The 121,896-nt window shown below is 40.4% G+C and overlaps 5 protein-coding genes across 14 annotated transcripts; 4 read left to right on the top strand and 1 right to left on the bottom strand.

The window, feature by feature from the left end:
• Positions 1–207: 207 nt before the first annotated feature.
• Positions 208–15,071, bottom strand: LOC117422826 (monocarboxylate transporter 4-like). 3 transcript variants are annotated; one of them, XM_034038026.3, is made up of 5 exons: positions 14,746–15,071; positions 4,867–5,103; positions 4,521–4,664; positions 3,452–4,231; positions 208–3,128 (listed from the first exon to the last, which is right to left on the bottom strand). In XM_034038026.3, the coding sequence occupies exons 2-5, from the start codon at positions 5,087–5,089 to the stop codon at positions 2,845–2,847; spliced, it is 1,431 nt and encodes a 476-aa protein (XP_033893917.2). In that variant the 5' UTR covers positions 5,090–5,103; positions 14,746–15,071; the 3' UTR covers positions 208–2,844. The 3 variants fall into 3 exon arrangements, with proteins under 3 accessions (XP_033893917.2, XP_033893915.2, XP_058845851.1); XM_034038024.3 differs by lacking the exon at positions 14,746–15,071 and adding an exon at positions 14,563–14,676; XM_058989868.1 differs by lacking the exon at positions 14,746–15,071 and adding an exon at positions 5,845–6,257.
• A 3,015-nt stretch (positions 15,072–18,086) lies between these two features.
• Positions 18,087–39,107, top strand: ccdc57 (coiled-coil domain containing 57). 5 transcript variants are annotated; one of them, XM_058989866.1, is made up of 20 exons: positions 18,087–18,581; positions 20,394–20,805; positions 21,766–21,874; positions 23,024–23,125; positions 23,417–23,574; positions 23,723–23,797; positions 23,925–24,125; positions 25,539–25,697; positions 25,989–26,151; positions 26,880–27,014; positions 29,666–29,885; positions 30,080–30,262; positions 30,744–30,844; positions 31,096–31,296; positions 32,254–32,310; positions 33,607–33,835; positions 34,312–34,469; positions 35,235–35,395; positions 35,740–35,968; positions 38,640–39,107. In XM_058989866.1, exons 2-19 carry the CDS (start codon positions 20,408–20,410, stop codon positions 35,747–35,749), a joined length of 2,820 nt encoding a protein of 939 aa, XP_058845849.1. In that variant the 5' UTR covers positions 18,087–18,581; positions 20,394–20,407; the 3' UTR covers positions 35,750–35,968; positions 38,640–39,107. The 5 variants fall into 5 exon arrangements, with proteins under 5 accessions (XP_058845849.1, XP_058845848.1, XP_058845850.1 ...); XM_058989865.1 differs by having other exon boundaries at positions 20,391–20,805; positions 26,880–27,020; XM_034038766.3 differs by having other exon boundaries at positions 18,088–18,581; positions 26,880–27,020.
• A 3,431-nt stretch (positions 39,108–42,538) lies between these two features.
• On the top strand, positions 42,539–77,589 carry LOC117423032 (fatty acid synthase-like). Of its 2 annotated transcripts, XR_004547729.3 has the most exons (43): positions 42,539–42,766; positions 51,450–51,591; positions 51,945–52,097; positions 52,675–52,848; positions 53,342–53,542; positions 54,094–54,216; positions 55,898–56,013; positions 56,211–56,345; positions 56,740–57,202; positions 57,344–57,531; positions 57,635–57,824; positions 58,370–58,464; positions 58,715–58,849; positions 59,181–59,384; positions 59,525–59,640; positions 60,031–60,206; positions 60,340–60,531; positions 60,922–61,002; positions 61,308–61,493; positions 62,115–62,294; positions 62,591–62,794; positions 62,990–63,300; positions 63,905–64,291; positions 64,655–64,819; positions 64,932–65,050; positions 65,684–65,838; positions 66,137–66,340; positions 66,601–66,751; positions 67,247–67,425; positions 67,840–67,959; positions 68,255–68,377; positions 68,775–68,998; positions 69,209–69,401; positions 69,629–69,780; positions 69,924–70,015; positions 70,449–70,846; positions 72,186–72,374; positions 72,841–73,068; positions 73,230–73,450; positions 73,830–73,928; positions 74,446–74,697; positions 75,413–76,541; positions 77,262–77,589. XR_004547729.3 is itself a non-coding variant. In XM_034038378.3 (42 exons), the coding sequence occupies exons 2-42, from the start codon at positions 51,465–51,467 to the stop codon at positions 75,548–75,550; spliced, it is 7,539 nt and encodes a 2,512-aa protein (XP_033894269.2). In that variant the 5' UTR covers positions 42,539–42,766; positions 51,450–51,464; the 3' UTR covers positions 75,551–77,589. The 2 variants fall into 2 exon arrangements, 1 of the variants encoding a protein (XP_033894269.2); XM_034038378.3 differs by having other exon boundaries at positions 75,413–77,589.
• Positions 77,590–79,119: 1,530 nt separating this feature from the next.
• Positions 79,120–98,710, top strand: dus1l (dihydrouridine synthase 1-like (S. cerevisiae)). 3 transcript variants are annotated; one of them, XM_058989863.1, is made up of 14 exons: positions 79,120–79,269; positions 80,383–80,629; positions 81,010–81,118; positions 81,611–81,661; positions 81,899–82,011; positions 82,221–82,303; positions 82,503–82,606; positions 83,820–83,964; positions 84,260–84,356; positions 85,122–85,210; positions 85,992–86,155; positions 86,494–86,531; positions 94,004–94,079; positions 96,477–98,710. In XM_058989863.1, exons 2-14 carry the CDS (start codon positions 80,393–80,395, stop codon positions 96,632–96,634), a joined length of 1,464 nt encoding a protein of 487 aa, XP_058845846.1. In that variant the 5' UTR covers positions 79,120–79,269; positions 80,383–80,392; the 3' UTR covers positions 96,635–98,710. The 3 variants fall into 3 exon arrangements, with proteins under 3 accessions (XP_058845846.1, XP_033894178.1, XP_058845844.1); XM_034038287.3 differs by having other exon boundaries at positions 79,121–79,245; XM_058989861.1 differs by lacking the exon at positions 79,120–79,269 and adding an exon at positions 79,301–79,750.
• Positions 98,711–101,127: 2,417 nt separating this feature from the next.
• On the top strand, positions 101,128–103,084 carry LOC117423610 (gastrin/cholecystokinin type B receptor-like). Its single transcript, XM_034039671.3, has one exon. The coding sequence runs from the start codon at positions 101,548–101,550 to the stop codon at positions 102,823–102,825; it is 1,278 nt and encodes a 425-aa protein (XP_033895562.3). The 5' UTR covers positions 101,128–101,547; the 3' UTR covers positions 102,826–103,084.
• Positions 103,085–121,896: the final 18,812 nt, after the last annotated feature.

Genomic DNA, 121,896 nt, shown 5'->3' with positions numbered 1-121,896 from the left:
GAATGACTGTAGCACCAGTGGGGTAAATACTGGTTTATGATACAGTTTGTATTGCGGCTGGTGAAAACTTACACAAATACCAGGAAATACAGTGTGGCTTAGTATAAGGAGAGTACGGTTTTCAATATGTCCTCTTACATTAAAAAGAGCCGTGCAATGAGCTAAAAAGTATTTAAAAAGAAAAAAAAGAAAAGTAATAACTGACAATTCAACAGCATAAATATTTATTTCAGTAGATTTGTGATGGGTCACTAAAAAGCATGTTTTAAAAAATTAAAAAATAAAATAAAAAAGCTACACAGTTCTGTACAGGGGTGATGACGGGAAAGTGCATTCACAGAACAGTGGAGGCAGGCTATCCCTGCCACATGAGAATTTATATATATTTAAAATATATATTATTAGACACACATACAAAACAAATAACCAGTTAAACATCTCAACAGTATTCCTCCCTTCAAAACAAAGGATTCCTGAAATGATTAACTCTTTACTGGCCAAAAGGGGGTGACTGTAATGCTCTTGTAAAAACAGAGTTTCTAAATTAAAACACCCCACACACATCTATGTATTTTGGTATTTTGTTCCCGTACAAAATTTGTTTTTCGAACACAAAACTTGCTAGCATTTGATCTTGCATTTATTGCTTTTTGTAGCAGTGGTCCCATAAGGTTTACCCCACATGAACAATCAGCAGAGACATGTCTGCTCACAAACAAAAGGCATGCAACACTTGTTAATCATTTTAGGACCCACCTGGTTTCATATTGATAACAAAAGTTTAAAATGTACAGTCTTTATATTCTATATCATGTATGCATACCAGGAATATAGGAACACGCAAGTCAATTTATATACACATCTGGAGAAATGTTAGGATACCTCCCTTGGAGTCTGCAGAAATGTTAACAGACCTCAGGACAGATCCAATTATTTGCTGTTCTATCTAGAATCTTTCAAAAGAGGAGTCCCCGTAAAGACAATCCTTTCCAAAGAAGCCAAAGCAAACTGCAGTGTCACTGGGAGTTTTTTTTTTTTTTTTTTGAAAAACAGTTTCGCAAACGGAAAGGGTGTGTTAAAATATATTTATTCCTCCTCTCCTCCCAAACTCAAATATGTCAGATATACTCTTCTTACAGAAGAGGCAAAACTTAAATATATATATTTAAATACATTTAAAAATCGGAAGGAGCTTATTGCAGGCTGGATGAAAGCCAAAATTGAACAATGTATGCAAAGCAGAATAGAAAAGTATTGTGGGGCACATCTTTGGTAATCTCTGCAGTATCTTTAAAACAGATACCTCCCTCTGCATTTCAACACAGTCTTTTTTGGTTCTAGCTACTAAGCAGCCTTCACAATTAATTTCCGTTTTGATTTCAACTGCCAGACAAAATGTGCAGGAAGGCCATAGGAAGTGCAGCAAATCTGTAAAAGGGAAAACTTCACACCCAGTTCTACCATGGTGTTCATTTATGTTTTCTACTGACAGCCAAGGGGGAGTTTGGTGAATGCACACTGTTCAAAACATACTGTACAGCACAAGGAGTTGTAAAGACAAACATGGACCGACGAGGGCTTATCAACACCAATCACTGTGCTGCAGAGAACACATTCCAGCTGCCCACATTTAACTAGAGAGGATTTTGGTTATTACTTGGCAATCCACAACCATTCCAGCAGATGTCATCATTAGGCAGAAGGTGTTTTTTTATTATTTAAATAAATCCTACAACTGAATCCATCAAGCCTTAATGACCAATTTCTCGTTTCAGGCTTTAATACTGCACATAGAAATATATCGTAATTATTGTATTTCTTGCTCTTATTGTATTACTTGTATTGTAACACTTGAAATGTATTTGCTTACGATTGTAAGTCGCCCTGGATAAGGGTGTCTGCTAAGAAATAAATAATAATAATAATAATAATAATATCAATACAAACTGGATTTGTAAACATACAATACCTTCATTGTTTGACTGAGCCAGGAAGTTCAACATTACCTTTCACTTTGGGAAACAGGGTTTTAAAATCATAAAACATTAAAAACAGAAACTTGGAGTGGCTTGCCATACTAAATTGCATGTACAGAGCATGGTAACTGCTTCCACCAAAAACTGCAGATTCTCAAAGACACTGCTACAACACTGGTTACAAAAGACACACAAGAAAAACTGGTAGGACAAAGCAAACTCAGTCACTAGACAAAAACGGGTAAGCAGAAGATGCACAAGGAGGGCTGGGAAAGTGCAGGCTATCCAAACCCAGTTTACTCACCCAGCTGACAATTCCATGAAAAAGAATCTCACAATAAGTGGGGAATAGTTTGAAGCATCTCATTGCTAAAAGATGACGGAGATTCAAATAAAATCAATCCACTTAGTTTTTCAGCACCTTTTCTTGGTGACCATTTGCGCAACACACACAAAAAAAACAAACAAAAACACACACACACAAGACTGTATTCAAGGCAGTGCTCTGGTGGTACAATTAAGCTTTGAAAAAAGTGTCCCAGTGGTATGATCATGGTATGGCATGGTAATGATTTGGTTCTACTGCTGCTGCAGTGGAAAGTCAGAATTAGCTTGTGCATTTTATTTATCACAAGATTTAAATTCTCTATAGCTGGAGTGACTGATGGAGAGGAGTCCTGATCGACACTTAAATATTTGTCCTTTTTATAACATTAACAGTCCCGCTCCAGTGTATTCTCATGTGACCTTCCTTTATGATTTAAATTGCTTGTTTTGATATGGCACAGCCCTAATGTAAATCTATAGCACCCCTAAAAATCTACAAATATTTGTACCACTTGTTTGCTCCTTCACTCAGTTCTGTTGTTCACACGCATGTCTCTGGGTTCATGTTCACCTCGCCGTTCTTTTCAGTATCCTCCTTCAGGAACTGCTCCACCTCGCTGGAGAGCATCAAGCTGGACTCTGGTCGCTTCCTGATCAGCAATAGCTCTGCTGGACTCGCATCCACCTCCTTCTTGGGTTCCTTGTGTTTCTTCTTGATGCAGAAGAAGTTCCCAAAGCCCAAAACCAGGGCAGAAAGCGTCACTTGACTGCCAGCCACCATGAACACAACCATGTAGTTCTTATGTGTAGCATCCAGTATCATGCCTGGAGGGAGGAATAATAGAAATACCAAATTTAAAAAAAAAAAAAAACCTGGTTAAATATTGCAGCAAAGGGTAAACAGAAATGCTGTAATTCTTGGGTATTTAAGGTAAATTAAATTTGCTTAATTAGAAGTTGCATTACTTTGCTTGAATGTGCTTTAACTATAGTAAAGTGCTGTCAACGTTAAGCGCATGATGAATCGGTGCCCCCCCACCCCCATCCCCCCATCCCCCCACCCCCCAGGCATTTCACTAAAACTGTCTGCATGCAATTTTCCACCTGCTTTTCAAGCCAAAATCACCTTCACCTATTCAAAGTCTTACCTGCAGAAGGTGGTCCAACCAAGACAGCCATAGCCTCCATGAGCAGAACCAGGCCGATGGCACTGGGGAATTTCTCTGTGCCCACGATGGCCATCAGGACCTCAAATTGCAGCGCTCCCACCATGCCGTAGGAGATACCAAAGAAGACGCAAAATATCACCAGGTGTGTGTAGTCCACAGACATGGAGCCGACCAGGTCAGTCACTCCATTGAAGACCATGGCGAAGGCAAAGAGGTAGACACAGTGTGGGCGTACCCACTTGAGCCCGGCGATGATCCCGCATGTGGGCCGGGAAAAGAGATCAACAAATCCCAAGATGCTGAGCAGGAACGCAGCATTGGTGTCACTGTTGCCCAGGTGTTCGGCATAGCTGATCACAAACACCGGTGGCACGAAGAGACCCAGGACCATGATGGAGGCCGCTATTGCGTAGATCAAAAAACCCCGGTCTTTGAAGACCACAAAGTCAAGCAGCTTTCTCTTAGGCTTCTTCTCGACCACCTTGCTGGATGGCTCCTCCTGGTCTACTGGCTTCTTGGGGGGTTGCAGTGGCCTCATGAGGGCCCCGCAAGCACAGCAATTGAGCAGCATCCCCCCCAGGATAAGGAAGCCCCCCCGCCAGCCATACTCATGCTCGAGAACATGCCCCAGTGGAGACAGGCAGGACAGAAACACGGGACTTCCTGCTGCCGCTAGCCCATTAGCCAGGGGTCTCTTCTGGTCAAAGTACCTGTTCAACATGATTAGCGAGGGCTGGAAGTTAAGTGCCAGACCCAAACCTGGAACCAAAAACCAGAGACTCAGGGCAAAATACTTTGTTACATCTACTGTATGAGCTTGCAAGAAGAAGATGTATAACCATATGAGCAATTCACATTAAAACCAACCCCCCCATCCCCATCATTATGCAGGTACATAACTTGAACTGTTTGTGCTCACATATGAATAAAAGTTCTGCATGGAATACAAGAGATCAGACTGTGTTGGGAACACATTCCACAGCAATTTCTTGACTGATCATGACCACAATCAGATTTGTGATGGCGATGGAAGTGTAGCATGGCTTACCAGTTATGACACCAGTGGTGAAGTATATCTGAATGATGCTGGTGGCAAAGGATGCTAAAATCATCCCCAAAGAGGCGAAAAGCCCCCCTACCATCATAACGGGACGGCACCCAAAACGGTTCACCAAGACACTGCACAGGGGGCCTGGAGAGACACAGAGAAGGTGTTAAGGGGAGATCTGCCTTGAGTGTTTGGTGCTACTTTCTCAAATTGCAGTAACAAATCAAGGCAAGAGGGCACCTAGAAGTTAAAACAATCAAACAATTACAGATGGTCTGAATTGCCAGGGAATTTATAATGGTCAACTAGAGGACAGTTGCAATGATCATGTTGCCATTATGCTCACCTGTCCCATACAGCATGGCCAGCAGAATGGAGGATATCCATGCGGTGTCACTGTATCCTACTCCGAACTCTTGAATGAGCTCCTTGTAGAACACACTAATCGCCTTGGGGAAGGCATACGAGAATCCTGTGATGACAAAGCAGCCGCAGAGGACCGCCCAGCCCCACCCCCCATCCGGGGCCTTCACTCCAGTGGGGCCGTCATCCACAGCAGCACCTCCCATGATTCAACTGTTACCTGGGGGGGCAGAAAGGGGCATGGTCAAAGTGTGGTACAACTAAAACCAAATTAGATATCCACTCTTGGCTTGAGCGATTGATATTTACAGTAACCATGAGAATTTGTTTTTGGTGCCACTGTTTATGTGGAAACCAGTTTGTTTTGTGTGCTTTCTGGAGTTATGTTTGATCAAATGATTGTTTACAGACAACATGGTACTTGTTAAGGCAATGCCCAGCCAAGGCTGTATGAAGAAGCAGGAGTCGTCGTAAGAATACTGGCTCATCAGTAGGTTAGTTTAGGGAATATTGATCCCAAGTAATGTATAGCGAGGGTTACGTAGTGCAACAGGTTCCTGGAGCAGGACGCCTCGTTCAGTAAGGTTAGCACTCGCCCTGTGTGGCACCTTTTATTTGTAGTTCTTTTACTGGGTTTTAAATTTTGCCTTTTGTACAGCCTGCTGTATGTGTCCTCTGTGCGCTACCATCGTTGGTACTGTCATATGACCCGTTTAACTTTCGGTTTAATAAATCCTGCACGCCTGTGTCGGCGTTTCAACTCCAACTCCCTTGTCTGTCTTGCAATGCTGTTACCCACACATGTGGCACGAGTACCTTGTCACAATACTGTTTAAATGTTGATCAATGTGAAGGAATCTTGATAAAAGTACTCTATATTGATGTTCAACTTAATTTGCCATATTGTCATTTATACAGAAAAATGCCAAACCCTATTAGTGAACACCCTGATATAACTCACATTTCTCCAGGTCCCATAGTTTGAACACAAAATGGCCTCCTTGCCTTTGCTATATCAAAAGATCCCTCAGGAGATTATTTGTCTAATGGCCGTCGCAGCAATGCACACCAGTTTTGCAGGCAGATCCGAGATCAAGGTCCAAGCTTTCTGTAAATCAAAGTCTCCAAGCAGCCGGCTTTTCCTGCATCAGAGTTGAACGTGGGTTTCAGAATCTTACTCTGATTTCTTTTTTTATTCCTTGGTAGGGCGACTAGATGATACACAATTGCAATCTGGTTTCCGGTGAAGCATAGACCCCTTTACCCCCTGTGAACAGTCTGGCTTGTAGTGGCAATAGTCAGGCCAGGAAGGAGTAGCACACAGACAGTACTGCTGGGTATGAAAGCACTGCTTGCACATTTATTATAAAAAACAAAATGTTTGACAAAACAAAAAACACTTCACAGAAACAAAAAAGGCACAGTGCCCAACAAACAGGCACTGACCAAACCCTAAATAAAATAAGTAAGGTGCTGGTGTCAAGCCAGCACAAGAAGCAATTGTTATTTTTATTTCAGTTTCTCCCTGAACACACCAACCCCTCGTGCGTAAAACTCACTCATTCAATTGAATCTCGGCACAGGCTGCACGTGAACCAATCGTGCTCCAGACAAATACCCACTTTAATCTGCACGTGAAGGGATTGTGCAATCCCTGTGCTGAAATACAAATATTTTAAAAATCACCTGTGCTACATAACCCACACTCCGTACACCACTACATTTATATATATATATAAAAAAACACATAAAATACGCACAGGGGCAGGGCACCCTGCCACACTCCCCCAGGAAGCCTTGAATGGTGTTGCATCAGAACACCACCTATGGAGCATTCCCAGATAACCAGATAATGTTCAGACACATAAAACAGTCGGCAACAAGCCGTCAATTGACCACCATTTTCTACATTTGCACTTCAAGATCCATAAATGCTTTAAAAAATTTTTTAAAAAAAAGACAGATGCCCTCTAATGTCCTCTGCTAAAAGGATAGTTTTCTTGCCGTTAATACATTTCGCCCTCAAAGGCCGCTTCACACCAGACGCAATGCAATTTCTCATTGGGCAACAAGACACTTTCACAGCTAAATGACAATTTCGACATATATGGCAATAATTACACAACAGGCATATCCTGTTCTTTCGAAATGTACACACAAAGCTTTCATCTATCTAACAGCAATAACCTTCATCAAAGCTCTGGGTATTTCTCTCCCCCCATTTAACTAATCAGATCCCTCTTTAGGCCAAGCAAGCCAACACTACGCTTTGAGTTTCAGACTTCTGCTATACACTTCCAATCAACCACCCGTTGTAACTAAACCAGAGTCACCAAAGTGTGTCTTGGTGGCTGTAACAGAGCACAGATTACATTGATCAGACTGTGGCAAATATTTGCTCACAGTTTTGATCATTTCATTCCCCCCCCCCCCCCCCCCCCCCAACCTGAACTTTTCAGCCAATCCAAAAATCAGAGATCCTATCCGATATATACAACCTACTATTTAACACTTGCCAGTTGAGGCAAACAGGTTTCAAGCATGGGTGGGGTGGAGTGGGGTGAAAGACATTCCTACAACATTTAGAATCCTTCAGCATTCTCTTCTCTATGCTATGGCAGTCTCCAATCAAAAGATTGATTACTGCTGCCTCTGGGTGACAGACTTAAAAGGTGTAGTGCCCCACACTGGCTATAAAAAAAACAGTTTAGTACACAAAGGGTTTTAGCCAAGGTTTGTTTGTGCTAGAACAGATGTATAACTTTTTGCAAGTGCTAACAGAATCAGGCCTATTGGGCATTGCTGGATGGAAGTATTGCCAGGCAGGTTTTTAAGATGGGGCTCTATACAGCCATCTTGGAGAAAATAAGCCAACTGGACTATCAACAATGTTTGAGAAAGCAGAGTGCACACTAAGACAGAAAAGAAATACTGTAAAATTGTTGGACACTGCGAGTTTAGACTGAAAGACTGAAGTACTGCATTATCTTCAATATTTTTATAATGGAAGTTATAGGTTTGTTTTGCAATACATTTTGGTGCTCTGGAAGGTGTTAGACTGGTACAAGTAATGGCAATACATACACATGTTTATAGGACAGATTATGGCAAATCTAATGGTCAAGGATAATGAAGAATGAAAGAGATAGATATAGATTTCTCTTAAACTTCACGGTCTAGATTTATGATAACTCATGCCATCAGGTTTATACCAGCACCAGGGTCTAATTTCAATTACCTGTGCATATACCGAAACTCATATAGGGCTAATTGTCAAATGAAATGAAAAATCACCAACAAATGAATGTTTGCACATCTGCATTTGTGTGGCCATTAAACCGCAAGAAAACTTAAAGGAAGAGGAGAAAGATGCTTGTCATCTTCAAACTGCAACAGCAAAAATACAGGAACTGCACGTCAATGGTTTGTCGTTTACTCTGACAAAGTGGTTTACTTTGAGAGAATCGGAGAGCTCAATACATGTCACAAGGCATTTGAAATGGCTTTAAGGCAACTTAAACATGCTAGGAATGCATGGGTAATATCCCATGCACCGGTCATATTAATTATATTGCTACAGCACCACTGAATCAAATGTGGATCACAGCAGTGGGTGTTCAGAGCAGGCAGCACAACAAATGCAAGGTTCATACAATTACCATAAGTTACAATAAGGATTGATTTTCCTGTTAAAAAAAAAGTCACGGATAGGTCAGTTGCTCTGGAATAACTGGATTTCGTTCTTATGTTCTTAACAAATGAAATGTAACCCCTTGTGACTAAACCGTGGAATAGTGTCAGGATGGCAACAGCCCATCAGTGTTAGAATGGACTCAAACACACATGGAAGAGGCACAAATGCACTAAAGCATTCTGATACACAGATTGTATTCAGAAGCCAAAGACAAAAAACAAAAACCTAGTTACAATGAACCCAGCCCAATCATAAGGTTCATCATGAGGCTAAGCCTATTAACGTAATAAATAAAATAATAATATAAAACACATACCGTGCTTGCTTACCTTCTACAACTCAGTCCTCATTGTTGACCTTTACCCCCCAAACAATTAGTTTACTGGGGTTTTATAGCCCAGCCCAGTTTCTTTCAGTATTACTATACATTAATACCATTATTGCCCATTTCAGAAATACACCCTGTATTACTTTAAATTACTTTACATAGGGATGGTCCTGAAAAGACCAATATTATGGAGGTCATGCCAGGTTCATTAGTGAGATTGCAATACCCAATGTTTTTTTCTCAACTCATTTCCTCTTCAAAAGCAGCCAAGTTCACACCCACATGCACACAGGAACTGTACCAACCTACCCAATGCAAATATTCAACTCTGGGGTCTTCAAAACCAGATCCAGACAGTTGTTGGAGGATTACAGACATTCAGGATTCATGTGGAAATGGGCAGAAGCCTGACTCACTGCCTATACTTGCAATGACATCCAGGATTAAATGTCATAGGGGCCCACACAGTCTTCAGAATTACACACAAAAGTTCAGAAGTTGCATCATTGTTCACATAGATTTTCATATTGACCTATTGTATCAACTGACTCCTGTTGGTTCAGCCATAGAGTATGCATTTGTTCCAAGTTACAATATAGTCTTTTGTAGTTAGCTTGTGACAGGGCAAAGGCTCTGCACACTTAGAAAATGTGGCCACCTTTGCACAGCCATGCAGTATTGCATGTTGAATTGGTTAATTATTTAATGAGTTCATTATTGATTATCAATCACCCCGGGCCACACCCTATAAAAAGACCAAAGAACTGCTTGTTTAGAGAGATGATGAATGTGCAGCCTGATCAAGGTGATATCAGTGGTTCAGTGAAGGTGGCTGTCCAGCCTCAATACTAAGTCATTTGTTTTGTTTAAATTAATTTGTTTTGTTTAACCCTTTTATTTGTTTGTTTGATTAAATAAGAGTGCAAGAAGTGTTTAAACTGTGATTCTGAGTCTGGGAGCTATTTCATGGGCCCAGACCAGTGTTGTTCAAAAATCACTATTGATTCCTCACAACTGGATGAATGGTTTGGAAAACATATGGTGACGTGATAGATATTGTATTGGGGCTATACAAATCATAGGCTAATGCATACAAGACAACGTGTGCCTATCATGTTGCATTGTTTCTCCAACAAATACTATTTTATGGGTCTTGGCCAGCTCTCATGTTTGATACTCAATATGCTATGTGAAAGGTCTGCCAAAAGCACAATGGAATGGAAGCCAGGCCTGTCCAAGGTGTCCAAGCTCAATACCCCAACCTTGAGACCAACACTGCAGTGAACCTTTTACACTCTGCCTTTACATCCTGGGCACTGATACTAGAACAGACTTCACACACAAAAGGGCTGAGGTCCATTTTTTTTTTTTACATTTATTGGAATTGGGAACTAATTTTTAAAAAGGAAGTGGAAATGCAATTAGAATGGAAAACAGTAATTCACCCTGACCCTGGTATGCAAGATGTAGGCCTGTCTAGAAACAAGCAGCACTGAAGGGTGCTTGAGTCTTGCAAACGTTCATTTAAAATAAATCAGTGGAATAATGCCCTAAGACTAAACATCATATGATCTGTCATAGCAGACTGTGCTCTTACCATGCAGCAAAGAATACCATGATATAAAACAAGTGGGACAAATAAACCTTTTTGTTATACATAACACTACTAGATTTAAAAAATATATATTCATGGGACTAAATTAGGGAGTTCAAAGGAAATACAACCAAGGAGGGAGGAGGAGGCTTGTGCAACAGATTTAATGTATCTAATCCAAATCTGTCAACACATTTAACTGGCTGATAAAATCAGACATTTAAAAAAAAAATCTTATTCATACCCATTTGATACAAAATAATGGTCCTAGTGGTGTGTGTGTGTGTGTAATATATATATATATATATATATATATATATATATATATATATATATATATATATATATATATATATATATATATATGGCACAATCCTAGTGACAATCGTATATTCAACTCGTTTTTGCCTAATCTGCACTGTCACTGCACATAGCTTTGTTGTTCGTTATAATTACTGGCTAGCAAGAGGGAGACGAGTATTTTTTTTTTCTTTCTGGTTACAATTGTAAGTGTTCTGCACTTCATCACTAATAACCAAAGAGAGCACTCCGAATTACTCGACAGGTGTCGCAGCATAATGCTCACCCCCGTCTAACCCATCCCCGTGAATTTTTGCCTTGACTAATTCTCACCCCCGTCAATTTTAGAAAAGCCCAATTCACACTACGGGGCGAGAATTAGAATAAAATAAATTTCACGGGGGTGAGAATTAACATAGTCAAAGATTCACGGGGATGAAAGTTAGACGGGGGCGGGCATTAGGATGTAACACTCCGGTTCAAATTCAGTGCGCGGGCGTCCAGGGCAGAGGTGGCAAGTCTGCTTATAAACGGGATTGGGCTTGATTGGGCCATTTTTAACGATGTAAGCAAATCATGTAAAGCTAATTTTGTAATACTTTTTTTGTTTTGTTACAGCAGTACAGTGCATCTGCAGAAACGAACTTTGGAGGGTTTGTTTTATTCCAGGGACAGCATGAATGCAGCACAGTTTGCATCAATGGCCCTGCAAGGAATTATTTTGTTTGAACTATTTTAACATTGAAATAAGCAGTAAACTGATCTAATATACTATGTGTATCTCTATGGTAGTATTAGTGGACATTTACTGCATACATGCTGTGAAAACGGATTATGTGTAATAGTTTTATCCAAAGCTTATCACTATGTTTTATTGTTCTGAAGAGCCGACACCCAGTTTTTAAATTTAAGCTTTATCACTCAACACTTTTTAATTTAAACTCCCAACACAGTTTGTTTTAACTATTGTATCTTTATTTATTTCTGTATTGTAATTTTAACTGTGTTTTAGTGGGGGACTGAGGGATATCCGTTTTATTGAAATACTACTGACCAGCTAATTTAAGTGCACTCTAGCACCCCTGCCCGTAGTGGGTGGTTACGGTACTGCAAATCAAAATCTGTATTCAGAACTGGCCATAAATTTGGATTATCTCTTGTAGGCTTAAAAGCACAGTGCAATTGAGGCGCCTGGAATAGTAAATGGGATTGGGCAGTGACCAGTCTACTCTTCTAGTTGTTAGCTTCATTTGTAGGGTGCTTCAGGGCCTACAGAAGAAACCCAAGAAAAAGACCCCATTGGATTTGTAACATTTTATTGTGTATTTTAATTTTTTATTGTATGTTATTTATATTCGCCCCTTGAAAAAAATAATAAATTGTTAAACTTGCATTGTGTTTCTTCTCTTGCCTAAATTCATTCCAGTGCCAAACAAAATAACCCAAACCTTTTTTTAACCTAATCAGAAGGAGGTGCCTTCAGTGGCGTAGACGGCTACCATCATTTAAAAAAAACTACGCCAAAAAAAGTCTGCTTACTGCGTGTTTAGTTCACACCTGTCTGCACACTCTTATCAAAGTCCAGTTCAATATTTCTCCTCCTTTTTTGCCGCATTCCCCTCGGTTCTGCTGTTAAGTCTTTCAACTGCGGGGCGTTCAAGCGAGGTCAGCAAGAGACCCCGCGCACTCGGAGAAGCTGTACAGGCACGAGGACGGGTAGTCATCAACACACACACAGTGTCAGACCAGGAACAGGAACCTTCAAGCACAACACGCAGTATGCTGTAAGGCAAAACAGCTTTGCACTGATTCTGAACAGTTGGCTTTTGAATCTATCGGGAACGAAGTTTGGATAACGGGCCACTTGCTTTTCAACCTTTACAAATCAGTCAATTGAACCCTTGTTGAGCTCTATATGCCATCAAATTAAGAAAATCACTCGTGCAAAACAAACTAAAGAAAAATGCGCGCAAAAAAATAAATAGTTATAATACTTGGTGATAATAAATAAGTGCAAAAATAATGTAATAACGCACAATAAATATAAATACAGTGTTACACTGACATCGATGATAAGAAGCTACAATGTCGCCATCACACATTCTTTAAATAGACCATATCCTGTCAAAGGCACTATCAGGCTCGACCATACTAAAAGCAAATGTTAATAACTTTTTTTTTTTCTTGGAACAAACAACATGTCGTTTTTGGTCTGTCGAATACGTCAATTGAATTGGCCGTGGGTGTAATTAAACGGTACATTTTATTTAATTGCGAGTCTAGTCCGGCTACAGAAATCCCAGGCTACAGTTGGAACAATAATGTCTTTACAGGTTTCCAAATACAGCTACATAAGTACAAGTACCTGCATTGAGACGTGAGGAACGTGACAGCGACTGACGGACTAAATAATTTATGTTTTATATACATACAGCATATTGAGGTGTATGACTGCTCCCTCTTTAAAACAGCCTCTCTCAATTATAGTTATACCCTGCAGCTTTTTTTGCTATATTTGAGTATGACGTCGGAAAGTTGATTTGAAAGCATCCTGTTTCGCACGACGACGAACTTTAATATTATTATAATGAGACTGGTGCTAGAGTCGGTTACAATTACGTTTCAGGATGCGATTGTCCCTTTTCAGTTTTCTTCTGCACACTTTGCACTCGGGATGTATCGTTTACTGGGTTTATTTTTTGTAATTATCCACGTCGAATGCCAATGCCCTTTAGATAACATTATAGGCTATAATCAGAAATAAAATGATAACACGTCATCATATCCTGTTTAATTTTCAAGTGAAATAGACTAGTCAGTAATAACGTATGAATGACGTACATAGAGAACGAAGCCTGTATATATTATATAAATCATGTTTATTACAAAATATTTTAGTATTGCAAGATGATGGCACTTGATCAAAAAGACCAAGAGGATGGAAGTAGGTTATGCTTTTTTGTGGTATTCCACCACCTGTTACCAACTCAATCCACACAGATATTCAAACGTGTCGGGCTGAACAACACACCATCTATAAAGGTGGAATGATATGACCTAAGAGATCACTTTCCTGTGTTAATGCTCCTATTCTCATTTCTCTTTTATTCCCCATAAAATGTATATTTTTTGGTTTCAATCAGAAGCAATTCAAGACTAAAACGCGCTATTTCCAGAAGTCATGCTCGTGTCATTATAATAAATACAAATCAGAGGCGAAAAGAAAGTCCACACAGCCATGCAGTATGGACTTAATCACAGCACTTTCTTTCTATGACGTCCTCGCCACATGAAAATCCCCCCACGCCGTTATAACCTGTTAATCTTCATATTTTAAATGAAATGCAATACACATGTGAGCTACGTGTAGCACTCATTAAGAGATCTAGGACCATCAGTAAAACAAACTGAGCATTCAAAAGTTATGCTTTATTTTGTTACTGTTAATAACTGTAAAAATGTTATTACTTGTTTAAGTAAATCTGAAGGATATCCATACTTCTATAATGAACTGACATGAAGGCAATTAATCACCAACAACATATGTAACAGTAAATATGGTATATTTTCCAACTAGCCCGTTTATGTATACTATCTGTTCCATAATGATACATTATATAAAGTTCTTAAATAATTCTAAATATAATTAATAAGATATAAATACTATAGTAATCCTACAGGCAGCATGTCTTTCTTTTGTCAGAAACCTGGTTTAAATGATCGTAACTGGTAGGCACAAGTGTAAAAAAACACTGTCTCTTACCTTGGTGATGCCCGATTCGTGCTTCTCTTTTCCGAACCCTCTTCTAGCCCTACTATTATATACTATGTTATCACGTTTACATCTGCACGTCTGATAAAAGAAACGTCATTCTGAGAAGAGAAACATCCTCCCTATCCGGAGACAAACTCGGTCCTAGTGCCGAACATTTTCCAGATGACTCACCTGTGACTTTACCAAGCGGTATTGTATTCTCTTGCTGTTTGCTTTGGTTCCGAATGCACAGTGCTGCCGGGGCCGTTCGAATCAGATGCATTGTCACTGACACTGTGCGATTATTTGGCAATGGGGAGGGTCCAGTTCTATTAAGAAGTTTCCTTTGGTATCCTCTTTTGGTAGTGTATAAAGTTCTGAAGCCCCTTCTAGCTGAAGCACACTACCAGTTTGTTTCCTTGTATGTTAGCCTATTAGTTTGTTTAACATACAACTGCAAGCAGCCATGAACATTTTCTCCATGCAAATTACATGTCCTAAATTCCAAATACGGGGTTCTGCTGAGCCGCATTGAGAACACAGTATGGACATTAATGTAAAATTAATGTCTGTTAATGTTATTGTACATACATGAAAACAAACGATGTCGATTACTGTACAATTCTGTTATGTAATGTGTATAACGTATCAATGGTTCAGCTTCCCTTATATTTAGTGTCTTTAATTCAAGTAGTCACTAACTAAATAACATGTTAAAATATGGATTGTAAATTGTACAGATAGACGCAAACATCGGGGGTACTGTAAAATAGTGGAAGTACCAAAAAAAAAAAAAAAGTTTTCCGGTATAAACTGTAATTTATGTACACATGTTTTCTGGTGTGACGTTTTCTTAGAACAGGAACATTTGCAATCATGCGATTCAGTTCATTTTATGGTCACGCCCTCTTAGTTTTTAAGCTGAGCGATATTATAAAACCATGCCATTTTAACTGTGAGACAGTCCACTATCTTGGAAAACTACTAGTAATTATGCAGTTATCCGAACATCCATCTGATATTAAAATTAATTCAGGGCATTTAAAATGGGTTAGGGTCGAGGACTGTGTGACCCTGGGAACGTCTATCTATCAAACTCCAGTAAACTTTTTTTTTTGTGTTAATTTTCATGCAATGACCTTATGAAGTAGGGGTGGACAACAGCCATTTAATTCTTACCCACTTATCCAAATAGCTCCATAGCAAACAACACTTATTTACATGCTTCATCAGGCAAACTAGCTGTCATTTCAATGAGGCAGGTTTTCAGTTATACCAAGCGGAGTGTTTGTATATATATAAACACACACACACACACACACACACACACACACACACACACACACACACACACACGTACCTTTGAATCCATAGGCAGACAGATGAACTGATAAATAGTTTCAGTTCTCTAAACAATCAAAAGAAGTGGCTTTAAGATGAAGCAGTGACATGTACTGTTTGTATATAATTTACAAAACTGACAGATATCTTTTTGTGCACTCAACTACTTTTCTTTCTAAGTGGTGTTCCAGATTTTAACTACCAGATATTACCATTTTGTGCCACCTCACTGATTGTGGAATAGACAATTGCTGCAGTGTTTCATCACCCAGGTAAGGATAAAAACAGTTGCAGCTCCATATGTATCAGATTACATTAGTTTTGTAATAATTTGCATCATGAGGAAGTAGAAGAATACATTCCCTGATGGGTTCAAAGAGTGTAAATACATAACAGACGAGGCATGCCATTCCACGCCCTCTCAATACCCATATAATAATCAATTCCAGTTTAACGACAGAACTGCTATAGCATTAACTTGGATGCTGTAAGAGAATATCTCAAAACATATTTCTTCAAATACCGGTAGATGCATAATAATCCAATGGATTTTTAAGAGAATACAGAATACAATACAATATAATATAATATAATGCATTCATTGGTAATACCCAATATTGGGCAAATACATCTAAAAGACAATCCACATAGATAATGCGCACAGCATTCATACAAAATAAAGGAAAAAATAGATTAGCATTTACCAGCAACCAGAAAAAAAACAGTATTTCACCTAGGTACAGGTACAGTTTGGGACAGTTAATTTTGACTCACACCGCATTGCATTCTGGTACTTGTAGTCCTGCTACTTTTATGAAAAAACTGTAAGAAGTTGAATGCATTGGGAATAAAATTCTCCTATTGAGAACCTGTAGCCATCCTAAGAACATAAGGCATTCCTGTGAGCTAACGCTCTGGGATCAACAGCGTGGCCCTGAATACTAAAGAGTCATTGAGATCGGTCGTCTGCTTCTCTCCATAGAGGCGCCAGAGTAATTCCCTGGCCTCCTGTACTGTCCCCTGAGATGATGCAATATGCTTTTTGCCTGAGTCACAGCTGAGCTTCACCTGACATCTTTGAACCACAGTCAGAGCTAGAAAGACTTGCATTCTGTCCTTATCATATTCCAAGAACATCTTCACTTTTTTGTCACATCCACACAACCCCTGCAAATCCCCTGGCTTGTGTTATGAACCGCTTGGTTTTAAGGAGTGTGTTGAGAAAACGATGCAGCCTCAAACACACGAGCCAGAGAATGTACTGTAAGGCATGTAAACTATTCACCTAAAGAAAACTTCTCCAGCAGTAGGTTTTAAAAATACAGAACATCATTTGTTAAGTGGAAAATTGTTCCCCTTGAAAAATGACCTTCAGTGAGTAATGACGTCCTCAAGCTGTGGCTTTGGGAATTAGTGGCCTTTTTCAGCCCCCAGGACAACAATAAGCCTCTACAGTCAAGATTTGTGGTACGACTAAAATTGCTATAAAATGCTTAAAAGCCGTGCCCTAAAAACTAGGATGAAGAGATGAAACCAGTGAACGAACCTGGAGCAGGAACTAAAACAAATGATCAATCTTCAGGACAGGCTTGGTACTAAAGAATATCCAGCCCAATTAATTTCTCTTATCTTGACCTCGTAGCGTATATGTTGTAAAATGACTTTATATAAATGTTTTGTTAAAGATGCAGCAGTGTGGAGTAGTAGTTAGGGCTCTGGACTCTTGACCAGAGGGTCATGGGTTCAATCCCCAGTGGGGACACTGCTGCTGTACCCTTGAGCAAGGTACTTTACCTAAATTGCTCCAGAAAAAACAAAAAAAACAACTGTATAAATGGGTAATTGTATGTAAAAATAATGTAAGTCGCCCTGGATAAGGGTGTCTGCTAAGAAATAAATTATTTATTTATTTTATTTATCTTGCATCTTTAATCTGTAATTGGAACCCTGCTTTTGTTCTCAGTGTAGAGGATGGCTAACTGATAAGTGCTACGTGCAGCCTGGCACAGCCCCTTCCATTGTAAATCCCAGAGAGGTAGGGTAAAGCATGTTTATAAACATTAATCCAGGGTGAACTGTTTTAATTTGTGTTATTAAATCCCAAACAAACCTAATAATAATTTTAAAAAAAGCTTTTATTGTACAAGATAGGTTAAATGTCTTACAATAACAAACCACAGAAGCCAACATTCTTGATACACACTAATTATTGATTCCCTTTGCATGCACTGTTGTGGGAAAACTATTCAACACAGAGCAATCTAACATTGAAGTATACAGACTGTTGACTGCAGGAAATGATTGAGCCTGTATTTTGTGAGCTTATTGCACTAGTGCTCTGCCTTTTTGACTCCTGTAATACTATTAATAGCTTACATCAACACAGACAGGAAACATTATTCATTTAAAAAATATATTATGATCCCCACAGGTTCATGTCAATGGGATAACTGAGCAATAATTATCCACCACCCATGACTAAGAGAGGACTGCAGTTTCCCCATCGGGATGATTTTCCTGTAACTCCTGGGCGGGCAGGTTTCCATGGTTACCATGGAGACGCGGCCTGTTTAAAAAAAATCCTGAGACGGCAACTGACAGAAAAACAGGAAATGAAAAAGAAGTGACAAAAAAATAAAATAATAACCACAGTAAACCTGTTTATTATCAATTATTATTTAACAGAGGTAAGACATATTTGATGCCATAAACTGTGTGTAATAATATAACTGTAAAGATACGTTTATAAATAAGTTTATCGTGTTTTAATACTGCTATTGACGTTTTGTAGTGCACATTGTCAATGTGAACATTTGAATTGTGATTTAGAACATTAACATAACAACTGCAACCAGTGTGACATCACGTCCTTTTCGTAACATGAACCTTAACTTGTCGTTGTTTGTGTAAATGAATTGTAAATTCTGCAGGGCTGACTTATCATACACGACTTTTTTTTTTTCTTCCCCACTGAACTTTGGCACGAATCCAGTTGTATTAGTCGAAATAGTAACACTATACTACTAGTCTAATCAGTATTCCTTTGTAGTCCAGTCTATCAAAATTACAGAGAGCGTATAGTACATTACAACACTAGCAAAGTGATTTCCATGTACCGGTGCGGTGTTATTTTGTGATCCACGTTAAAACGGGGTACTCGCTGTATGCGCAAATTATTTTACCTCAGAAAACAAGGAAAACGGCCATCTGAAAGGGGTACGATGACCGTAAAGTTATTTTTAATATCATTTTTTTTTTCACAATTCAGTAAATGTATGTGACTTTAACGGATGAGCAACACATTGGGTTATCTAAAATTGTAAAATATACGATTTTGTAGATGAACTTAAGTTTGTCTTGTTTGTAGTGATTTGTGCAGTAGTCAATCACAGCATTGACAGCGTACCATTTTGTGGCGTTAAACGGGTACGTGTACCACATTCTGACGATGTACCACTTTCTAGCCATACACCGTCCAAGGTCAAAATCCCAACATTTAACTTCAGACAGTACCGTATTAGATAGATCTTGCTGATATAGCCCCATATAAGAACATAAGAAAGGTTACAAACGAGAGGAGGCCATTCGGCCTATCTTGCTCGTTTGGCTGTTAGCTTATTGATCCCAGAATCTCATCAAGCAGTTTCTTGAAAAGCTTCAACAACAATATGGATTTAGATTTTAAAGAGGCTGCTAAAAGGTGTGAAATTGGTCTGATATTTACTGCCAGACTCTTCTTTTTTTCCTTTGCATATTAACAAACACATATAAATTGTATTGTTCTCTAAAATGCACTTCAATTATACATTACATACATTAAATAACCTAAAGATTGTTTCTTGAAAGGGCTTGAAACAGTTACATATAACTAAATGATGTTTCACAGCACAGTGTGGTACAGTACAGCAGCCACATTATGACAACATGGAGTCATATTGCTTATATTACAATTTTAATGCATAATGTAGGCTTTCATATGCAGCAGATAGGATTATCTGTAAAAACAGACGAGAGGATATAACGTTTCTGTGCTGACTTACAGCACTGGGCTTAATCGCTATGGGAAGTCACAAATCAATAACCCATATCTGCTCACAAAGAGGTCTGGACAAGGCTGCAACCATTAAAATAGCTACATGGTACAGTGAAACCCAGTATAGATTTAAAGTCTAATCATGTACTGTACTTTTGCAAATAAAACAGGGCCAGGTGTAAATTAATATTGAATGTAAAAAGATTGGAAAAAGTGACCTTCTTGATTGTAAATTCAGCAAAAATTCTAACCTGGCTGAAATCCTATTTGTTATTCAACAGAATTAAATTTCAAGAAACCTGTGTGCATTGCAGTACATGAGACAGTATACTGCACAAATGCCATAATGTTTAGCCAGGAGAGTAGCTAATTTATAGAGGACCTTATGACTATTTTAGTTTGTTTAAATTTGAATCTTTGTTCAAAGCCTCATACTTTCTTGTCCTAACACCTGTTCTGTTAGTAGGCCTTACTGGAACAATGCTAGAGGAAGGGGACCTTGACGCACTCCTTGCATGCAAAGAGCAAGAATGGAAAGATCTCCAGGCTCGCCGCATCCAGCGACTGGAGACAGCGCTGCGGGACACGACTGGTCAGTTGAAAGAGCAGAGAGAGAAGTTTGACAGGCTGAAGGAAGATTTCAAGTATAACCTACAGGTCCTGGAGGAGAGAGACCATGAGCTGGATCGCTACGATGTCATGTTCAGCCGCCTGAAGACACTGGAGAGCACCAAGCAAGCAGAGTCCAGTGAGCTGTGCATCCAGATCGATAAGCTACAGGAGGCTGTTTCCATAGAAACCAGAATGCGTGAAGAGCTCCAGCATCAGTACAAGCAAAGGGTTAAAGAACATCAGCTTGAATTAGAAAAAGTGCATGGGTACATTTTTATATAACTTTGTTGTATTCATATGCAACAAGGTTGGGGTCAATTCCCTTTTCTCAATTGCAATTCCATTTCCAATTTTAAAAAATCAATTTCCAATTCCAGTTCCTATTCCCTTTTAATCAATTCAAATTCCAAGTCTTCCAAGAGTCGGAATTGATTCAAAGGGAATGGAAATTGGAATTGGAATTGGGAATTGATTTTAAAAAGGAATTGAAATTGATAAAAAGTAATTGACCCCAACCCTGGTATGCCAAAGAGAAAAAAAAACAGCACTGAAGGGTGCTTGAACCTTGCAAAGTGCACTTGTTTAATTTAAAATATATTTTGTAACAATGTCCGAAGACTAAACAACACGTGATCTGTCATAGCAAACTGAGCTCTTACCATGCAACAAAACATGCCATGGTAAAAACGTTGATATAAGTAAGCCAAATTCACCTTTTTATGTTATATATAGCACTGTTAGATTTAAAAAAAATCTTCATGATGCATATTTTTTTCTGATACCGCTCAGCTTTGCTATATGCATACTAAATTAAGTTATTTAACTAAATACCTTAGAAATTAATTCAAGGTATTGGTGATTGAAATTAACATCTTATTAATCTAATTAAAGTTACATAACCACTTTTGAGTTACAGCCCCATCTCACTCTAAGTCTCCTGATACTGTGGTCTTTTAACTGCAAATCTGCTGTTCTCCACTGTTTTCACTGTTATGGTCCAGCTTTATCAAACTTAAATGGCCTCAAAGCTCAAAGGAATATAAAACTTACCAGTCCACAGACTTGCACTCTGTTAGTGCTGACTTAGTGAAATAGGATAGTTGTTAGCTTCACTTTAACTTTTGTCTGAAATCCTTTCCAGTGTTAAAAAAAATTACAGGAAAGCAAGTTTTGACTGCCAGAAAGGGTCAGTGATTCATTTAGATTTAATTCTTAATTTGATTCAGCCTGAAGGACTGCGACATCCAGCAGTATCGCCAGGAGTACGAGAAGCTGAAGCGAGAGCTCGAGAGGAAGATCCAGGAGGTGGAGGGGGAGCTGGCACTGCAGAAACAGGTACCTGCCAGTGCACACTGTAAATCAGCCATTGAATCAAGCTGGGAGAGGCCATTCAGTTCACTGCTTTTCTATATTTAAAACCTTATAAAAACATTCCCTTTTAGCTCGAAGGATCACAGATAATATTATTGCATGAAAATAGAAGGAATGGAATGCCAGGCCTGACAAATTGTTCTAAGGCTTGAAAATGTAATTAACTCTACAAGACCATGGTTGTAAACAACGACTCCCTTTGCATAGCAGCAGGAGACATGCCAGGTTTACGAGGAGCCTCACAGCTTGACAAATGATGTGCGGCGTTCCAATAAAGATCATAATTAATTATGATTAAACCAAGCCCAAAATGCTATATAATAGCAATCTTATTTCCATTCCAGAACGCATCCCTACAGAATGTAATGTTTATACATGATGTTATGTCTTCCTTAGATCTTTAAATCAATATACTGTGTTACCAATCCAACATGTTGATGACATTGCTTCTGGTTGGGTGATTGGGGTCTCTACTAATCATCAGCTAAAGCTTCTGACAGCTTTCTGCTGACCAGTATCTAACCTTTCAGCTGCTAGGTGTTTATTTTACCACCCCCTACCCCAGTGTTAGAGCCCATATGAGAAAATGAGATCTACAGTTGTAGGTCCAGAATGCATTGTAAAACTTATTTATTGTAAATCGGTTTGAGCTCCTGCTTTTTTATTTTATTTTATTGATGCTTATTGTTTGAGGTTAGATAGACTACCCGGAAGCCCTCAAATGACACAAAAAATGAAGATGACTCCATGCAAACCATATACATTCATTATCCTGAATAGCAAGTTGAGAGCTCCAGGTGCCAAAAATATATAATGTGATTAATCACAGGCTTGGGTTACTAGAGTACTGCTTTTACTATGCAACAGTTCCACCTATGTTGTATTTGTGTATTGAGTCCAGCTGCCCAGGAAATGTCTGGCTTCTTGTTTAATAAAAAGAGAAGATGTGAAAGCCTCAGGCTCTCCAGTGAGAGATGAAACCTTATTACTACCTTTAATGAAGGTCAGCTAGAGTTGTATGTAATATATCATAGTAAATGCGTGGCATAAAGCATTGTAACCTGATGTGCATGCATGTATCTGTATATAAATCACATATTATACATGTTTCAGGAGCTGATGGTGGAGTTTGACAGTGAGATGAGAAGAAGAGAGCATGAATTCAATCTGAGAATTGATGAGATGAGCAATGTCATTTTCTCACATGAGCTCAAGGTAAATACATAAAAGATCTAATCTGCGTTTCAAATAATTTTGTGGAAGTGCAAGGCAGCAATACAAAAAGATTACAATTCAAGTTTGAAAACTAAGATTAATGTCACACATGTTGAATAGAAATATGTATTTGTTAAGGCAAAGGTAAAGAATGCTATTTTGGTACCTGCAATATTACCAATTAAACCACTCTCAGTATTTATATGGTTTACTAATTAAATGTTTCCCAAATCATGCCTTTGTAGTATGGGTTTGGGAATGCTTCTATTTAATTTATGCATTTAAATTAAGGTTAAATTACTGACAAAGGAGTTGGAGGTTCACAGAGATGCTCGAGAGGAGTGTGCTGTTTCTCTGCAAGCAACAGAAAATATTGGCCGGGAGATGGAGAAGGAGATTAGACGCAAGGAGCTGGAGATCAAAGATGTTTCGGCTGTCAAGGATGCACGGTAACAAACACCACAGGATTGGCAAAAAAACTTAATGTTCAAATAAATGTCATTATAAAACACAAAAAGAAAGTTTAGCATGTGATATCTGTTTTGGAAAATGTTGGTTTTCATTAATGTAATTTGTCCTCTTTTTTTTTGGATTTAGGATAAAAGAACTGGGAGATAAACTTGACGTGCTGGAGTTAAACTGGAAGAAAGAAGAAGAAATATTCACCAGAAAGTAAGTTTGGCTTGGGTATCATCGGAAATTGGATAAAAAACATAGTAAATCACTGCTGTTTTGTATATGCATTACCTTTTGCAAAGATGAAATGAACATACAGAATACTGTCTTGTTTGATGTGCAGACACCAGGAGTTGGACCGTTTTGCCCGTGAAAGGGACGCAGTGCTGGTGACAGTGAAGGAGGCCCATGCTGAGCAGGTTCGAGACCTGGAGAAGAACCTCAGGGAGCTGCAGACCAGCCTGGAGACCCTGGAAACGGAGAAGCGGAGACTGGAGTGGAACCATGTAGACACCTTGAGGGAGAAAGAAGAGCAGCTGGAAAAGTAACTTAAAGGAATCAAACAATCGAGTAGTGATAGTGTCTAAAAGTAGTGATAGTGTCTAAATAAATCAATCAATCAACAACAGTAATATAATATATGCGCATCAACCCATGAGGGTAATATTTTTGGAAGCTGTTCAATTTTGATAGCCTCACCTTTTTTCCAGCTATTTCATCTTCCTGGCTGGTTGTAATTTTGAATGCATTCTAAATTTTAAAAGGTTATGTCCCGTCTTCATGCTTCCACAGCCACAATGAAAAGCACCATGCCACCATGCTGATTTATTCAATGAGAGTCCTCCTCCATCCTTTCAATGCCCCTTGTAAGCAATTGCATTGTTTACAGCAACTCTTAGAGTTGTTTTGACAAAGCAGATCAGATCTTGCTATTTATACAGGCAGATCTCTGAGCTAATATAGCAAGGCTGGAATGAAACCTGTTTCTCAAGATGCAGAGAACCAGCACAATTAGTGGAACAATTGCAGAAGAGCCTTGCATAACTAACGTATGAACAAGCAAGCTGGCATTTTTAATATTCATTGATTTTATATCCTTTCCAGGATCCATGGTAGTCCAAACTTCACAGTGATAAGAATCAATATGTAGGTCTACACCAGTAGAAATCGTCAAGATATTGGAGATCAACAGTGTTTACTGAGATGTCCTTCGTTAAAGCGGTTAAGCCTATCGGGTGCGCTTTGGATAAGCATGTCTAAAAATTGCTCAGGGAAAGGTAGTAAAATAGGACATGGTCTTTGCCAAGCTAACAGTTTCTTTAAGAAAGCTGACCTAGATATTTGCTTTCAAAAAAGATAATAATAATAATAATAATAATAATAATAATAATAATAATAATAATAATAATAATAATAATAATAATAAAAATAATAATAATAATAATATTTATCATTTGATCTTGCATTCTGATAATGCATTCTAAATTTAAGACAGATTTAAATCAGTTAAATATTTATGACATGCAGAAGCATGCATTCTCATTGTGTTCAGTAGTATGTGCTGCACCCATTAGTGTCAGGTGGTCGTGCCTGGTTGATTTCTGCTGATTCACAGGGAATCACTCTTGAACAAGCAGTACTATTCTTTGGATTAAAAAGCTGAGGATGCATTCATATTCATACGACTAAGATAAATCCTAATCTGCTAAATGCAAAGAACAGCTCTCCTTATTTATTCATATCTGTTAAACCTAATTGTCTGGGTTGTAGATGAGTACAAGTAGTAGCCTTTCTTTTTTGCCTGTACTGAACTAATACCTCTAATACCTGCAATGGCATTTGGTGTATCACATAAACAGTAGTTTTACACCCTCTTTAACATATTGTGTTCATAAACCAGATGCAAAAGCCAACATTTTCATAGTCCATATAAATGTTCTTTGTTGTTTTGTCCCAGGCTTCGCAGTGAGCTGGATACAATGCGATCAGGCTGGGACGCTTACATTGCTCAGGTGTCCAAGAAAACAGTTGCAAAGGACATGCAGGTCCAGTCTCTGGCAGAACAGGAGTCCAAGGTGAAGACAGAGCTGGCCAGATATAAGGAGGATGTGGAGAGGTGAGGGTCCAATATTACAAGTATTAATCACTCTAATTACAGGAAGTGCTATAGTGTATAGTGCTCAGTTAACATTATTTCTTGGTGACATTGATATAGAGGAAGCCTCTGTATGTACTCTTTGTAATGTAATTGCTGGCATGAGTTTAAGAACTTGAGCTGGACATTCTGTACTCTACTTGAAAAATAAAAAAGGATACAATTTGCTAGCAGCTGGATGTCAGCCGGCAGACTGTTTTGCTGAGCTAGTAACCCATGTCTGCTGTCTCTCTTTCTCTGTCTCTGTCTCAGGTACAAACATCAGCTGTCTCAAGCTCTGGAGCGTGAGCGCAGTCTAGAGCAGGCCAAGGTACAGGCAGAGCTGGACTGGCAGAGGCGCTGTGAGGATGCAGAGAGAGACCAGTACTTAAAAAATGAGGAGCTGATTCAGGGGCTCAGTAAAGCCCGAGATGAGGTGGGTGAGGTTTTTACAATTCAAATTTTAGAATGAATATAAAACACCTTGCATCATTTCAAATTTCCAATATTATTAATTAAAGTTTATTTGTGAAAGACTTCATATTTTACACTTGATGCTGTCTGAGCATGCCTGAGCAAGGTGGATTTATGTAATGAGGTCAGTATAAAAATGACCACAAGGGTTGTCCACAGCAAGTTTCTTCCCTTATGAAACAAGGAGCTTGGTAAACAAGTCCAGTGGATAATCTCTGACATACTAACTGTTTCATGTGGAAAGAAATTACCAGTGAACACACCAAATGGTTGTCTTTAATACTGACCTCATTAAAGGAATCCACTTTGTTTAACTGTTGCTCAGAGAAAGTCCCAAACGTAAAACTGCAGTATGTTGAAGTTTTGTAATACTTCCAACAAGTTTAGCAGAAAAGCATTTCATTTTGTATTAATGCTTTTATGTTCAAGTACAGTTTGAACTTTACATATGAGATATACATTACAATGAGTAATGCAAAACAGACTTCAATAAAATTAATTTAAAGTTAATCATGAGAAAAATGTTATTACCATTGCTTTAGTATGTTGATTTTCAAACTGTGGTGTGTATGTTAGTTCAGTTCAGACTGCTAAGTTTCCTTAGAAGCCTGGGAATCCACGTGGCAGCTGTATACCACAATGATGTAGGCACGCAGTACCCTGACATTCTGGGTGTACCATCCTTTCCAGACAATGGCTGAACTTCGGGAGAAGGAGCGAGAGCTGCAGGATATGAATGTGCTGATGCAAAATGTGACCCTCGAGAGGGACCGATCCATGGCTGCTTTACGCAAACATGGATTTCATTCTGAGAGAGAGACACAGGTAGAGGTAATGTTGACCAAATACATTTTTAGGATAGCCTTTTTAATATGTAAGCACATTTCCAATATGTTGAATTACTATTTAGTCTTTAAATACCACTTTGGGAATCATTTGCACAGTGACAAGCTGGGTTGAGCCAAAACAACTGATATAAGCATTAATAAACTGGTTATTAAGCACTGTTCATGGAAGATAAAAAAAAATGTAAAGGTAAAACAAACAAGCACTAATACATGTCTTATGTGTAGGCTTAGTTAACCCAATTCATACATTAAAACCATCGATAGTACCAGTGTCGTGATGTGGGAGGCATTGTTTAAAGTAGATTCATGTGAATCATCATGTTTTTTTTGTTTGCTTTTGCTGGCACATCATAAACGTCAATTTGTATATGCTATTTAAGAATTGCAAACAGAGAAACAAATATAACAGAATATGTTGTGAGTAAGTTTGTCATTCCTGGAAGCTAACCAGAACTGAAATTTGGAAACAGTGTTTGTTGCACCTTCACAGAAAGCTTGCGTCATGAAACTGCACACATATTGCTGCCTGGTTGAGCGAGTAAGTGTATAGAAGGAGGGTTGTTTCCAGGAATACAAAGATGAAAAGATCACTTTGAAATTGTTATGAATGCATTGTACTATTCATAAACATTCTGGCACACATCCTTATGAGCTCCTGTAGAATATTCGATAACAAAATTGTGAATAACAAAGACTCACTAGGGACAGGAAATGGAGAGTTATATTAAAAATGCATTTTCTTTATTACTTCTGGCTTTAAAATATAAAACAAAAAAATGACTTGGAACACATCCCCATTTGAGTGCAGGAAACCGTGCTGGGGCAGATACATTGTGAAAGAAGCTGCCATGTACTCCTCTATCCCCTTGGCTGGCTACTTTGGTGGTTCATGCCTATTGAATTTGCACAGCTTCATCAGTGGAGGTGAATGGGGGGTGGGGGGGCTGTTTAAATAGAGCTTGGCTGCAAAATGAGTTCTTTCAGAAGGAACTGAAATGTACTGAATACAGTGGAAAGGGATGAGAATGTATAAATAATGCAAAAGTTAAGATGATGCAGTATTTATTTCTAGAGCACTGTCATTGCTCTGATCCTTTTCCCATGCACCACACTACAACCTGATATAACTCAGAACATGACTTTCTTTTTTTTTATTTATTGCATTTAAATACTAGATTCCACACAGAAACAAGCCTCCCTCAAAGCCTAGTTCACATGCAGATATTTTAATAAACGTCTTCATGGCTGTGTTACCATGGTCTGGGTTACTTGGGAGACACTGTGCTTTTCAACGTTTTGTCTTTTCAACATAAACTCTTGCCTGGAGAGAACATCCATTGGGAACAGAGGGAAGTTCTATATCAGAAAACTTTAACCTATTTATTGTTATTAAACCGTTATTTATTGTAGCTGCACTATGTCCTTGGTTACTTGGAATTCCTCCAGACAGAAAGCTTAGAAATAGAAGGTAATAGTGGTTACAATCCAGAAGAGCTAGGCAAGTCAGGGCAAGTGAGAGGCTGGATTATTTTCCTGTTGACAAATACAGACACTCCTTGTTTTTTTTAGAACTGATATAAAACAAAAGGAGCTTACAAAGTGAGCTAACTTTCATCAGGATTTTCAAAAGTTGGCATTTGTGGACTCGCAATACACCTGTCAAGCCAGCTGACCGTTATTTTTCTAATGTTCAGCTCTGCATAAGGTGAAATGAATAATACAATCATCTGTCTGTTATAAAAAGAGGCTGCCCTTGTTAACTGCATAACAATATGAAAATAGTTGCTATTTGAAGAAAATGTGGTTGCATGTATCATGACTAAAGTCACTTTCCCAATAAATATTGAATATGATTGTATTTAGTACCAATGGTACTGGTGAATGAATATTGCAGTTGCACAGATCTGCTTTGTTTTTAGTCAAATTTTTATGAACAGATTTTAAAAAAAAACTGCCATACAGTATTGATTCACTGTGTTGATATTATGGGTTGAACAATGACACCAATGTTGTCTTTCTCTAATACTGTGATATGTGAGTCAAAATCTCCTCTATAATAAGGTAAAACAAGTTATACATTTTACCCTAGAGAAGTGTTTTTGAAGTTATATACAACATATATGTGCTTTTTTGTGGATGAGCAATTCCCATTAATAAATCAAATTGGACATTTGTAAATTTGATTAATTTACAAATGTAATTAAACAAAATCAGTTTAATTTTGTTTTTACAATAAATAAAACAAATCAAAAAAGATCATAGCAGTAAATTGAACTTTGTTTTTAATAGTGCCATCTAGTGGGGATTTATCATACCTTATTTATTGCAGTTTTCCTGCAAAGATAATAGATTGGATTGTACTTTTGAGTGTTAGGATTGCATTGGTGCTTTTAAGAAGTTTTTGTGTGATGATATGCAGTGTTGATTCAGTAAAACAGATTCCTAATAGAATGTCTGCTGTTGCAATGTCACAGATGAAAAGCACATTTGATGTAGTTTAACTGGATTATCTTCAAAATAATGAAAATATGACAAGGGTTATTTCCTTTCAGTTGTGGAATCTGGGAATTTGAATTGGGGCACATGCTCTCCACAATTGACATAATTTTTATTTTGTTTTCTTTCTAGGGGAAAGGCTTTGAGCAGGGGGTGCTGACAGAGGGTGATTTCCCCTCAGAAGAGATCCGCAGACTGCAGCAGCAAAACAGCAGCCTGCGTGCCGTTATCGCCGAGATGAGAAAAGAGATGGAAACACTCAGCGAGCTGATCCCAGCAGCCCCCAGTGCTGCCAGGTCAATCACAGAGCCCAGGAAGAAGCCTGACGTCTCTGTGGGCCCCTTCACACCAGGTAAAACATGTGAAGTACCTAGACGTTCAAGTGCTTTCTTTATTGTGTTTTATCACTTCTATAGAATTGTACGAAGTGATGGTACAGAAACAGACCATCTGCCCTATTAGAAACCATGTTAAGGGTTATTTTGTCACTGAAGCCTTGTGGATTATTCTACACCCAAATTTAAGACAGAACTGCATGTTCTACAGAGTACATCAGGTCTCTAGAAGACGAAGTGAAAGAGTTGAAACAGAAATGCAGACGGCAAGAGGAACAACTGGAGGAGGCATTAAAGGCTCCCAGTAAAACATCAGCCCTTTTCCCAGGATTCCCAGTCTCTGCGGACAACGCATACCTCCAGAATCACACTCGCATTCTCAATGAGACCATAGGTACATTTGCATTGTATTCCCTTATGCTCCATCCCTTCCAACGATGTAAAAGATCCATAATCTGTTCTCATTCTCAACTTCCAACTGTAAAATCTGTGAATGCGTTTAGCAACAGTGCAAGCTCACTGAATTATTCAGTTCTTTATCAGTGTTTTGTGAGATAATGTTAATTGTTTAATAAAAACTGTTGTGGCAATCAAAGGACACAGACTAACAAATAATCCCAGTAACACTTGCCTAATATAACTAACCATAGATTTGTAGGACTCACATTTTTCTATACAGAGTTATGTTAAATAACGTACTTGAATTTTATTTAATTATATTTTAAAGGACAAGATGCAAAGTGTGTTTTGATCTTTGATTCGGCTGCTCTGTTTGGGGCTGCCAGTTTAATCAGATGCCTAATGTACCACCTTGCTATCAAGTTTCTCTTTTAAAAACTTTGTTTAGAAGTCATTAACTGTTATCTCTCTTGTAGGCGGTCTTAGAGCTGAAAAAGTCTCCATTGCTGCAACTTTGAAAAAACAGGAGGCCAGGGTCGCTCATCAGGAGTCCATGGTGACTCAACTCACACAGCAGGTAAAATCACAGTGTGAGGATTACTTTCCTCTCTCCCCCTGTACGTCTGTCTAGATTGGCGTTTAATGTTCATTTAGAAGAGAAATTTAGGAAAGAGGTTTGCTGCAAGTACAGTTTATACTGCAGGTAGTTCAAAGATGCAGGGAAGAAACAGTTAAAAAAAAAAAAATAATAATAATCTAACATGAGATACTGTAAATCAGAAACATAACTAATGACTTGCAACATATGTTTCTGACTCTCTGTCCTAGGTACGTCTGAAGCAGAATGAATGTGATGAGCTTCGTTACAACCTGACCAATCAGACAAAGAGGAGTGGTGTGGAGATAGCTGGGCTGAGGGATCGCGTAGCAGGACTGGAGTTGCAACTGGCTGAAACACGCAAGGAGGCGGAGGAGTACTTCAAGGGTAACCTGCAGCAAAACCTGGAGGCTGTTGCTCTGGGGAATGAAGTGAGAGCAATAAGCAGATTTTAAAAGTTGGGACCACACTTTCCAATTAGACATGGAATAGATCAGGCTATTGGGGAAATTTCTGTATTGTGGTGGTTACCTATAAAGCTGTCTTTTAAGAAGTATTTTAATATTACACAATACAGTATGATTAATACATCTGTGGTTAGTTCCTAATGGCTGTGATGAATGTTAAAACATATTGTACCCAGAAGAAAAAACGTGGGTCCACAATATAGTGAACTAAAATACATAATTTAGTTAGCTGTCATGCATCAGACACATGTGGTATGCATGCTGTATTATTCCTAGTTAATTTAATCTGATCATTTTGAACAGGAACAAACAATATAATAATGTCAAGGATAAATCTTATCTGAATATTGCAGAATTAATGATGAGGCAATACATTTTTTGCAACAGATGATTCTAACGAACCTGATTGGCTGCCTGATGGCAGGCATGGTCTGCAGCACTTTGCAGAACAGTCTTCTGTTACACCATATGATTTAGTTCACTACTGTGGAAGCAGTTCTACTTACTGAATAACAGTTGCCAGAAAATCTACAATTGTTGCTGTTTTGTTTTCCATTGTTAAAACGTTTGCTCTTTTATCTCCCAACATTCCTAGATATTATATCCCATTTTTTTGTATACAAGTACATGTTCTCAGTTCATTAAGGTAAACAGGACATTGGGAAGCAAGCTAAAATAACCACTTTAACTAACAAGAAGCAGCAAAAGATAAATTCCTAGACAGATAGCAAGAGAGTGAACAGAGACAAGCTTCAGCAATGAAAAACTATGTTTACCTACAGTGCATTTTACTTAGGTCTTTTTCCTTATGTTTGCAAGCTGTCCCCCAACTTTCAGCTTCTACTTGTTGTGTACTGTATATTCATGATACACTCTTAAAATGCTCAGTTCTTTTTATTTCAATATTTTTTTTGCTTGTAGGTTTCTGCCTTGAAGTTAGACATTGCAAGTCGACGAGCCCCAGTTGTGGTTGAACAGGTACCTTTCCACTTTGTACATATAAAAACTAGCTTGGGAGTGTCTACATTTCTGCTCATAGTAAAACCTACAATGCAGTAACTCAATATTTCAATAGTTTCAATATTTGCCCTTTGTAAGCCTCTCGAAATACACCCATGTTGGAGTGACTGGCTTTTCATAACACAGAGTGCAGCTGTGGTGATAACACTTTTGTTTTCACATAAATTGTTTCTGCTTAGAAAGCTGTTTTGAGCTTGTGTACAAATCATAGTCAAACCAATTAAAACTGGTTTTAAAACCACTTACTTTTGTTAAAAGTGACATGCCATAACTTTAGATAAAGTGTCACGGAATGCCTAATAACACATTATACAAATGGAACAGGTAGGCTTTTTCTGATAAACACGTACCCTGTGCGGGGCGGTACACATGGTTCTGTTCCAGTTAAATTGCACAAGCTGTTACTGTTTCATCAGCCGTTTGTTCCTTTCCATTATGAAACCCCTTGCTTATGTTGCACCTTTAAATGATAAAGAAATCACTGAAACTGTCTGTGAACATTGTGTGCTTTTTCTGTATTTAATGTAAGTTGTGAATTAACACAGGTTTAATGAACTCTTAAAATCAAGCTGTACATAGCTAGTTTGCAATCACCAGACTTCAACCTTGAGATGTGTGGGTATAGCGCTTTGCTGCCTGTGAGAATTTAGCAAAACTCATATCATATGAAGTTGTTCTTAAGTGTAACTTCTTGTTATCTGGGTTTCTGCTGACCTTGGTGAAGTGAAGAAGAAACGCAGATGTTAACTGTTAATGTGCTTTGCCTCACACCATGCATCACGCTAGGGAAATAAGACAAAATTTGGTCAAGGAAATTACTGCTGCATATCTGTGCTGTATGAAGTAATTTCTTTGCTCAGAAAAAAAAAAATAGCATCTCATGAAAGCGCAGCTCAGAAACTAACATTTCTGTGCCATGCCGGCTCAGTAAACCAGCCCCCCTGATGCCTTGAGAGCAGAGACATACCGTCTCTGTACCAGGGCAGCTCAGTATATCATCAACTGAGGCCTGTGCCTGTGACTACTGTTGTATTACCTTTGATTTGCTGAATAAAGCTCTTTTGAAACCACCTGAAGAAGACTGGCCTATTATTTTTAAGAAGAAATCGAACCTTACACCTTCTTTAAGGTTCCCTTTCAGCTGCATTGTGGTACTGAGTTGTAGTTCTCAGTCATTGTCAGTGACTATTTCTGTTGTACTTAAATCATTAAGGTACATAATTTTTTTTTGTCTTTTTCTGCTTACCTTTCAAGAATGAAATGGTCAGTCAGTTGCAGGAGGAGATTCTGCGTTTGCGGCAGCAGCTGTATTTGTCAGGCCCGAGAGCCAGTCTCAACAGGTACGAGAAAGCGAATGTGCAGACATTACAGGCCAAACTGAAGCAGGCGGTGCGATACATCTCCCAGCTCACTCGGGACAAGCAGCAACTGATTGAGATGGGAAACAAGCTGCGGGCTGAGCTGGCAGGAGCTGGGCTGCAAGGTAAGCGTCCAGAAACTGCTGGAATGGAAATAATACCGATACATATATATATATATATATATATATATATATATATATATATATATATATATATATACCCTTAATCTAGCAGTCCTGCGTCTCAAGGGCTTTAGTTGTTAATGCTTTTAGGGTAAAAGTCCTGTTACAGTGTAGAATGTCTTTTGGAATTAGCATCAAGTGTGATGAGTTGCTTTTTAAGAAGAAAGCCCTCCCACCACAAAAATAACGGCTCCACATTATGGGTTCAAGATAACTGTTTTTACAAACTGCTTTCCAGTAAAGCAGTAATGAAAGGATTTGTTTTGGTTCTTCATTATTAAGTCGTCAATATTGGATCATTGCATGGGTTGGATTGTTAAAAGCAGTCAATTTGAGTAGTGGGGGAGGGGTTAAAGGATTGTTATCGTCAGACTTCTTTCATATATAAGTATTGTATCAAGGTGTATTTTGAACAGCTTCCTTTTCAGACTCACAGCCCAATGGTTCAGTATATACCCCTGAACCAACTGCCGGCCCCTCCACCATTGTCTCCCAGTCTCCTAAAGGGCTGGTTAGGGAAGCTCAGAACCGCCTCACTGCATTGGAGCAACTCCAGTACCAGCTCACCACTCAGGTACAGTAACCCCACTGCTCCGGTCTGGATTGTTTTTCATATCTGAGTAAAGGAGCAATGCAGCAAGGAATGAAAAAATGTGGATTTGGAAACATAAATATATATTCAGTTGACATCTTTAAAATGCTGCCGTGTAAAAAATAATAAATAAATATTTCCAACCAGTTACAAGGGTGCCATGAGTCTCTCTGGGGAAACGATGCATTCTGCTGTGACGGTACAACTAAAGACAAATAGTGGAGTGAATGCATTTACAACTATAGTAACCACCCTGTATATATTGAAGATTCCTTTTTCTCATTTGCAGGGATGTAGGGTCATTCAAGAGTTAAATTAGCAGTAGAATGGGGAATTTAGACAGGCATGTAATAGCTGTATTAGAGTTAAACATACATTAAATTCACAAAGTTGAAACATTATAATTAAACATCTTTTTGAAGTAGATCAGTGTTTTTCAGCACGCTTGTTTAAAGTACATCAAACAGACTTTTCTAGCTGGCCTCTTTGCTGTTGGTAAACAATTCAAAGATGTGTAGATTAATAACACAAGGTGGCATTAAAGATGCAGGGTATCTACACTGAAATTATTGCTTTCATAGAATGGGAAACTGCATCGGTCCCTTAAAGTGAACTGGATTCCACCCCCCAAAATGGTCTATAATGCATTGATCCTTGTCCATTTAAGTATGTGATTAGACATTGACACTATAATTTTGCCCCATTTTCATTGTAAACAAATCCTTTAATATTATCTTTGTCTGATAGGAACTGCAGTATGCACAAAGGGATCAGTATAAAAGACCCCCCCTGATTTTACACCCAACGTTTTCAGAGAGTGAGGATGGGACAAAAGGAAAGAGGAGCAATCCATGGGGCCAGCATGCAAGGGCTGGCGATGGTGATGAGGCACGTTCATATTTAAAAGGGTACAGGACTTTAGAAATATAAACACTGGTGTACATTTTAAGTAATAATAACTGTACAACTAGGGCAGGAATCCTTGGAATTACTATTGTAAATACATTTTTTTCAAAATGCACCAGTGCACTTAAAGTTTTGTTTATATGTTTACAAATAGTATAACATACTGTAGATGTAATTTTTCAGCTCATGTGTTAAATGTTTTCTTCCTTAGAATTCTCCAGCAACCAGAGTACATATTATGTATTAAGATATTTCCATATCTATATTGGGAGCCTTTGTACTTTTTTTCATCCATGGTATGATACTCTGTTAATAACATAATAAATCATCTTCTTTTGCTAAGCAGCAAGCCATAGGAAGCAGGAAAGAGACTACACCTCCAGAATTGAGCCAGTCACCACAGCTCATCAGACCTGAGCACAGCCAACTGTATCCAGAGACGAGACCTCTCTCCAGCCAATCACAACCCCTGATGTCATCTTTCGGAGCAGACAGTTCTCTCCAGGATATCTGGCAGATGTTGGACAGAGGCTCAAGTCCGTCTGTCTGCACGCCACGGGAAGGCACAGAGCAAGGTACTGTCTGTGGGGACATAAATGTGTGTGTGTGTGTCCCCTCCTGTAAGGTATTAAATAGCTACATAGGACATGCATGTGTCAATGACACTTAATAATAAAGAATGGTAATTAAAACATGTTTTCTTATTGAAACTATAATTCCACATTTAATTATAATACCATTTTACCAGAACTCTGAAAGGTTTAAAAGAAATTCCTTTCGTTACCTTTACTGTGTCACGTGTTGTCCTTATTGCAGCATTATAGTTTTAAACTCTTCTGAAATTTGTAATCACACATAAATCAACCGGGCAATACATTTCTCAACATTTACTGAGGTGCATTCGCCAGTGGAAAAAAAAGTATTTTATAGAGTGCAGTGTATCCAGAGCACACTCCCTCCGGCAACAATGCTGGTTTTCTGTTCCCACAATGCCTTTCATTTCAGTCAAAGCATCAGGAGCATGCACTGGATGCAATGGCAAGCACAGCAAAGAAAAGTAATATGTCTCTTGTAAACACCGCAAGGGGTTCTGTAGAACTTTAAACTCTTGATTAACATTATATACTGCTATTATATATGTCAGTATAAAAATTTATAAATGTATGCAGTGCAAATAATAGACCGTCAAGCTGTTCAAAGACATTTTTCATCAAAATGTTGACCTGTGGAATGTAGATTCCAACTCCCGATATGGAAGTACTCTGGATTATTCTTATTAAAATATGGGTATGTAGAGCCACAATACTTGACGTGCAAGAAAATATGAATTGTCCTTGACATTTCTAAAGTTGGCTGTAGTTCACTTTAATTAAGTTTTCTGGCTATGCTCTTTGACTGTGCTCTTGCAGATTCCCAATGACAGTAGTTAACTAATGGGTATTGGCATAGACTTTATTAGCCTGATTTCAAAGCAGAGATTGTACTGTATCTGATCAGGTTTTCACCATAAAAGACTGAGTTTACAGCCTGTGTGTTGTAATAGCAGAGACCAATTTAACAATTGGCTTAGCTTTGTAAGGATGGAAAAGTTACTAGAGGAAGCTATCAGCCCTTTCGCACTTTAAAATGAGCAGAATGAGAAAAAAACATATAGCATATGCTAAACCCTTTGTTTGGATTAGGAGACATTTTATCCGTTATTACTGTGCCAAACAATGAAAACAATTAACAAAATCCAAAACTTTTTCCATCCTGTTTTCCAAAGTGTACTGTAATTATGTGATGTAATGTACTTCACAACTCAAGGGCGCTTGACCACCAAGTCATTACATTCATGCAAAACAATCTTTCTTTGTTATTGCAAATTTACTAAGGCTGCTCAGAAAAATGATAATTAAGAATAACACTGTTGGCTTTTATAATAACTGTTTTAGTGATTTTATTTTTTGTAATGGGTTAAAAGAAATGAATACATTCTTGAATACATTTTTGTATCCACTGCAAAAACAAAGCAATTATTTCTTGTAATATATATAGGCCTACACATTGATAGGTTCTTAACTAGTTAAAGTAAGTAAGCTTGTGAAACTTGTAGTCTGAGCCAATTGTATGGGCATTTCTAGCTTGGCACCACTCTGCTACTTTATTGATTGAAGCAGACTGATATGCACATTCTGGTCAGCTGACAAAATGCTGACTCGAGTATTGCATTAGCTTTGTATGAAATTAGCAAGCAAAGTACAAGAGAGCTCAGGGACTGGGAGTAAGAGTACTTTAACAAGGTGATGCATGTAGTGTTGGCTAGGTCTATGTCATTACACAAGGCTCATTTTATCATATCTCTGATGCACTGTGTTGCAATAAAGAGTTCATTTCACAGTATAATATTTCATAAAAAGTACAAATAAGTGGCTTATGCCATGGTTATGTATGAATAATCGGTTAAACCTCTCTCACAGTTCTTGTAAATACTGTGCACTGAATGCAGGACTCAAATAAAGTTACCATATGCAGATTATTTTCTAGGTTCCAGGTTGGGCAATTATGCTTAAATCAGTCTCTGGTGTAACAAACAATTAGCTGTCTGTATTAAGCCTCACTGTATTTAGGATTACTCTGATAACTGGGAAGAGGTTATCGCATATGAGTTGCATTGTATTTACACATCACGCTGCTCAGATGTGACCATCTGGTTCAGATATTGATCTATAACATCTATAACAAATTAAACAGCAGGAGATAGCTGTGTTACACAGGAGCTCTAAATTTAACTGATGATGGGTAACAGAATGGTGAAACAGCACTCTTGGCTTAGGTATACTATGCTTTTTCTCCAGTGCAAACTTATTTTTCTTTTACCTACCAACAGTAGATCTAGTTACAAAATATATCACTTAGTAAATGAGTTAGCAACACAAAATAACTCCCTTTGTGTAATTTAAATGCAGGCCATCAAAAATCCTCTTTCTCACTTGTCAGAGGACTCCCTAAAATACATGGATGGCCGTATTTGACAGCTTTTAGCCCTTTTTCACACTGAAAAGGACATCCTGAGTTTAAAGCTACATAGAGGATGCTGTGTTTTTAAAAAAATAATAATGTTAACATAATTACATGGAGCTTTGCCTATAAAGTAAACCAAATGAACATAGAAACAGCTGTCTCCCTCGAATATTGAATTACATTTGTCCACGTATAAATTAAACCCCAGAGTTTTTGTTTGTCTTTTTTGTTTTTGCACAGTAGGAGCGGGCAGAAGCAGTGGCATGGTAGAGAGAGGAGGTCCTGTAATGAATTTCAGCTGCCGTGGATCAGGAGGTGGGGTTAGTGTTCAAGGAAGAAAAGCAGAGTTTCAGGAGGGAAAGAAAACAGGGAAACCATTGAGCGAATCAGCAGTGAAGCAAAAACGCACTGCAAAGATACGGAACTACAATATAAAACACTGAGAGGAGAAAACCTGAGGATTGTATACTCATTTATAAACCTTTCTACTGGTCAGAAGTATAATCTAGTTCAATTAATTGTGTACAATGTACAGTTAGTTTGTATACTTTGATGCATTTTTTAATAATCTTTTAAGATGTTTTTATAGGCAATTATGGTACTGTGTGACAATTGTCTTGCAAATAATGTGTAAACCAGTCCTGACAATCTTCTGTCTTGCAAATAATGTGTAAACCAGTCCTGACAATTAATAAAAAAAAATGAAACATATGTATGGATATATATTGGTTTGTGCCATAGGAAAAGCTGTGAACAGTGCCTTAGACTCATTTCTTTCTAAAACTTGAGTTTAAAGGTTTGCATATGAACACCCACATATTATATCCCATGTGTAGTTCCATTATGTTCCAAGTCCCATGAACTTTAACGGCAGAGAAATACACAAAGTTTCAGTTTTATTCTACTATACCAGGCTTTGGGCCCTGCTCTTCTAACTTGTGTAAATCATTTTGAAATAAAACCAAGTGAACCTGTTTCTAGACGTGAATAGTAGTGTCAATGGCTTGGTTGCAACACTTGTACTTCCTTCACTGAGGTGCATTCCCTACAAGATGGAAACATTCAAGATTCTTGAAACTTCCAGTCACTTTTTGTAGGATGACCAGTGTCCCGGTTTAGTCAGGACAGTCTCTCTTAAAAAAAGAAAAAAAGGCCCAGTTTTCAGCCACTTTTATTTTTTTCTTAGCAGACACCCTTATCCAGGGCGACTTACAATTGTTACAAGATATCACATTATTTTTACATACAATTACCCATTTATACAGTTGGGTTTTTACTGGAGCAATCTAGGTAAAGTACCTTGCTCAAGGGTACAACAGCAGTGTCCCCCACCTGGGATTGAACCCACAACCCTCTGGTCAAGAGTCCAGAGCCCTAACCACTACTCCACTGCTGTAGCGCAACACATTCCATATACCTCTGGTCAAAATAACACAAACAACCGCTTCCTGTACAACTTAGTTTATGGCACCTGCAGTGAAAACAAAATAAAAAGTACCAGGGTAATAAAGAACATTATTTTTTTTACAAATAAAGTGATTAACAGACATACGTGCTTATTCCTCAGTGCGCCATGCATTTTAGTTTAAACTCAATATGAATCTACAATTATGTGCAATAAAGGTAACTTCATAGCTGCTCTGGCAGGAATTTGCACAGACACAACCAGGCAGAGCAGCGAGAGGTTGCAAGCATCCGACTCCACCAGGTTAAACCACATCAACAATTTATGACGATCTATAGAATTATTATTATTATTATTTTTTAAAGTAGCAATACATAGAACACAAATGGCAAGTTAAACTAATTAGCCACAAATGATACTCCCTGGAGTGTACTTACTGCCTAAATAAATAATAAATGAATACTAAGAGTGAGAGGATGGCTATTTAAATAACCATTAATAGCCTATACTTACGCAGTATATATATATATATATATATATATATATATATATATATATATATACAGTATATATATATATATATATACAGTATATATTTACACACACACACAACAACAACAACAACAATCCAGGGTAAGCTTTTCACATAATCTTCTTATAAAAAGAATAGAAAGTCAGAACCACAGGTAGGTTTTTAACAGGGCAGGCCTATATATTTATTTACACAAAACAAAACCTAGTATAAACCAAGTATTGCAGCACCGTGTAGCACATGAACTACAGTTACTCTAGTACTAGCATGCTCTGTGGGTAAACGACCTAAAATGGATCTCAAGTCACTGCCTTTTTCCTCATTGCAGTGCTCACATCACTTCCTCAAAAATAAACTCCTCCTAGTCTATACTGTCACCACATCACCCTATCTCCTAGCAACACCCTCACATTCACAGCCATTAGGCAAGCCCGCACACCCCTGCCCTTTGATTGGCCAGTTTGGTTTCATTACTATACTGCAGTCTGGACCTGTTAAAACCGTCAGTGCTGAAGAAAAGAGTGAGTATAGGAGACACCCCACTTTGTGTAATTAAAAAATCTTCAGGTGCAAATTAATATATATGCACACTGTATTTGTACGCCAATGTTCCAAACCAAACGTTTTTATTAAAAATGCAAGCAGCTTGCCATACAGCAAAAACAAAAATGTCACCTGCTATGTGCAAAGCCTTGTGAGTCTATTGCCAGTTTACATGATGCCTTAGGTACTGTGGTTCCCTCATGCAGGGCAGAAATACCGTTCAGGCATGTTCAGAAAGAGGTGAGCTGATGGAAAGGTAATTCAGTCCTGAATCAGAAAGAGAAACTTTCTCAGTCTATTTATTTCCCTTTCTGTATATCTATATCAATGGTTCTTTATGGAACCAAAACAAAATAACTATATAGTTCTATATAGAATAAGTTGGAACATCCATAGTGTTCTAGAGAGCCTTATCCAAATACAGTACTTCCAATTCTTAATCAGTGCAGTTCCATGTCAATAAATGTTAGTTCCCACTGGGATTGAATCTCATTTATCTCAGCATATCCCAGAAGATGGCGTGTGTTACAGCTACCAAGTTAAAGCCAACAGAGGAGCACTTAACTTCTTAAGCTTCAGTTCTACCATCAAGGTGTATTGTGATCAATACACCTGTACTATAGTATTATCCTAGTTTAGTATTTATCATGAGCATGCATGGATTCAGCACTTATACAAGTTTACATCAGCACCTAATTGCACCGTAAATGTGCAAGCTGCCATGTGTTACTATTATTTTACTGTGCGTTGTTTTTACCCTGTTCTAACAAATGGAAACTATTGAAAGGGAGGCTTCAAGCAAGCAGCTTTACTGCTGATAGCGTTTGTTGTTACAAAATTAACATTTCCTATAGCTAACCTGCTACAGCTCCAACTCTACGGAAGTCTAACGTATTTCAAAGCTTCAAAAGATCGGTCTTCAGATTCATATGTGTCAGGCTTATCTTTGAAGCACTATATTAAAAGGTATTACTAATGTACTATTTACACAAACACCATCATAACTGCAACATTGCTCTCCACATCATGTTTTAATACTATGTGTCTTCTCTAATCTATTTATATAGCATTTGCATTTCATTTTCTGAAACTATACTGCATTTTAATTCATGATTCTACTGCTCTTTTTTTCTTACCGAAACACTGAACAACTGTGAAACTATCTATTTACTCTGATTGCCATAAAGAAACAGTGCACAGTGCACAGTGCATGCAGCCTATTCTCTGTATAACGTTTATTTAACATTAAAAACAGATTAAATAACTATACATGATCATTTAAAAATAACTTTTCTAACCCCAGTGATCTCTGGCTCTTAGTCTCAGGTCAATTTTGAAATGCATGCCGAGACGTACAGTTCACTGCGCAGTTGCTTCGCCCATGACCTCGGCTGTTGCGGTCCCAAAACGAACTTGGTGCTGCTTTCTACGTACAGCGCAGAGAGGGTATGCAGCTACTTGTGAACTCTAGTAACCTCCGATTGCTTTTTTTTAAGGTGTGTGTGTGTTTTTTTCTCCCTTTTGCTATTAATCTGCAGTGGTGGCTGGGAATCACCCCATCACTGCCTGTGTCAGGGAGCCCTGCCTACTTTCTCATTGGACTGTACTGCCAAGCCAAGCTGTCAGCCGATGGGGCGTGGCCACAGAGCATGTCCGACATTTAAATGAAGTAAAGAAAGAGAATCAAAGAAGCGAAAGGAATTGAGAGAGAGGGAGGGAGGCAGGCAGACAACTGTGAGCCAGGCATATAGCAGACACGTATAGTACAACACCGGGCTGCAATACCACGGAATACACGGAATATAATCCAAGGGAATTGCCTGTGCTACGTCTATTACATAGTAACACATACCGGTACAGATCTGGAAGAAGGTACCCCGAAAATTTCAGGTATGTCATTTTCTATATCTACAGTTCTGCATGCAGCGTGCTAATGTAAAGTAGTCAGAAAATTACTATACTTTAATATTTTTTTCTTAATATATATTCTATTTCAGTATATCAGTATTATTTATTGTTGTCATATTTTAATAACAATTAGAAACCTACTATTTAGAGTACATTATTGTATAGGCAGAGACAATTATTTTCCAGATAATTAGATTGCATTGGTTCAAATTAGCAGCCAAAATCTGCAACAGAGACAGTGTGTCAACATGTGTGAGATGATGCACCCTAGGGTATTGATAATAATATACATACAGTGCAATTTCAAAACTAACCAATGAACTACTGTTTTATTAGGTGTTATATAAAGGCACATACAGTATGTGCGTCAATGCAGCAAATCCGAAATAAACACGCCAGATTGGTTCAGCAGCATCACCATCTAAATAAACTGAAACAACGTCTAGTATTAGCAGAAGAATATGATGCGGTTTTATTTTCAGACTTAGTTGCTTCAGTTCCTTTTTTTGGCTTCTAAAATAATTCGTCGTTGAGTACTGTAACAATGAATATTAAAAATCGGTACAGAAGTGAAACAGTTAAAATAATCTTTGAATTGATAAAATGGCTGATGATGTTTTGGAGATACTGGAACCAGCAAGTCATGACAGCTATGTATTGTTACAGTATAGACATCACATTATGCAATACAGAATCTTCTTAATATTAATACCTTAATGATTTAGGGAAGTAGTAATTTAGGTAATAAAAGCTGTAGTCAGGCAGAGTGTTCAGTAATTTAAAACATCAGTACTACAAAATGGAGGCCTTCTCTGCATAGCAGTAGCATCATCAGCAGGTACACTTCCATTTATCCATCTGCTTAGCAATGAAAACCATGTAAGCAGTTGAAAATTCATGTTTTACAGCCCAGCTGCTTTGAAACAAGGCAGTGTTGCTTGCTTGCAATTATGGTGAGCACTCTGGCTCCAAAATATATATGATTTGTACAGTTCTGTTGAGTTAGTCAAGCTCTTGAAACCTAGTAAGATATATCTGTTTGCCTGTATTAAATTTACATGTGCGTGGCGGCCTCCTAATAAAGCAGTTATTATTGCCATAACATTTTTTATCATCTAGTGTGTTTATGATTGGAAGCCCCCTCATGGGTTTATTTCAATTAAGATTTTATTCAGTGGACATTATCTTTGAAGTGTTGATTTAAGTCAAATTAATATATGAAGCCCCATTAACTCCCACCAATCACATTGAATTAGGACAGACATACATGCTATGATCACAGCAGCTCTGGCCACTGAATAAAGTGGTCTTTGTAGTTGTTGAATTACCAGGTGTAAACCCCAGGTGTAATTTTTTTACAGTGGCACCATGTGATAGTAGACTTCTAATTATTTCAAGATAAGGTTTACAGCGCAGTCTTAACGTATGAAGGAGGAAAGTCATTACTGAATTCCTACCGCATTCATTTGAATTACTTTTGCATACTGTACATTTGTTCATATCGATAGTACTGTGTTTCCAATCTGTCCCACACCGGTTTGCAATATTAACAAAGTTGATATTGATGTCCTGCAAATGGAAACGAACAAGACCACTTAAAAAAAATCAGAGTAGCTCATCTGGTAAAAGAAAGGCTGCGTGGCGTGCAGGGTGTCATACAGTCGAGAGAGCAGGTTTGTGTCCTGGCTATGCAAAGGACACGAGGGAGTGTCGCATTGGCAATACACTCCCATGGTAAAACTGGCAGGGACTGCTTTTCCTCATCGTGCCACAGCGGATTCTACTGGCCAGGAGGACACCTGCAGCTGGCTGGAATCTGGCTTCGTCATGGGATCGGACGCCCACTGTACCTTCAGTTCTCCTGAGCTATGTGGGAAATTGCTGCGGTGAGGGGAAACAATTATTGGGCATTGAAGTGGGGAGAAAAGTGGGGGTAAAATATTTGGGCACTCTAAATTTAAATAAATAAAAACTCGATTTCAGCAGAAGGTCAAAACAGGTCATGGCATAGGTCCGTAGCTAACAGATTTGTGGCCCATGCGGTATGTATGGTATTGAGGGCACATATTATTGCTAGATTCATTGAGGTGCAACAAGGTGTTTCCATTCCTCTACTCCCATTTATAGAACACTGGTGTTGATACCAGCACTCTTAATAAAAAGGGAGCTATGGGATCTTCACTGTCCCACAGGACCTGAACCATCTCATCTGAAGGACCTACATATGTAAAAGAGTGATGAACACATGACTGCCTGCACTTTATGGCGATTCTGTTGTGTGCCTGGTTCCTGTTGGATTATAGGTAGATGTGATGGTGCCCAGTGGTATACGTTGGCCATTGGATTACAATGGCAGATCTTAATGTTTCACCTTTCCCCACTCCTTTAATCCAGTTGTACTGGATCCACAAGTTTCAACTTTAACCAGTTCATGCCAGCACCCAATGCAAGCTTTGTTCAAAATCATAACACTCCCATAGTCTTCTTATCAGCACTTCTGCTCAGTAAGAGTTCTGTCACTCAGAGCAAGCAATAACATGGTCTTATACCATAAGAGATAGGGTATATGTTATATATTAAAGCTATATTCATTCATACTGTTGGCTGCTAATGCATTCCAGCACATTCTGTGGTAATGGAGTTTTTGAGGTCACTCACAAAAAGAAGGGCCCCCATCAGTTATATAACACTGTAAAGTGATGTTTCAGATCACATTTAAAAATGCAATGATAGTCGCTTAGATTTAAAGTCTTTGTAAATGTCTTCAATGTCTTTAAAGTATAAACGTTTAATATTAATAGATTTATCTTTCAAATAGACACTTTTTCAGTGAAAAAATAAACTTGATCTAGTGTTTGTAGTTATCTTTATGTCTTACTTGAGTATTTATTTTAAGTTTTACAGTGGATTTCAGATAGGGTATTTGATTGCAGCTGTTTAAAAAAAAAAAAAAAAAATTATCAAGCAAGATCCAGAAAAAAGCAGAACATTTATCAGTCGGTATTATGCTGTTAGGAATGCAGCATGTAAGAACTAGGTACCTGTGTTAGCATAGTGTTTGAATGTTGAGGGCCAGGTAGTACAGACAGTGCTGGATGTTTAGTTGTTGTCAGAGGAGACTGCTGATCTCTAAGTCAGTTAAATCCAGCAAGGTCTTGAAATCCAGTTAAGTGCTTTCTAAATGCAAGCCTGCACTTGACTGAGAAAGACAAAAATATGAAGCAGAACAAGGTTTCTCAAAGCAGGCAGCACCAGTGCTATGGACTGTTATTAGGCACTTATTCTGATCAATTCTAACGTCCTTGAGGAAAGCTCAGCTGGTCCCTGAAAAATTCACATCCAAACTGTTAAATCTTCTACTGTTACACCTGTGGTCTATACAGTAAAGCATCTAAATAGAGCCTCTCTAAGGTGTGACTGGATTTGTATTGCATGTAGTGATGTTAAGAAGTGGGTCAGCAGTCAGCCCGGGGGAAACACTAGATGGTTTAATATGAGGTTAAAGAGCAGAGGTATTACGAGTCAGCCCTGTTTAGCATCGGGAGATTCAGTTGGTAAGCTTTCATCTTAAAGAAAAACCTGCTGTAAATGTAATTCTCATCTCGTTCAAATATTAAAATGGGCTACCATCAGTAAGCCTACTGTACAATCCAATCTGCCATTAAACAAAGACTGAATTTGCTCAGGTTATTACAGTAGCTGTATTTGTATCTCGTGTGGTTCAAAAAGCCTTAATTCAAGATTGCTTACATTCAAACTGCGTTGGAAGTGTCAGGTTAGCAAAATACACTTTTTTGCTAAATTCATTTTTTAAATAAAGATTCTAAAATGAATCAAGACAAACTGGATTGACAGCCCATAGGCCCCTTGACGTAAATTCTTGGTGTCTAGGGAAGTTATTCCATGTCTTTTTAGTTTATATTAGCAGCTGCATCTCCGTGCAATCTCATACAGGTGACAACCTGCAGAATATTTCCTCACCCTCCCATCAGAGGTGGTTGTCAGGGGAACTGCAAACATGGCAATGAGTCATGAAAGTGAAAGGCCCCTCAGAGTGTGGGTGTTTAAAGCACAGCACGAATAGTCCAGTGAAGCTGTTGCAATCAGATGAGCAAATTAAAGAAAAACCATTAGACAATGCCCCCCTATACTGTGTGTATAACGGGAGTGGGAGGAGAACGTTCTAACACTGATAAAAGCATTAGCTAAATCAGCAAACTTGAATTCTTTGGTGTCTGTACCCCTCATGTCTATACTTAAGGCCAATAAAATGGGAATGTTTCAGTTTGATCAGCCCTGATTTTAATCAATGAACCCTACCCAAACTGGATCATTCGTAGGTTTGCATCAATAACAAAACAACAATTTAAAGCTAAAAGGCTACTCCTGGAGATACTTTTGGAGTTGTGGGTGTTCCCAGAGCCTTTTTAAAGGGTTGAATGGATAACCTGGTGCTCAAGTGTAGCTTGTAAGTACTAACCTTCTCAAATGTTATACTATTAAAACTGTAAACTTTTAGTTATACTGGTTAAAGATACAATTTAGTGCAAAGTATTTGTTACATGGTAATTCAGAACTACACAAATGGCTGGTGCAATTACCATGCATGCTTTATTCATTTGTTTATTTAATACTAAAATGTGTTCTCTGTTATAATATTTATACTGTGTAGACAAGATATTCTTGCATTTAAATTGGACATCTAACCCTCCACCCGCACTCATTTTGAAGTGTGATATTCTACTGAATGGGTAATCTGTGGTGTAAGAGTGTAGGAATCCTGCGTGTTGCTTAGCAACTAGGTTGGCAACTAGTGCCAATATGGCGGACAATAGGCCTCTTTCAGAGACGTACAAGTGCTGGGAAACCAGTTTTGTTTCATAGAGGAAATGCACTCAAGCATTAACCTTAAAGGTTATAGCTTTATATTCAAGTAATGTTTGATCTATAGCTGCTTCAGTAGGGAAAAATAATGATATGCTTGTATCTTAGCTAAACGTTTCCATAGCCAGTCCCTGCTGATAACCAGCCATAGCATTAAACATGCAGAAGATATTGTACAGACATGCTCAAATTTGTTGGTACCCTTACAGCTCATTGAAATAATGCTTCATTCCTCCTGAAAAGTGATGAAATTAAAAGCTATTTTATCATGTATACTTGCATGCCTTTGGTATGTCATAGAATAAAGCAAAGAAGCTGTGAAAAGAGATGAATTATTGCTTATTCTACAAAGATATTCTAAAATGGCCTGGACACATTTGTTGGTACACCTTAGAAAAGATATTAAATAATTGGATTATAGTGATATTTCAAACTAATTAGTTTCTTTAATTAGTATCACACATGTCTCCAATCTTGTAATCAGTCATTCAGCCTATTTAAATGGAGAAAAGTAGTCACTGTGCTGTTTGGTATCATTGTGTGCACCACACTGAACATGGACCAGAGAAAGCAAAGGAGAGAGTTGTCTGAGGAGATGTTCCTGTGACAACAGTTGCAAATATTATTAAGAAGTTTAAGGTCCATGGAACTGTAGGCAACCTCCCTGGGCGCGGCCGCAAGAGGAAAATCGACCCCAGATTGAACAGAAGGATAGTGCGAATGGTAGAAAAAGAACCAAGGATAACTGCCAAAGAGATACAAGCTGAACTCCAAGGTGAAGGTACGTCAGTTTCTGATCGCACCATCCGTCGCTTTTTGAGCAAAAGTGGGCTCCATGGAAGAAGACCCAGGAGGACTCCATTTTTGAAAGAAAAACATAAAAAAGCCAGACTGGAATTTGCTAAAATGCATATTGACAAGCCACAATCCTTCTGGGAGAATGTCCTTTGGACAGATGAGTCAAAACTGGAGCTTTTTGGCAAGTCACATCAGCTCTATGTTCACAGACGAAAAAATGAAGCTTTCAAAGAAAAGAACACCATACCTACAGTGAAACATGGAGGAGGCTCGGTTATGTTTTGGGGCTGCTTTGCTGCGCCTGGCACAGGGTGCCTTGAATCTGTGCAGGGCACAATGAAATCTCAAGACTATCAAGGCATTCTGGAGCGAAACGTACTGCCCAGTGTCAGAAAGCTCTGTCTCAGTCGGTCATGGGTCCTCCAACAGGATAATGACCCAAAACACACAGCTAAAAGCACCAAGAATGGATAAGAACAAAACATTGGACTATTCTGAAGTGGCCTTCTATGAGTCCTGATCTGAATCCTATCGAACATCTATGGAAAGAGCTGAAACTTGCAGTCTGGAGAAGGCACCTGAGACAGCTGGAGCAGTTTGCTCAGGAAGAGTGGGCCAAACTACCTGTTAACAGGTGCAGAAGTCTCATTGAGAGCTACAGAAAACGTTTGATTGCAGTGATTGCCTCTAAAGGTTGTGCAACAAAATATTAGGTTAGCGGTCCCATCATTTTTGTCCATGCCATTTTCATTTGTTTTCTTATTTACAATATTATGTTGAATAAAAAATCAAAAGCAAAGTCTGATTTCTATTAAATATGGAATAAACAATGGTGGATGCCAATTACTTTTGTCAGTTTCAAGTTATTTCAGAGAAAATTGTGCATTCTTCGTTTTTTGTGGAGGGGTACCAACAAATTTGAGCACGTCTGTATATGGCTAAAAGACACGAGGGATTCACTCATGCATTACTGTCTGCCAAGGACACACCAGACGATCACAGATTGGTTCAACAGCATGCGGTCACATTGGGAGTCTGTGGTAACAACTTGGCAAACACTGCTAAAGGCTAAATGGCAGCCAAAGGAGAGAGGTTAAAGAAGAGTCTGCATGCCAGATACTGGTACATGTTGCAATTCAGCTGGCATGCTCTGCCAATGATCTCTGTAAAGACCTGGATGAACCTCAGAACAAAAAGAAGGTGTTTATAGTTATCCCTACACACTGAAGTTCAGGGGCAGGATACAGCTTTCCTATAACTGTTAATAATAAAAATGAAATTGAAAAATATGAATGTGACTATGTACACCACTGGACTGCATAAAGGGAGTGTCTTTTTTTTTACTGTGAACTGTAAAGGGTATGAAAGGGTTATTGTGCAAAACAGACGTTAATGGAAGCAGCTGGCGATGTACTGTGAGCTCCAATAAGTGTTTTTCACAAGTAGAACTAGAACTTTCTGTTAGCAGTACATTTCTGCTTGGCAGCATACGTTTACAAAGAACTCATTTATGCAACAGAAATAATGGATTACTGGTGCTAGGCAAATGCTTAGCAACTGGTAATGGCAATCCCACTCTGCTGATCAGTTTGGACATGCATTAGGGTGTTAGCCTGAAGGTAGTTGTTGAATTAGTATTTAAAGTAGAGGCATCTGGACATCGCTCGCCGCACTACTTCGGTAATTCCGATCCAGAGGATGAAACTTCCAGCCCCCCCTTGAGAAAGAGTGTCCGGTTTACAGGTAGACTTGATCAATCTAATGCTGTTACCGTAAACTAGGTGACAAATGTAATCTGTCTCAGAAGAGATTTTTTATAGTTGCTTGTTGTTATATTACTATGCAATAATGGAATGACTATTTTTAAAGAAATTTGATTTATTTCGAATAAATCAAATTTCAACACAGATGTATGTAGGATAAATAAACCATTGTTAATACCACAGTCTTGAAACTCTTGAACTTGAAACTCGCTTTAAACGGTGACATAAATTTCAAGCAAACCAATCCTAAATACAACCTAAAAATGCATTTTACAATACACAAAAACCTTTGTTCGGTTTATAATAGCCTTGCTATCCTTTGCAGAGCTCTTTACCTGCTAGAATGATGACCTGCTAGGTATTTGTTAAGTAGATAACCTAGATCATGAGCGCATCCTAAGAAATGTGTTTCCAAAGGCCAGGGATTCCCAAGCCCTTGTGTTTCTAGTCTAGAAGCGCTTGAACTTGAGACGTCCGAGAATGGTCTTACACAATGGTGAGAACATCCACACGCATTCCATTCAGATTACTGTTTGGAAAACAATATACACTTCAAGATTAATTGGAAGTGGTTGCTCCTTACTCAGTTTTATTGGAAAAGTCTTCCATCTCTTTTATAGAGAGTGCGTACAATGCAGTGGTTGCAGTCACTGTAGTCTTCTATAACAACACAAAGTAGTTGAAGTAGGACATGCATAGTATATGTCTTCCTATATACTAAGGTGATTATTGGTATTAAATTCAGCTTCAGATGTTTCTCAAGCCCTGTAATTTAACAAAGAAACAGGCACAGGAAGAACTGCTATTTTAAGCTCCACAGAACTACAGTATTTCGTCAGAATTGTCTTGTAGGGAAAGAGAACATAGAGATTCTGTATTCTGTGTTGCTTGTAATTATTTAAACCAGATTACCAGGGATAGGATCGCTGTATGTATTCTACCTAATATGTTTCAGCCTTATAAGCATTGACCACAGTAAGTCTGTCTAGGGATTTTGCTGTTTTCCACCCTTTTCCCTCAATTATACTCTACATCTACCATGCTTGTCTGCCACATCATGGAAGTTTCTAGATTTCAGTGTTATTACCAGCATTTATTTTAAAGACTTCATTGATACATGGACTTTGGCTTAAAGGAGTCATGGTCATTGAGCCACACTGCATTCCATATTCCATTTTCACCGTGCAGTATTGAATGCTACACTTTCTTTCACTCCGCAGGTAACCACAGAAAAAATGGAAGACATTGTAATAGCTGGGATATCAGGGAGACTCCCTGAGTCAGACAACCTCGAGGAATTCTGGGAAAACCTCATCAATGGAGTTGACATGGTAACAGAAGATGACAGGAGGTGGAAACCAGGTAAAGTGGGAATGGTTTATCTACTGTCATAAATATGAAATCAACAGCAGATTTTCGCAAATGAGCTATAGCTGAACTATTGCGACTTGAGATGATTAAATAAGCATTTATTTCAGTAATATCTTAATGAATGAGCCTCACTGTTCTCTAAATCTAAAAATCTAATAAAACCACATTAAATGCTGTAAAGAAATGTTCTGCCTAGGAGGGTCTCAGTGCACACTGGTGGGATGGAGGCAAAATGGGCCTAGATATTTTCTGTGCCCAGTTCATGATACCATTCATTGTTGGCTGTCTTAATAGTACAAATGCGTTGAAACTCTGGTCAGTGAAGTTCTCTGCTTCTCCCCCAGGACTCTATGGTCTGCCGCGTCGGAACGGGAAGCTGAAGGAGATCAGTAAATTTGATGCCTCGTTTTTTGGAGTCCATCCCAAACAGGCCCACACCATGGACCCTCAGCTCAGACTGATGATGGAGATCTCCTATGAAGCCATCGTGGATGGAGGTACGTTCCTACAACTTCAGTGAAAGAATAGTACTGTACACTGCTAAATCAAGCACAGTTACTATGTTGTCTTGACATAATGCCAGCACAAAGCAAAAGAAATCTGGTCTGACTGAATTCCATGCCCTGCATCTTCAGAAAGACTTCTGTTTAAAGTGTTTGTCATAAAATTTTAAATGTTTATTTTAGTATTACAGAATATACCACTATGTTTTATGGATGACACCACATCAAGAATGATGTAAAATTACAGAATTAAAGTAGTGTCTGTCATAGGATTTACCAAAAGAGAGACCAGTGATATGAGACGGTTCGTTTTCTAATCACTTTATAGCTTGTGAAGCAACAACACTCTGAGTATGTATGTGTATGTGTGTATATATATAATATATATATATATATATATATATATATATATATATATATATATATATATATATATATATATATATATATTTATATTTGATATTGACAAATATATATTTGATAGTCTAGATGCTGTTGTTGTCTGTGCTGTAATAGAGTGTTTGAAACATGTAGATTTCAGTTCACTGACAGTAACTCCTCTCCCTCGCAGGTATAAACCCGGTTGCCATGCGTGGCTCCAACACTGGCGTCTACATTGGCGTCAGCGGGTCGGAAGCAGCTGAGGCCTTCAGCCGGGACCCGGAGGAGCTGCTGGGGTACAGCATGACCGGGTGCCAGCGCGCCATGTTTGCCAACAGGCTCTCCTACTTCTTTGACTTCAATGGTAGGGTTGAAACCACTTAACAACCTCTGTATTGGTCAGCCAAGTTTGTGTGGGTAAACTGAGCTGGATATCGCAGGGAATCCCTGTACTGTCCTAGACCTGTGCCTATGTCAGTCTGTGATTGCTACTGCAATTTCCAAGTCTCGCACAGTACAGTCCCCCAAAGACAAATGGGTTTCCTTCAGCCGTTTATTATTAGAAAGAAAACCCATACAACATACCAATTAACATACTCACTGGTGGATGCAGAATGCAATATAGCAAACTGTAGATTAAATTACCAGTCAACTGCATGAGATTTTATGTCATGTTAACATAAGAAAACAATGTATCCAACAGTATGAAAACCATAGTAATATGCCACAGCTATAATATTCCCAAAATCTGTGTCTGTATCTGTGTCAGTGTATACATTTGTAAAGAAGGAGCTTTTGTATTTTAGCAGTATAACAGGTTGAACGCTCGTTTTCTTGTCTGTCTCTTTTTCTCCCAGGCCCGAGCACCGCAATTGACACAGCCTGCTCCTCCAGTCTGCTCGCCCTGGAGAACGCCTTCCAGGCCATTCGCCACGGCCAGTGTGACTCCGCCCTGGTGGGAGGGGTCAACCTGCTGCTCAAACCCAACACCTCCGTGCAGTTCATGAAGCTGGGCATGCTCAGTCCGGGGGGCTCCTGCAAGTCCTTCGATGCGTCAGGTACTGCAGGCTGTAAATGACCAATCAAAAGCAGCTGCTCGAATGTGGGAAACAATCTTTATATGAATTAGATGTTTTTAAACAATCTCTATATGAATTAGATGTGAACGCCACCCTTTGTGGATGCTAAGAGGAAATAAAATATCAGAAGGAAATCAAGTAAGGTGGATTTTCATTACATTCCAAGAATCCCTATCAGAAATCATATGCTATGAGTTTGTGCAGTTTACATTTCAAATGGGGTACAGAATTGTTGATTAAAGGGACAGTCATGCTGGCAGGTTAGTGTAATAATATTTTGTTTGTTGGAGTACACACAGTGGAGAGGAGAATTAGTAACAGACACCAGTTAAGGCACAGCAATCCTATGCATATACCCGCGTGCTTTCTCAATACCACGAGACGAGCACACTAAGCTGTTCATGTCTATCCCTGATACGCAGTCACACTTCAGTATGGCTGGTCCTGAGTTTGCTACTGCCCCATCCCCAGCTATGAGAGACTGGCTTATTGTTCACACACTGATATCTCTCTGTCCTCCTTTGTTTTAGGTGACGGATACTGTCGCTCTGAAGCTGCAGTGGCCGTCCTGCTGACCAAGAGATCGATGGCCAGGCGGGTCTACGCCACAGTCCTCAATGCCGGCAACAACACAGATGGGTACAAAGAGCAAGGTGAAGCAGGCTTGTGTTCTTATTCCTCTGCGCTTTCAACTAACAGAGCCCTGGCCAAAGATACTGGTTACAGCTGCCTTCGGGACAGGTCACAGCTGGATTTTCTTTGTGTTTTACATCCCCCTGTATTGCATCAACCACCTATCCATGGTTACCCTGGGATTACTCCTTGATTCCCTGGTTCTGGAAAAAAGCTCTAAGAAAATTGAGCTGTAACTTATAGACCTGCATTTCTATCTAACTTGGCTGGATTCACTGGTAGTCATTGTTGGTATTACAGATATTACAGAATACATGTTTGGGATTGAATCACTTCTAAGAGGGACAAGCCCATTGACACAAACCTGCCTGGTATTTCATAACAGATGTAAACGTGAACTAGTCTCAGACCTTCAATGACCAGTAACATTGAGAGCTGTGTGCAGGGACCTTTACCCCAGTCCCCCTTGTAACGCTTGGCCCATGAGCCACCAGCACATGGTCTGTGTTTATCAACAGCCTGGCGTTGGAAGTTCACCTTAAAAGAATTTCCAGAGTAAGCGCTGACAGGTTGTTCCTGTGTCAGCCGGTGCTAGATTAAGTAGCTGTATATGGACCACATCCCTGGCAGCATAATGCTATGCAGCTGAGTTTGCAATTCGCTGCAGTGCTCCCAGTTTATCACCAACAGGTTCCCTGCTTAAAAATACACTCCCCCTGCCTTGTGATTTGTTAGCAGGTGTTTGCCATTCATGAACTGTCAGCAATGAAACTTTAGCAGTCACAAGCTCTTTTGTACTCAGTAAACCCTGGCCACTCGTTGCCATCGCAATTGTGTGATACACCCAAGAACCAGAACAGTAGCGGGAGGGTGGAACACGTCCACGTCTGGACAAAATAGTTTTGGCACAATCTGCAGCCAGGATGGCAAATCGGTAGTTTGTGCAGTCCTAGATATGGAAGAAACTAAATGCATTTTGAGACAGCACACACTGCAGTCAGAGCAAAAGTTTTCTTTAAGCTAATGTAATGACAGGAAACCTGTGTATTTGTTTTTAAAATGTGTTTAAATCAGTACTCAATATATCATATGGAGTACTGTTCCGCGTGCCCAGGTTAAACATTTACCTGCGGGTAGAATGGGGACACAAGCCAAGTAAAATACTGATGGAATAGATTTCGCAATACAAAATGAGAGGGCTTCTGAAATTCATAATGTGATCCTTTGAAAATTCATGTTGCACATCCCCAAGTAGTGAAGTGTAAAACTGGTCAACTGATAAGGTCTTAACTTTGCATGGTCATTTGTTACAAAATATCTCTGTAAATCAATCCACAGGGGAACAGTTGTGTTTATGGGACTGTAGGATATGCAGTTGTGTTGACGAGACAGAATACTTGTGAGATTGATAAACCGTAATGGTGGAGAAAAGTTGTTTGTCGTAGTGCAATAAAATTCGGTATGTAGGCCTAATGTTGCAAACTACTGAGTGGGAGCATTTAGTATTTAAACACAGTTTACAGTTGCTTGTGGTTTGTTGTTCTGTGCAACTTCAGGGTAAAATAACCTGTCCCTGTTCAGGGTTGTGGAATGGGCAGTTTTGTTCCTCTGTTCAGCTGTGTTTGGTTGTTGTCCCAGTAGACCAGGGAGGTATTGTAGGTGTGTTCCCCGCTGACCAGCCTCTCTGCCTGCCTTACACAGGCGTGACGTTCCCCTCAGGAGAGATGCAGCAGCGCTTGGTTCGGTCCCTGTACCAGGAGGCGCGCATTGCCCCGGAGGAGGTGGAGTACATCGAGGCACACGGCACAGGAACCAAGGTGAGCGCTGCTCTCAGCTCTGTATTGTGGAACACAAGCCGAGGGACTAGTCATACTGGCTACAATCAGGCAGGGTGCTTGATATCCTCATCAGCTCCTTATAGTGTGCATAGAAATACTGTAGACACGCAGGGATTTAAATATATATAAATATATATATATATATATATATATATATAATTTTTTTTGTTTTCTAGGTTGGCGACCCTCAGGAAGTGAACGGGATTGTGGGTGTTTTCTGCCAGTCGGAACGCGAGCCTCTCCTGATTGGCTCCACCAAGTCCAATATGGGCCACCCAGAGCCTGCCTCTGGACTGGCAGCCTTGGCCAAGGTGAGGCTTTTTTTCTTTACTCCTGCCAGGGCCCTTCGGTACCAGTTTAGGTTACAATGGCGAAAACAGTTACCCACTGCATTGAACCTTTTATATTTCCTTTGTTAATACTGACTCCTTCCTTGTTCTTCACTCCGAGTTGTAAAATAGGAATGAAAATGCATTACAGAAGGTATATATTGTATTGTATTGTAAGTAAGTAAGGCAAAGGTCAATTTGCAGAATACAATAACATCATTTAACAATATAAAATGGGTAATTTGCCTTGCTTCAAAATAGGATTCTATATCTCCCCCTATACAGAATATTGTCCATTCTAGTGTTTTAGCTGTGCTTTCATTATTGTGGAAGTTTGATTGCAGTTAACACTGCTGTATTTATTCTGGGGTGTCAGGTGGTGCTGTCTCTTGAACACGGGGTGTGGGCCCCCAACATCCACTACAACACCCCCAACACTGACATCCCGGCTCTGACAGACGGCAGGCTGAGGGTGGTCTCGGAGCCAATCCCCGTGCGAGGGGGCATTGTGGGCATCAACTCCTTTGGGTTCGGGGGGTCCAACGTGCATGTGATCTTGCGCCCCCCTGGCGCCCGGCCCCTCCGCCCTTCACAGAGCCTCGCGCTGCCCCGATTGCTCCAGGTCTGCGGCAGGACGGAGGAGGCAGTGAGCACGCTCATCCAGGAGGGCAGGAACCACGCCGATGACGCCACCTTTCTGAGCATGCTCAATGAGGTGTCGGCAGTGCCCACTGCCGCCATGCCCTACAGAGGGTACGCTCTGATTGGCAGTGAGTCAGACATCACAGAGATCCAGCAAAGCCAGGCCACTCCCAGGCCTCTCTGGTACATCTGCTCAGGTGAGAAGGGATGGAGGAGGAAACGCTGGTCTTTACTAAGACACTATAGAAGAAGCCATAGAACCCTATAGTGAATTGTATTGTATTGTATTGTATTGCACTGTATAACTCAGTGATGTGGTGGGCTCTGTCTCTCTGTAGGTATGGGCACGCAGTGGGCAGGGATGGGACGCAGCCTGATGCAGCTGGCTGAGTTCCGCGAGTCGATCCTGCGCTCGGACCAGGCTCTGAGGGACACGGGGCTACAGGTCTCCCAGCTCCTCATGGAAGCCGATGACAGCACCTTCGAGGACACTGTGCACGCCTTCGTGGGCCTGGCCGCCATCCAGGTAAAAGCGGGGTGGGGACTCCAGCACAGTGGCAGGGATAAGGTCTTTCTGCATAGTTATGGGATTTGAGTACTGAGTAATTTGTTTTAAACATGTTCTGTAGATCGCTCAGATTGACATGCTGAGCAAGCTGGGTCTGCAGCCGGACGGCATTGTGGGACACTCGGTGGGGGAGCTGGCGTGCGGATACGCAGACGGGTCTCTGAGCCACAGCGAGGCTGTCCTCGCAGCCTACTGGAGAGGCCGCAGCATCAAGGAGGCAAAACTGCCCCCCGGGGGCATGGCTGCAGTGGGTAAGGAACTGACACAAACTCACAATACTGTTACTGTTACACCCTGGAAATCCATTGGAAAGCTTGGTAATGTGTCGTGAAGGAATGGTAAAGAGCATATTAAAAACATGGTAAAAAGATAAAAAATATACTCATAATATAATCATAGTTTCTTTTGCTGTTTCTTCAAATTGTACAGTATTTGATTGACTGGTTGGGTGGTGCAGTCAGGTGTGAGTTGTGCATGGTATAGTGAAAGGAACAACCGGGGGCCAAAAACAACTAATAATTCAAGATAGAAGTCCCTCATAAATTACATCTACGTTAATTAAAAATAAAAATACTTATCTTTGTATTCTTGTTGACAGGTTGAATGGTATTGGAATTGCACAAGAGCAGTGAAAAAGAAAACTGTGGCTTTATAACTCCTTAAAAGCAAAGATTTTTATTTAAAAGCAAGTGATTTATAGGACCTGAACTTAAACTTGAACTACAATTACGTAGAGTTCTGTTAGTGTAAAAGTATCAGCCAGATATCCCTAACGTGGTGCTGTGTTGTCGTGCAGGCCTGACGTGGGAGGAGTGTAAGGCGCAGTGTCCGGAGGGTGTGGTCCCAGCCTGTCACAATGCAGAGGACACTGTCACCATCTCAGGACCACAGGTAACAATCAGCCTGAACTCACAATACATACAGGCCAGTACTGTCAGGCCAGTCTCAGAAGTCCGCAGTGCTGAGTGGATTAAGAATTTCATTACAACACATTTTTCAAAAGTAATTCATCTTTTTCAGGGCTAGAATGTACACTCACACACATACGCAACACGCTAAGAAAGCCCTGCACTTATAACCAGTGTAAGCCACAGTACTCCCTGGTAATCCTCGGTGTGCTGTTTGCTCATGCGTCCCTCAGGAGTCGGTGAGCCAGTTCGTTGCTAAGCTGAAGGAAGAGGGCGTCTTTGCCAAGGAGGTGCGCAGTGCCGGGGTAGCTTTCCACTCATACTACATGGCCTCCATCGCCCCCTCCCTGCTCGATGCACTCAAGAAGGTAAGGGAAAGCAATGGCTGGATCACACAGAATACTGATCCCAATTGGTTTTCAGCAATCTTGAAAAACAGGTAGCTGCAATCTATAGCTGTGATGTTATAAAACAGTAAAATAGCTTTCTTTTGTTTCTTTTTTTAACGTGAAATCAAACTTCATGTAGTTTTGTATTAAGTAGAGCGAGATTTTTTCTGCTCACTCAGATTGGCTATGAAATCTGCTCTGTACCGCTCTGAGCTGCTCAAGAGGAGTGTAACTGAGCATGGCTTTAGGTGGGTTCTTTCACTGAGCTGCTCTGACGCAGCCAGTGTTAATGATTTCACCCCACCTCCAGGTGATAAAGAACCCGAAGGAGCGCTCTCCTCGCTGGATCAGCACCTCCATCCCACAGTCAAACTGGGACAGCCCCCTGGCGCGGCTCTCCTCGGCTGAGTACCACGTCAACAACCTGGTGAGCCCTGTGCTGTTCCAGGAGGGTCTGAACCTGGTGCCAGACAACGCCGTCGTCGTGGAGATCGCCCCACACGCTCTGCTGCAGGTAACCACAGCAGCACACAATGCAGGGTACAGGGTTATCATCAACAAACAGCCAGATAAATTCAAAGTAGTTCTGGTTTTCTAGTACTGTAAACGCAATTTATAAAGTTATCTCTATTCTCCTGTCTATTTTTCTGGTAGGCAATCCTAAAACGCAGTTTGAAGACCACTTGCTCCATCCTTCCTCTGATGAAGAGAGACCACGCCAACAACCTGGAGTTCTTCCTGTCTCACATCGGCAAGGTCTACATGAGCGGGTGAGGGGCGTGGCTGGGGGCGAGACTTATATATATCTTGTGACATTGCGGTCCAAACCATTTTGACTCTGTTTTGATTTTGGTAACTATAACAAAGGATCTGTGAATATGACCCTAATTCACTCAGTGTAACTGTAAACCTTCACTGTTTTTTCATAAAATAGCTGGCTAGCCATGCAGAAAAAAGCCAGTGGATGGCATGCTCCAGATACTACAAAGTGCTGCAATTTGTAGCTGGCTAATTAGCACATTTATTTCTGATTAGCTTATTCACCAATTTAGTATCATGATACTTTTTGGGGGGTGCTGTTCTTTTGATATTTCTAATATACTTGAGAGTCCCAAGAGACTGATAATGTTTTTTTTTGTTTTTTTTTTTTGGTCTCTCAGGATCGAGGTGGACTGTAACAAGCTGTACCCTCCTGTGGAGTACCCCGCCCCCGTCGGGACCCCCCTAATCTCCCCCCACATTGTCTGGGATCACAGCCAGACCTGGGACGTCCCGAGCATCGAGCATTTCCCAGCAGGCTCTGGGGGGTCCAGCTCTGTCACTGTCTATAACATTGGTGAGTACTGGGGAGACTATTCTGTACAGAATTCAGTGATGCTTCCACCCAACTGTTGTTAGAAAGGGTATAGCGATACTACAATACTATATTTTGATGTATTTAATATTTATTTTACTTTCTTGATTGGCAGATATGAACCCGGAATCTCCAGACTCGTACATGATTGGCCACTGTATTGATGGGCGTGTCCTGTACCCAGCCACGGGCTACCTGGTCCTGGCCTGGAGAACGCTGATGCGGACCCTCGGAGCCGTCATGGAGCAGACCCCTGTGATGTTTGAAGATGTGACCATCCACCGGGCCACCATACTCCCCAAGACAGGTGAGGGCTTCAGGACAGGTCCAGGGATCAATGTTCCCAAAACAATCAAATTCGCATTGCAATTACTACATCCAGATGTAACGGCCAGTGTTGTGTGATACACTGCCGCTACGGATTCTGTCCCCTGTCGTTGAGATGAGATGAGGTTAAAAGCTCTAAAACCTTGAATGTGGATGAGCCTGGCTCTTTTGCATTGTGGTTAAGATGCTCGATTGCAGTGCGCATGGTTCGCACCAAGCCTCCGCCCTTTTACACATAAAACACCTTCCACTCATCAAGGCGCTTCTGTTAGAATTAATATGATGTGTAATAAGATAAAAGGATAAATTTTCACTGATAATTGTTCAGCTTCTTATGAATTGTCCGGTGTGTTTCTCCTCTGTTACGCAGGCTCAGTGCAGCTGGAAGTACGCCTCATGCCAGCTTCAAACAAATTTGAGGTGTCTGAGAACGGAAATCTGGCTGTCAGTGGTACGTACCAGGATTATTTACCTTGTCATTGCTTTGGGTTTGATCTCAAAAACTGCAGTATGCCACACTTACATTTCGTGGAAGAAGATTTTCTACATATACTGTGAAAGATAGATCAAGATTACCGCTTCACCGTACTGACACAAAAAACATTCCCAGTCCATGGGTTTAACTATATAGCAAGCGGAATATTCTGCTTGTTTTATATTTTATTCACGTTGTGGATTGTGAACACTTACAGCCCTATCACACTCAGAGCCTTCCCTTCCCCAGACTGACCTGCTTCATTTGTTTTACCTCTCCAGGAAAGGTGAGCCTTCTGGAGGAGGCTGCCCTGAACAACTTCCGAAACCAGATGGACGTCCCCCCTGAGGGCACAGATTGCAACCCCAAACTGCGCCTGACCTCCAGCGAGATCTACAAGGAGCTGCGCCTTCGAGGCTACGACTATGGCAAGACGTTCCAGGGCATCCTGGAGTCCAACAATGCAGGTGAGACCTCACTAGCTGCACTGGGGGGCTGTAGGCATGTATGGCTGTAATGTAGGGAGTCCTGGTTTTACCGGGACAGTGCCTTTCCCCATCAACTGCCCCGGTGTCCTGACATTTCTTCCCAATCCTTAAACATTTGCAGTATTTATTTTTAAGTGATTAAAAAAAGTATATTTAAATTTTAAATTTGTATATTTAAATTGTGAAATTTGTGAGAACCGTGAAAAACAATAGTTATAAGACTATCATAAATTAATTTAGCGAGATCAGGAGCGTTACAGAGAACAGAAAGAAAAGGTGAATGCAATCCCTGGGTTATGTGATATGCAGCTGACACTAAATTAATGTGGTTGTGTGGTACTGGCAGCCCTTTCATGTGATGTTTCAAGAGCAGCATCCTGTAGTGAGAGAGAGAAGATCTGGAACTCAGTGTACATTATAGAACAAAATCACCTCCTAGTGGACCAACACAGCATTGCCTTAGTCACTGGTTCAGAATAGACAATCATTGCTGATGCAGAAATGACCATACTATCAAGAACCAAGCAGCAATAATAACATATCATTGATCTGCAAAGTATCTTGCATCTACTCCTCCCTCACCCCTCTCTCCTTTACCAGGTGACCGTGGGAAACTGCTGTGGAGTGGGAACTGGGTGACCTTCCTGGACACCATGCTGCAGATGATCGTGGTGGGGCTGTCTGGACGCAGCCTGCGCCTGCCCACACGAATCCGCTCCGTCTGCGTGGACCCCAGGCTGCACGAGGAGAGGGTGCGAGACCACACCGAGGACAAGAAAGGTACAGGGGGGTCTATACAGTACAGCCACAGAGGGGAGAGAGATTCAGATTGGCACTAACCTTGCTTTACCAATCATGTGCTATAGGATGGTCACTGAACCATGGCTTACCAGTGTTAAAGAGTCAATAGCACATTTAACGCTTTTGTGTTTATTTTGCCTTACTGTGTTTATTTCTCTCACATTGGTGGCATTTGGAAAAGTAAGTGAAGCAACAGGAAAACATGACAAAACTACACTGTCCGTTTTCCTGGGTGAATTTGTGCATCTAGTGATTTGTATCCTTTGTGTTCACAGCAGCGGATGTTGTCGTCAACCGTTGCCTCGACAACATCGTGGCCGGCGGAGTTCAGATCTGCGGCCTCCATGCGACTGTGGCACCTCGTCGCCAACAGCAACAGACCCCGCCCACGCTTGAGGAGTTCCGCTTCGTGCCGTACGTGGAGACAGAGTGCCTGAGGGGCAGCGAGAAGCTGCGAGCCGAGCTGGGACAATGCAAAGGTGAGAGGGAGAGAGAGAAAGGGAGGAACCGCTTCTGTCTATGAAAAGTGTCAAGAAGGCATGCCAGGAAAAAGAAAGGTATGGCTATGAGAAAGAAGATTTGGAGATATCTTCAATTGTGTCGTTGATACTCTTTATGTTGTATCGCATCGTTGTGAGTGTGCCGCAGTAACCTAGGCCTCTCCTGTTGTCCAGGGCTCATCCTGAAGCTGCAGAGGAAGCTGGCTCAGCAGGGGGTGAAGCTGTTGATCCCAGGGCTGGAGCAGGTGGCAGGAGGGCAGTCTGTGTCTCAGTCAGGGAAGGGTCTACTGCACCTCCTCTCAGTACTGTGCAAGCTGGAGCTGAACGGCAACCTGCACTCGGAGTTGGAGCAGACTGTGGCGCGCGAGAGGGGCTGCCTGGGAGAGGACCCCCTGCTGAACGGGCTGCTGGACTCCGCTGCGCTGCGAGTCTGCCTGGACACTGCACTGGAGAACAGCAGCCCCGGACGCATGAAGATCCTTGAGGTGAGGGAGGCTGTCACAACCTCTCAGAAAAACACCTTTAAATGTTCATTCTAGTTCAGTTTAAGTGTATTTCCCTGGCATGTCAACAAGAAGTCTGTTTTCAATGCAAATACGATTGCCAGTATCTCGAATGCTTTTTAATTTGGAACAGTTTTAAACTCCCCCATCCCAAATGAGCCACAAACTGGCCAGGTTTCTGTTTCAACCAAGTATTAGTTTTGAGCTTTTATTTGCAGTGCACAAGAAAAGAGGTGCAGATTCCAAACCCTATAAAATCTTGGCCTGTTTGCGGAACTTGAGTTTGCCTATGTTTGTAATTGATTAGCAACAACAACAAAAAAGAACCATTATGGCTTACTTCTCATCCTTTTTGAAATGTATTACTATGAAATGTATTTGCAGTGGAATAGTGGTGTTGTAATCCAAATGCTGGTACACAATGATCCCTTGAAATACGATGTTAAATGCATCGCAACATGTTGGAAAGCGTAGGAAAGAACAGAGAAGTATGGCAAATCGTTGTCAAGAAGCATGGCAAGTGCATTGTGAAAGAAGACATGCAGAATGCCTGAGCAGGTCTAACAGGGTTTTATTACTCCTGCAGGTTTTGTCTAGCAATGGGCGCTTGTTTTCCCGGATTGTCCCACTCCTCAATATCCAGCCCATGCTGCAGCTTGACTACACCGCCACAGACCTGACCTCCGACCTTCTGACAGTCCACCAGAGCGATCTGGAGGCGCTGGGGGTCTCAGTGGCTCAGTGGGACCCCAGCGCCGGCCCGGCACCCGGGAACCTGAGTGGCATGGACCTGCTGGTGTGTAACAGCCCAGCCAGCCCCCTGCGCAACCCCTCCAACGTCATTTCCAACCTGGTGTCCGCAGTGAAGGGGGACGGCTTCGTGCTGCTGCACACCCTGCTGAAAGGAGACACGCTGGGGGAAACCATCGGCTTCCTCACCACCCACAACCAAGAGCAAGGGCTCCTCTCACAGGTATAGCAGCAGTGCAGGCATGTTTTATACTGGCACTGGCTAAAGCAGGAAGCTGTTATTCCACAATCATTACCCGTACAGAATAATCTAGTGGCCAAAAAATAAAGATGGATAGGACTGCATAGTTTTAGTATGGTATTGTGAACAAACTCAAAATAGAAATCTCAAACCTTTAAAATCCATCACAACTTTGTTGATTTATTTACCTTCATTAAAATCTCAAACTATCCTCTTTGAATATTTGTGTTGTTGCCAATCGTGCACTCTGCTGTTAGTTTTAGTTGTCCAGTTAACCAGATTATTTGACTGGGTTGAGCACACAGAAGTGTTGACGTTGTTGTCTCCCCTCTCTGATCACTGTAGACGGAGTGGGAGGAGGTGTTCAGCCAGGCCTCTCTCCACGTGGTTGCCATGAAGAGGTCCTTCTATGGCTCCGCCATCTTCCTGTGTCGCCGGCAGGCCCCCGAGAAGGTGCCCATCTTCCTGCCTGTCGACGGGGCTGACTACAAGTGGGTGGAGCGCCTCAAGGTGAGTACACGACTATCTTAAAGAGATCTGCTACTTTAACTAGCACCCCCAGAGGTAAACTCATTTCAATATCAATGTGCCTCTGGAGTAATGTGTCCCTCTCTCCCCACAGTCCACTCTTGCTGAGCCCTCGGACGACCCTGTCTGGCTCACAGCAAGCAGTCGTGGGGACTCTGGAATTGTGGGCATGGTGAACTGCTTGAAACAGGAGCCTGGAGGAAACCGGATACGGTGAGAATGCCTTCTCTTAGAGTTTGGTTTAAGGATAATATATTGGGGGTCCCTGAGAAGCTCACCTGGTAAAAGCGTGGCTACGTGGTGTGCAGTCAAATTGAGTGCAGGTTTGCATCCTGGCTGTGTGAAATTGGTGGTCTTTGCTGGGAATTCCAGGAACGTCACATTGACTCTGGAGCTCCCATGGGTTAGGGAGGCAAAACCCTAAGTGACAGTTTCTCCTCATCATCGTGGGATTGGAGGACGTCCACTGAACCTTCAGTTCCCCTGAGCTGTGTAGGGAATTGCTGCTGTGACAGGGAAAAAATTAACAATAGGACATTCTAAATTGGGGAGTAAATCAGGGGTAAAATAATTGGGGACTCTACATTTAAACAGAAAAAGATAAGATATTGTGTTCAGCATTAGTGTTGGCATTAAATAAGGGAGCAAATGTTTTTCAAAGCTGCTAAAAGGATTGCCCTCCCTCACTTAAAGTTTATTCCCAGGATAAATTTACCACTCAACAACACCAGTCAGCAATGGGGCGCTTTACTGGGTTGTGTACCAGGATCATTTTGATTTGGAATGTTTGATGCAGTGTTGCCCGGAGCATGCCCTAGCGATGCCTCTGTCCCTCTGTTTTCACAGCTCTGTGTTTGTGTCAAACCTGGACCCCTCATCGACCACCCCCTCTCTCGCTCCCACCCACAAGGACATGCAGGCCGTCCTCCTCCATGACCTCACAATGAACGTCTACCGCGACGGCCAATGGGGCGCCTTCAGACACACTCTGCTGCAGACAGGTACACTCAGCAACCAATGGCATCGTTTGGATTTCTGTAATGAGAAAACAGATCTCACATGCCATCCTCCTAGGTCTAATATTCTAACATGTTATATTCTTCAGAAAACAATTACATTGGGTAGCAGATTATGTTTAATGTATATGCAGTTATACCTTTACAAATGCGTTGCCAGTACTTAAAAGGATGTCTGTCTGGGGTCACATTTGAATGCATTTACTGTGGGGTTCAAAATGTTACTGGTAGGAACGGTTCAAATGTTATTGTGTCATGACACTCGGACCCTGAATCCCCACAGATCTGAGTGTGGAACAGACCGAGCTGGCCTATGTAAACGTGTTGACCCGCGGTGACCTCTCCTCTCTGCGCTGGATAGTTTCGCCCCTGCGCCACTTCAAACCCACCAATCCCAGCGTGCAGCTCTGCCAGGTCTACTACGCCTCGCTCAACTTCAGAGACATCATGCTGGCCACTGGCAAGCTGCCCCCCGACGCCATCCCAGGTAAACTGTCCCGCCGCTTGGAGTTTAATACAACACGTCAGGGTGCCATTATAATACTGGAGCGTTACTCTGTAATACTATCAGCAGACTAGCAGACCATTGCAGCCATGCAGCAACAGAGACACTACAGATACTGAACAGCAAAATAGTCCTGCAATGGTGGCACACTGGATGTGTCATTGTCCATAGCAATGCAGCTTTGGAAGAGATTTTTCAGGAGAAATTGGTTCCAATCTTTTTGTAACGTCCTCCTCTTGTAGGTGACGTTGCACTGCAGCAGTGCATGCTGGGAATGGAGTTCTCAGGTCGTGACCCCAGCGGGAAGCGTGTGATGGGGCTGCTCCCGGCAAAGGGACTGGCGACAGTTGTCGACTCTGACAAGAGGTTCCTGTGGGACGTCCCCTCCAGCTGGTAGGTTCTTTACTGTACATTGTAAAAGGGCGGATCGGTTCCTGTTAATCTGGCACCATTCTACCAGTGACTTATCATACCATTGTAGCTGCCCTTGTGATTCCATTGTCCCATAGCGCCTGGTTTTCAAAACTGAAATTCACTCACTGTTATCAGTTTCAAAATGTGCTTTTGCATATCATCCTAAAGGTAATTCTCTGTTTAGCTATGTTGCAGAAGTGAATATGCAAATCATTGGTTTAATAAATGTAGGTTACCAAGCTTGGAAAACCACGCCTTTAGTAGTACACACTGTGCCAATGAAGAAATTAAAACATATACATGATACAGTCTCTAATGTCATGTGATAAGCACCACTATTCCATTATAGTCAATGGTGCATGCTTGATTTACATAGTAAAAGCTTCTTGGGATATTTAAAGGCAAAGATTAAGAGAGAGAGACAGAGACCGGGTTGTGTTTTCCTGGTGAACAGGATGTGTGTTTTGTGTGCAGGTCTCTGGAGGAGGCAGCCTCTGTCCCTGTGGCTTACGCCACTGCCTATTACTCCCTGGTGGTGCGGGGCCGACTGCGCAGCAGGGAGAGCGTGCTTATTCACTCGGGCTCAGGAGGAGTTGGCCAGGCAGCCATTGCTATCGCCCTGAGCAGAGGCTGCAGAGTCTTCACCACCGTGGGTGAGTGACCGGACAGCTTCAGCAATGTCTGCCGTGGCAGATACAGCACTAGGCTTTACAGCTTTTTACTCCAGGGTGTAGTTTTCAACATGTTTTACAAAAGACACTGTGCACTGTAACTCATAGGTGAGGCATTGTGAACTGAAGCCTGTTTAGATGTTATGTGTTTTACCACTTACCCACAATCAGCCCTGAGGAGTTGCTTGAATAGTTAGTAAGCATGGAGAATAGTAAAGCAGTAGTAACACTAGATAATCATACAGAACAAACATTATATGATATTAAACAGGTAAGTTTTATTTTCCATTCACAAAAGAAAGTGCAAATTGTACCGAATCTGTGGTTTCTGTGGAGAAGGCTCTATTCTGAGCTGTCCTGGCAGTGTGTAACGTCTTACTGCTCCCCGGATTGCAGGTTCAGCAGAGAAACGTTCCTACCTCCAGGAGAGGTTCCCCCAGCTGGACAAAGACTCCTTCGCCAACTCCCGAGACACCACCTTCGAGCAGCACGTCCTGCGAGCCACCAGCGGGAGGGGTGAGTGAGGAGAGAGGACTGGAAAAGCAATAATCCATTCAGAAACATTAGAAATGCAATCATCCATTGTGGTATTGGAACCAACCAGCAACACTATGTGTCTAATGCTGTATGTTTGTAATATTCAGACAGTTATAACTTCATCCATATGGATGAATGTATGTGGTTGTAGTTTTCTATCTTTGAGTATTAATCAGTGCGAGACATTATTGCATTTACATGTTGATTGGATTCCAGAGTCCAGTGTCCAGGCAGTACTGAAAGTAATCGATGTTTCTGTGTGTGTGCTTCACAGGTGTTGACCTGGTGCTGAATTCCCTGGCTGAAGAGAAGTTGCAGGCCAGTCTGCGCTGTCTGGCTCGTCACGGACGATTCCTAGAGATCGGCAAATACGACCTGTCCAATAACAGCCCTCTGGGTGAGTAGGCACTTTCATACCGACCAATGAAAACACTGCGGTAACCACTGACACCAGCCAACTAAAATACAGGACTCTTCTTCTGTATTGTATTACTATTCCATTAATGTAATCAATTGTTCAGACGCTGGTCCTTCCGCTCCTGGTATTTGTCTGCTAAGAAATAAATAAATTGTTTAATTGAACCAGTTAAACCTCAGTCCAGACCCTGAAGTAGTTCATTATCTCACTTTACCCGTTAAACCCGGAGTGAAAAGGCTGTCCAGAACCAGGATGGGACACCATTAAAAAAATATGTGAAGGTTAAATGAAAACGGTAGTACTACTACTACTACTACTACTACTAAATAATAATAATGATAATAATAATAATAATAATAATGCTGGTTTTTCCTAGGCATGGCTCTGTTCCTGAAGAATGTAGCGTTCCATGGGATTCTGCTGGATGCTCTCTTTGAGGAGGGTAACCAGGAGTGGGAGGAGGTCTCGGAGCTTCTGCAGGAGGGGATCCGCAGCAAGGTGGTCAAACCGCTCCGGACCACCGTCTTCAAGAGAGACCAGGTGGAGGACGCCTTCCGCTACATGGCTCAGGGCAAGCACATCGGCAAGGTGGTGCTGCAGGTGAGGGAGCCGCCCTTTCTCTTCGTGTTATTCGTCATAGCCCTGTTCATAGAGCTGTAACTCATGAGAATGTTCTTTCCAAGTATGTGAATAAAACACTTTGATATTCTTTAATAACTCATAACACTAATTGTGAACGGGGGCTGAATGATATAACCAGACATTTGTTGCTCTAACAAGAGAAATTAAAGGACCTGTGTGTGTTTTCAGGTTCGATCGGAGGAAAGCGGGACCCCAGCTCAAGAGAGCTGCCTCTTCGCCATCTCACGCACCTCCTGCCCCGCCTCCCACTCTTACATCATCACTGGTGGGCTGGGCGGCTTCGGCTTGGAGCTTGCTCATTGGCTGACGGAGCGAGGGGCTCGCAAACTGGTGCTGACATCACGATCCGGTATACGCAATGGTAAGAGCGCTGATACATTGTGAAGCTGTTCTGGAACTATGCTATAGCTGCTAATGGGAATACCAGCCATGTAGGGAATTGTTTAAAAAAGTCAACTTCGCTCAGCCATAGTAACAGCACAGAACAAAGAAAAATGAGTGCAAAGACTATAACGTCAGCTGTTTTTACACCCTTTCAAATCCTTTTCAATGCGTGCCCGAAGGTAACATTTGTTCTGTGCTCCCCAGGGTACCAGGCGAAGAGGGTCCGAGAGTGGCAGGAGATGGGGGTCCAGGTCCTGGTCTCCACCAGAGACGTCAGCACCCTGAAAGGAACGCAGAAGCTCATCAAAGAGGCATGCCAGCTGGGACCAGTAGGGGGCATCTTTCACCTTGCCATGGTGAGTTTAGCTATATCACTGTAATAATAATAATAATAATAATAATAATAATAATAATAATAATAATAATAATAATAATAGTAATCATAATACATGCTGTTCAGGTTAAAAACCCACCTGTTCTTTTTTTTTTCTACCACCAGGTACTGAAAGACGGCATGTTAGAAAACCTGACCCCAGAGCACTTCCTAGATGTGAACAAACCCAAGTACAGTGGCACCATTCACCTGGACAGGTGAGTACTCTGAGATCTCTGAGGGAGCTGCAGCAGGAACAGAAGATGCCAAGTACCTTGTCCTCCACCCCAGCTGTCACTGTCACATTGACGTAGGGATTTTCTAGCTTCTACAGAAACAGACTTGTTTAAATCGATCTCACAGTCGTGCGTAAGCCTATTAATACCTTCTATACCTTATCTCAAAGCCTATTTCCCATTCCCTCAGATTTCCCTTACTGATGTAATAGTAGGCTTTGAACCAACAAACCTATCTCTTCGGCCCCAAGTCCCCTTAAAAAAACCTTAAATTAAAAGAGATCCGTGTGCACTTATAAAAGTCTACTGCGCTTGCCTTAGTAACAGCACAGAAAAAGAGAAAACAAACATACAGTGCATCCAAATCCAATTGGTTGGGAATGAAAACACTTTGCTGTGGTTTTGTTGTTGCCAGGGTGACCCGCGAGAAGTGCCCGGAGCTGAGCTATTTTGTGGTGTTCTCGTCGGTGAGCTGCGGCCGTGGCAACGCCGGGCAGAGCAACTACGGCTTTGCCAATTCCACCATGGAGCGCATCTGTGAGCAGAGACAGCACGACGGCTTCCCTGGCCTGGCGGTGCAGTGGGGCGCCATCGGGGACGTGGGCGTGGTCTTGGAGACGATGGGCGGGAATGACGCTGTGATTGGCGGCACCCTGCCCCAGCGGATTGGCTCCTGCATGGAGGTGCTGGACCGCTTCCTGAACCAGCCCCACCCTGTCATGTCCAGCTTTGTGCTGGCGGAGAAAGCCGTGACTGTGAAGGGTGACGGGGCCGACCAGAGAGACCTAGTGGAGGCCGTGGCACACATCCTGGGTAGGTGGACTTGCCAAGCAATAGCACCTAGCATAGGTGCAGCGGGCAATACAGCAGAACCTGTCACATCTGCCTATGCAGTTAGTTACAACACAGTTTTGATTTGGAAGTTAGGGTGTTGCAAACTGCAGTCTAACTACACTCAACAGTTCCTACTGGGTTCACTTTCACAGTCGTGCAACTGGAACTGTTTGTTTTTTCAAAAGAGTTTGCAGCACCAAGGACAGGTAATTTCGTCCTTTAGACTCTTGAGAAACAATAAGAAATTGGGATGATATGGAAACTTTTGAATTGAGGCCAGAATGTTCTACCCCTAATTACGTTTGGTTGGATTTAAGGCATCCAGAACATCTTCATTAGAATACCATTTAAATGCAAATGATGAAATCTCTCTATTTTGCAACTCTGTCACCTTGACTGACAAATCAATCTCCTGTGGATAATAAGCAGATGCCCTTCATTCCATCGCTTTACTTGTGAGATAAATATTTACTAAATAGTCATGGGTCGGGAAAGATAAAGTTGTTTGTGTCGTTGCCTTTAAACTTTTATTCAATCAAAACTTCTCGCGGGGACTGAAAATGTGTAACATTGTTAAGCTGAGGCTCAAGACATCGCCTTTGCATTATGCGTTCTTTCAGGAGTTATCTTTGAAATTCATTTAACCTGCTTCTCATATTTATTCACAACGTAGAATCATCAAGCAATTTTCCAAAAAATCCAAAAGAATTAGCTCAATACGGATGTGTAAACACCAGGCTCCAAATCCAAGGATTTCTAAATGGTTCTTAAACAACTTCAGTCTTCAGTGTGCATCATGAGATGTGATAGATATTAAAACATGATAAATGGAACCAAAATAGGAAAAAATAATAAAATTGCACAAGTGAGTCTACATAGGATTCAATACACATGGATGCAAATATACCCTGTGGTAGTTATTATTATTATTATTATTAGTAGTAGTAGTAGTAGTAGTAGTAGTTTATTTGGCAGACACCTTTATCCAAGGTGACTTACAGGTATTACAGGGCAGTACAAGGTTACAGTGCAAAACAATTTAAATACAGTATAGTTTACAGAAGTGTATATACTACTTGGATACAATATGAGATAAGACGTAACAAGTTAGTACTACAACATTTGTATCTACAATGATGTAAGAGTAGTGCAATAGAGCATCAGCTGAGAATCCAGTAGCATGGTGTTTAGGTCAGGCAAGTTCAGTGTATAGTAGGAGAGGTAGATCAAGAGATTTAAGTGTTCCATTAAAGATAATATAAGGCAGAGAGTAATCTAGCACTGACACTGGTCCCCTCTAACTCTGTGTTTTCGGCAGGAGTGCGAGATGTGAGCAATCTGAATGCCGACACCACGCTGGCTGACCTGGGCCTCGACTCGCTGATGGGCGTGGAGGTGCGGCAGACGCTGGAGCGCGACTATGACATCGTCATGGCGATGAGGGAGATCCGCCAGCTCACCATCAACAAGCTTCGGGAGCTATCCAGCAAGCAGAGCGGCCCAGAGGGTGAGAGAGAGAGGGAGAGGGGGCCGTTAAGAACAGACTCACAGAACAGAGAATTAATAAACATACCTGCCACACTTACATGGTGACCTGTATTGTGTGTCCATATCCTAAAACACCTGTTCTTTTTAAATGGAGTATGTTGATGTTGCATAGTGTTGATGAGGGGTTTGTTTCGGACAATTCCCCACCTTAATTCAATTTAATTTTAGCAAACTACCACAACATTCAGTTTATATAGTGATTCTATCAAGGACTTTCCAAAACACGGAATAAAAGCTTTAAAAACAGGCACCAAGCTGGTCTGAATGAACGACAGGCAAGAATACCAAAGCTTGTTGCTCAATTACACCAACGAAGCACTTTTGTTGCTTCTTATACCACTTCTGGAAAGTATTTAGATGGTAACAGCAGCCAATGTGGAATCCTTTAGTTAAAAGAGTTTTGTTTATATTTTCTGCTCGGGCAGAGTCCAGGCCGTCTCCCCTGAAGAAGGCGGGCCCCGCTGGTCTCACAGGCCAGGACCTCAACATCCTGCTGGTGAACCCTGACGGGCCGACCGTGACGTGCCTCAACGAGGTGGAGAACACTGAGCGCCCCCTCTTCCTTGTGCACCCCATCGAGGGCTCCATTGATGCCTTCCGCACCCTCACCTCCAAGCTCAGCGTGCCCTGCTATGGCCTGCAGTGCACTAAAGGTACCCTGACTTTGGAAAGAATGCAAAGAACTCTCCAATTGAACATTCTGTTGTAACTTTTATTGTATTGATTACCATTATCAATTCTCGTGACTGAACCACCAACACTGAAGATATGACAGCTGTACTGAGTCATCGCTCTTTGCCTCTCTCCCTCCCAGCCGCTCCCCTGGACAGCATTCAGAACCTGGCCTCCTACTACCTGGAGTGTGTGCGGCAGGTGCAGCCGGAGGGGCCTTATCGCATCGCTGGGTACTCGTTTGGGGCCTGTGTGGCCTTCGAGATGTGCTCCCAGCTCCAGGCAGCCCAGCTCTCCCCCCGCCCAGTCGAGTACCTCTTCCTCTTTGACGGCTCCCATTCCTACGTGGCAGCGTACACACAGGTGAGGGTCTGATTGAATCCGTGGGCAACAGGTTAAAGGTGTAACCACCAGGGATTAAAAAAAAAATGTGTTAGCATAACAACAGCGCCTTGTCACATTGACTCATCTGAAACCCCTTTTAACCTCCCTTTAAGAAGCATTTTATGTAATAGAATTATATAGAAACCTTCCTATATAATAACATTATATAGAAACCTTGCTATCTAAAATCATATAGGTCAACGGCTAGTTTCACAGACCTGATTAGCACTAATCTTGGACAACCTAAGTTTACCTTTGGTAAGGTAGTCCAAGGCATGCTAATTGGGGTATGTGAAACCGCCAGTGCTTTAGATGCGTTCACATCTTAAATCTTCTTCCGTTTGCCTTTTCTGTGCAGAGTTACCGAGCGAAGTTAACCCCTGGCAATGAATCAGAGGCAGAAACGGAAGCACTCTGTGCGTTCATTCAACAGTTTACCGGTGCTGAATATAACAAGGTAAGCTTATCCATCTGCCATCACTGTAAACACTCAATCATAAGCAACACTAAAAGAAAGGGGTTAAGGCAGACAAACATTTCAACGACAGGTCAGGGATTTCTGTATCTATCTTGAATAACCCTTAGTTGATTGGAACGGAATTAGGCTTATGTTTACTCCAGTCTAATTAACTACTCTATTTTTTGACAGAGGTAAAATACCTGTTCATTTTAGAAAACTAGAACCAATCAACTAAGTAACATAATCCAAGTTCTCTTACACACTCTCGAAGTGTATTTTTGTAAGATTTATAAAAAATAGGAGAATCAAGGAAATGCTTTGAAAATAAGGCCTATGGCTGCTTACGCGTTTGGCCAGATATGTAAAAAGAGCACCGTTGTCTGTGGTGACTGGTCTAATGGAGTCCTCTTACACACATTCCTAGTGTCGTAACGTCTGAATATAAAGACCACTGTCAGATGTTGAGGTCAGCCCCAGCAGGCTTGCCTGTATTAACCCTCCTCCTTCTGCATAGCTCCTGGAGACCCTGCTGCCCCTGTCAGACCTGGAGTCTCGCGTCAACAGCGCCGTGGACCTCATCACAGCCAGTCACAAGAGCATGAGCCGAGACTCCCTGCGCTTCGCCGCCTCCTCCTTCTACTACAAGCTGAAAGCGGCCGACCAGTACGTGCCCGCCAACAAGTACCACGGCAACGTCACCCTGCTGAAGGCCAAGACCAGCAGCGAGTACGGGGACGGGCTGGGGGGAGACTATCGGCTCCACGAGGTGAGAGCCGGAGAGAGGAACTGTTGTGTTTGCAGCTGTCTTGCATGCTTTCGGCTGATTTTATAGTACTTAACCAGGAATGACAGGTTTTAGTTTTTTCTTCGTTGGTTTTGATTGAATATTTATTTTCTTCGCTGGTGACCCTGGATTCCTCCAGCGGCAACAACAGGAGTAAGCATTGTGCATTCAGGTGTTCCAACACAGAACCTTTGTACCCCAAGTTCAGCTTTCCCTTTAGAACTCTTTATGATTGACTAAGAATAGATTAATGAACTAGATTGTCTATTAACTCCAAAACACTGATTACAAATTCTAAAATAAGACACCACTTTAGACGAATAACAACAAGCCCCTGTCTGCAGGGCTTGTGATCTGGTTTGGTAACTTTATGGGGTTCATTTTGCCTTTCTGAAAATTGAGCTCATGAAATGGAGTAAACCGCTTTAAGAATCTAGCCCAGTGTGTATTTGTGTTCAGCTGCTCTCTTGTGCATTCTGCAATGCTGACCAAGTTGAAGGCACAAAGGAGTTGGCAACTGTGGTCAAACCAACATTAAACGTTCAGAGAAAACACCTGTCTAAGAAAATGTTCCCTTTTATATCACTAAAAAAAGCTAGGACTTAGTCTGTTAGCCTTGGTCTAGGTTAGGGCGTTCAGACACTAGTAGGTGACAGTAGGAATGGTAACATGGCTTCTGTGGCTTGCATTTCCACAGGTGTGTGACGGGAAGGTCTCTGTCCACGTCATTGACGGGGATCACCGCACCTTCTTGGAGGGAGAGGGCGTAGACTCCATCACAGGCATCATCCACAGCTCGCTGGCAGAGCCCCGCGTCAGCGCCAGGGAGGGCTAGGACTCCATCGGCCCACCACACTCCGCTTACTGACATAGCGTTAGCGGTACAAAGGACTGGATTTACCAAGTATTTACACCGGTGTTAAGAGTGCAGCACTGTTAATATTGCTATTGTGCAAAACTGTGAAGAAACAACTACAGTCCATGTAATAGTTCCTAAATGTGTTCTATTTGTAGTTTTCCTAATACCTGCAGTTACTTTTAGAAAGTGCACACTTGTCAATGGAGTAAAAGCTTGGTGAATCTGTCCAAAGGTCTTGTGGTCCTACTAAAATTCAGCAAGCATTTGTTTAACAGCTTTCAAAAACATTAGTACATATAACATTCTCAAATATAAATAAATCCTTTTGTTAGGAGAAAGTCATGTTGACCTCATTTCGAGTGTTGGCCTCATCTGGTGCCATCAAGTTAAGCCATAAAGGGCCATATTTTCAATGTGTTACCTCTAGTCTTTAATTAACTCCTATTTTTTTAAAAAATCATGTAAATGTTACATGGGAAACAAACAACTTGAGAGTGCTTAAGATAATTGGATTACGTGACTTAGTTGTTTGATTCTAGTTTTGTAAAATAGGAGCTAAAGACTGGAGTAAACACTTTGAAAATATAGTTCAATAACTGAATTAGACAAAAAAAAAGTGTCTGCTAAGGGGTATTTATCTTTTTTCCACAAATTAAAATATAAATGGGCATTTAGTTGCATGATTGTATAGCCAAAGCTAGGGCCCCACCCTGATGATGCAGAGCTAGTAAGGTGCATATTGCAAGTTCACACCAAAAAACAACCGTATACATTAGACACGTGTACATATCTAGAAACACCAGTAGAACTGCATGTGACGTGTAACCACAGTACAGTGATGTTGAGATGTTGTTTCAAAAGATGAAACCCTTTTTTTCCCCACTAGATTCCCCATTGCAGGTCATTTTGTTTAAGATTCAATACTTTGCCTGTTGGTGGTGGAATTCCGTAAGGACTGTTGATAAAGGTATTAGCATATGGAAAAACAAATAACGATAGTGCACAATATTATTGCAATGAGGGGAACCACAGAACCTAAGGATATTGGAAAGTAATGTATCCTAAAACAGTACAGAGAGGCAAATGCAGGCAATAGACAGAGAGACAATTGGAACATTTTTTCAGCCAACTTTGTCCAAGTCATTTAGCATTCATCAAGGTGTAATCTCTCTCGCCTGTAGCTGACTGAGTTGAATAATATAAAGGACCTGGAAATCAGGGTTCAGTTCTCAGTCACTACCTCTGTATAATGCTAAGGGTTCTTCGTACCTCACCATGAAGTATAACATCTTTCTGTGGTATATTGTCTGGCAGTACTATGTAATGCTATAGTATTATTTTCATATGGTTTATGTCTCCAGGAAGGCCATAGAAGTTCTGTATCTTCATTATGCTTGTAAAGTCTGGCAGATGTATTTATATAATCTGAATCAATGTGAGTTCATCGTGACTGAGCCGAGCTAGGAACCACTGCTATTGATCATGCTCAGTGTGTTTTCCTGATTATTATATATCCTATAATATATATATATATATTACATTGCATACACACACAAGAATTAATCATGACATTTTATTTCCAGTATTCGCTGTAATAAAAATTGTAGCATACATTTTGCCAAGTGCAAAATATTGAATAGCAGCCAAGAACAAGTAAATGTGCTTATTTTCTCAATCTACCCCTTAGAGAGGCGTCTTTGCCCTGGTTCAAGTGGGCTCTTCGCAGCATGCACTCACAAGCAGTAACCTACAGTAACAGCACTGAATAGAGCACAGGAAACAGGACCAACAAGGACACAGAGAGATCTGATGTTGGAGACGTTTAATCAAGTCTGTGAAGAATCAGATGCTTTGTAATTTAAAACTGTAATAGTAAATAGTTTGTAATGTAATGGAGGGGACAGAATGGAACGTTCCTCTGTAGGTTTTTTTTTTTTTTATATTATATTTTTTAATTCTGTGTTGTAATTTCTCAAGTATTTATTGTACTAGTCCAAATAAATAGATATCGCTAATCTTCTGTGTGTGATTTTATTGTTACTATCCTTAACCAGATACATTTCTGGTTGAAAAAATTAGAACACAAGCTGTATCTATGTAATTTGGTACATTCTAAACCAGTATTATTATTGTTTATTTCTTAGCAGACACCCTTATCCAGGGCAACTTACAATTGTTACAAGATATCACATTATTTTTTAAATACAATTACCCATTATACAGTTGGGTTTTTACTGGAGCAATCTAGGTAAAGTACCTTGCTCAAGGGTACAGCAGCAGTGTCCCCCACTTGGGATTGAACCCACAACCCGCCGGTCAAGAGTCCAGAGCCCTAACCACTACTCCACACTGCTGCCCTTTAGAATTGTATGCTACAATTGTAAAGGTTTTCAATTTTTTAGAAGAGTAAGATTTACATATATTCCCAGCATACTTTTTTGAGGACAGTCAAGTTAGAAAAAAAATAGAAAATGTAGCTTTATCATCAATGTGGGCAGGACTTTTTAGGCTTGGGGTGGGCCTAAACAAACATTTGCCATATGTAGCACACATGCAAATCCCTGACACCATGTGCAACACAGAAAACTGGGCAGATGCAAGGGTCTTCCCTGTCGAGCACCACACATGACTATGGTTTTAATATGAACGTCTCAAAAGCAGTGACTTTATGGGTCATTCTGTAGATTCCCACCTCCAACTTCCGAGAAGGGCCGACAGTAATCGTTGAAGAGTGATTAAGAATCCCACCAGAGCAAATTAAATATCTTTCAGAAGTACAGTCCTAGCTGCCCCTGCATTGAAGCAGGTGAACTCATTGATTGGAGGTAATAATTAGGTTGTCCCTATTACACACACACACATATATATGAAACCATACCACAACAAAAGGTTGAATCTATCCGTGTGGTAAATGTTTTAAGATGTGAGTGTGTAAAAAATGCCACTGGGATACATTGCTTTCTTTTTTATCATTTCATTAATCTTTATAAATTTGAATTGAGTGAGTCATGGGTGGCAGACAACCTTTCCAGAATAAAACACCTTCATCATAAATATAAATACAGTACATGTATTTTTCAATAATCTATACAGCAATGTATTGTCATGAATGACCTTTTAACATATACATACATGTGTAGTATTAAAAAAAAAATACAGCTCACTGTAAATAGTGAAATATTAAACAAATGATCACAGATTAAGCTAGGTAATTAAACTTCTGTTCTGGCGAAAGGGAGTCCCCTTACTACAGGGCATATAGAAGTATATATTATTTGTGTTTAAAATGTATGTTCTTAATATGCATTGTAAGGCTAAGACTTGGTGATCCAGTGGTTAAAGAAAAGGGCTCCCAGTTCAATCCCAGCTCAGCCACTGACTCTCACTTTCCACATGGAAAACATCAGCATAAATAAATGAATGTTACTATATGGTGTCAAAACCTGTATGTATCATATGGCTATGAAGACATATAACAAATAAATCAACTAAATATGTAAATTAAAAAAAATAATGTAATAAATTCAAACTGGGCGGTTTCCAGACGGAGAGATTTGGAAGTTACACTGTGTTTTTAGTAGCAACACGGAATGAATAGGAGGTAACACAAAGTGGGACCTCACTGCAGTTGTGGGCACATTGAAACACCAGTAGTACGACGGACAGAACTGGTGAGTAACTGGGAATCTGAATAAGTAATGAGATTTTAAACTGTAAAACCTTGAATCGTAAAATAGGTCCGAGCCAGGAATTTGAGTTTTGTTTAGAGAACTAATTTGAACTGTTCGAAATGTCAAGGAACATATATGCACAGAAATGACTTCTGTTTTACTGTTGTAGCTTGCTGGCAGAAATGGCAGTGGTATGGTGACCACTGGCAGTTAGTATTTTAACCCCAATACATGTTTTAGTCCGCAATTTGTTATAGCCTGAGTGTGAGGGTGGTGGTGTAATAATAGTATATATATGTAACATTCATTCAGCATACATTAATTTGAAAACATCGCGAGATAACAAGAAGTAACTGCAGACGAAACTAGTAAGCGCTGTCTTTGCATTGCGGCATATGGTTTTAGTTAGGGCCAAGGGAGTAAGCAGAGATGTTGCCATGTGGGGTAAACACGTGCGTGTTTATGATTTTAATTTTTACCCACCTCTGGTTAAAGAAAGAAAACGGTGAGTTGCATAAATGCTTAAGAGCCTTCTGACATCATATAAACTTGTGAGAAATACGTAAACCATAGGGTATCCAAGTGTCTTCATGCTAGATTTGGAAGGGGCAAGCAGGTACCTGTAATTACTGTAACAGATTAACTATGAAACCCACAGTGCTGTCTGTTTTTTTTTTTTTTTTTAATTATTATTCAAGATAAACATCTTTTATAAATAAACATGAACATATGGGTTACGTTTTTATAATATTATTGGGACAGGAGCGCCAATTGTATAACACAACAAACCTGCTGCTTGATATAGATGGATGTTTTGTATCAGAACGCAGATTAGTACTAATACTGTATTAGGCTACCATCTTGTACAACTTTAAAGTAGACTAGTGCTTATCAGGGTCTGTGTATGCATCCAGGATGCAGGATATGGGCTTTGGGACAGCTAGGTATCAAAATGAGAACAAAATGGTCACCAACAATAAATGGTGAATGAGAGGTTTAAAGAAGATCTTTTTAAAAGTCTTGGTTATTAGGCCTTTAAAAAGACAAGCGTCTTAACAAGAAGTTGGTGTCTAATTTTAGTTAGACAGTAGATTTACAGTGAAATAGAAATGTCTTGTCCTGCTTTGCTTGTCCCAGCCTGGACGCCATGCCAAAGCTGCAGGGGTTTGATTTCTGGAGGACCACGCTGAAAGGGGCGCGCTACGTGGTGGCCCCCATGGTGGATCAGAGTGAGCTGGCCTGGAGGATGCTCAGCCGGCGCCATGGGGCGCACCTCTGCTACACCCCCATGCTGCATGCACAGGTCTTCGTGCGAGACAGCAACTACCGGAAAGAAAACCTCTACAATGATGTGTGCCCAGAGGACCGGCCACTCATTGCACAGGTAACGAAAGGACTTTGCTGTACTAGGAATATTAAAACATACACTTTAAAACACTGAACGGTTAATAGGATCAGTTTCTAATATGTTGATCTATATATAACTGAAATTATAGTGGTACAATGCTGTAGACACCCTCTCATCAGCTATTGGAGTCCCCCATTGCTGAAGTCACAAAAAATATTTAACTGTGTCATTCGCCTGGTACAGTTCCAAGCAAGCAAATGGCACTGCATGTTAAGTGTTTTTAACTTGAAAGGGGCAGCTTCCCTTATTTCATGTCACACTATGAATTAGCAGACTCTGCTAGGTTGTGACGTTTGCACACTCAGATGAAGGATACACGTTGGCTGTTAAATAGAAGACCTGTTGTTGTTTTCCAGTTTTGTGCGAACGACCCAGAGGTCTTTGTCCAGGCAGCTCTTCTTGCTCAGGATTATTGTGATGCCATTGACCTCAATATCGGCTGCCCACAGATGATCGCAAAAAGAGGTAACTTGTTCACGTGTGCATTTTCATGAAAGCTAAAGTGTAATCATCCACTTGAGTAACCCCACTGAAATACTGTACACGTTTCTTTTTTATCATTTCAGGGTCAAATGTTTAATTGTAACTCCCTTTCTCTGTCTCGCCCTGGTTCACAATATTCACCACAGACATCCATATGATGAGGGTTAGTCAGTTTAGTGGTCAGCGCCACCTAGTGCTTGGGCCAGTAATAAAAAAAAAAAAAAAGTGGTTTGCAGATTTTCTTTCCACTAAAGCTACCAAGCCCGTCTTGATTATTTTACCTGTCTCTCTTCCAAGGAATATATGATTTTTCTGTTTTATGCATCAGTGTGCTGTATGAAGAGACTGGTTTGTTCAATGCAGCATTTCAACATGGCTTTAGTACAATATGCTGCGCTTGCTAAGCAGTTATGTCAAGGCAAGGCTTTTGACTATATTTCAAACTGTATTGCATTATTTCTTTATTTCCTCCAGGACACTATGGAGCTTTCCTGCAGGACGAGTGGGACCTTCTTCACAAGATGAGTGAGTGGCTCACAGCTATTTGTTTGAATGAAGAGAGCTTTGAAGGGCAGGTTTATGTTTATTTATTCTATATGTTTGGTGCCTGTATTAAACAGTGTGTGTGTGCGTATATGATTTCTGTTTTCTAGCTTAGTGTTACTGTGGACAGTCACAGCAAAGTTTTAGTTTTCTAGCAAACCATGTTTTTAAATGGATAACTTTACACCAGCTCCTCTTGCTGTTTTCTCCTTTCCACAGTCACTGTGGGCAATGAGAGACTCTCTGTTCCCATCACCTGTAAAATCCGTGTTTTTTCTGAGATTGATAAAACTGTGAAGTATGCAAAGATGCTGGAGAAAGCAGGATGCCAGGTAAAAAATAAATATATATATATATATATATATATATATATATATAGCATAAAATTAATGTTTTTTTTTTTAAATGAATAATTTGTTTAGAGGCATTTTTATATGTTTCTTTTATTGCAGGATCTTCATATTCAGTCACATTGATACAAATATGTTTAATCAAGCATTTGTTTGTATTTTTTTTTTATTATTATTTTTTTATTATGTAGATGCTGACAGTCCATGGTCGTACCAAGGAGCAGAAAGGTCCATTAACTGGAGTGGCAAGCTGGGAACACATCAAAGCCGTAAGGTGCGTTTCAGCAAAGCGTTCGATTTTTATCAGACATACATATTCAAAGTTATTATTACATTTCACGTTCACATGTCCTTTACATTGGAATATTCAGCTTACTCCAAATTCATTTTCATGCTAAATAATGTTTAATTATTGTATTTTTATTTCAACCTGTCCTGTTTAAAATTGTAAAAGTAATTGCTCTGTCCTGTAGGAAAGCAGTAAGCATCCCTGTTCTTGCGAATGGTAACATCCAGTATCTCAGTGATGTGGACCGCTGCATTCAGGAAACAGGGGTGTTGGGTGTCATGAGCGCTGGTAAGATTCCCTCTGATCTTTAGAGAGAAACTCCATTAAAGTCAGATATGAAGAAAGTCGCCTGCATAAGAGTGATGCTAAGCTGTTTGCAGTTATCGTACCCAGAGCCTGCATGAAAAAAATGCCTTACATTACGGGAGGCTATGTGCTTCTGTAGTATATATCCTTTAGTAGTCTCTGCTTGCCTTATCAGTCCTACAGTAAAAAACCTCTCTGTGGTCTGTCATTTTGAGATAGGGCAAAAAGGGTTTTGATTGTATTGGTCTGTCCTGCATGCCTTTTCCACTAGGCTGCAATCCTGCTCTGGCTGAACAGTGTCCAAGAATAAAGTACAGTACCTTCAACTGTGGGAGGATTTAATTAATGTAGCCTATCAACTGGAGCAAACACATTTAGATTGAACTTCATCGAATTGTCCTTGCTGATTAGGGAATAAAGGCCTTTGCATTAAAAAGATTATATCGAGGAGAGATTAGGCTTTTACATTTTTTTTTTTTTTTTAGTAGTGCTGATCATTCTTAAGAGACATTAGGCAGAATTTGATATAATGTAACATACGTAAGGCAGCTGCACCTGTGTAATTACCAGCCTGTCCTCATCCAGTAATGGCACAGATGCAACTTTTTTCCGCTGTAAGCATCAGCACAGTCACCATGCTAGGAAGCTAATACGACTCCAGTTACGAAGCATTTCAGGGGCTTGTTTAGAGTTTAATTAGAGACACATACCCACACAATGATTACCTATTATGCTTTTTGTCAGATTAAGCTCAACCTGGAATGGATAATAGTGTATTATTATTTATTTCTTAGCAGACGCCCTTATCCAGGGCGACCTTAAATTGTTACAAGATATCACATTACTTTTACATACAGTTGCCCATTTATACAGCTGGGTTTTTACTGGCGCAATCTAGGTAAAGTACCCTTGAGCAAGGTACAGCAGCAGTGTCCCCCCACCTGGGATTGAACCCACGACCCTCCAGTCAAGAGTCCAGAGCTCTAACCTCTACTCCACACTGTATGCCATGCATACATTTTAAATGTGTGGTTCTCAAGTCCTGTCTAGAATTGGAATGTGTGGCATATGCTGTTCGTTGACAAGGTGCTGAATTTTAGGGTAGTGTATAGTATATACAAGATTTACTTTTTCACTTGCCCATTAGTACACCTGTTGGGAGATACTATAAAGTTCACAATCTTTTGTCCAACAGAGGGTCATCTTCATAACCCAGCCTTATTTGAGGGGAGGAACCCACCTGTGTGGGAGATGGCAGAGGAATACCTGGAAATAGTCCGTCTGTACCCTTGTTCACTGTCTTACATCCGGGCTCACCTCTTCAAGATGTGGCACCACACGTAAGTGCTGCTGTGACCTTTTAGTGTTCAGTAAATAATACAGAAAGCCAAGGAGCTACCGACAGGAAATGGTCAGATCAGTTCCACTGTAATCGAAAGAAGCAGCCACTGAGGTTTACTGATGCTCCCCATACTCACATACAGCAAACTGCATATTTTGGGGCCATGCCATTTATTATTTATTTTTTGAGCCAACTGGTATTAATTAAAAGGTAGTGAAGTCTGTCTTACACATCCACAATTATTTTTTTTTTAAAAACCTCACTATATTAATGGCATTTTGCTTTCCCTCAAGGTTACAAGTCTACCAGGGGCTGCGGGACGAGTTGGCGAAAGTCAAAACCATTGCGGGGGTGGAAGACGTTAACAGAGAGCTGAAGAAGCGCTGTCAGGTAAGATAAATCACCTTCTCGAGCAAATCTTTTTAAGAACATTGTCCATCAATAAAAGCTTGTCTAAAGTTCTTCTTTCATAGCATATAACTCAAAGCTGTGTTTGCACGTAAAATAAATCAATACTTTCGTAAATTGATTCTTTTGAAAAAGAAAACAATTGTGCAGAGTTTACATGCCGAACTCGGCTGGGTTCTGAGGAATCAATGCTGTACTGCAGAAGCCAATATTATAAAAGATGAAGCCCATGGAGTCTAAATTCCTGCTGCCCTTAAAAATATAAACCTGCTGTAATGTGGCTGTCTTTTACACTGTATTTCGATTGGCTTTAGTGATGTTGTCAATAAATCACGCCCGGATGAAAACACTAGTTGGATTATTTTTAGAGTTAATGGGCAGTGTTTAGACAGACTTTATTACCTAATAGGTGCTTGACATGTTATTCAGTCATAGTGCTTACAGAGATCAGTCAAATAAAACTGCTTAAAAATGATGATTTAAGATCCAGCTTAACCAGGGTAACAGGTAAGAGTACTGTTGCATCTGTGATATTAATTAGTCACACAAGCTAAATTAGACCTCTCCACAGACGTGTGGATAGTTAAGCATTACTCAAGCTGTAATTTGCTTGAAGCCAATTAATTTGTTCAATTTAATGTATTCCCTGAACTCGTCCATAATTGAGATCCAATGGATGTAGAACTTAATACGGGAAGGTGCCCATGTCGAGCCCTGCTGATGTTATGTCATTTTCCCTTGTCCCAGGAAGAAATGGCCAATCAAGTGGAAGGAGAGAAGCCAAAAGGAGGACTACCATTTCCTCATTGGATCTGCCAGCCTTACGTCAGACCAGGGTGAGAAAACAGTGACTGGTAACATTGAACTAAATCATGAGCTTGCAGGTGTAGTGCAGCAGTGCACTAGCCTTAGAGCAAATGTCATAAGTGATCATTAGTGAGCTATTTAGGAAGATGGACTGTACATCTGGGTATGATAAGTTATTTTTTTAATTAAACTCTTGATCTGAAATGCAGAATAGGGGCCTCATTAGGCTTTGTCATTAAACAATTGCATAAAAAATGCGTAAAAATGATTAGTCTCTTCTTCCTCTTTGCTATGAAAACACATTTCGTCCTTTTTTTATAAACCCTTGAAAATTCTTCAACTTTGCGCAGCCAAGAAAGTGGTATCCTGTTTGCTTTCCACCACTCGTATTTGATACACTTCGTATTTCTGGAATAAGGCATGTGAATCTCAAGAACCTCAAAACTAGCACACTTTTTATTTGTTACATAAATGTTTTAATGTCTGTGATGACAACTTACATTTTTTCGTATCATGCTACATTTATCAGTATCCCAGATGGGATTACTGCCCCACTAGGACCGGAGTAAACTCAGACAAAGGCAAGAGTAGAAACTTTTGTCTGGTTGATTTCTTCTCTCGGCTTAGTCTGATCTTTGCTTGCTTATGTCCTTGGAACAAATCTGCGACAAAACGACAAGATCAGTTCAAACAATACAGCAATTGTAATAATTGGATAAGCTTGTATTAATTAACAGTACTGTATTGTATTTCTATAGCAAATAAGCTTACGAAACTTACTTTCAAAACCATTTTGGTGGTACATTTCAGGCCTAAAAAGCTTCCCGTGGAGAATGGAGACCGCTCGACGGAAGCAAAGACGTGCAGTAAAAGAGCACTGGAGGATGAGGAGGGCAACCCCGAATTCTTGTCAAAGAACAAGCTGAAGAAGAAAGCACGGAACCCCCACAAGAACTTTGACCTTGCACAGAAACGTAAGGTTCTTGACATTGAACAGCCTGTCAAACCACAGGGTCTTCTGCTGTTTTTGCTGCGGTAAATGTTCAGTACCGTTGATGTTAGGTGGAGGCAGACACAATTAGCATCAATATTTGAGAAGACACGCAATTGAATAGGAATTTCATTAACTTCTCTCTGCTCATTCGTTTGCTCCACACAAAAATAATTGGGTCGTAGATACTCAGTCACACCTGAGCATGCATAGCTAGACCACAGTGGGTCTTTTTAATCTCTCAGTAAAACTGGTATAGTACAAGGTGAGGGTTATAAATGTGAAAAGGATTAAAGTCTGATCAGCTTTTTCTCTTTACAGCTAAATATGCAAAATGTGAACAGTGTGGAAATCCAAAGGTAAGCCTGTGTCTTGTGAAATAATAGTTCAAAGGTATGTGTGTTCGGTTTTTGAAACCTGTAAGAAGGTGAGTTATGGTGGCGGTTATGATAATAGCCCTTGCTAAAGGCTTTGAAACAAACTGTGAAATAGGGGTGCAGTATATAATATAGCTGTAAAGTGCAGTATATAATATAGCAGTATATAATAGTGCAGTATATAATAATATGGTGCAGTATATAATATAGCTGTAAAGATGTATATCTGTACACAGTCGATTTCTAAGCCTGTTATTCTTTATTCTACATACAATTTGTTTCCTTAGAATGAAAGTCTCCCAGATTTCTGGTATTTTCATCTGTGTTATAGACTGAATAAAGGCTGCTTTAGAGATTTGAAGACGACGTAATTATAGACTGCATTGAAATGTTACCTACCCATGTGACAAGTGTTGTACTTGCGGTTCTGAGTTTTGGCATTGAATGCATGACGAATGTCTCTTTTTTTTTAATAGAATCTTCTTTGACGCAGTTAGGAATTAGTTAGGTATCTTAGTAGAATTCTGTTAGGATTACTTATTTAATGATGAAAGATGTCAAGCTTCAGAGAATGAAGTGAGAAGCTGTATACCTTGAGCCTTTTAGCTGCTGATGTATTTATAAGGTTATTTTGTTCCCAAGGTTTGTCGCAAAGCAATTTGTTCCTGATCAGACTAATCATCATTCTAATTAAAAACAGCCCATTTTTGGCTGCAGATTTGATTTATGTATCTTCCCAGATGGGAACATATTTAGCTTTTGTCTGTTTTTTGTCTGGATGAGTATATGCTGTATTCCACAAATATGAATAGCTGTCTATATCTTTGCCCTTTTATTGGAGGCATTAAATGTGACAGTCCGATTTAATTAGGAAACCCCTGTGGGGTGCTTTTATGAGTTTCTCTTGTTTCCGCTGCAAAATTGCTTGGAGGTCAGGGAATATTTGATTTGTTGAATTGAAGTGCGGATGGTATGTTTATTATGGGAAATGTGTGCAATGCAGACCTTTGCTGCCTCCCTACTGGGGCTGCATGGCGTCTATATAGGAAGTTGTTTTTGCCACGATTGATCCAAAAAGACTCATTGTGAAGCCAGACAATTTGACAGCTGCCTTTGTTCTAGGGACTTCTCTATATTCACAGAAATGACAAAGTTATTTTTTATTTTAATTATGCATTTCATCAATAGCAAAACAGAATAGTATACATAATTGTAGGACTTTCATTGTTTGCTCTTAAATGTGCTTTGAAGGTTTGTTCTTTTTATCCCTTAACATCTACAGTTTTATGTTTGATGGTGTGTGAGTATAAATAGTAAAAAGAAAAAAATATGGGTTTTCTGTAAATTTGAAAGCTTAGTCAATTCCCCCTACAGTTTATTTATTTTTTACACTGCTAAGCATCTAGGCTGCTTTTCAAAAGTATTTTAAAAGCATACTATTGCCATTCACAGTGACCTTTTAAAGAACAGATACTTCCATTAAGGAAATCAAGCAACACTTGGCTTTCTTACCATTTGTTTTTTACTTTGACCTTTTGATCGCAGAATTTCAGCAGTCTGCTCCAGCATATTATTTTAAGGCAGATTTATTAAGCATGGATTTTATAGTTGGTTTAATCTTTCCTGCGCATTTGATTTTAATGTTCATTGTTGATTATATTGTGTGGTGTGTAAGAATTATACCTCAAGGGTGTTGGAGGACAGACCTGAATGAATATGAGATGCATTCATCTCATTCTTACAAGGTATTTTAATAAATACAATAAATTGCATGGAAAATAAAATATGCAATTGAAAGCTGCAATCATATACTTTTCCTACTCCAAGGGTTGAGATGTATGCATTTAAATTGCATTTGAATAGAAGCGACATAATCATAAGATGCAGTTAATAATCAGCCTGAAGAATGACTCCAATCAAATGTGATTTTGTAGATGCGAGTGTCACCTGACAAACATGACCCCTAAAGCACACCAGAACATCTGATGAGGGGACCTGTGTACTGTAGTGGCACTTAAAGGAGTACTAGCCAAGGGTTTAAATGCATTTACTTGCCTCTTATCAGCACTGGCTGTATTATCACTGCCCCCACCTTTCCCTTGTTGAACATCTTTTAGTTCATTGCCTGTTTTCATTTAGTTCAGTATACACATTTTTCAAGTGTAATGCTGTAGATACAATCAGACTGATTCTTTCTGGTATATCATTTTTGTGTGGTATATCGCTGACCTAATTGCAGCTAGACCGTAATAAAAGGGATATCCGTGATCATAGTTCTAGTACTGATAAGAGAAATTATTTGTATCAAAAAGAAACCTGAAATAACTAAATAAAGTGATCTAAGTGGAACTGACAAAACCCCAGACGAGTTTTCTTAAAGGGAGATTCAAATTGAAAAGCTTGACGACTCACACATCGGATCCACGTTGATGATTTCTGGAGAGAGGTTAATCACTTGTAGCAACTTAGTTAAATTTACCAGCATCAAATAAAAACAAGAAAACATCACAGGCAGTTAGGCTTTGATAACACGCTGTGCTGCAAATGGATTTTGGCAGCAGTATCTGAATAATGCTGTATGAAGAATATTAATCTGGTCAACATAATTTTAGTATGTATTTAAATGCAAATCTCTATTGGGTATTTCTGCCTGTAGAAATCTGTAAAAGCAGCAGTATTTTGAAGGCCGTGACTGTGAAGCTGATTTCTATAGATTCAGTTTGAAAATGAAGTAATCAATACACATCAAAAGACACACATATTCCTTTTTTCGTTCTTGACAGTTCAGGTCAGATAAACTCTTTGGTCTAGTCGGAAAATTAACTGTGCTTTAAAGTGAGAACATTTTCTTTATTAAACAAAAGGCATCGGGGGGCGGGGATGGGGGCGGCGGGCGCACAAAACAGCAGGTGTGAAATTTGCATTCTATTTCTTTGACTGACTCACCAGCAGTGAGACATATGACTGCTTGAGGCTTTTTTTAAAAAAAATAAAAAAAAATAATAAAAATAAATAAATAAATACACTGTACTGAAAGCATATTAATGCATCAGGTGTAAATTTAGATCAAATTTACATTACAGGTATCATCATTTATGTAACACACTGTTATTCTTAAAGGGTGGTTTTCTTCTTTTTCAGTCAGTGGCTATTTTGTCACACCCTAATGAATTTAGCCTTAAGACTGAATAACTATTTGCAACAAGCAAAAGCTCTCCTAGAGCTTAATTTCAGTATGGCTTTTTTTTTAAGCTCGAGAGCAGCTAGAGCACTGTAGGGAAGTTGACCGGCACACTCTGCAGATTAGCAGTGAACTGGACTTCTTTAACTGCACTTGTTTTTCAGTCCGTGTAACAAATTATTTTAGCACGATTAAAGGTCCCACAGGGGTTTTTGTTGGATTCTAAAGACTGCAGGCCAGGCTTTCTGATCTGTATCCATTAATTGAAGCTCTTGCTAAATTAGGTAGTTTAGAGAAGCAGCTGTCTACAAGCTGTAGGTCACCAGGACCTCCAGTTATAAAACCAGAGACGTGTGGTTGCGAGAAAATGTCCAATTGAGTCTGATTTAAAGCCTGAATGCTGTGAGCAGACCGACGGGTTCAGTAACCTGTTATAGTTTCATAGAGAACAATCATTTCATAGTTCAAGCTCCCGGGGGTGGGGGTTAAAATGAACGAAAGTCTGATTTAAACTTTCTGATGCATTTTTTTTTTATATATATATATTTTTAACTCCGAGATTGATAGACAGGTTGGCGCATAGTTAACACTCAGGGGGCCCTATTCTGAAGCAAGTGCTATGCCTGTCATAGAAAATAATCATTTGGTGCTTTTTCTGTATCACTGTACCTGAAGTGCTGGGCGACCTGATTGGGCTCTATGGGGATAGCAGATTGAGGTTTGAAGATGTGCCCTCATGTATAACAAAGTGATTTTGTACTTGTGTAGAAGTGTCTGTTTTAACCGTACAGAAATTATGTTGGTTGGGTGGTGTCTTTTTTTTCCCCTAAAGTACAAATGTTAATGTCTGGCATAACAACAAGGTGTCAATGGTCATGCTGACTGATAATACCAATAGGTAATAAATTATTATTATTGGTCCTTTTAAAAGTATATCAAAGAGCAAGGGATCTGCATGGCAACTGTAATCAACTGAAGTAGGTCTTCAGAGGTCAGAGCAATCTGCTGTTCCAGGGAAAGTAATCGGGACAGAAATGATGAAGGGGTTGGAATGTACTCAATTCAGGGAACTGCCATGCTCTGCTTGGACAGACAACGCACAGAAGTATGCACATTCATGTTTTGTAATTGTTTTCTTATAGTTATTTCAGAAGGATGTGCTTTAGATGCAACAGCTTATGCATGTATTGGCTACTCTTTTAAAGCTCTATTAACCTATAATCATGTTGGTTGCTGGTTTTGAGTAGTGCAGAGAACACCTGTGGGCCAGTTTGCACTTTTCATGGTAAAATATTGTCCTTGTTAAATCAAATAAATCAGATTTTTTTTTTTTTTTTTTAAATCACCAACCCTGTTCTTAGTAGACTTTTTTATTAACTATTGTTGTATATGTTAAAACAAATGTCTTGGAGCTCCTTCAGAATAGAAAATGAGTACTAATCCAATTGTTCTTTTGATATGTCGAATGTTTGTCACTCACAACAGGCTCTTCACAAGTAATCCACCTCCAGTTTTGTTTTTCAGGTCACAGTGACCTAGTTCAAAAGGAAAAGGACAATTAAATAGGCTTATCTTTTTAAAAGAGCCTGGGAATAAAAGTATGGGGGCAGGATATTAAAACTGCATTTCAAATACTTTTTGTTCATGCATAAAGTAATGTTCCTGGTCCATCTGTTTAGCAAGGATTACCTTTTCCCTTAGAAACGATTGGTTTGCCATTGTTGCCCTTTACTGTCTGTACTTCAAATCCCTCAAGATCAGGAATGGGCAACCCTGGTCCTGGAGGGCGGGTGTCCCTCCTGGTTTTTGTTCCAGCTGTACCCTAAATTACTTAATAGGACCAATTAAGTGCTTATTAGAAGCTTAATTGGTCGGTTGGAACAAACACCAAGAGGGGAGAAAAAAAAAAAATCCAAAATCTTTTTTCTTTTCTCACTGCACTCTTAAGCCTGAAGCAGGACAATGAAAACAATACATAAAGCACTCTCATAAACTTAAAAATGAAATAAGAAAGGTTTTGATGTTAAAACAAAAAAAAAAGGTATTTTGTCAAGACTCCTGTAGTGTGCTTCATGTTAAGCAGCCAGAGGTTTTTATATAATGTGGCGGCAAGTGCTCCATGGGAATAGGCATAATGTACTCGGTATATGGTGAAAAAGCATTCTTATAATAGGACTGAGTGGCTTACTGTGTTCAGATGAACAAGATGTACTCCATTGACATAGGAGGTTTTCCTTTGTATGCAAAATCTATACAGTTTTTACAATGTGGTCAAAATAATGTACAAATGGTTGTTTCCCATCAATAAGGATCTAATTTGGATTTATAATGTTGCTATTCTGATCCTAACTGGATGTATATTTCTATCATTTGATTTATTTTCATAGTGTCTTTAGTAGGCACAATACTCAAGATAGTGTATCTTAAAAAGAATGGCTTTACTTAAAATATGTGTCACAAAAGTTAAAATCCTCAAGTTTTACTTTTTACGATGTCTCCTACCCTTCAGAAGTAGCAAAAATGAACTTACTGTACATAGTTGGACATATGTTTTGATCAGTGTCTTGGTCAATGTCTTATGCGTTTATGCTAATTACGGAATGTGACTAACATCTGTGTAGACGATCAGTTTATCCCCTGGATACCCGTGTCTCGTTCTGCCTGTTACTGTTCACAACAAATCACGCATTTGGATCCAGGAACTATAAATCCCCCTGGGCAGAAGCGGTCATGATTAACAGTCATTTAAGCTTCAGTTTTGGTGCTCTTTCCTTTATTGAGGCTCATTTAAGTGGTGGCAGATTATTTAAGGCTAATTGGATTGTGTGTCTATGTTGCTATTGCTGGCCTTCAAAGATTATTACCTACTGAAAATTACACATTGTGTTGTATTCGGCCTCTTTCCCAGAATTTATTTATTTTTTATTTATTTTTCCTACACTAGGAATACTGTTCATTTTTTCTTACAGCGAGACTGCTATGTGTGAAATTATTTAAAAGTGTATGTGGCAGGTAGACGGCTTGGTGCATTTGTGATATTGAATAAAGATTAAGCTTTTTTGGTCCAGTGCAAAGTTAACATTTATACTGTACCTTGGAGACCTGCATTTTAGTTTCCTTACCAGTTTAATAGCTGATTGTGTGTAATCTCGATCATTCTCTTATTGTTTCTGTTTGCAGTGATCATTTTTTCCCCCTAGCTTACTAACTAGTATAGATATTCAAAATAAATGCTGAAAATCAGTTTGCATAGGAACAAAATGGATTTGGTGGGAGTAATTTAACAAAAACAAAGGATTGTTTTTTGTTGTGCTGATGGACACTGAGGGGCCTCAGTGCTCAGTGGAGTGTAGAGTTACCATTTGCAACCAGGACGGCACTGATTTTGATGTGTACACGTTATTCTGAAGCGAGACATCCCAAATAATGACTTCCTCTGTCGGGGATCTGCAGCCACTGAGTAGCCTGTCATCACTTTTGAGTCTGCTTCGTATGAATCATCAGTCATTTCTGTAGTCTTGGATATGGAACCACTTGCCAGCCATCAAACAGATCAGATCAGCTGTCTTGCCCATTGTGACTGAAAGTGATTTGTAATGGAGCATGCATCAATCGCATGTGTCTGGAATGCTATTTGCATTAGTCATGTGAAGCCAATTTACACAAAGTGTGTGCTACAGATTTGAATGCATTTCCAATTTTTATTAGTTTGTTTTTTCACCTCATTTTCATAATGTGAAAAGTGTAGAACAGCAGTTTTATTTATTTATTTTAATATTGTATAATAATCATAAAAATGTAATCTACAATCATGACGACCTCAGAATACTAAACCAGCTTAGCCAAATGTAACATTTTATTTTGGTAGAACAAATACACTACATGATTAAACGGGAGGCATGGCTAAATCTTTTCCTAACAAAATGATTCATTTTAAAACATTTGTGAAATAATTAATGTAGATGGTTTGCATGTCCCATCAGCTTTTCTATTTTAATTGTGTTTATCTTGATTTAATTGAAGTCAGTTTTAGCAGTAACTGAGTGGTAGTTGGAGCACTATGCTGTATAACCTGAGATCTCAGCTAAGCACAGATTATTTTAGTTTAGTTTGCAGGATAAACAAGATGTAGCACCACAGGGTTTAAATTAATTCCTAGAAAAAGGTGTACAAAATGAGTAAACAGGTCATCGGAGGAGCTTGGCTTTGTTTAGAGATCAAGTTGGCATTAATCAAAATACAGCAGTTGTAAGTATGTGCTGTTCTATTTCAGGGAAATAAATGCGTCTTCAGTCTGTGTCGAGGGTGCTGCAAAAAGAAGGCTTTTAAAGAAACCGCAGATTGCCCAGGTGAGTAAACCTGCCACAATTCACTTTAAACATGCAAGTGATGAGAGCAGGCAAGACCAAATAAGACTTCACCCTCATTGTGTCCAAATACAGATACAGTAAAACCTTCAACATACTGTTGTTGTGCATAGGGAATTTTATTTCCAAGCATTTGAGAAAAACAATAGTAATAATGTAATTGCATGTACAGTATGAAATTATAAATTTTACCTCATTTAGTTTTTATGTGCAATTCAACCCCTTGCATCTCGGAAACCATTTGATATGCAGATTTTTCAGGGTAAAATCTGCAGCTGTCCTTTGCCCTTTTTTACACTGCTGTTTTCAGATGATCCTAGATAAAAGCTTTTAAGAATTTGGCACAGAGCTGTATTTTATGCTAAACTGGATTGTGTTTAGATACTGACTTAATGTGATACACTGCTGTATCCATTGATAAAGTCTGATTACAGGTGAACATGTTGAAGACAATATTTACATGCAGACCCAGTATAGTAAACTGACATTCACTGGGAATATTTTGATCTCTAGCGTTTTATTTTTTATAAAGTGTTCCTGCCCCTAATTGGCTACAGATGTCCTTGTTGACAGCGTTATGCTTGAGCTGATTAAGTTCTCATTACATGTCTGTCCCTTGGAAATAGGTTTTACTGTGACCTGACTCCCAGTTAGAGGGCAGAGTAACTCACTCTCACCTATCACTGGTATTAGACACAGATCAGGCTCTTTGGAAGGTCTTGCTCCAGGTATACTGCTGTGAGGCTAATTAGTTTTGGTGTAGCTGACCCCTTTAGAAGATGAGCTGGGATTTACACACCCTTAACCCTTTGCGGTCCATTTATTAAATGTGTGTCAGGCACGCCAGGTCTAATTTATTTTCACACACGCATTTAATTTTAGACCTGCTGTTTAAAAGTATTTTTTTTCACAGTCAAACGGGTTTAAAAGGCCCTGCATATCAACAAAGCACTCACTAGGCATCTCCAGCCCCGCCCCACCCTTTTGTTTGCTATAGGTTTCACATATGCTAAGAAATAAATAATAATAATAATAGTCGTACATACCGATCGATCATCTCCGGATCACTCGTTTTATCACCAAACTCCTCAATAATGTGATCCAAGTCATTATTTTATTACTATAACATCTCTGCAAATATCTGTGTTCTCAGTGCGCTGATGCACTGATCAGCCAGCTTGTTTACTTATGACCGCCCCGTTATCTGATACCAGGGCCATGTATGACTATTCATGAGATATGCCTTTTTTTTTTTTTTTTTTTCGACTTGTCTCGGCTCCTGTCGCTCCTACTCGGCCATTGAATGGTTTTCTCGGCTTTTTCCGGAGAAAAAACGATTAGAAACCCGTTTTTTGCATTCTTATAATGATGTCTGACAGGGTCCGACAATGGACCGCAAAGGGTTAAGCCTCACATGTTGCTGATTTTAAACTTAATGGTGTGATAAATAGTTTTAATTTAAATTGGTCTTCTCTTTAAAACACCTGCAATGTTACACTGTTCTTCATGTTGGTAATTTCAGTCTTTCTTTAAATTTTGATGAACTTGACACTAGTTTATTCAAAGTAAGTATTACTGAAATTGCTACAAACTTTTAAAAACACATGTTTTAATAAATCTCACCACAGCATATTGATTTTGGACTGAACCATTTCACGACCAGGAGACACCCCACACACGACATGTTAACTTACAGATCAATGGTCCTCATGACACAGGTGACGCATCTTTTAGATTCCATGGGCCTTATTTTGAAGCAAGTGCAAAGACAATTTTGTACCATTTTGTACAATTTTAAATAGATTTATTTCCCGTTTTCTCCTGCTTCAAAAGAGAGGGCCCTAACTTTTTACAAGTGGTAACAAGAAGTGGTATTCATTTTTTTGTATGCACATTGCTTCTAAGGAGACCAGTCGATATACTTTAGTGTCATATAGCTTCCATTAACAAGATGCTGCATAGTCCCCGAACCAGCAGCATTATTATTATTATTATTATTTATTTCTTAGCAGACGCCCTTATCCAGGGCGACTTACAATTGTTACAAGATATCACATTATTTCACATTATACAGATATCACATTATTTTTACATACAATTACCCATTTATACAGTTGGGTTTTTACTGGAGCAATCTAGGTAAAGTACCTTACTCAAGGGTTATAGAACATCATAAGTGTGTTTCCGTAGTTACCTGCTGAAAATGGCATTTGGAGCTTCTTTCAGATGACTCACTTGCTTGTCTGGCTTTACCTTTCAATATTAATTGAAACTCCAGAATTGTATTAGGTCAGGCCCAATGTTGTTAGGTCAAGCACAATGCAACTGCTGCTGTTTGCTGCTCTATGAAATCATCTCCTGTTTTTTCTTGTTTTGAAGGCCACGGGTTACTGTTCAAAACCAAGTTTGAGAAATCGCTGAAATGGAAGCATGCGGAGAATGAAGGCATGATGAATGGAGACAAGGCCGGGGGCCACATCCAGACAGACAGCATAACGGCACAGCTGAATGGGACTGAGAGTGGCAATGTGGTGTGAGCCAGGAGTGCCAGGCATTACCCACACAAACTCTCTGCTGCTACTACCTTTTAATGCATTCCTATAGGCTGCTTGTAGTGATGAATTTATAGTATTTAAGATGTCTGGAAATTAGGTTGCATTCAGAACTATGAAGCTGTGCTAATGCTACTTTTTGTGGGTAGGGTTTAATAGAAATGATGAACCTTGCAGTCATTTTTAGACGTCTTTTCCCTTTTAGCTCAGTGCCGTGCTTGCTGGCATTTTAAAAGCCATTTTCCGACCTTTCTTTTGCTTCTGAATATTTTTCACTCCCCCCCTTGATCATTGTGGAGTCCTTCATTTAGTTTTTATGTGCAATTCAACCCCTTGCATCTCGGAAACCATTTGATATGCAGACGTCCTATTTTCAGGGTAAAATCTACAGCTGTCCTTTGCCCTTTTTACACTGCTGTTTTCAGATGATCCTAGACAAAAGCTTTTAAGAATTTCGCACAGAGCTGTATTTTATGCTAAATTTGATTGTGTTTAGATACTGACCGCTGTATCCATTGATAGTCTGATTACAGGTGAACATATTGAAGCCAATATTTACATGCAGACCCAGTATAGTAAACTGACATTCACTGGGAATATTTTGATCTAGCGTTTTATATATTTTTAAATATATATTTAATGCGTGTGATTTTGATTACATCTCCTAAAGAAAATCCCTTGTTTCAGGGAGTTAAAGAAGTGGTGTGTGTGTTTTTATGAACTTGATCCAACACTGTGACAGGCACACAACAGAGAGGGGAAGCCTGAAACATGGCCGTTGAGTGGGAGATCTAAATCGGACAGTAACCCTTTCAGCACGAAGTCACTTTAAAGAAAGCACATAATGAATTTCTTCAGTGTCTTAATGATGCTGTTATATTTCTTGGACTTCTATGCAGGCCTGCTGTTTTGAAAGAGTATATATAGAAGATATGTTTACTTCTTAAATTAATGTCAACTCCACAATGATGTGTAAAAGACTGGAACCAGTTGTCGAAATATAAAGGTATAAAAATGGCTTTTGAAACACTACTGGATGGACCCATTAATTAACTTCTAACAGGGAGGGGAGAGGTGGGATTTTATTATATAAAATATAGATGTTAATATAGACTTGGATGTTATTAAATTACAACAGTAAAGCTCAGGTTTTGAAAAATACCAACAAATATTTGTTGGATTCTAAAGGGACACTTGCTTGACTTTTACGAGAGAAATCTAAAATGTCTAATTTTATAGATTTGATGATTGAAAACAAAACTGATTGACTGTAGCACCCAGTGTCATGTACTTGGTATAAAACATAGTGGTGCTAACAATTGCAGCTCCATTTCTTACTAGGTTGTTGCCTAATTTTAATATTAATGAGCCACAATTTATTACATTGAACTGCCTTCTTAGTATCCCACATGTTTCTTTGCCCAGGCTACAATGTCATTTTAAAGAACCTGCTTTGCAATACAGACTGTATTATTTCAAGGATCAATACATTTGGGTGTTATTAGAGACCCTGTGCACCCCACAGCCATGAGCCACGTACACTCACACAAATGCAGGCTTATCAAACACTGAAAGAAGGCTCTTGTGTAGCTCTAAAGCAATACTTCATGCTTTTATTTTTTGCTTTGCACTGATCTATCATGCATAACAGTTTACTTAACACAGGGGTGTTCGTTATTTAAGTCATTAGGGTTATGTAAGGGTTAGCACTGATGTACCTGCATCTGTTGTAAAAGGAACATGTTGTTTAGGATCTGCTTTAGCAATTCTGGTTGAGAAGGTGATGATGGTGCAGCAGTGTAATTCATGCCTAAGCACCCAGTGCCTATGATTTTGTGGAACATAAAACAACCATGAAACATTACAATGACTTGTATCCCTTTTATCACTGTAATATCTCAATAAATTATATGTATGCATATTAGATTGTGGCTTAACAGCTGTTTTCCATTTAAGGTTTGTTTTAAACAACTTGTCTTTTTTGGCTTTATTTGGTCATGGGTTTGGATTTCATATGCAAATAAAAAAAAAATTAAAAGCACTTGTTTCAGATGTATAAAAGGCTGTGTTCTAATTTAAATCAGTCCATGGTGGATGCAAGTTACAGCTGCATATTCTATTGATGGCTATTGCTGATGTCGTTCTTAAAGGTTCCTGTTAAGATCTGATAAATCTTTAGAAACTAGCTACATGCACTGGCTTTGTTGTATTGATCTATACTGTTAAAGAGCCAAGAACTGAAATGGTAGGTAAACCTCTGTGTGTGTGTGAACTCCATGGAGTTTGAGAAGTTTCCCTGACAAAACTTTAAAAATAAATAATAAAAAAGTATGCATTAGAAAATGGGCACACAGATAGGAAACTTAACGTGGTACAATTCACACGGTGACTGAAGCGGGATATCCATAGACTATAGCAAGGCCAGTATCTGCCAGGATTTGAGGCTGTTCTGAAGATGGTGTTTCACAAGATGGTGGAGTCCTTAAAAAATATTATTAATTAAAAAAAAAAAAAAAACACATGTAGACTCTCTTTTGGAATTGTATTAATTTATGGAATTAAAACTAGCAAACAGTCTGCTGGATATTGCTGTATTCCATAAGAATCTAAACTGTGGGAACTGCTTTGCAACCCAGATGTATTGGTAAAGTGAGATACTTGGTGCAAATGCTGAAATCTAAATCCATCACAAATACCCAGTGCTGTACTGCCGGAAATCATAAAGTAGTAGTTCTGGGAGAAAGTTCATCTGCATGTTAGTTCAGAAAGTTGATATAAAAAAATTATCAGGATATTGAAATATTAAGTGCAACTCATAATTTCGATTACGTTATATTAGTGTAATGGACAGCTTAAACTGTTAGACTTCCGTTCCATTTCATCGGGTGTTGAAGTTCAGCACCACCGCTCGAGGACAGCTCATTAGTATTCTAACGCAGAGGGTGTATCAGCAGAAGATAGTATTATTATTATTATTATTATTATTATTATTATTATTTATTTCTTAGCAGACGCCCTTATCCAGGGCGACTTACAATCGTAAGCAAATACATTTCAAGTGTTACAATACAAGTAATACAATAAGAGCAAGAAATACAATAACTTTTGTTCAAGCAAAGTACAAGTGTGACAAACCACAATTCAATAATACAGCAGATAATAGTGATAGTTACATCAGGATATGATTAAATAGTGATAGTTACATCAGGATATGATTAAATACAAAATACTACAGGTTAAACACAGGTTACAGTATTCTGAAGTACAGGATTAAATGCAGTAAAATAGGGGGCAGATAAGAGCAAAATAAAGCACATTTAAATGAAGGGTGATAGTGTCCCAGGATACAAACAGAGGAGTTCTACAGGTGCTGTTTGAAGAGGTGGGTCTTAAGGAGGCGCCGGAATGTGGTCAGGGACTGGGCAGTCCACCACTGTGGAGCAAGGGTGGAGAAGGAGCGGGCTCTGGAGGCAGGGGAGCGTAGCAGAGGTAGAGCCAGTCTTCTAGTGCAGGCGGAGCGGAGAGGTCGAGTGGGGGTGTAGGGAGAGATGAGGGTCTGGAGGTAGCTGGGTGCAGTCTGGTCAAGGCATCTGTAGGCTAGTACAAGAGTCTTGAACTGGATGCGAGCGGTGATCAGGAGCCAGTGGAGCGAGCAGAGTAGTGGAGTAGCGTGGGCGAAGCGAGGCAGAGAGAACACCAGGCGGGCAGCAGAGTTCTGGATGAGCTGGAGCGGACGGGTGGCGGACGCAGGGAGGCCAGCCAGGAGGGAGTTGCAATAGTCTAGGCGGGAGAGTACCAGGGCCTGGACCAGGAGCTGGGTAGCGTGGTTGGTGAGGAAGGGTCGGATTCTTCGGATGTTGCTCAGGAAGAATCGGCAAGTGCGTGCCAGAGTGGAGATGTGCTGGGAATAAGAGAGGCAGGGTCCAGGGTGACTCCGAGGTTCTTAGCGGAGGAAGAGGGAGAGAGTGTGGTAGATTCCAGAGGAACAGAGATAGAGAGATCAGAGGAGGGGGAGGAGGAGGGAAAGAAAAGGAGGTCAGATTTAGAGAGGTTGAGTTTGAGATGATGCGAGTGCATCCAGGAGGAAATAGCAGACAGACAGGTAGAGATAATATGTAAAGATATGCCATAACTTTGTCCAGTTATTAATTGTAAACTTATAAAAATATTTTGCTTAGAGATTATTCTGGCAATAGTTTGATGATAGTTCTAAAAATGAAGTGACATAATTCACGTGCAGCATGGTTTCTGGCACAACACGAGTTAAGTAGGGTTCTAACTAGAAAAAGTACCGCAAAGAGGATGGACGACTCGGACCAGCACGGAGTAAATGGCTGCTCTGTAGCGTTATACTATTCCTAGTAGCGTTATACTATCCCCAGTATTTACTATTCCTATTTATTGTGCCTCTTTCGCAGTCTAGTTACTTTGAGTGCAAATCGTCGCCTCTCCCAGGGGCATTCCAGCTGTCGCTCTCTTTTGCCACCTACCGGTTCAAAACGAAATCCTGTTTGATTTTATATGAAGTTGTCTGTGTGTCTGAGTTTCAGCCACAACTGTGAGAGACCACCAGCACTCTGCAGCTTTCATCAAAAGCAGGAGACGTGGAAGTTGCACAGCAACACTGGCTATCCTTATGAAGAGGCGTTTTAAATCACTGGGGAGGAATCTAAAGGATTTATAAATCTGTATGTATCCTGACAAACTTTATTTTACATTTGTTTTAAATCGGTAATTCTTAGAAAACGCGTTTTATAGAGATTTTTTCATATTTAAATTAATATGCCTAGCTTCTTTTAAATAGATTCGTTGTGAATACTTTTAAAAAAAGAAACAGGTTGTAGCTCTGATTGCTGCCTTAGTTAGATTACAATACAGTATGAGAAAAAAGTGACGCTATGAATTTTACAGAATTCTACCTCCGATTTGGACACTTGTTTCCTGAGAACCTTTCCTTTTTCAACAATTTTAGTTTTCGGCACTCGATTCCTTTCACGGACAATGTGCTTTTTTCGGGACGTGAGCCCAGCACCATCATATTGGTGATCATGTACTCGCTGTCCTTTATTATCGGGCTGGTGAGCAACATTATGGCACTGAGGGTCCTCACGCGCAAGAGAAGGAACCAGCTAGCGGGAGCCTCTGCCACCAGAAGCCTCCTAATTAACCTAGCCGTCTGTGACATGATGGTGGTGTGCATCTGCATGCCTGTTAACCTCGGACACCAGGTCTACAATGCGTGGATCTTTGGGGACTTTTTGTGTAGGGCTGTCCCCTTTGTCCAAGCGGTGTCTGTCTCTGCCAGTGTCCTTAGCCTCGCAGTCATCAGCTTGAACAGGTACTACAGCGTTCACAATCCTCTGAACGCCAGGTCCTTCTTTACGTGGAGGAAGATCTTTTGGATGATTTGCGTGGTCTGGGTTTTGTCCTCGTGGCTTTGCATGCCGCTGATCTTCATGAACAAAACCAAGAACCTCGTTCTGCTGGACGGACAGCAGGTAATAACGGTGTGCATGGAAACCTGGCCCCATGTCAAACTCAGGCAAGCTTATAACTTTCTGCTCTTCTGCTCCCTGTACGGCTTTCCCGTTCTTTTCAACCTCGTCATTTGCTTTCTCACTGGGCGCAAGCTGTGGAGCACCGAGGACAAGTTTAAAGATTACACGTGCAATTTAGCAGCGTCCGGGTCGCGGCTGAAAGTGCGCAAGAAAATAGCGAAGATGGTGGTGGCTTTGGTAATTCTGTTTACGCTCTCCTGGTTGCCTCTGTACGTGGTGGACATTTGGATCGATTTTAATATGCCCAATGCCTGTGCTGAGGAAGAGGACCTCGATCATGTTCAGCACGAATCGATTCTGCAAGCGAGACCCTTTGCACAGTGGCTGGGGCTAACGAATTCTGCGCTCAATCCTGTGTGCTACTGCTTTATGGGGAACTTATACAGATCCGCCAAGAAGTTCAGAAAGAGCTACAGGAAAATGTTCTCTTCCGTGTTTAGCTTGCCATTGGCCCAGACCCCACCCATCAACTCTGTCCCGAGGTTGTTGTCTTACAGGGCTTCAAATGAGAATTCACACCAGGAGATCTGCGGCTGGAGAGACTTTGCCTTTAACGAGCATCTCACTAAAAACAAGAGTGTCTCCGCTGTCACTGTGTGTGAAACGATATTCGACTGAATAAAGCTGTCTATACTGCATGATGTACGGTACATGTATTTTTGTAAACTACTTATAATAAATTTGAGTTTACACTGTTGCTGTTTGGCTTTTATTCTAATATAGAGGGAGGAGGGATACTGTTAGTATTAAGAAAAATTCTTTGTCTGTATATTTGAGTTGGTTATGCCATGTATGTGCTTTGGCAACACAATTATTTTTATTGTCATGCCAATAAAGCCAATTTGAATTTGAATTTGAGAGAGAGAGAGAGAGAGAGAGAGAGCGAGAGCGAGAGCGAGCGCTCAGGGGTTTCAAATGGACAGCACATAACTAGGTTGCAAAGCCGTGTGATTTGTGCATTTTAATTGTAGCTGGTAACGTTTCAGAATGTCTTCTTCTAAACTTATCTTTATAAATGTCGCTGCTTTATAAATATATTTTCCCATTTACAAAACCCATGCATGCTTTAACTCGTTTATTACGTTTCTTCTACATTTGTGTTCTCAGCTGTGATTTGAACGTGCTCTGCAAGTTTCAGTTTACAATAGCATGGCTGTACCGATGGATGTAGTTTGTCATGTTTAAGAGATGATACTTCATTATGATTTATATGTGTGCTACTTTGAAGTACCATCACGCATTGTAAAGTGTCCTGGTCAATGAAGATCGTGTATGATTGATATTTTGATTTCTAAATCAGTGTATGATTGATATTTTGATTTCTAAATCAGATGAACACGCCAGACCCATAAATCGCTGTATCTGACCGCCACATTTTCTTTATTCAATGATCGTATTGCAGAAGGACATTGGGTTAATCTAGAACAGAGGGCTACTGTGGCTGCTGGTTTTCGTTTCAACCAATCTCTCAGTTACTTAATTGAACCAATTATTGGCTTAATTAGTCAAGATTAACAGGTGTTCCAGATCTTAGCCACTGCTTAGCCGGCCCAACCCTTTAGTTAAGGAAACGTATGTTCAGTCTACGTCTCCAAGTGGAGAGAGGCTTTTGTTTTGGTTTGGGTTTAATAAAAGTGCACAAAAGTGCTGGAAATGTGCAGTTCTGGGTTTGATAATTGAAGGGGCAAACGAGCCAGAGCAGGGAAGCTACTTTACAATTACTATATATATATATATAGATTGTAATTTGAAAATGTATTAGAACACCACCTTGCTTTTGTTGTGTGTCATAAACAATGTAATGTTGAGTTTTGTAACTAAATCAGTGTGTGACATTTAGATTTCAAAACTATTTCTATGTTTTATAGCAGTGGTTTTCAACCCCGGTCCTCAAGGACCCGTTTCTTCTGGTTTTCATTCCAACTGAGTTCTTAATTACTTAACTATGCTCTTAATTGAACTAATAATAGCTTCATTAGACTTTTAATTGTTCTCAGTTTCTAAAAATTTGCAAATTTCAAGTTATTTAACATTTTATAGTTAAATTGAAATCTCGAACTGTTTAAGAGCTGACAACAATTAAAGGTCTAATTAAGCTAATTATGAATTCAATTTAAGGGTTTAGTTATTATTTTATTATTATTATTATTTATTTCTTAGCACACACCCTTATCCAGGGCGACTTACAATTGTAAGCAAATACATTTCAAGTGTTACAGTACAAGTAATACAATAAGAGCAAGATAAATACAATGACTATAGTTCACGCAAGTACAAGTGTGACAAAATACAATTCAATAATACAGCAGATAACAGTGACAGTGATAGTTATATCAAGGTATGATTAAATACCAAATACTACAGATTAAACACTTGGCAGATTACAGTACTCTGAAGTACAGGATTAAATGCAGTAAAATAGGGGGCAGATAAGAGCAAATAAAGCGCATTTAAGGAAGGGTGATAGTGTCCCAGGGGTGCTGTCTGAAGAGGTGAGTCTTAAGGAGGCGCCGGAATGTGGTCAGGGACTGGGCAGTCCTGACATCTGTAGGTAGGTCATTCCACCACTGCGGAACGAGGGTGGAGAAGGAGCGGGCTCTGGAGGCAGGGGAGCGTAGAGGAGGTAGAGCCAGCCTTCTAGTGCAGGCGGAGCGGAGAGGTCGAGTGGGGGTGTAGGGAGAGATGAGGGTCTGGAGGTAGCTGGGTGCAGTCTGGTCAAGGCATCTGTAGGCTAGTACAAGAGTCTTGAACTGGATGCGAGCGGTGATCGGTAGCCAGTGGAGTGAGCGGAGTAGTGGAGTTACGTGGGAGAAGCGAGGCAGAGAGAACACCAGGCGGGCAGCAGAGTTCTGGATGAGCTGGAGCGGACGGGTGGCGGACGCAGGGAGGCCAGCCAGGAGGGAGTTGCAGTAGTCTAGGCGGGAGAGTACCAAGGCTTGGACCAGGAGCTGGGTGGCGTAGTTGGTGAGGAAGGGTCGGATTCTTCTAGTTAAGTAATTGAGAGCTCAGTTGGAATGAAAACTAGAAGACACAGGTCCCCAGGATCGGGGTTGAAAACCACTTTTATAGAATTCCAAAAGACACTTGAATAAATTTCTCTGAAAATAAGAAGCAAGCAGTAATTTTTAGAAATAATTAGGAAACTTGCTGCTGACTTGCCAAAGGGGATGACTCTTTTGAGCATTATGGGAGAAGGCAGCTGTTGTGGGGTACATCTGGGCAGATTCCTGGAACTGGCCTGATCATTTCCCTGGGGCTATTGTTCCCAAAGGGTACCCAAATGCATGCCACAAAATGTTATTTTTTTATAGTGAGAGAACCTGCTTACGTGACAATTAGCACTGTGTAGAGGCTAGATGTTGTAAGAGATTTCAGCTTGTACAGTTTGTCTGCTCAGGAGTTCTGTTTAAATGAGAAGCACTCTCCTTTGACAAATTTATATAAATCTCAAAAATGAAGATTATACTCTGAATGATTATTACACAAAGTGCTGGCTTTTTTATTTATTTTTAATAAGATGACATCTATACACAAGCATTATTAGATTGTGAAGGCTAGGAAAACAAATATAACTCTAAATACTGGTTATTTGATACGACCCCCTGTTACAAAAGCACTAATTGAACTTATGGCTAATGTTATTATTATTATTTATTTCTTAGCAGACGCCCTTATCCAGGGCGACTTACAATTGTTACAAGATATCACATTATTTTTTTACACATTATTTTTTACATACAATTACCCATTTATACAGTTGGGTTTTTACTGGAGCAATCTAGGTAAAGTACCTTGCTCAAGGGTACAGCAGCAGTGTCCCCCACTGGGGATTGAACCCATGACCCTCCGGTCTGGAGTCCAGAGCCCTAACCACTACTCCACACTGCTGCCCGTGTACTCTACTGCAGGGATTTAAAATGGTTATAATGAATCTCTTCAATATGCCTCTTCATTCATATTACAATATTATCTTCCAGGATGATTAAGAGAGGAAAGATTGCATCATGGTGAAGCATCCATAGTATAGTGTTGGTTATCTTTTAAAAAGAATTTAGCCCCCAAACTGTTCCAGCATTCTCCTGACATCAGGCCGCACATAAATTCAGAAATAAACATAACATACGATAGTCTGTGTAGGTCTGGCTTTGTTCATGTCCTGGATACTGTCAATGGCCAATCAATACTGTGCTACAGTGCCATATGCAATGTTTCTCCCATAGGTTTATCAATATAAGATCACATAGAGCATGATACTGAGTGCTACACTTTGTCTCTTCAGCGTCTTCTCAGTACAACTCAGTTATCCTCCAGTGTAATCCTCCAACACAATTATCCTCAGAGTCTTTTTTTTCTTTCCACTTTCACCCGATGAAGAGACCTTTTATTGGCTGAAGAGCCTGTAATAAAAAGAAAATCAATCAAAACTGCTTACCTAGATCATTGTGACTAGCCTAACACTATGGAAGATAGAACTATGTACATACTGGTCAATATGTCCATAGAGATGCCAGTAACTCAGCACATTGCTAAGAACCTAGTCTAGTGATGATATCAGTAGGAGCAAAACATCCTTTATATAAGTTAAATTTAAAAGTAAATTTGCATGGTAATTTTGCAGTTTTCCTATGCTTTTTCTATTGTTATTCCATGCATTTACCATAGTTTACAATGGTTTGCCATATTTATTTTTAATCTGCTTTACCATACATCTATGGGATTTACAATGCTTAACTATGCTTTCACTGTGCTTCACTGCACTTTGCTGTGTTTAAATATGGCTTTACCACATAAACTACTTTGTAATGTATTGATTTAACATATTTAACAAGCTGGGATGTCATATACATTCTTATTTATATTGTATAAGTGAGGTATTGATAACAGGCAGATACACTGACTTGAATAAAGGACTACATGGTGCAGCATGGCACTCCCTGCTTCAGAAGATTGGATCTGAAGGATGCGATCCAAATTTAGAGACCAAAGTAGTGAAATTTAACATAAATTCAGGATAGATTATCCATGAAGTCAAACCATGAACAACATGATTTTGTTTTGCTGGCAAGAGTGATTATTTTTTATGGGGGGGAATATAAAATGAAAAATGAAGTATCAGAATTTAGGGAGTATACTGAGCCAACCTATTTTTCTGTCCAGCCATCCATATGTATGCCACACTGGTGTTCTTATATATTTTAATGGAATTGTGATGGAATATGTTCAGGACATTCTTTTAACTCTGATAATATCAGAATCTTGGTAATATATTACTGTCTGTCACATTGTTGATCTGGCACAATGTGGCTAAACTGACTTGCAACAGGTATATTCAATTTCTTTAGTCGTTGAAAAGTATGTGGTGGAATTGTGATTAGGCTTTGTGACTTTTACGGGATACTGTCATAAGCAGCTTTTTTTCCAGCTCATCAATCTCGATCCCTGCTATATCAAGCGTCAGCTCAAGAAAGGCCTCAGTCTTTTAATCTGACTGTGTGTGATTTATTGAGCATGTGATGGAGTTTAATCTCACAATCCCTTTGTGCATGCAAATGAGAGAGTTTCTCCGACAGATAGAGCTACAGGAACAGCACATGGAAGAACTAAATGTAAATGATTGTGTCATATGAGAGTGTGGGAGGCTTGCAGTATCCCTCTTTACAGCGAAGACCAATATTAAATATTAGCAAGGCAATGATAATGTATATGGTGTATAGAATGTATGCAAACCACATGGGTCTCTTTGTCAAGTGTAAGTATGTGAGACACAAGAAAAAATGCAGCAGTTTGTTGAGAGGAATTGAATCTGTCACTGCTGGTAGATTTGGTGATTGTCATGGTGCCCCCTGTCTGTCACCTGGTATAAAAGCATGTCCTACTGCTCCACTAAAGGAGCCTGGCTCTTTTAGAAAAGTGGGGGTGTTCTGGAGCCCTGGTGACCCAGGTTCGAGTTCAGGTCTACACCTTCAGGATTTTTCACCCTTCCATTCTCTGCTGTAAAATAGCAGGACTTGGCTATTTACAATTTATAATATTATAATATTACAGATGCTATTCAAAGCGTAGCTGCTCCTTCAGCATTTAGGACCAGACAAATAGACCAGCTTCAATGTTCTTCTATTCATTAAATGATAAATAACCAAGTCTCTGTGTCACAATTAAATCACAGAAAGTGGACGGGGTGGGTGAACAATCATTTGCATTGAAACTAAATCATTAACTAATCTACTCAGTGAGAATATGGAATTTGCTTTGACTCACAAGGAGAAATAGTAATCACCAGCAAATTGTACTGCGTGGGCTGTAAACTTGAATGTCAGATATGATGTATAAAGCTCTTTTTGTCACATAACCCTTTTACACTGAAGCGGCTAGCATAATGTCACAGTAATTAAAATAAAATGATTTTTTTAAAAAAAATCTTTATTATAATCTTCTGCCAGGTTAAGGAGCTAAAGGGCAGCTTAGCTAGAAGGAGCAGACATGGCACATTTGTCACACTTTAATGATTTTTTTTAATTGCTTGTTATCATGTTACAAGAGGACTGTATAGAAATATATAAGAGTTATAATATCTGCAGCACTTCTTATCTCTCAGACCGCAGTCTTTAAAGAATGGCACCTGTGATTCAATGTAAAAGATGACCAAAATAAAAAAAGTGATTAAGATCATTGCAACAGCATGAATTTGTTTTGTCTCAGTTTGTTATAATATGGTGTTAAGTGTTATCTGTTGATATAAATACTAAAAGAAACTTCATAAATTCAATGACAAACATTTCGACTAAAAGTCTTTTTCCACATCGAATATACAAAACAACAGAACAAAACACTGCAGGCTGTTGTATCCCTGTAGAGATCCACATGAGATCTGATCGTGTTCTTAGACATGTGCCAGTGCCATTACACTTGACAATAAAAAACACGGGGCTTTGTTTGTTCATGGATCTTACTTTAGGTTATAATGAGAGTGTTAGTGTTACCACCTGCCTAGTACAAGCTCATGGATTTAAAGGCTCCACTGGTGTTTTCTAGATGAGGCTCTTTGTTGGATTGACCCCAGGTGTCTCTTACAGATCTGTATTTGAATACCAGAGGCATTTAGATAACATCTTTATGAAGTCCAAAGACTCCTTATATATATAAAAGAGTACTACTAAAAAGACCAGAAGGAACCGCTCACCTCTGCTTCTGCTATAATTAGATACTTAGTAGGAATCAATGAGTATTGTGGCAGAAATATAATTATATATGGCTTCCATTAACACAGCAATCATGCAGGCAAGAATCAAATCATTTCCACCTGTCCTTGATCATAACGGCTGTCCTTCCTCTAAACGGGTAGCTTTCCATGATAATCTTCCTTTTCCCTTCCCCGAATCTTGAGACCCCTTTCTCAATCCCCTTGGTCTCCTTCCGGGTCCACATATGCAGAAAGAAAAGGACAGTGTTAATAGAGCTCACGCAAAGAAAATAAATCAAGGTTATTTGTCTACTTTGGTCATCAACTCTTGTGCTTGCTGGTAATGCTAAGGCATGTTGACGCCTGAACAGCAGTGCTAACTTTGCCTATTTAGGATTGTCTCTCATTTTGTTTCATCAGTAATAAGGAGTTAAAAGTGGAGGTAGTACAGTAGTAGAGGTTATGAAAGCTTACCTTAATGGAATGGCAAGGGAAACATCCAACTTTTACTGTTTCTACACTAAGAAACAAAAAGTCAACCCCGCTAGAAGTAGAATTATTTCTGCTGCGCAGCTTCAAATTCCACAGCTTGACAGGGGACACAATATAAAAAACAGCTTTTCCTATGGTCGTCAGCATTGTTATTATATATATGATAAGTATTAACACTCATAGCATTTACTCTGATATGCCTGGTATTTACCTCCTAGACCTACCGTGTAATAGGTTTGGGTTTGATAATCCCGCCTCTCTTTAGTGGCATGAAACTATGTAATTGTGCAATAAGATCCACCATTCTCAACTCCAGAAGTGTGCTTTGAATAGGGTGTTGCTGCCTGAGAAAAGGAGAGGAAAACCGCACTTTTCTGAAGAAGTGTCTTTTAAATATTTGTATTGTGTGCGATCAATAATAGAATGAGGACTGAAAAAATAGACTTCTGGAGAAAAGTGTTGCTTGTAAATTAACCAACTCTTTGGAAATACAGGAAGGGATCAGATGGATTTGAACTCAGTACCCCGAGGAAAAATGATACAGAATGCTAGTGCATGAGTCCACTGCACCATCTCAATCCACAGAAAAGCTTGTTTTTCTATTGACTATAAGTAGGGCTGTTTTTCTGTGTGATTTCATTTTAGGTGTTAATTTTTTGCTATTGTTGAGTTTTATGTAGATACCCTGAAATCATTTTTAGCTTTTTATATACTGCACGACATTACAGTTTTTGATTACTTTCCAACATTCTTGTGGGGGAAATCAGAATCTAAACTGGTTTTTTTGCAGTTGCTAACAAATAACATAATTATCCCGCACAAGCACTGCAAATGATTATCACATGTTTTCCTCCTGCGAGACTCAATCTTCCTTGATGGGAAGGAAGAGACTAGAATGAGAAAAGAGCTTCTCTGATGGACAAGCATAAAGGGCATCTGATGCTTGACGAGTCTGTGATTAAGAAAGCCCTGTTTTCGTGCTTAACAAGGCTAGCAAGAATAGAAGTCAAGTATGATAAAAGGCATTATGACTCATGTTAAATCATTATACAAGGGGAGAAATCAGAGCGAGACTAACGAGAGCCAACTGAGTTGAATCATATGAACACTTGACTGTCTGCAATGTGAATGTAAGCCATCTCTTTTGGCATAGCAAAAAAAAACGTTTTATTAATCTAATCATATTTTGGCAACAGTACAAGTCATTAATTCTTACCCCAGGTATTACAACCTGATATATAATCAGAAACATGCTATTGTAATGAAATGCTGAAAGCTGCTGTAGAAATTGAATTACTACAAGCAGTGTATTGTACAGTATCATGCAGGTTATGATTTCAAAATAAAGAAAGTAAGAGTGTATCAAAGTAACACTAATATTTACAGCCATTTCTGCACGACTCCCCCCCCATCCCCTCCTGAGTTTATTATTGATTTTTGATTTAATATGAATTGTGAGAGTATCACAAATATAGTGTGGTACCGGTTGTGATGACTACTCCAAACAAAAAATGAAATTGGTTTGAATTATATTTATCTCCCAGAACAGTGCAATTTGCATTTCGGACTCCAACCGTACAGATGTTACCTATCTGTGAAATCTATCCCTTGTTTCATTTGCATTGCCGCTGCCTTGAATATCAGACACAATGGGCATCATTTGCTAAAGGTCACTAAACATTATGGTGCACCATAATTACAATTTGTATACACATTCCGTATTTACTATTGCAATTGTATTCATTATCGCAGAAAATAGTGGGCATTTTATGACACACACTGTGCCACATTATCGTAATCAGAATGACTATGTGATTTGTATGGTAATGCATGATGATGTATTTAAATGAGGCACCCTGCTCTGAATAATGAGATTAGCTTTATTCACACCGTATTTACTAAAGGGCAATAATCGTAGTGTGCACCTTAAAGTGAGCGATAATTAGTTTGTTTGGAAACCAGGCTTTAAACACTGATAGGCACACTATTTAAAGTTAAAACAATTTTTCTGAGCTGAAATTTATCTGGCATCATGGAGGCATTACTTGCATACATGGCCATATGGGTAGGATCCGAAGAGCTCTAGAAAATGAATGAGCTATGAATTTGAAACTGAAGATTTCGTCTTTACGACTTGAAATTTTGCTCAGGGTCACACAATGAGTCAGTGGCTGTGCCGGGATTTGAACCGCGGACCTCCTGGTTACAAACCCTTTTTCTTTAACCACTGGACCATACAGCCTCCTTCACCTTCAAGTATCACTATAGAGCAGGTATTAGAGTTCTACAGTGTGTGAAATAGTGAACTCAGTAAAGACATCAGAGCGTGTGTTAAAGGGTGTTTAAACAGTAGCCAGGATCAACATGGAGTTCATCATGGCCATCCAAGAACCCATCCATTCTGTCTGTCATAACACTGTCAGAACATGAACTAACAGGAAATCCATTCTGGGTAATATATTATTATCCAGTTGAGACGAGCCTGAACCGGCTGTGAAGTGAGCCACAGAGTAATGCAAACTGATGTTTTAATGGTTCTGCCAATCCAAATGCACATGGATTTTATTTTCAAAACAAAAACAAGGGCTTTCTTCACAAATGAGGAAGAGAAATTAAACATGCTAGCTGCACTCCAATCGATATCCCAGCCTCCCAGCTGAATGATTTATTGAATGTAAAGACCATTACACTCCGCTCTCCTGCCACCAGCATAGCAAAGCTTCGCACAACAAGAAATTATATGTGCTAGATTAACTTTGACAGATGAAACTTTCCTTGCTTTCTGTTTCATGATACCAGAAAACGAGAACTTACCAAGGTTTTATAATTCATTTTCTTACCTTGTATTATCATTAGCAGCATTACCACCACCTCCCATGTCTTATGCTAAAGATCTATTGATTCTTTGATTGGTTTTTATACTTTAGTTTGGAATACAGTACGTAGATTTTTCAACTACAACTTGATAAAGTTCAAGGTCAAGGCTGATCTGCTCCCTTGAAATAGTACCCAGACTCAGGAAACTGCAGTTCAGTGCCTTGGCTCACATTTATTATTCAAAACAAGCACAGGAACAAAATAAATCATTTAATACAAACCAAAACAGCACCCAAGCTTCAGCTATCTCAGTGTTTTCTTAAACTAACTCTCTCTGTTCAGGGCTAGCAATCACCTGCACTGAACCGTCCTGTGGCGGAGTGTCCCGCCCCTATTTATTATTATTTGTATTTTTGTTTGCGGCGCGGGTAAAAGCGCCGCGTCTTTTATTGTTATATTTAAAAACCTCGTGAGGATGCATGGCTGATCAGCTACTGATTATTTAACTAGCTGACAGTCATGCATCCTTACCAAACGCGTGCAGACTCTGGCCGGGGGATAATAAGATAATTACCAACTAGTTAAATCCCTCGGCCAGAGTATATAAACCAGCAGCACTCTGCACTCGGGGTGTGGAGTGTTCGAGAGTGGAGAACGGGAGAGAGAGAGAGAGAGGAAGAAAACAATTGCTAAAACGTGCTGGAGTATCCAGCACGAAACTTACTTGTTTGTTTATTCGTTCGGCCCTCGTGCCCTTTTGTTTGGTGTTTTGTTAAATCTTTTGTTTTTGTTTTGTTTATTAAATACGCTGAGTGCACCAGCACTCAGCTTCAACCGCCCATCCACTGTTTTGGTTTGAGTTACTTCCTGGTCCGTGACGTCATCCACATCACCACTGCGAGCCAGCCTGCCACATATGGTGTCCTGCGTGGGACAAACAACGCCTCCAACAGCCGGACCAGGAACAGCAAAGGAAGTTTTTTTCGTGTTCGTTTTTTCAAATAGTGTTTTTTGTGTTTGAAAAAAAAAAAAAAAAAAAAAAAAAATGGATGAAGTGGACGCCTATATGGAGAGGTGGCATGCGCATCAGAGGGAGTTGAAGGAAGGAGGGGCTACATGGTGCCTCGCCTGCCTGGAGTATGGGCACCTCCCTGAGGTGTGCCCATATGAAGACCCCCTCTTTGTGCAGGCCTTTGATCGAGGTGAGGTGGAGACTGCGGAGGAGTGGATCCACCTGAAGGCCATACCATCGCCGCAGGTGGATCAGGAAACCTGCCTCACCTGCCTCAAAGGGGAGGAGTGGTGCTTTGCCGTCGGCAAGGTCGGGCACAAAGCACCCGACCAACCCCCTCCATGGCAGGAGGTGGAACTGCTGGTCCCGAAGAAGGGAAGGAGGGGCGGTGCTAAGAAGGCAAAGAAGCCCGCACGTCCTGCGCCTGAGCGGGAGGAGCCCGAACGTCCTGCGCCTGAGTGGGAGGAGCCCGAACGTCCTGCGCCTGAGTGGGAGGAGCCCGAACGTCCTAAGCCCAAGAGGGGGGAGTCGGTGCATCCACAGCCCAAAAGGGAGGAGTCGGTGCGTCCACAGCCCAAAAGGGAGGAGTCGGTGTGTCCACGGCCCGAAGAGAGGGAAGTCGGGGCTTCCACAGCCCTAGGACCCAAGCTGCAGTCCCAAGAGCCAGAAGGGGAAGAGTTACAGGCTCAACCCCCTGAATTTTTCTGGGGGGGAGAAGGGCAGGATGCTGGTGTTCCCCAGCAGCCTCTATTTATGCTGCTGAAGGGAGCACGGCACACACCAGCCCAGCCGCCACAGCAGAGGGAGCCAGCACCGCCACAGCCTCCCTCTGAGTGGCCAGCATCCGCCCCATCGCCTCTGCCTCCACCACCACCAGGAGCAGAGCAGCAGGAGCTGCCTCTGTCTCCACCACCACCAGGAGCAGAGCAGCAGGAGCTGCTTCTGTCTCCACCATCACCAGGAGCAGAGCAGCAAGAGCTGCCTCTGCCTCCGCCACCTCCACCAGCAGAGGGTGAATGCCTGCTGGTTCCGCCTCCACCGTCGTGGGAGGACTGCTTGCCCCTCCCACCTCCACCAGCAGAGGGTGAATGCCTGCTGGTTCTGCCTCAACCGCCGTGGGAGGACTGCTTGCCCCTCCCACCTCCACCAGCAGAGGGTGAATGCCTGCTGGTTCCGCCTCCACCGTCGTGGGAGGACTGCTTGCCCCTCCCACCTCCACCAGCAGAGGGTGAATGCCTGCTGGTTCTGCCTCAACCGTCGTGGGAGGACTGCTTGCCCCTCCCACCTCCACCAGCAGAGGGTGAATGCCTGCTGGTTCCGCCTCCACCGTCGTGGGAGGACTGCTTGCCCCTCCCACCTCCACCAGGAGAGGGTGAATGCCTGCTGGTTCTGCCTCAACCGCCGTGGGAGGACTGCTTGCCCCTCCCACCTCCACCAGCAGAGGGTGAATGCCTGCTGGTTCCGCCTCCACCGTCGTGGGAGGACTGCTTGCCCCTCCCACCTCCACCAGCAGAGGGTGAATGCCTGCTGGTTCTGCCTCAACCGCCATGGGAGGACTGCTTGCCCCTCCCACCTCCACCAGCAGAGGGTGAATACCTGCTGGTTCCGCCTCAGCCGCCGTGGGAGGACTGCTTGCCCCTCCCACCTCCACCAGCAGAGGGTGAATGCCTGCTGGTTCCGCCTCCACCGTCGTGGGAGGACTGCTTGCCCCTCCCACCTCCACCAGCAGAGGGTGAATGCCTGCTGGTTCTGCCTCAACCGCCATGGGAGGACTGCTTGCCCCTCCCACCTCCACCAGCAGAGGGTGAATACCTGCTGGTTCCACATCCACCGTCATGGGAAGGACTGCTCCTGCCCTGCCTCGCACCACCCAGGGATGCCTGCTTCGCATCGCCTGGGGCTGCCTGTTGCTCCGCATCACCTGGAGAGCCACCAGCTACAGAGAACGAGGGAGAAGTGGAGCTCCCGCTGCCGCCTCCATGGCCAGGGGCTCCCCTCCCGAGTTCACCTCCCGAGGGTCCGCTGCCGCTGCAGTCGCCTGGGGTCGCCAGGGATCCTGCTTCGCCTGGGGTCACTACACTGTGGTCGGAGCCCCACGGAGGGGAGCTGCCGGCCATGAAGAAAGGGGGGGAGGTCAGGAGACCAGCTCCCCCAGCCGCACTTTCGCGGCCGGAGATCATGTGGTCAGAGCCCCACGGAGGGGAACTGCTGGCCGTGAAGAGGAGGGGGGAGGTCAGGAGACCAGCTCCCCCAGCCGCACTTTCGCGGCAGGAAATACTGTGGCTGGAGCCCCATGAAGGGCAGCTGCCAGCCATGAAGAAGGGGGGGGAGGTCAGGAGACCAGCTTCCCCCGCAGCAATTTCGCTGCAGGAGAAAGGGTGGCCGGCCATGAAGAAGGGGGCCACCCCCAAAATTTTTTTGGCCAGAGGAGCCGGCCGGTGCGCGGGCCATTGGAACGCTACGGCTGTTTGGGTGGGAGGAGGACATCCCACCGTGGCCGCCACCTGTGGTCCGCTGCTGCCCCTGTTCCTGCGCCGGGACTGCTAACCGGGACTTTGGGGACTAAGGGGGGAGGTGGCCGAAAAGGCCATGTGTGCTGCGCACAAGGGGGGGCATGTGTGGCGGAGTGTCCCGCCCCTATTTATTATTATTTGTATTTTTGTTTGCGGCGCGGGTAAAAGCGCCGCGTCTTTTATTGTTATATTTAAAAACCTCGTGAGGATGCATGGCTGATCAGCTACTGATTATTTAACTAGCTGACAGTCATGCATCCTTACCAAACGCGTGCAGACTCTGGCCGGGGGATAATAAGATAATTACCAACTAGTTAAATCCCTCGGCCAGAGTATATAAACCAGCAGCACTCTGCACTCGGGGTGTGGAGTGTTCGAGAGTGGAGAACGGGAGAGAGAGAGAGGAAGAAAACAATTGCTAAAACGTGCTGGAGTATCCAGCACGAAACTTACTTGTTTGTTTATTCGTTCGGCCCTCGTGCCCTTTTGTTTGGTGTTTTGTTAAATCTTTTGTTTTTGTTTTGTTTATTAAATACGCTGAGTGCACCAGCACTCAGCTTCAACCGCCCATCCACTGTTTTGGTTTGAGTTACTTCCTGGTCCGTGACGTCATCCACATCACCACTGCGAGCCAGCCTGCCACACGTCCCCATACCAAACAAACATTTCTTTTGATCTTTTTATAGGGTGTGGCCAGGGATAATTGATAATTGATATAACATTTAAACAATTTAACAATTAAACTGTGTGGCTGTGCAAAGGTAGCCCTCTTGTCCCCTGGCTGTTGCTCTATGCCTGAGCCAAGATGGCCACCAGCTACCAAACACATGTGTGTAAGTGTGCAGAGTCTCTAACCTGCCACAGGTCCTCATTTGTGGAACTCTGACAATAGGCAGGTTGAAACATTGAATTCTCTTAAGTCTAAATTGAAAACAAAATTGATTTTTATTTTTATTTTGTACAGTGCTGTGGGATGTCATGGCATGAAGAACTCTATGTAAAAAAAAATTGCATTGCATAGTATTGCATAACAGTAACCTGCTGCTAATTCTCATGGCCTTTTCTAAGGAAGCGCTATGGTACGGTAATGGTAAAATGAAACACAGGCGCATTTGTTTTTGCTTTGTCACAATATTAGCACCATGGCACATGGCAATCAAAAAGCAGTAGTGATTCATTCATCTGCACTCAATGACTCTCTGTACTCTATCTGAACCCCATGTCCCAAGGAGGGATAAATGGCAAACTGTCCCCCCTGCATATCTTTGTTCTTTCTAAAGCCTTCCACCTGTACAATCTCTAATCTAATATCTATGAGACACCACTCTATTGTGACAACAGGCATTCAAGACCAACACATTCTGTTTGCATACAGACAACTCGCTGAACTTCAGACTGCTGATTAAAGAAAATGTGTTCCCTAGGAGAGTTTTAGGTCATGCTTTGTTTATATGCTCTGAGGAAGTCGTGATTGTACTTCGAAACGTCAGTTCTGCTGTTCGAGGACAATAACATCATGTCTCTGAACAACTTGGATTATACAAAATAAAATGTATTGGACAGTTGCCTTTTGAGAGCTCTCACTTTCTTGCTTTCCCGGAGGAGTTTGAATAGTGAAGTCTTCGTGGGTAAGCAACCTACTGATGCGCGGAGGCATGTTTTGAGTTTGGAGAACAAGACTATCATGACAATACGTCTTATCAATTACTCGTTAGGAATGGACAAATGGTTGAAAAGAAGACTTGCCTAATTAGCAAGTACATTGATCCTTGAAGCTTTTAACCAGATAATGACTCTCTCATGCTCGCATCATCAAATAGATACAACAGGATCTATGCCATAGCACACACCTTTGAAGCTAAGCCTGGTGTAAAATATCTACTGTACCCAGTTTTGTGTTTTTAAAGTAATAGCTGGAGATCATTGATACAGATGTCGTCTTGTGGTCGATGTGATCTTTCTATATGAAGTGGCTCCTCCTTGTTTTCTTCTCTCCAGTAGGTTTTTCTAATGGTGATGGATAAATGGAGACAGACAAGTTGCATATGTCATAGTGCAAAGTGTTCCAACCAACTCCTACACTCCTTAGAAGTAAAACTAATCATTCTCAAAACATGATGCTGTCAGTTGAATTGTGTGGTCCTTTTCTATGATATAAACAAATATCCAATGGGGGTTAAAGAAAATCTAACAAAATAATTCTACTAAATCTTATCTAAATACTGTATTATTACTGTGATTTCATAGATATGACATTTTCAGCTATAAAAGATGCACACATTAAGGTATAATTCTATAAAACTTTTAATGGTATTGTAAGTGTAGTGAAAGGTTAAACACATGCCAGCACAGCTGCAAGATGAGCAAGGAACTGAGTGGGGTGGGAACTTGACTGCCCTTGGTTGGCACACTGCTGACACAAAGAGAAACTAAGCTTGCGAAAATGAGGTTTAGCTGCACACACATGTTTAGGCAAGACAGGCATTTGAGTGTGCATTTGAGAAACATTCAGTCCTCCATGAACACACACCAGTACTGTGTCTGATGCCCTCCCAGAGATGAGGTAACTAATTACTGCTTCATTTCTGCTAATAACTAATAACTGTTCTGATTACTGGAATCTGATTACAGTATTTTTTTTAATATATGTTTTTTAAAATCTGATCATGAACAAAATGTACTGATTGCTTCCTGAAGATATTCTATTGCTTAACTTCTGGTGGGTCTGGAATCGATTGATTTTTGTCCATTCGAAAACAACAGCCATAGATAATCCACATGAACAGCGCAGTATTGGAGAGAGCTTGGCACTGAAGTATAGATCCTAATGACCACTGACTGAACTTGTTAAATTAAGAGCTTCTCCTGTCATATCCAGCAGTGTGGAGTAGTGGTTAGGACTCTTGACCGAAGGGTCATGGGTTCAATCCCAGGTGGGGGGACACTGCTGCTGTACCCTTGAGCAAGATACTTTACCTAGATTGATCCAGTAAAAACCCAACTATATAAATGGGTAATTGTATGTAAAAATAATGTGTAAAAAAATAATGTAATTGTATGTATAAATAATGTGATATCTTATAAGAATTGTAAGTTGTCCTGGATAAGGGTGTGTGTTAAGAAATAATTAATAATAATCCAGCACAGCCTTCCTGCCTTTCCTTGAGCCATCATAATGAAGTCTTCTCTCCAGGAAACATAATAAAGAAATCCCAGGCCACTACAGAACAGCAATGAAACTGCCCCGACACTGCCAGAAACAGCGGTCAGCTACCGTATGACCTTTTCCACAATAAATGATGGTTTTTAAACACTTCCAGGCTCCTTTCTGTTCTATCCCGTATCTACTAAAAAATCCTTACCATATAAATACATGATGAACTCTGCTGTTCAAAATGCGCATACACAGATTTCAAATCAATCCCTTCATTTTTATTAGCAGTAGTATTATCGCTGCTATTGTTGTCTAGAATGTATTTTTTATTATTATTTGCTTGTTACTTTAGTTGCTGATATGACACGAGAGAATGGGAAAAGTTATAACAAGGTCTTCTTGTAGTGGTGCCTTGGGAGTGACTCCACATGGCGCTTTCTTTTCCCTTTTTTCCATAAATGACATCCACAACTTCCTCCTGCTCGAACACAAAATGATTTATTCTCTGTTAGTATGCTAACTGTTAATAGTTAATAAATAAAGTATGGATGGACAGGATACATTTTAATGAAGGCGCTGCTATGAATTTACATCACAGCCCATTGAATTGAAGGCTCCCACAGCGGCAGTGCTTAGAAAGGTACCACGAAATGTTCCTGTCAGGACACTGCACTCTGATTGGCTATCATATTATTGTTAATAAAACAGTGAATAATCCTCTCCCTACACTGAAACCCTGGCCTTAAGGTCAGTATCCTATACTGCAGTCATTACACATCTAAAGTAGTTCATGTTAGGCAGTGAATAGGCGTTTTTGTGACTTTAAAAAAAAGTAAACGGAAGTGCTGACTTCCTCAGTTGTCCTGACAGGAACATTTTGTAGTACCTTTGTAAACACTGCCCCACAGTGTAGCTCACACAGGTTAGTGCTGCATGCGCAACTCGTAATTTATGGAGCTTCATTGAACCCTCAACACCCCTATCACATGACCATAATACCCCACTAACCTTAGGTTTAGAGTTAGGTTATTGTGTGTATTTAAAGTTACCACAACTTACCCTTCCAAGTCTGTTACCATGGCTACTAATCATATAACAGCAGCATTCTAGTGGTATTCATTTTCTCAGATGTTTTTCTTAGCAAAGTTAGAGACATTTTTGCAGACTCGTTTTACTACAGAGAATATGATACATCCTGATAAGGGCACATTCATTAAAACAGGAATAAATAGGCACTAATTAAATAGGCAGCCACTAATGAAATTAAAATCCCTTTTGTTCCCCTGGGCATACTCATATAACAATGCACAATATTTCTATTTGCATCTTGAGCTGCTAATTGTCATTAGTGCTAATCAAAGCATCATGACTTTTGAAGGTGCAACAAAATGAATTCAATCAGTGAGACCAATGCTGTCCTTGACATACAGTACGCCACTAAACACAAGACATTCATTTTTTTTTATTGAAAGATGAAAATACATACCATATAAAAAATAAAATGTATACTGGACTGCTGGTTGAGTTATAAGAGTTATTATCCCATTCACATCTGCATTAGCCTGTGATCTCCCATGAAGAAGCATTGTCAAATTAAAACTCCTAGGAAGGACAAGCACATTACTTAATAATTGAGTTAATAAGTTTAATCTTATAAAGTTCTAGTGGTCAATAATGCACTCATTTTATAACATGCATACATATTCTAAACGCATACATACCTCTTGAAATTCCGGAATGAATGTGTCCAATGCACTAGACTTTCCATTATGTATCTGACAAATCTTACAAAGTCATGGTTTAAAAATGACAACCAAGGAAGCTGCTGAAAATTGTAATTGAAATCTACTATTCCAGAGAACACGGGTCTATGTTATGACCTCTAATTCAACATGGTGCTCAAGTTATCATTATTAATTATGTTGGACTGGGTCATGTCAGAAGACAGAAGCTTCAGACTGTTTCACTTGATTTGGATGTTGAGCAGCATGAAATATAAACTTGGAAACAAACCAACTGGTTTCCAGAGTAATCAGGTGTCCAAACACTTCAACAAATCCTCCTATGAAGGTTATTGTCAATGCCAAGCTTTTGCAGGGGAGATGAAGGCCCAGCCTGGGAAGTTTCTGACTAGACTGGACACCTTGATGGTTTACCTCCCCAAACCCTGCACAGTAGTGCCTTTACTACATTATTATTATTATTATTATTATTATTATTATTATTATTATTATTATTATTATTATTATTATTATTATTATTATTATTATTATTATGATTATGCCACCTGTCAAACATGGCTCCTGAATAAGATAGTAAAATAATTGTATTCTATAACACTGGATATTATCAAAGGAGAATTCACAGTTCTGTCAAGGACTTTTGAGACTGCTATGTTATCAAGAGTTAAAAAAAAAAGAATGTGGCTATTAGTGTACTCTTTTAAGATAACATTTATATTCCACTAGCCTATATTCATGTTATCTGGCAATCAAGGTTTGCAGTCTCCCTCCAGTCAAGC

The sequence above is a fragment of the Acipenser ruthenus genome, chromosome 17 (genome assembly GCF_902713425.1).
Source record: "Acipenser ruthenus chromosome 17, fAciRut3.2 maternal haplotype, whole genome shotgun sequence".
Taxonomy (NCBI): Eukaryota; Metazoa; Chordata; class Actinopteri; order Acipenseriformes; family Acipenseridae; genus Acipenser; species Acipenser ruthenus.
This window is presented reverse-complemented; position numbering and strand designations above follow the sequence as displayed.

Excerpts from the sequence above, each read along its gene's own strand:
- LOC117423610 (XM_034039671.3), top strand. The coding sequence starts at position 101,548 with ATGAATTTTACAGAATTCTACCTCCGATTTGGACACTTGTTTCCTGAG.
- dus1l (XM_058989861.1), top strand. The coding sequence starts at position 79,641 with ATGGTTTTAGTTAGGGCCAAGGGAGTAAGCAGAGATGTTGCCATGTGG. Across the intron at positions 80,630-81,009 it reads ACCGGCCACTCATTGCACAG|TTTTGTGCGAACGACCCAGA; the intron begins GTAACGAAAGGA and ends GTTGTTTTCCAG. Across the intron at positions 94,080-96,476 it reads AGAAACCGCAGATTGCCCAG|GCCACGGGTTACTGTTCAAA; the intron begins GTGAGTAAACCT and ends CTTGTTTTGAAG.
- LOC117422826 (XM_034038026.3), bottom strand. The coding sequence starts at position 5,089 with ATGGGAGGTGCTGCTGTGGATGACGGCCCCACTGGAGTGAAGGCCCCG. Across the intron at positions 4,665-4,866 it reads GGCCATGCTGTATGGGACAG|GCCCCCTGTGCAGTGTCTTG; the intron begins GTGAGCATAATG and ends GTGTCTCTCCAG. Across the intron at positions 3,129-3,451 it reads GGTTGGACCACCTTCTGCAG|GCATGATACTGGATGCTACA; the intron begins GTAAGACTTTGA and ends TCCTCCCTCCAG.
- ccdc57 (XM_058989865.1), top strand. The coding sequence starts at position 20,408 with ATGCTAGAGGAAGGGGACCTTGACGCACTCCTTGCATGCAAAGAGCAA. Across the intron at positions 23,126-23,416 it reads TTTTCTCACATGAGCTCAAG|GTTAAATTACTGACAAAGGA; the intron begins GTAAATACATAA and ends ATTTAAATTAAG. Across the intron at positions 25,698-25,988 it reads TATAAGGAGGATGTGGAGAG|GTACAAACATCAGCTGTCTC; the intron begins GTGAGGGTCCAA and ends TCTCTGTCTCAG.
- LOC117423032 (XM_034038378.3), top strand. The coding sequence starts at position 51,465 with ATGGAAGACATTGTAATAGCTGGGATATCAGGGAGACTCCCTGAGTCA. Across the intron at positions 69,402-69,628 it reads ACGATCCGGTATACGCAATG|GGTACCAGGCGAAGAGGGTC; the intron begins GTAAGAGCGCTG and ends TGTGCTCCCCAG. Across the intron at positions 73,929-74,445 it reads CCGGTGCTGAATATAACAAG|CTCCTGGAGACCCTGCTGCC; the intron begins GTAAGCTTATCC and ends CCTTCTGCATAG.